The sequence below is a fragment of the Camarhynchus parvulus genome, chromosome 5 (assembly GCF_901933205.1).
Source record: "Camarhynchus parvulus chromosome 5, STF_HiC, whole genome shotgun sequence".
Taxonomy (NCBI): Eukaryota; Metazoa; Chordata; class Aves; order Passeriformes; family Thraupidae; genus Camarhynchus; species Camarhynchus parvulus.
In genome coordinates, this window is record NC_044575.1 from 53429390 (window position 1) to 53573079 (window position 143690).

Below are 143690 nucleotides of genomic sequence, written 5' to 3' on the forward strand. Positions count from 1 at the left end.
GACCAGAGAAAATGGCTGGAGCTGAGTCATGAGGGATTTAGGATGGATGTTAGGAAAAGGTTTTTCACCCAAAGGGTGTTTGAGCACTGGGACAGACTCCCCAGGGCAGCAGTCACAGCCCCAAGCCTGACAGAGTTCAAGCAGCGTTTGGACAATGCTCTCACACACATGGTGGGAGTCTTGGGGTGTCCTATGCAGGGCCAGGAGTGGGATTCAAGGATCCTGACAGGTTCCTTCCGACTCAACATATTCTATGATTCAACTTTGAGTGAAAAGTCTCCATTATCCTTACATTCAGGAACTGTGCTGTCATTAAGCATCCACCTCAGTAGACAGTGGATTACTTTTAACTTTTGCAAATTAAGCTGGGATTTTCCTAATCAGAAATGTCAGTAACTCACGCTACTCAAGTTATTATTCATATAGTGAGTTTATTGTGAATTAAGAATACAGACAGTGTTTTAATGGTACATGTGAAGGCTGTCACATACACACCCTGGTTTTCATTGTGCACTTGAGAGAAGCGTTAATATAAAAAAAGGAGCAAATAATTATATACACCTCCTTTCCCAGAAAATCTCTGAAGCAATTCCACCAGTGTGGCAGATCATTCTAAGCATTTACCTATCCCATAAGTATATACATTAAAATTTATTTATCCACATTTGAATAATATTCTTTGTAAGCATGTTTTATTCTGGTATCTTACAAATATGATTTAGTTACATGTTTTTTGGTCTTTAAATTATTCTGTTGGTTTTTGCTGTTCTTTTTTTTTAAATTATTGTAAGGCTAAATATTACCTGCCACAATAATAAAAAAATGAAAAGAGAGGAAGAGGCAAAGCATTAGTCTCTCTACACTACTATTTAATTTTTATTTTATATTTAAAATGTTTGTGGAATATACATACTACCTTAGCTGAAATAAAGAAAAAATATTTTAATAACAAAGCAAAAGTAGATCAGAAAGTTCCAAAATCTAAACAGGTAAGTATAGTTCTCATAATACTAGTTTAGAGCCCATTCTGGAAATAATCTGTAATCTAAATATAACTGGTGTGTTTTGAGAAGCCTCTTTAACAAGTCTTTTGGTATCATTGAGCCTTTCAATGATTTACTTTCATGGTTCTGGTATCTACTCAGACTTTGCTCAACCTATGGGCTCATCTGCACCTGTCATAATTGTTGCCCTTGGGGTAGATATGAAGAAATCATTATTTTTATTAGTGTACAATCTAGTACATCCATGTACTTGAAAAATTGTTCAAGTATTTTCATGAATACCAACCTTGGCTTTTAATTTTCAGTTAGTAGAAAATTAGGAAAACATTCTCTTCTGTGGATGATTTTGTTTTCATTGAGGACTGAGGACTGAGAAAATACAACCTTCATTTGGCTGTATCTCCAACAATATTAGATTTACTATCTTTTTCTTCCTCCAACAAGATCAGTTCAGTTCTTGCTGAAGATGTCACAATAGATGAGGCCCCGTCAGTTTCAGCTTTTTCACCTTCTCCTATTTCTTTAGGTGATAAGCTTTCTTGTGCATCAAAAAACACATCTGGCTTATCTGTTGGGCTATCTTCATCTGAGAGTCTCCCCTCTTTATGACCCACCTCTTCTTTGTCAACAGACTTAGCCTTTTTGGAAGGAGAGGTGAAACCAAGCTTGGGGAATCTAAACCATCCAGCTTTTTCAGCCTGCTTAGAGGAATCATCTGATGTGTCAGCAGGTTTCACATCTTCTGGAACTGATTTTTTTATTTCTGCTTTTGCATCTGTGCTTGTTTCATCCCCAGGAGATGAAAAGCCAATACTTGGAAGCCAAAATTTAAATCTTCCAGGAGATCTTTTACTATCAGTCTTTTCTTTCTCATTGGTTATGTCTTTTTCTTCACCTTCCACTGCTTCAACTACATCTTCATCTTCAGAGAGAGGAGCTGCAATTATTCCCTCTGGTGATTTATCAGGAAAACTCTCTTCAAGTTTACTGGAACCCTTTACTTCAGCAGCAGATGTTTTTAACTTTGACAAACTTACTTTTCCTCTAGATTCTTCAGACCCACTGTGTGGTTTGTCAGATAGTTTAAGCTCAGCACTGCCACTTCCCTGTGCTGCTACTCCAAAGCTTTCACCAGCACCTGTAGGTTTTCTCACTGATGCATCTCCTGTTGGAGATGGCTGCTGGACCTGCACGTCTAAATCACTGTGTGATTCAGGCAACTTGGCCTTGAGCAATGAGAATCCCAAAGTAGCAGTTTTGACCTCTGGTGACAGAATCTCTGATTCTTTCAGTATTTCAGTAGTGTAAATCTCACACCGCTCAATAGCAACATGTTCAGGTTCTACTTTTTCACTTACTTCTTGGCCCTCTATGTAAGACCAATGAACGTCTTGCCCTGCACTTGAAAGGGAGGATTCTATGGTAGCTGTCATTTGGGCTGTTTTAATGTCAGGTTCAGTCAGTGTCATAATTTTGCTTTTTGCTTTTTGAATAACCCCCTCTACAGCTCCTGGTGTTTCTTCGGGGATAGCAGAGCTTGCTTGCAGTTGCACTATTTCAATGTCAGTACTAGATCCCTTTGGATCTGTTACTACTTTTGACAGTAAAACATCAGCTTCAATTGGGGGAGTTCTGAAAGTGAATCTTGGTATTTTTAGTTTGGGAATTCTTACACTTACTTCTGGAATACCTTGTGTTTGGTTCACTGTTTCCCCTGTTATTCTGGCAGTTGCTTCTATATGATCTAGAGCTGGACTTTTCAGGCCAGTCGATCCTTCTGGTTTTTGTAACTGCATTTCTGCTGTGCCTCTTTCACTTTTAGGTGCTGAATCAGCTTCTGACTTAGGCAAATTGGTATCATTTTCAAACCCCTTGATTTCAGAATGCAACATTCCAAACCTTGGAATCTTAAACTTGTATGGTTTTATTTTACTTGTTTCTGCTCTGTCTTCTACTTGCACTTGCACTTCCACTCCTGCAGACGCATCCTTTTCAACACTTTTCACGCAAAATTTCATTTCAGGATCTACTGCAGTAATTTTAACATCTGTCTTCAATGTTGGAACTTCTACCTTTAGATCTTCCAGCTTAGCAGTAACATAAGTACCATCTTCTGATCCTTTTGCTGTAGACCATTCACATGTAGTCCTTTTTAATTGACTTTCTTCACTTTCTTTTCCTGTGATTTTCACCTCCCCCTTTATCTTTCCTTTTTTAATTGCTGCCTCTTTGTTTTGAATATCCAGCTCTTCCTTTGGAAGATTAACATCTATTTTCTTCTGTGTTGCATCCAGAGTAATTTCACCTGATGATGGCTTGCATCCTATCCCTGATGTCTCTAACTTCATGAAACTTTCTACCTTTTGGACATTTATATCCTGTGATTGGCCTTTATGCTCTGGAGACGTCAGAGTACACATAGGAAACCTATGTGTTGAACTCTTGTCTTTGTCAGTTTCTGAAGCACTTGGGTATGATTTAGACAATTCTGCTGCAGACACTGTGATTTCTGAAGTATGTCCTTCAGCACTGCGCTTAAGTACGTCTGCGTAAGTTTCAGTTTTTGGAATACTCACTCCACTATCTGTTCTTTCTGTGGATAATGAAATATCTCCTTCAATCTTTGGCAAGCTAACATTAGAACTCTTCACAGAATCTTCTAATTTTTGAATCCCGTCTTTTCCAATAGTAATTTCAGCAACGGCATGTGGTAATGAGAATGTATTTTCAGGAGCACTTGTTTCAGTTTGTACTTTAGCAGAAGGAATAGTTGCCTGAGCTTTTTCCATACTTCTTTCAATATCGGCATCACTTTTCTTTTCCTTTAAGGATGACCTGCCAAATGCAGGTATTCTGAATTTTGGCATTTTAAACCATCCCTGATGTTCTTCAGTCTGAACTTCTTCAGCTTTTATTTCATGTTCTTTTAATTTGATTTCCTTCTCCTCAAGACTCTCACTAACTCCCTCTGTCTTTGGCTTAGACACTGACCTGGTGCTTATGTCTACCTTTGCATCTTCCATGCCACCCATCAGAGCTTGGGGTGTTTTTATCTTACCATCAACTACACCAGGATCTGACATATCAGATATAAGTTCTGATGCTGGAACTCCCACAGCAATGTCAGCAATTTCTTTTGCTGTTCTTAGTTGGGGTAGCTCAGCTTCTATTTTTGGAGAGCTGATCTCTGTCTCTGGGACTTTCCCTTTTGTTCTGGAGATTCCAAACTTTGTCTTCTGGAATTTCGGCATTTTAATCTTCCCTTCAGGACCTTCCAATTTCACTTTTCTTCCATCCACAACTGATGAGCTTTCTGTTAATATATCAGGGCTCTTCAAATCAACTGAAGCTTCTCCTTTGGGGAGCTTAGTACCTGTTTTTTGAATGTTACATTCATTGGTAGAACTTATTTTTAAGTCAACCTGTTGAAAACTCCCCTCTGAGGGAGTCAAAGAAGCATCAATCTTTGCTGAGCTGACTGTTATTTCAGTTTTAGAGGCTTCAGTTTCTACTCTGGAAAACTCCAGAGTATGGACCATAGTGTCAGCCAGTTTTATGCTGATTTGTGCCCCTTCTTCAGTCCCTTCAGGATGACATTTTTCTATATCAGGTATCTTAATACAATCATCACCCTCTATTTCTGTTTTAGGAAGAGTAGCATCAGCTTCAACTTTTTGAGATTTTGGAACCTTGATCTTGGAGAGTGAAATTTTAGGCATGACAAATTGAGGCTTTTTAATTGGACTTTTTTGCTCAACTTTTCCTGCAGATATTTCCAGATCAAGGTCTGGCCCACTACCTTGATCATCAGTTGCAGCTTCTTTCACTTCTGTGTCTATTCTGCTTGACATGACAGCAAGCTTTTGGTCTTCCAAATTTGCTCCAGAATCAGATTTAACACTTGCTTCCTTCTTTGGTGACCAACTGAAGGATGGAAGTTTGAATTTGGGCATTTTGAAATGTCCTTCTTTCTCTTCTCCGTCTCCATCTTGCTTTATTTCCCCCTTGATCTTTACTGCTGCATCTGAATCCTGAATACCACTGTCTGTTTTTGGAAAAGGAATGTCAGCTGATGGGAGGTGAACATCAGCCTCTGATGTCTTAATTTTGGCTTCAGGACTGTAAGTCTTTGTTTCTGTGCCACATTCTACCTTCAAGTCTGGTGATTCAACAGCAATGTCAGAGATTTCTACTGTTGCTTTTAGTTGGGGAACCTTGACTTCTGATTTGGATTGGCCAACATTCTTTTCTGACCCTTTCCCTTTAGAAAGTGTAATTCCTACCTTTGGCATTTGGAATTTAGACATTTTTGTTTTCCCTTCAGAACCTTCAGCTTTTATCTCTACATCACCCACAGCAATTTCACTTGATGTTCTTTCAACACTTATGTCAGGACTCTTCACCTCAAGCGAACCTTCGGGTGTCATCTTAATATCTGAGGTGGAGAGGCTGGCATTAGCAGCAGCTGATTTCAGTGTCAGCTCACCTCCTTCACAGGCAGGAACTTTGACCTCGCCTGTAGGCATGCTAATATCCATCTCTATTTTGGGAGCTTTGGCTTCTGGTTTGGAAAATTCTGAAGTTGGGACTGTAACTTTAGGCACTTTTATTCCCAGTCCTGCAACTTCTCCACTACTTCCTTCCTCAGATTTCTGAACAGGAACACCTTCTTTTTCTTGTTTGGGTCCAGAAACATCAGTTTCCACTACAGGCAGAGAGACCTGTACTTTCTGACTCTTAATTTTAGGGAATGAGATCTTTGGCATGGTAAATTGGGACTTCTTGGTTTTGGCCTTTTCACCATCTTGTTCTGTTGTATCAAATTCTTCATGAAGGTATTGATTCTCAGGAGTAGGAAAAGTTAATTCAGATCCCGTGTCTCCAGATAAGGTAGAAAAAGTGGGTCCTTCCAGGTGTTCCTCAACATGAGAAGGAGCAATAGCTTCTTTCTTTGGTGACCACCTAAATGAAGGCAGTTTGAATTTTGATGATTTAAATTTGTTTTCTTTCTCCTCAGTACCCTTTTCTCCTGTAACTACTTCCTGTTCTGCCTTGCACTCTAAATCTGGGCCATGGATTTCTGCTTCTAAGTTTGGCAAGGTAACCTCCACTGGTGAGAGATTTGGATCCATTGTTGGTGCATCCAGAACAACTTCAAGTGAAGGCTTATGCAACGTTACACCAAGATGGGCATCAGGGATTTGAACTGGTTTTTCAATATCAAGACCAGTCATATCAGATGTTATCCTTCCCTTGGAAATTTCAGATTCCACGTTGGAACCAATGTCACATTTAGATGCTTTTCCCTTAGATCGAATTCTGAATTTTGGTTTTCGGAATTTAGGAATTTTAACTGTGACCTCTGTGTCAACCAAAGATATTTCAGCAGATGTGGTTTTGCCATCTAGCCTTAAAGCTCCTTGCTCCTCAGATCCATCTTCACTTAAAATTTCAAAATCTGAAAGATTTTCATCAGCAAGAGATGCTATTTTTGATTCCGATTCAGTTAGATTAATTTGGTATTTAGTAAGAGTAATATCCCCCTTTTGTATAGAGGACTGCAGATCAGTTTTAGATGAAGTCACTTCAGATTTAGAGAAACCAATGCTAGGAACTCTGAATTTGGTACTTTTAGATACACTCTCCTCCATAACATCAGAAAAACGTTTAGGTTCAACACTCTCAGAAGGGACCAAAGAAGCTTCGTCTGTTAAAGAATAACAAAGAGTTTCAGAAACAGAAACATCACATCCAGATTGGCTTTGTGTATGAGGTTTGAAAGTTTTAGAAAGAGAAATTTTAGGAATTTTAAATGCAGAAGATTTAGATTTGCCAACTTCCTCCTCTTTAAAAGTAGAAGAATCAAGGGGAAAATCAAACTTGGGCGCCTGGATCTCAGAGTCAGAAAATGTCATGTCCATGACAGCAGTACCCGAGGGCACTGTCATGTGGGGCTCCTTCGGGGTGACATCCACCTCGGCGGCCACGGTGCCCTTGGCCTCTCTGCTGCTGGACCAGCCAAAGGAAGGCATGCCGAACTTGGGCATCTTGAACTTGCCGTCCTTGGTCTTGGTGGCCTCCTTCTCTGGCACTTTGGCTTCTCCTTCAAGGCTAAGGCTGGCTTCGGGGGCCTGCAGGTCGACGCTGGCCTGTGGAAGAGTGACGTCGACGGAGGGCAGGCTGATGTCCACCTTGGGAGCTTTGATGTCAGCTTTGGGCATCTTGAGGGAGGGCTTCTCCAGCTTCACGCCAGTGCCCTCGGTTGAGGCCGTCACGGTGGCAGAGGGGAGCTCGACCTCAGCACTGGGCAGGCTGACCTCGGCTGTGGGCACCTCGGCCTTGTGCGAGGACACTGTGAATTTAGGTTTGTCAAATTTGGGCATCTTGAGCTTGCCTTTCAGGCCCGTGCCTTCCAGCCCCAGCTTGCCTTCGGCGGAGGGCACTTTGATGTCTATGTCGGGCGCCTGGAGCTCCAGGGAGCCTTCAACAGAGGGCAGCTTGACATCGGGGGCCGTGACAGTGATGTCGGCGTCGGTGGCATTGATCTCTGCCTGCGGGAGGCTGACGTCTGCCTCCAGTTTGGGAGACTTGATGGTGGGCTTGGAGAAGACCACGCTGGGCACCTTGACTTTGGGCATGTGTATTTTCATGCCGCCGCCCTCCCCTTTGCCAGCGGCCGCCTCCAGGCTGCCTTCGGCCTCGGGGCCCTGCAGGGCGACCTCGCCCTCCGGGCCTTTGGGCAGCGAGACCTCGGCCTTGGGCAGGCTGACCTGCGCCTGGGGAGCTTTGACTTTGGGCAGCTTGACGCTGGGCATCTTGACGTCGGGCATCTTGAATCGGCCTTTCTCAGCCTCTGCTGCTACCGTGCCCGTCTCGACGGTCACCTCCACACCAGGCCCTTGGATATCGGCCGCGGGCAGGGTCACCTCCACTTCAGTGGTTCCGGAAAGCACCGTCACCTGGGGCTCCGGGAGGCTGACGTCCACCTCGGCGGCCACGGTGCCCTTGGCCTCTCTGCTGCTGGACCAGCCAAAGGAAGGCATGCCGAACTTGGGCATCTTGAACTTGCCGTCCTTGGTCTTGGTGGCCTCCTTCTCTGGCACTTTGGCTTCCCCTTCAAGGGTAAGGCTGGCTTCGGGGGCCTGCAGGTCGACGCTGGCCTGTGGAAGAGTGACGTCGACGGAGGGCAGGCTGATGGCCACCTTGGGAGCTTTGATGTCAGCTTTGGGCATCTTGAGGGAGGGCTTCTCCAGCTTCACGCCAGTGTCCTCCGCTGTGGCCGTCACGGTGGCAGAGGGGAGCTCGACCTCAGCACTGGGCAGGCTGACCTCGGCTGTGGGCACCTCGGCCTTGGGCGAGGACACTGTGAATTTGGGCTTGTCAAATTTGGGCATCTTGAGCTTGCCTTTCAGGCCCGTGCCTTCCAGCCCCAGCTTGCCTTCGGCGGAGGGCACTTTGATGTCTATGTCGGGCGCCTGGAGCTCCAGGGAGCCTTCAACAGAGGGCAGCTTGACATCGGGGGCCGTGACAGTGATGTCGGTGTCGGTGGCCTTGATCTCTGCCTGCGGGAGGCTGACGTCTGCCTCCAGTTTGGGAGACTTGATGGTGGGCTTGGAGAAGACCACGCTGGGCACCTTGACTTTGGGCATGTGTATTTTCATGCCGCCCCCGCTTTGCCAGCGGCGCCTCCAGGCTGCCTTCGGCCTCAGGGCCCTGCAGGGCGACCTCGCCCTCCAGGCCTTTGGGCAGCGAGACCTCGGCCTTGGGCAGGCTGACCTGCGCCTGGGGAGCTTTGACTTTGGGCAGCTTGACGCTGGGCATCTTGACGTCGGGCATCTTGAATCGGCCTTTCTCAGCCTCTGCTGCTACCGTGCCCGTCTCGACGGTCACCTCCACACCAGGCGCTTGGATATCGGCCGCGGGCAGGGTCACCTCCACTTCAGTGGTTCCGGAAGGCACCGTCACCTGGGGCTCCGGGAGGCTGACGTCCACCTCGGCGGCCACGGTGCCCTTGGCCTCTCTGCTGCTGGACCAGCCAAAGGAAGGCATGCCGAACTTGGGCATCTTGAACTTGCCGTCCTTGGTCTTGGTGGCCTCCTTCTCTGGCACTTTGGCTTCTCCTTCAAGGCTAAGGCTGGCTTCGAGGGGCCTGCAGGTCGACGCGGCCTGTGGAAGAGTGACGTCGACGGAGGGCAGGCTGATGTCCACCTTGGGAGCTTTGATGTCAGCTTTGGGCATCTTGAGGGAGGGCTTCTCCAGCTTCACGCCAGTGTCCTCCGGTGTGGCAGTCACAGTAGCAGAGGGGTGCTCGACCTCAGCACTGGGCAGGCTGACCTCGGCTGTGGGCACCTCGGCCTTGTGCGAGGACACTGTGAATTTAGGTTTGTCAAATTTGGGCATCTTGAGCTTGCCTTTCAGGCCCGTGCCTTCCAGCCCCAGCTTGCCTTCGGCGGAGGGCACTTTGATGTCTATGTCGGGTGCCTGGAGCTCCAGGGAGCCTTCAACAGAGGGCAGCTTGACATCGGGGGCCGTGACAGTGATGTCGGCGTCGGTGGCCTTGATCTCTGCCTGCGGGAGGCTGACGTCTGCCTCCAGTTTGGGAGACTTGATGGTGGGCTTGGAGAAGACCACGCTGGGCACCTTGACTTTGGGCATGTGTATTTTCATGCCGCCGCCCTCCGCTTTGCCAGCGGCCGCCTCCAGGCTGCCTTCGGCCTCAGGGCCCTGCAGGGCGACCTCGCCCTCCTGGCCTTTGGGCAGCGAGACCTCGGCCTTGGGCAGGCTGACCTGCGCCTGGGGAGCTTTGACTTTGGGCAGCTTGACGCTGGGCATCTTGACGTCAGGCATCTTGAATCGGCCTTTCTCAGCCTCTGCTGCTACCGTGCCCGTCTCGACGGTCACCTCCACACCAGGCGCTTGGATATCGGCCGCGGGCAGGGTCACCTCCACTTCAGTGGTTCCAGAAGGCACCGTCACCTGGGGCTCCGGGAGGCTGACGTCCACCTCGGCGGCCACGGTGCCCTTGGCCTCTCTGCTGCTGGACCAGCCAAAGGAAGGCATGCCGAACTTGGGCATCTTGAACTTGCCGTCCTTGGTCTTGGTGGCCTCCTTCTCTGGCACTTTGGCTTCTCCTTCAAGGCTAAGGCTGGCTTCGGGGGCCTGCAGGTCGACGCTGGCCTGTGGAAGAGTGACGTCGACGGAGGGCAGGCTGATGTCCACCTTGGGAGTTTTGATGTCAGCTTTGGGCATCTTGAGGGAGGGCTTCTCCAGCTTCACGCCAGTGTCCTCGGTTGAGGCCGTCACGGTGGCAGAGGGCAGCTCGACCTCAGCACTGGGCAGGCTGACCTCGGCTGTGGGCACCTCGGCCTTGGGCGAGGACACTGTGAATTTGGGCTTGTCAAATTTGGGCATCTTGAGCTTGCCTTTCAGGCCCGTGCCTTCCAGCCCCAGCTTGCCTTCGGCGGAAGGCACTTTGATGTCTATGTCGGGCGCCTGGAGCTCCAGGGAGCCTTCAACAGAGGGCAGCTTGACATCGGGGGCCGTGACAGTGATGTCGGCGTCGGTGGCCTTGATCTCTGCCTGCGGGAGGCTGACGTCTGCCTCCAGTTTGGGAGAACTTGATGGTGGGCTTGGAAGACCACGCTGGGCACCTTGACTTTGGGCATGTGTATTTTCATGCCGCCGCCCTCCGCTTTGCCAGCGGCCGCCTCCAGGCTGCCTTCGGCCTCAGGGCCCTGCAGGGCGACTTCGCCCTCCTGGCCTTTGGGCAGCGAGACCTCGGCCTTGGGCAGGCTGACCTGCGCCTGGGGAGCTTTGACTTTGGGCAGCTTGACGCTGGGCATCTTGACGTCGGGCATCTTGAATCGGCCTTTCTCAGCCTCTGCTGCTACCGTGCCCGTCTCGACGGTCACCTCCACACCAGGCCCTTGGATATCGGCCGCGGGCAGGGTCACCTCCACTTCAGTGGTTCCGGAAGGCACCGTCACCTGGGGCTCCGGGAGGCTGACGTCCACCTCGGCGGCCACGGTGCCCTTGGCCTCTCTGCTGCTGGACCAGCCAAAGGAAGGCATGCCGAACTTGGGCATCTTGAACTTGCCGTCCTTGGTCTTGGTGGCCTCCTTCTCTGGCACTTTGGCTTCTCCTTCAAGGCTAAGGCTGGCTTCGGGGGCCTGCAGGTCGACGCTGGCCTGTGGAAGAGTGACGTCGACGGAGGGCAGGCTGATGTCCACCTTGGGAGTTTTGATGTCAGCTTTGGGCATCTTGAGGGAGGGCTTCTCCAGCTTCACGCCAGTGTCCTCGGTTGAGGCGTCACGGTGGCAGAGGGCAGCTCGACCTCAGCACTGGGCAGGCTGACCTCGGCTGTGGGCACCTCGGCCTTGGGCGAGGACACTGTGAATTTGGGCTTGTCAAATTTGGGCATCTTGAGCTTGCCTTTCAGGCCCGTGCCTTCCAGCCCCAGCTTGCCTTCGGCGGAAGGCACTTTGATGTCTATGTCGGGCGCCTGGAGCTCCAGGGAGCCTTCAACAGAGGGCAGCTTGACATCGGGGGCCGTGACAGTGATGTCGGCGTCGGTGGCCTTGATCTCTGCCTGCGGGAGGCTGACGTCTGCCTCCAGTTTGGGAGACTTGATGGTGGGCTTGGAGAAGACCACGCTGGGCACCTTGACTTTGGGCATGTGTATTTTCATGCCGCCGCCCTCCGCTTTGCCAGCGGCCGCCTCCAGGCTGCCTTCGGCCTCAGGGCCCTGCAGGGCGACCTCGCCCTCCGGGCCTTTGGGCAGCGAGCCCTCGGCCTTGGGCAGGCTGACCTGCGCCTGGGGAGCTTTGACTTTGGGCAGCTTGACGCTGGGCATCTTGACGTCGGGCATCTTGAATCGGCCTTTCTCAGCCTCTGCTGCTACCGTGCCCGTCTCGACGGTCACCTCCACACCAGGCCCTTGGATATCGGCCGCGGGCAGGGTCACCTCCACTTCAGTGGTTCCGGAAGGCACCGTCACCTGGGGCTCCGGGAGGCTGACGTCCACCTCGGCGGCCACGGTGCCCTTGGCCTCTCTGCTGCTGGACCAGCCAAAGGAAGGCATGCCGAACTTGGGCATCTTGAACTTGCCGTCCTTGGTCTTGGTGGCCTCCTTCTCTGGCACTTTGGCTTCTCCTTCAAGGCTAAGGCTGGCTTCGGGGGCCTGCAGGTCGACGCTGGCCTGTGGAAGAGTGACGTCGACGGAGGGCAGGCTGATGTCCACCTTGGGAGTTTTGATGTCAGCTTTGGGCATCTTGAGGGAGGGCTTCTCCAGCTTCACGCCAGTGTCCTCGGTTGAGGCCGTCACGGTGGCAGAGGGCAGCTCGACCTCAGCACTGGGCAGGCTGACCTCGGCTGTGGGCACCTCGGCCTTGGGCGAGGACACTGTGAATTTGGGCTTGTCAAATTTGGGCATCTTGAGCTTGCCTTTCAGGCCCGTGCCTTCCAGCCCCCAGCTTGCCTTGGGGAAGGCACTTTGATGTCTATGTCGGGCGCCTGGAGCTCCAGGGAGCCTTCAACAGAGGGCAGCTTGACATCGGGGGCCGTGACAGTGATGTCGGCGTCGGTGGCCTTGATCTCTGCCTGCGGGAGGCTGACGTCTGCCTCCAGTTTGGGAGACTTGATGGTGGGCTTGGAGAAGACCACGCTGGGCACCTTGACTTTGGGCATGTGTATTTTCATGCCGCCGCCCTCCGCTTTGCCAGCGGCCGCCTCCAGGCTGCCTTCGGCCTCAGGGCCCTGCAGGGCGACTTCGCCCTCCTGGCCTTTGGGCAGCGAGCCCTCGGCCTTGGGCAGGCTGACCTGCGCCTGGGGAGCTTTGACTTTGGGCAGCTTGACGCTGGGCATCTTGACGTCGGGCATCTTGAATCGGCCTTTCTCAGCCTCTGCTGCTACCGTGCCCGTCTCGACGGTCACCTCCACACCAGGCCCTTGGATATCGGCCGCGGGCAGGGTCACCTCCACTTCAGTGGTTCCGAAAGCACCGTCACCTGGGGCTCCGGGAGGCTGACGTCCACCTCGCGGCCCACGGTGCCCTTGGCCTCTCTGCTGCTGGACCAGCCAAAGGAAGGCATGCCGAACTTGGGCATCTTGAACTTGCCGTCCTTGGTCTTGGTGGCCTCCTTCTCTGGCACTTTGGCTTCTCCTTCAAGGCTAAGGCTGGCTTCGGGGGCCTGCAGGTCGACGCTGGCCTGTGGAAGAGTGACGTCGACGGAGGGCAGGCTGATGTCCACCTTGGGAGCTTTGATGTCAGCTTTGGGCATCTTGAGGGAGGGCTTCTCCAGCTTCACGCCAGTGTCCTCGGTTGAGGCCGTCACGGTGGCAGAGGGCAGCTCGACCTCAGCACTGGGCAGGCTGACCTCGGCTGTGGGCACCTCGGCCTTGGGCGAGGACACTGTGAATTTGGGCTTGTCAAATTTGGGCATCTTGAGCTTGCCTTTCAGGCCCGTGCCTTCCAGCCCCAGCTTGCCTTCGGCGGAAGGCACTTTGATGTCTATGTCGGGCGCCTGGAGCTCCAGGGAGCCTTCAACAGAGGGCAGCTTGACATCGGGGGCCGTGACAGTGATGTCGGCGTCGGTGGCCTTGATCTCTGCCTGCGGGAGGCTGACGTCTGCCTCCAGTTTGGGAGACTTGATGGTGGGCTTGGAGAAGACCACGCTGGGCACCTTGACTTTGGGCATGTGTATTTTCATGCCGCCGCCCTCCGCTTTGCCAGCGGCCGCCTCCAGGCTGCCTTCGGCCTCGGGGCCCTGCAGGGCGACCTCGCCCTCCAGGCCTTTGGGCAGCGAGACCTCGGCCTTGGGCAGGCTGACCTGCGCCTGGGGAGCTTTGATTTTGGGCAGCTTGACGCTGGGCATCTTGATGTCGGGCATCTTGAATCGGCCTTTCTCAGCCTCTGCTGCTACCGTGCCCGTCTCGACGGTCACCTCCACACCAGGCGCTTGGATATCGGCCGCAGGTAGGGTCACCTCCACTTCAGTGGTTCCGGAAGGCACCGTCACCTGGGGCTCCGGGAGGCTGACGTCCACCTCGGCGGCCACGGTGCCCTTGGCCTCTCTGCTGCTGGACCAGCCAAAGGAAGGCATGCCGAACTTGGGCATCTTGAACTTGCCGTCCTTGGTCTTGGTGGCCTCCTTCTCTGGCACTTTGGCTTCTCCTTCAAGGCTAAGGCTGGCTTCGGGGGCCTGCAGGTCGATGCTGGCCTGTGGAAGAGTGACGTCGACGGAGGGCAGGCTGATGTCCACCTTGGGAGCTTTGATGTCAGCTTTGGGCATCTTGAGGGAGGGCTTCTCCAGCTTCACGCCAGTGTCCTCCGCTGTGGCAGTCACAGTAGCAGAGGGGTGCTCGACCTCAGCACTGGGCAGGCTGACCTCGGCTGTGGGCACCTCGGCCTTGGGCGAGGACACTGTGAATTTGGGCTTGTCAAATTTGGGCATCTTGAGCTTGCCTTTCAGGCCCGTGCCTTCCAGCCCCAGCTTGCCTTCGGCGGAGGGCACTTTGATGTCTATGTCGGGTGCCTGGAGCTCCAGGGAGCCTTCAACAGAGGGCAGCTTGACATCGGGGGCCGTGACAGTGATGTCGGCGTCGGTGGCCTTGATCTCTGCCTGCGGGAGGCTGACGTCTGCCTCCAGTTTGGGAGACTTGATGGTGGGCTTGGAGAAGACCACGCTGGGCACCTTGACTTTGGGCATGTGTATTTTCATGCCGCCGCCCTCCGCTTTGCCAGCGGCCGCCTCCAGGCTGCCTTCGGCCTCGGGGCCCTGCAGGGCGACCTCGCCCTCCGGGCCTTTGGGCAGCGAGACCTCGGCCTTGGGCAGGCTGACCTGCGCCTGGGGAGCTTTGACTTTGGGCAGCTTGACGCTGGGCATCTTGACGTCAGGCATCTTGAATCGGCCTTTCTCAGCCTCTGCTGCTACCGTGCCCGTCTCGACGGTCACCTCCACACCAGGCGCTTGGATATCGGCCGCGGGTAGGGTCACCTCCACTTCAGTGGTTCCGGAAGGCACCGTCACCTGGGGCTCCGGGAGGCTGACGTCCACCTCGGCGGCCACGGTGCCCTTGGCCTCTCTGCTGCTGGACCAGCCAAAGGAAGGCATGCCGAACTTGGGCATCTTGAACTTGCCGTCCTTGGTCTTGGTGGCCTCCTTCTCTGGCACTTTGGCTTCTCCTTCAAGGCTAAGGCTGGCTTCGGGGGCCTGCAGGTCGACGCTGGCCTGTGGAAGAGTGACGTCGACGGAGGGCAGGCTGATGTCCACCTTGGGAGTTTTGATGTCAGCTTTGGGCATCTTGAGGGAGGGCTTCTCCAGCTTCCGCGCCAGTGTCCTCCGCTGAGGCCGTCACGGTGGCAGAGGGGAGCTCGACCTCAGCACTGGGCAGGCTGACCTCGGCTGTGGGCACCTCGGCCTTGGGCGAGGACACTGTGAATTTGGGCTTGTCAAATTTGGGCATCTTGAGCTTGCCTTTCAGGCCCGTGCCTTCCAGCCCCAGCTTGCCTTCGGCGGAAGGCACTTTGATGTCTATGTCGGGTGCCTGGAGCTCCAGGGAGCCTTCAACAGAGGGCAGCTTGACATCGGGGGCTGTGACAGTGATGTCGGCGTCGGTGGCCTTGATCTCTGCCTGCGGGAGGCTGACGTCTGCCTCCAGTTTGGGAGACTTGATGGTGGGCTTGGAGAAGACCACGCTGGGCACCTTGACTTTGGGCATGTGTATTTTCATGCCGCCGCCCTCCGCTTTGCCAGCGGCCGCCTCCAGGCTGCCTTCGGCCTCAGGGCCCTGCAGGGCGACTTCGCCCTCCGGGCCTTTGGGCAGCGAGCCCTCGGCCTTGGGCAGGCTGACCTGCGCCTGGGGAGCTTTGACTTTGGGCAGCTTGACGCTGGGCATCTTGACGTCAGGCATCTTGAATCGGCCTTTCTCAGCCTCTGCTGCTACCGTGCCCGTCTCGACGGTCACCTCCACACCAGGCGCTTGGATATCGGCGCGCGGCAGGGTCACCTCCACTTCAGTGGTTCCGGAAGGCACCGTCACCTGGGGCTCCGGGAGGCTGACGTCCACCTCGGCGGCCACGGTGCCCTTGGCCTCTCTGCTGCTGGACCAGCCAAAGGAAGGCATGCCGAACTTGGGCATCTTGAACTTGCCGTCCTTGGTCTTGGTGGCCTCCTTCTCTGGCACTTTGGCTTCCCCTTCAAGGGTAAGGCTGGCTTCGGGGGCCTGCAGGTCGACGCTGGCCTGTGGAAGAGTGACGTCGACGGAGGGCAGGCTGATGTCCACCTTGGGAGCTTTGATGTCAGCTTTGGGCATCTTGAGGGAGGGCTTCTCCAGCTTCACGCCAGTGTCCTCCGCTGCGGCCGTCACAGTGGCAGAGGGGAGCTCGACCTCAGCACTGGGCAGGCTGACCTCGGCTGTGGGCACCTCGGCCTTGGGCGAGGACACTGTGAATTTGGGCTTGTCAAATTTGGGCATCTTGAGCTTGCCTTTCAGGCCCGTGCCTTCCAGCCCCAGCTTGCCTTCGGCGGAAGGCACTTTGATGTCTATGTCGGGCGCCTGGAGCTCCAGGGAGCCTTCAACAGAGGGCAGCTTGACATCGGGGGCCATGACAGTGATGTCGGTGTCGGTGGCATTGATCTCTGCCTGCGGGAGGCTGACGTCTGCCTCCAGTTTGGGAGACTTGATGGTGGGCTTGGAGAAGACCACGCTGGGCACCTTGACTTTGGGCATGTGTATTTTCATGCCGCCGCCCTCCGCTTTGCCAGCGGCCGCCTCCAGGCTGCCTTCGGCCTCAGGGCCCTGCAGGGCGACCTCGCCCTCCAGGCCTTTGGGCAGCGAGACCTCGGCCTTGGGCAGGCTGACCTGCGCCTGGGGAGCTTTGACTTTGGGCAGCTTGACGCTGGGCATCTTGACGTCGGGCATCTTGAATTGGCCTTTCTCAGCCTCTGCTGCTACCGTGCCCGTCTCGACGGTCACCTCCACACCAGGCGCTTGGATATCGGCCGCGGGCAGGGTCACCTCCACTCCAGTGGTTCCGGAAAGCACCGTCACCTGGGGCTCCGGGAGGCTGACGTCCACCTCGGCCGCCACGGTGCCCTTGGCCTCTCTGCTGCTGGACCAGCCAAAGGAAGGCATGCCCAACTTGGGCATCTTGAACTTGCCGTCCTTGGTCTTGGTGGCCTCCTTCTCTGGCACTTTGGCTTCTCCTTCAAGGCTAAGGCTGGCTTCGGGGGCCTGCAGTTCGACGCTGGCCTGTGGAAGAGTGACGTCGACGGAGGGCAGGCTGATGTCCACCTTGGGAGCTTTGATGTCAGCTTTGGGCATCTTGAGGGAGGGCTTCTCCAGCTTCACGCCAGTGTCCTCCGCTGTGGCCGTCACAGTGGCAGAGGGGAGCTCGACCTCAGCACTGGGCAGGCTGACCTCGGCTGTGGGCACCTCGGCCTTGGGCGAGGACACTGTGAATTTGGGCTTGTCAAATTTGGGCATCTTGAGCTTGCCTTTCAGGCCCGTGCCTTCCAGCCCCAGCTTGCCGTCGGCGGAGGGCACTTTTGATGTCTATGTCGGGCGCCTGGAGCTCCAGGAGCCTTCAACAGAGGGCAGCTTGACATCGGGGGCCGTGACAGTGATGTCGGTGTCGGTGGCCTTGATCTCTGCCTGCGGGGAGGCTGACGTCTGCCTCCAGTTTGGGAGACTTGATGGTGGGCTTGGAAGACCACGCTGGGCACCTTGACTTTGGGCATGTGTATTTTCATGCCGCCGCCCTCCGCTTTGCCAGCGGCCGCCTCCAGGCTGCCTTCGGCCTCAGGGCCCTGCAGGGCGACCTCGCCCTCCAGGCCTTTGGGCAGCGAGCCCTCGGCCTTGGGCAGGCTGACCTGCGCCTGGGGAGCTTTTGACTTTGGGCAGCTTGACGCTGGGCATCTTGGCGTCGGGCATCTTGAATCGGCCTTTCTCAGCCTCTGCTGCTACCGTGCCCGTCTCGACGGTCACCTCCACACCAGGCGCTTGGATATCGGCCGCGGGCAGGGTCACCTCCACTTCAGTGGTTCCGGAAGGCACCGTCACCTGGGGCTCCGGGAGGCTGACGTCCACCTCGGCGGCCACGGTGCCCTTGGCCTCTCTGCTGCTGGACCAGCCAAAGGAAGGCATGCCGAACTTGGGCATCTTGAACTTGCCGTCCTTGGTCTTGGTGGCCTCCTTCTCTGGCACTTTGGCTTCTCCTTCAAGGCTAAGGCTGGCTTCGGGGGCCTGCAGGTCAATGCTGGCCTGTGGAAGAGTGACGTCGACGGAGGGCAGGCTGATGTCCACCTTGGGAGCTTTGATGTCAGCTTTGGGCATCTTGAGGGAGGGCTTCTCCAGCTTCACGCCTGTGTCCTCCACTGTGGCTGTCACAGTGGCAGAGGGGAGCTCGACCTCAGCACTGGGCAGGCTGACCTCGGCTGTGGGCACCTCGGCCTTGGGCGAGGACACTGTGAATTTGGGCTTGTCAAATTTGGGCATCTTGAGCTTGCCTTTCAGGCCCGTGCCTTCCAGCCCCAGCTTGCCTTCGGCGGAGGGCACTTTGATGTCTATGTCGGGCGCCTGGAGCTCCAGGGAGCCTTCAACAGAGGGCAGCTTGACATCGGGGGCTGTGACAGTGATGTCGGCGTCGGTGGCCTTGATCTCTGCCTGTGGGAGGCTGACGTCTGCCTCCAGTTTGGGAGACTTGATGGTGGGCTTGGAGAAGACCACGCTGGGCACCTTGACTTTGGGCATGTGTATTTTCATGCCGCCGCCCTCCCCTTTGCCAGCGGCCGCCTCCAGGCTGCCTTCGGCCTCGGGGCCCTGCAGGGCGACCTCGCCCTCCAGGCCTTTGGGCAGCGAGCCCTCGGCCTTGGGCAGGCTGACCTGCGCCTGGGGAGCTTTGACTTTGGGCAGCTTGACGCTGGGCATCTTGACATCGGGCATCTTGAATCGGCCTTTCTCAGCCTCTGCTGCTACCGTGCCCGTCTCGACGGTCACCTCCACACCAGGCGCTTGGATATCGGCCGCGGGCAGGGTCACCTCCACTTCAGTGGTTCCAGAAGGCACCGTCACCTGGGGCTCCGGGAGGCTGACGTCCACCTCGGCGGCCACGGTGCCCTTGGCCTCTCTGCTGCTGGACCAGCCAAAGGAAGGCATGCCGAACTTGGGCATCTTGAACTTGCCGTCCTTGGTCTTGGTGGCCTCCTTCTCTGGCACTTTGGCTTCTCCTTCAAGGCTAAGGCTGGCTTCGGGGGCCTGCAGGTCGATGCTGGCCTGTGGAAGAGTGACGTCGACGGAGGGCAGGCTGATGTCCACCTTAGGAGCTTTGATTTCAGCTTTGGGCATCTTGAGGGAGGGCTTCTCCAGCTTCACGCCAGTGTCCTCCGCTGTGGCAGTCACAGTGGCAGAGGGGAGCTCGACTTCAGCACTGGGCAGGCTGACCTCGGCTGTGGGCACCTCGGCCTTGGGCGAGGACACTGTGAATTTAGGTTTGTCAAATTTGGGCATCTTGAGCTTGCCTTTCAGGCCCGTGCCTTCCAGCCCCAGCTTGCCTTCGGCGGAGGGCACTTTGATGTCTATGTCGGGCGCCTGGAGCTCCAGGGAGCCTTCAACAGAGGGCAGCTTGACATCGGGGGCTGTGACAGTGATGTCGGCGTCGGTGGCCTTGATCTCTGCCTGTGGGAGGCTGACGTCTGCCTCCAGTTTGGGAGACTTGATGGTGGGCTTGGAGAAGACCACGCTGGGCACCTTGACTTTGGGCATGTGTATTTTCATGCCGCCGCCCTCCGCTTTGCCAGCGGCTGCCTCCAGGCTGCCTTCGGCCTCAGGGCCCTGCAGGGCGACCTCGCCCTCCAGGCCTTTGGGCAGCGAGACCTCGGCCTTGGGCAGGCTGACCTGCGCCTGGGGAGCTTTGACTTTGGGCAGCTTGACGCTGGGCATCTTGACGTCGGGCATCTTGAATCGGCCTTTCTCAGCCTCTGCTGCTACCGTGCCCGTCTCGACGGTCACCTCCACACCAGGCCCTTGGATATCGGCCGCAGGTAGGGTCACCTCCACTTCAGTGGTTCCGGAAGGCACCGTCACCTGGGGCTCCGGGAGGCTGACGTCCACCTCGGCGGCCACGGTGCCCTTGGCCTCTCTGCTGCTGGACCAGCCAAAGGAAGGCATGCCGAACTTGGGCATCTTGAACTTGCCGTCCTTGGTCTTGGTGGCCTCCTTCTCTGGCACTTTGGCTTCTCCTTCAAGGCTAAGGCTGGCTTCGGGGGCCTGCAGGTCAATGCTGGCCTGTGGAAGAGTGACGTCGACGGAGGGCAGGCTGATGTCCACCTTGGGAGCTTTGATGTCAGCTTTGGGCATCTTGAGGGAGGGCTTCTCCAGCTTCACGCCTGTGTCCTCCACTGTGGCTGTCACAGTGGCAGAGGGGAGCTCGACCTCAGCACTGGGCAGGCTGACCTCGGCTGTGGGCACCTCAGCCTTGGGCGAGGACACTGTGAATTTGGGCTTGTCAAATTTGGGCATCTTGAGCTTGCCTTTCAGGCCCGTGCCTTCCAGCCCCAGCTTGCCTTCGGCGGAAGGCACTTTGATGTCTATGTCGGGCGCCTGGAGCTCCAGGGAGCCTTCAACAGAGGGCAGCTTGACATCGGGGGCTGTGACAGTGATGTCGGCGTCGGTGGCCTTGATCTCTGCCTGTGGGAGGCTGACGTCTGCCTCCAGTTTGGGTGACTTGATGGTGGGCTTGGAGAAGACCACGCTGGGCACCTTGACTTTGGGCATGTGTATTTTCATGCCGCCGCCCTCCCCTTTGCCAGCGGCCGCCTCCAGGCTGCCTTCGGCCTCGGGGCCCTGCAGGGCGACCTCGCCCTCCAGGCCTTTGGGCAGCGAGACCTCGGCCTTGGGCAGGCTGACCTGCGCCTGGGGAGCTTTGACTTTGGGCAGCTTGACGCTGGGCATCTTGACATCGGGCATCTTGAATCGGCCTTTCTCAGCCTCTGCTGCTACCGTGCCCGTCTCGACGGTCACCTCCACACCAGGCGCTTGGATATCGGCCGCGGGCAGGGTCACCTCCACTTCAGTGGTTCCAGAAGGCACCGTCACCTGGGGCTCCGGGAGGCTGACGTCCACCTCGGCGGCCACGGTGCCCTTGGCCTCTCTGCTGCTGGACCAGCCAAAGGAAGGCATGCCGAACTTGGGCATCTTGAACTTGCCGTCCTTGGTCTTGGTGGCCTCCTTCTCTGGCACTTTGGCTTCTCCTTCAAGGCTAAGGCTGGCTTCGGGGGCCTGCAGGTCGATGCTGGCCTGTGGAAGAGTGACGTCGACGGAGGGCAGGCTGATGGCCACCTTAGGAGCTTTGATTTCAGCTTTGGGCATCTTGAGGGAGGGCTTCTCCAGCTTCACGCCAGTGTCCTCCGCTGCGGCCGTCACAGTGGCAGAGGGGAGCTCGACTTCAGCACTGGGCAGGCTGACCTCGGCTGTGGGCACCTCGGCCTTGGGCGAGGACACTGTGAATTTGGGTTTGTCAAATTTGGGCATCTTGAGCTTGCCTTTCAGGCCCGTGCCTTCCAGCCCCAGCTTGCCTTCGGCGGAGGGCACTTTGATGTCTATGTCGGGCGTCTGGAGCTCCAGGGAGCCTTCAACAGAGGGCAGCTTGACATCGGGGGCTGTGACAGTGATGTCGGCGTCGGTGGCCTTGATCTCTGCCTGTGGGAGGCTGACGTCTGCCTCCAGTTTGGGAGACTTGATGGTGGGCTTGGAGAAGACCACGCTGGGCACCTTGACTTTGGGCATGTGTATTTTCATGCCGCCGCCCTCCCCTTTGCCAGCGGCCGCCTCCAGGCTGCCTTCGGCCTCGGGGCCCTGCAGGGCGACCTCGCCCTCCAGGCCTTTGGGCAGCGAGCCCTCGGCCTTGGGCAGGCTGACCTGCGCCTGGGGAGCTTTGACTTTGGGCAGCTTGACGCTGGGCATCTTGACATCGGGCATCTTGAATCGGCCTTTCTCAGCCTCTGCTGCTACCGTGCCCGTCTCGACGGTCACCTCCACACCAGGCGCTTGGATATCGGCCGCGGGCAGGGTCACCTCCACTTCAGTGGTTCCAGAAGGCACCGTCACCTGGGGCTCCGGGAGGCTGACGTCCACCTCGGCGGCCACGGTGCCCTTGGCCTCTCTGCTGCTGGACCAGCCAAAGGAAGGCATGCCGAACTTGGGCATCTTGAACTTGCCGTCCTTGGTCTTGGTGGCCTCCTTCTCTGGCACTTTGGCTTCTCCTTCAAGGCTAAGGCTGGCTTCGGGGGCCTGCAGGTCGACGCTGGCCTGTGGAAGAGTGACGTCGACGGAGGGCAGGCTGATGGCCACCTTAGGAGCTTTGATTTCAGCTTTGGGCATCGTGAGGGAGGGCTTCTCCAGCTTCACGCCAGTGTCCTCCGCTGTGGCCGTCACAGTGGCAGAGGGCAGCTCGACCTCAGCACTGGGCAGGCTGACCTCGGCTGTGGGCACCTCGGCCTTGGGCGAGGACACTGTGAATTTGGGCTTGTCAAATTTGGGCATCTTGAGCTTGCCTTTCAGGCCCGTGCCTTCCAGCCCCAGCTTGCCTTTGGCGGAGGGCACTTTGATGTCTATGTCGGGTGCCTGGAGCTCCAGGGAGCCTTCAACAGAGGGCAGCTTGACATCGGGGGCCGTGACAGTGATGTCGGTGTCGGTGGCCTTGATCTCTGCCTGCGGGAGGCTGACTTCTGCCTCCAGTTTGGGAGACTTGATGGTGGGCTTGGAGAAGACCACGCTGGGCACCTTGACTTTGGGCATGTGTATTTTCATGCCGCCGCCCTCCGCTTTGCCAGCGGCCGCCTCCAGGCTGCCTTCGGCCTCGGGGCCCTGCAGGGCGATTTCGCCCTCCTGGCTTTTGGGCAGCGAGCCCTCGGCCTTGGGCAGGCTGACCTGCGCCTGGGGAGCTTTGACTTTGGGCAGCTTGACGCTGGGCATCTTGACGTCGGGCATCTTGAATCGGCCTTTCTCAGCCTCTGCTGCTACCGTGCCCGTCTCGACGGTCACCTCCACACCAGGCACTTGGATATCGGCCGCGGGCAGGGTCACCTCCACTTCAGTGGTTCCAGAAGGCACCGTCACCTGGGGCTCCGGGAGGCTGACGTCCACCTCGGCGGCCACGGTGCCCTTGGCCTCTCTGCTGCTGGACCAGCCAAAGGAAGGCATGCCGAACTTGGGCATCTTGAACTTGCCGTCCTTGGTCTTGGTGGCCTCCTTCTCTGGCACTTTGGCTTCTCCTTCAAGGCTAAGGCTGGCTTCGGGGGCCTGCAGGTCGACGCTGGCCTGTGGAAGAGTGACGTCGATGGAGGGCAGGCTGATGTCTGCCTTGGGATCTTTGATATTTGATGGTGTATTTTCTGAAAATTCAGCTTTTGATGTTCTATTGAATTCCCTCTTCTCTATTTCAATATCTGTTGTTGATGTCTGTATTTTTCCTTTTGTATCTTGAGTTTTAATTTCTATTTGGGAAGATTTTACACTTGGTTTTTTCGGACTCGGCAACTGGTCTTCAGTTTTTTGTATTATATTGTTTTCATCTATTTTTCCCATGGATACCCCTATTTCTGTTTCAAGACCCGGAACAGTAATTTTTTCTGGTGGTCCACTTACCTGAGGTTCTCCATCATTTTCCAAGGTTTGCACTTTTACTTCCCTGCCACTTATATCTGCTTCCACTTGGGTTGTTTCTTCCTTGGTATTTGACCAGGTAAATGTAGGGAATTTTAACTTTGGCAGTCTGAATTTGCTTTCTTTCCCCTCTATATCTTTTTCTCCTCTCTTCATTTCAATTTCTACGTTTAAGGCTTTGTCATTTGTGGGCATGCCATCTTCCTCCATCCTTTGCTTTTTTATCTTATCTTCTGTGTCCTCTTTCCTTTCTTCTCCTGTTATTTTCATGTCTGTTTTTGTTGCTTTGGCCACTTTGAATGATGGCATTTGTATTTTCCAAGTAGATATGTCTGATTGTGCATCTGGCAAAAGAGTTTTCACATTGAAATTCCTGCTGTCCTCTGAAGTCATATCAGCTGTTTTTTCTGGTACTGACTGTGGAACGTCACTTTCCTGTTTGGTAGTGTCAGTCTCTGTCTCTTTTCTTTTGGGCACTGAAATTCCATAATTTATTTTCTGAATATTTAGTATTTGTGTGTCTTCTTCTGCTTGTTCTTCTCCTTTTTCCATCATTTCAGATATCTGTAATTCTACTTTAGCAGTGCCAATTTCTAGGCCTTTTACCTGTACAGATCCTTTAGTACTGTGACCCATCAAGTCTATGTTAATTCCACTTTCTCCATCTTTTTTTTCTGCTGTTCCCTTCTGTTTCTTTTTTCGGGATTTTGATGAGGCTTGTGGTGATTTTTTAGTTGGGCTTTCTTTCAGATCAGCAGTTTCTAAACTAGGCTTTGGTATCTCTGTTGTTATGTCTGGTACTTCAGGTATGCTAAATTTTGATGATGCTTCCTTGTCTTTTTTAATGCTTATTTCAACTTCAGGGCATTGTTTTACATGAGACGGAATGCCATTTTTAATTTCTTTTAAGTCTTTTGTTAAAGTTTCATGTCCCTCCCCTGTCTTCATTTCATAAGCAGGAGAAGTGGTATATTCAACAGTTAAAATTTCAGGATTTTCCAGGCTTATATCATATTTATACATTTTTTCTCTTTCAGAGATCAGTGTTGTTTTTATTTCTTTCTTTTGCTTCTCTTGTGGTTCTGGTTTGGACCTGTGCATTCTGAATCCAATGCTAGGGAACTTCAGCTTCCTTTGGCCTCCTTTTTTCTCTTTGGTATGGACCTCTTGTGGAAATTGAGACTCTGTGTCCGTGCTTGTAGGGGAAATATCCTGTAAAGCAGGCTCATATGCATCTGATGTACTATGAGATCTTCTGTGCCTCAATATCTTTTTATTTTTGATTGATTGAAATTTTGGCCATGATAATCTATCTTTCTTAGGTCTCTTACTTCTTCCTACTCTTTGGCTTACAATTAATGTTTCCCTGTCTTCTTCTGAAATGGATTTTCCTGAAACATGCAGTGTTTCTTCAGGAATGCTCTCACTGAGTTCTTTTTCCTAAAAGAACAAATAGTATTCAGAAGATTAGAAGTAACCTAAATATAGGTGCAACAGAAAATAAAAAACATACCTTAAAACATGTAGAAAAATGTTCTTTTTATTACTAGTATCTATTTGTTATATTAAAAAATCCCAAAGATTATAAAAATATGCTATGTCAGGCAGCAATTACATCAAACAAATGGAGTGTAATATATGGATTTCTGAAGATTTTCATTCCTTGAAAAATATTACAGTAAACAGCGGTTTCTATATGTATCTATGTATCTGTGTATCTATCTATATATATGCCTGTTCAAATATATGTTATATATAGTATTTATGTATATGTATATGAAGAAAATATAATCTTTAGGTTGATGGTAACCTATGAAGAGGTCTGGCAAAATATCAGTGGTTAGACACAGATTTTTTTAATAGAAAAATCTTACAGAGAAGCTTTGGATTAAAATTTTTATTAATATTTTACATTTCTGAACATATTATAAGTATTACAGAGATTATCCAAGTCAGTTCCATCAGTGGACAATTAACAATTAAAAAATGCTGACTCATTAAAGAGTATTTTCACCACCTAAAACAAGATTGTGGATTTATTTAAAATCCATAGTCTCACTCAAGATATTTAAAAAGCTGCAAATATGGTTTGGGATTTTTTTATATCATGAATATCCATGCTAGTAACTTTAAACACATGCGTAAGTCTTAAGAAGACACAAGCGTGTGTTTTATGATCTATTTCCACACAGCACATTACTACAGTATGTTACCCAAACTTTGTAAACTAATCAGAAATATACCTGGCCAATCCTTTCCTTTTTGTGCTGGGCTGTAGAGTGTTCCAGATCTTCGTGCACAGCAATTTTTCTTTTGAGGCTGAATTGGACTCTGTATGGCTCGGAATATTGGAGAATCTTGAGTGCATCTTCATATTTGATATTATCGAAAAATATTGTAGCACTTAGAAGCTGATCACCTGCAAGTGGAATAATACATAATTTTAATTACTTTGTGTTTTCTTATAGGTTTTTTTTCCGTTTTAGTTTTGTATATACTACTTTCTATGTGTCTTTTCCACTGTTCCAGTGAAAATTGATTTTTTTTATGGTATACAAAAAACATCATATTTCATTATTGTTCAAGCTAGTGATCTTAGAAATTATTAATATGGACAGGATAAGCTCATAGATAACATTAGTTGGCTTGAAATCTACTATTTCTGATACCTAAAGAGATGGCAGATCACACAGCTACAATTCTCATTATTTAAAGATACAGAATAAAAAAGAAAAAATTAAAAATCAGACTTTACCTTCTCTAAGACTAAATATTTTTGAAGCAGGAGATTCCTTAAGTACTTTTTTAATAAATATTCCTTCATTTCCTCCACCTTTCACACTAAAACCACTAGCTCCAGCTTCCACTTCTGTTTTCAGGGTCACTTCCATTGTCTCCTAGAGATAGAAAAATACGTGAATTTATAATTTTTATTAATTTGCATGAAAGGGTTCTAAGTTGTTCTACAATAAAAAATTTAATCTCCTCAAGTATATTTTCAATAGCTCAAAAAAGATTATCCAGAATAGAGGATATACTTAGTGTGGGTTTGATTCTGTTCTAAATTACAATTAAGCACATGTATTAGGGTTATGTTAAATCAGGGTCATAGGGAAAATAGGTTATGATTTTAAAATGTGAAACATATGGAAACTTTTAGTGCTGAAAGACTGTATTTTCTGCGAAGATGTTAACCACTCAAAGTTAATGGGCCAAAAAGAAAAGAAAAAAGTCAAAATAAGAGCTAATGCTGTACTGCACTCAAATCAGAGAACGCTAAAGAAAGAATTCTAAAAGAATTATGGAAGGACCACAAATAGGACAAATAAATGTTCCTGCCCATGCCACAACTTGGCCATTCATGAAGTTCCTGATCAAAACAAGTCCAAAGTGCCTCTTTGCCCATTTGTCCTTCCTTCCGTCCACCCATTCATGTCTGTGTATTTTAACAAACTTTACTATTTAGAAAGCTCATACCTAAAACTGCAGAGTGCTTTTAGACTGACCTGTGGATGACTCTGCTTTGATTTGTCTGCAGAATGTTTTTTGTTTTCTTCTTGAAGCTGAAAAACAATTAAAAAATATTTCAAGTTCAGAAGCCACGGTGTTCTTAAGTACAACAAAAAGTTAAAATTCCTGGTTTAGAGCAAGAAATGAGGCTGACTTTAATGGCAACAGAGCAAAAGCAGGATCAAGTGCCATGTACAACATGAATGATTTAACTATACTAATCCCAGCAGTAAATTAGATGCCAAGGCCTCCCTTCATTGTATCGAAATTTGCATTAAATCAGAGACCATTGTAACAAAATTTGCACTTGGTCAGAGACCAAATGTCTTAAGATATTGGGAGCTTTTCTGTGTCCTAATAGAGTATATTGTTAATCGTTCAATTTTGCAAACGTAAATATTTTTTTTTACTTATTCAATTTCAGCATGGATTTTAAACTGTTAGCTATTTAACATGGCTGACCTAATTAAATATCTAACTTTGAATAACCAAAAGGCATAGGTAATTTTGAAATACTTATTAGTTAGGTTCAAGCCATATATTCTAACAGGAAAAACACAACAATTTCTTTATGCTCTCTGCCTTGTTCCTTTACAGAATTAAGTCAAATGCATTTTCTTGCCAAGAAACAAGAACATGGTCAGGAAGCCCAGCACAAAATAAATCCATCAATGAACAGAGATGCAGTTTTGGTGGGGACAGGAAGACAATATGGCTGCAGCAATGTCCCACTCTATGGCATGTGGCTCTCTGTTACTTGTAGGAGCTAAAGCCTCTTGAATCAGCTTGATAAAGCCATGCCTGCATGAAAATTTAGTTATCTTGCCTTTAAATAGTCTTCTTCTATGGGATACTCATAAACTGGAGAGGATCCTTGTGGCCTTGGACGAATGTCTTCTACTGCCACTTCAGCAACCTGTGGGAAAGACATGAGCAGTGGTAAAGGAACACCCGCCATTAAACACTGACTCATTTTTAGGAATGTTTCTCTAGCTATCCATAGTGGCCTTCCAAGTAAAAATCTTTCATTAGTGATGGTGGATAAAAAATAACCAATAACTTTTTTAGGTCAAGATCAAATACAGTTCTCATGTTAAAGCACTCAAAACCAAAAGGGACAGAGTTCTGAGAGACAAAACCCAGTGGTAAGCTTATTTTGATTTTATGTATTGTGGGTATCTGCAGACTGAACAGACTGAAAACAGACAGATCAATTGCTAATAACTGAAAAAGTAAAAAAAAAAAAAAAATCCCTTCCCTGCTCTATTTGCATACCTAAACTTTGCATCCAATGGCTTCAAACTTTATTGCTCTCTATAAGCAAGCAAAAGTCCCAGCAGGAATTTCTGCTGACAAGCAATTGGCATTCTTCCTTCTTCAGTCAGACAATAGGGAACCTAAACTGTCTAAATCCTTAAAGAAAAGTTACTGTAGTTAACAGCCATGTAATAGTTTGCTAAGTCTTGGTAGTAAACTTATGCCAATGAACCGTGGCAAAGAGCAGATGCTTTCACACTGAAACATCTTTCTGGGTTTTGAGCTGGCAGGACAATCCCAAGCAAAAATACAACATTTTAATGGGAAGGAAAACCACCAGCAAGACCTAGCCATAAACAAAATATTTAAGATCCCATTTTGCCAAACTGTCATCACAGAAAAATTCAACTCTAAAAAACTCACAGAATCTTCCTCCTCTGCATCTGCATCAGCATCAGCATCTCCCGGGGGCTCGGCCGGTCTCAGCTGTCGTCCAGAACCTGAAAGCAGCACACAGGTTGTGGTTGTTGGTGCCTGCATGATCCACACAGAGCACAGAGCAGTCAGCTTGCAGGCTGAAACCCCCTGCAGCAGCAGGGCAAGGGCTGTGCACAAGCCACTGGAAAGGCCTACCTTAATTTAAATTCCCAGCATCACAGAATGGTGCGGGTTGGAAGGGACCTTAAAGATCATCTAGTTCTCCCTACTAGCCATGGGCAGGGGTTATAATCTGGTTTACTTCTAATTCCACATTTTCTCCAGAATGGGGGGTTTTTCCCTTTGACAAAAGCCTTTACATTTCTGGATATGAGTATTTCTGATATCTTTAGAAATGGAAAAGCATCGACCATCTGCTGACCCCTGTTTCCTCCACCAGCCCCCACCTTTCCAAAGGGACTGAGCATAGCCCACAGTGAAGGCTTGGAGGGATTGGAGACCAGAAAAAGGGAAGGAGAGGTGTACAGAGGGAATCTGAAATGTTTCTCACTGAGTTGTTTTATTATTTAAAATAACAAAATCAGTAATTAACAGTTTGCTAATTCAGAATTACTTAAATCGATTAAAATTCCCCATATTTAAACCCTTCCTCACTTGTGACAAAGGTCTTAAGAACAGGAGAGTAAACATCATGAACCTTGACAGTACATAAGACATTTTTTCTTAGTTTTTAAAAGTATTGAGGGCAGACAGAGATGAGGTGAAGGAGATGGGCTGTCTGAAAGTATGATCCCCTTGAAATGCTTTAAATTGGGCACCAAAGAATGAAAACAGCATGAATTAGAACATTTTCAGAGATCCAGCCTTAACCAGTAGAGGACAGTGTGGCTGAACTACATATTCCCTAATGCACCAGCTATTCACACACATGCCCAAGTCCTTGTCCCAGTAACTGTGTCTCTTTCCTGTCGCCATGCTTGTTTTTTCCAAGCCATCAGGCTGTCTAGCTCCCCAAGACTCAGTTCTGCAACTGCCATTACTATACATAGCTTTGGCTCTCCTAAACAGATCCTCTGGCTTAAAAATATGCTCAAAAACTGGAGAAAACAACTGACAAGAAGAACTGTGCAACTCATTGTCTGTCTCAAATGGAGAATCCTTGGGCTGGAACACAAGATTTCTGGACATTACACACTCTGTGTGCAGACAAGATGGCACAACTTAGTCATGTCTGCAATCACTGACTTACACATGTTGCCAAGCTTTTGTTAAAGTGGCTGGAATTTTGCTGGTCACCCCTCACAGTTTTCTGATCTACATTTACTTCTTCCTTGATTTTTTTGGAGATGAAATTATATTGTACAGGCAAAGTTTTGCAAGAGTTCTGCCCCAGTGATCAGTGATGTACCACTTTGTTAAGATGGATGGAGACAGGGCGCTTCCAGTGGGAATATCCCCTAACAATCTGTGGGTCAGGCTTCCAAACTTGATAAAATAAAAGGCAATCCACATTAGACACATGTACAGCATCATAATCAGTTCTCCTGCAGCATTCCAGCTCCAGGGAATTAGGATCAACCCAGAACACATCAGGGCTGCCAGACCATTCCTCCTTTAGCCTTCACAGCACTAGTCCTGACACCTACAATGGACAATTCTAGCAAATTCTAGAAAATGGTCTGAATGCACATTTTAGCTCAGATTAATTACCTGCCTGAAATTTAGCTTGATTTTTTTTCAAAAGCTCTAGCATTTGTAGTCTTCAGAAACTAAAAAAATTGAAAATTTAGCATAACCGTATTAAAAAATTCAGACATGGAGTTATGAACCTGATTTTAAGCATTTCTGCTTGAAAATTCTGGAATCCATTCATGAAGCACTTCACCAAATGTATTTTAATAAGCATCATATGAGGAGAAGAGCTGCAGGATTGATGTTTGATTGTTTAATTTGCCTAGTGCTTCTAAAGATTCAGGTGCCAACAATAAATTTTACGGCTGTTACTAAAATTCCAAGAAATAGTAAGGACTTAGTCTTGCGGCATTGCCATATTTTTCACTTGGGAGAATCCCACCCACAAGCCCTGCAGTCCAGTAGAATGACTTAACAGAAAATTGCTTGGATTGCTGGAGTGTTTGCTCTTCAGTGCAGCACTCCAACATTAACTACAGCATTGATCCCTGGTTGCTGCCAATAATTTTGCTACTGGAAAAGAAACGGGAAAGAATCATCTGTGAGACTTCTTAGGCTGGTTCACTCTTGTTTGATGCAGCTTCAGTGACACTTCAGTTGTCTGGAACTGGAGCAATGCAAGTACAGCACCCCTCCTAAACTGTGCTAGTAGCACCTTTTCCTAAAAAAATCAACCAACATATTACTGTCCCCAGGGCTAAGAGAGATGTGGGTGAGACTGCATGGAGGGGCATCAGACACACAGATGACCTTCCCTCCCAAAGCTTCACACTGAGGCTTTTCCATCCACCCTGATTTCCCCAAACTCTGCCTAGGCTGCCCCTCTGTGATAACCCATGTCATAAAAGACTCCTTGTGCCCTTGGTTCCTACTGTTGACTAAGATTTGCTTCTGATTATTTCCTGATTCAGAATACTTCCAAAAGAAATCCATAAAAGAGAGGCATTGCAGTACATTTGCAGCAAAGCCTTCTTTCTGAGTAGAAAAGCTTGTGCCAATAAACTATGATTTATATGCATGTCGTTCTCATGCCCTGAATAGTAGCAATGCCAACATTTTATAGATTTTAACTTTTTTTTATGGACCCTGGACAATCCATGCTTTGTTCAAAATGTTTTCACAAACAAGATGGAATTTACATCAGTGACTACTTCTAATAGCTACTGGACTGACTTCAGAACAAGGGAATTTTTTGAAAGTGAGCAGTAGGAGTTATATAGGCTGGATCGTTTTCATATCATATGACTGAAATGTGTATCTGCTTTTCGAAATGCAATTATTTTAAAATTATTTTATCTTTAGCCTAGCAACCCAGATGGACTGTTTGGGCAAAATCAGAAGGAAAAAAGTAAAAAGAGGCTATTTTTTTGGTATTCACATTCAGTGGGCAACAGTCTCCAAAATCACATTTGATACAATATAATGAATTCCAAGTATGACAGTGTCATTGAATTTAAATAAAATGTGCTTTAATGTATTGTATAAAGAGAAACCTACTTTTAATTGGAACACTGGCATATAAAATTCCTGTGATCTGTATACTTAAAAATAAAATAGTACATGAAAATACCAGAGATGTTAATAAAAGAAACAAAAATGTCTTTTGCTGATCATCCTTGCTTCTCTGCTTCCAGACTGTAGCCCTTTTTCTGCAGTTCTTAGATTTGGGCTTTTTGCTTTTTAAGATTTTGTACTAAAGTTATATTTGCATATGAATAGTGAAGTTAAGTGATCTGCTCTCATCTTTAAGCATATCACTTTTCCTTGCATCAATTTCAATGTTACTTCAACAAATAATTTCTTAACAGACAGAAACTCAATCCATTATAAATATCTGTCCGCAGGTGAGAACTTTTATGCTTTGCTCACTCACTCATTGTTATTAGCAATAACACACCCTATACTTTTTCTTTATGCTTTGTCACAACCTGTGCCTTTTCTTTATGAGGTTTTTGGCATTTGCTAGTTACTGTTTCTAAGCTGTGACAAGAAACCAGAGGTTCTCTTTGTGCAGTGCTGTGGAAACAACTCTGAGTCCATAGCCAGTTAGCAAACTTGTACCTTGACATGTGGGCAAGGCTGGGACATCTTTAGATCAGGTCTTTTCTGACAGTGCAAAGCATGCTCTGGACACATAACCTCATTTGTGTTATTAATAAGGAGAAGGAGGAATGAATAATTGCAAGACAAACAACAGCAGTAGTAATTCAATGTCATAGTCGTTGTTGGCACTGTGTTTGACCCACTAAAGAATTCATACACGTAGGCCAGCAGTTTTCATGGTGCTCCCTCATGGGCTTATGTCTTGCTGTAAACAAAGCTGTGCATGGCTGCTGTCAGGGACAGCTTCAGCTGGCTCCTGCACCAGACCTCTCCTCCTGCAGCCATCAGTCCCTGTACCTGCAGGTCTGTGTGTCCCTCTGCCCCAGGCACCCTGTCACACAGGGCTGTTACTCCTCATGCATGAATGGCTGGTAACTGCTAATGCATTTCTCTAGAAAGTCTTTTGGTTTTAAAACCACATCCCTCTCTCCAGATGGATGGTGTAGCCTGACTTTCCTCCCCACAGCTTGTTCTCCCTGTCCTGCATGCGTCACAATTACTGGGATTCCTTTTCCTCCCTCAGAGCTCTCACAGCTCCTGAGCAGTGCTGGCGTGAGGTCCTGCAGCTCCTTCTGATTCACTTCTTGTAGTTGAAATAGGGAATACCTAGAATACTTAGAATGTTTTAAATGGCAGGTCCCAGTTCAGGAAAGCACTTGATAACAGGAACACTATGCACATGCCTGACATTAATCTTGGCCTCTCAAGAGCACTTTTTCAGATAGGTAAGCTCACCTGACTCCCAAGCAAGTAACGCTGGAGGGAAATGATCCTGCAAGCATCAGCTGCAAAGATAAGAATCTGAAAGTGTCTGCAAATAAACCTTGCTATGCATATGCTTGTTCCTATAGGAAGCTGCCATGAGGTTTAAACACGGTTATAGCACAGGAGAAGGCTTGTGGCACTTCCAGTCAACAGCTCCAGCGATGCTGGGGAAAACCACCAGCAAAAAAAATCAAGAGGTTCATCTTCTACAGTGATTTCCTAGTGCATTCCAGAGACCTGGATTCATTCCATTGTCCTGCAAGATCCCACGGACTGAGTTACAGCAACTGCTGGGCAGGGCTCCGGGGCACGGCTGGCGGCTGGCGTGCAGCAGGAATGCTTGTCTGTCACTCTATCCAGCAGGGTCCATGGCCATGGATGGGGACACTCGGCTGTCACTCTATCCAGCAGGCTCCATGGCCATGGATGGGGACACTCGGCTGTCACTCTGTCCAGTAGGCTCCAAGGCCATGGATGGGGACACTCGGCTGTCACTCTGTCCAGTAGGCTCCAAGGCCATGGATGGGGACACTCGGCTGTCACTCTATCCAGCAGGCTCCATGGCCATGGATGGGGACACTCGGCTCTCACTCTGTCCGAGCAGGCTCCCTGGCCATGGATGCGGGCACTGTCACGGAGATCTGCCCCTCCCTGCCCTCCATGGCTGGAATGCCGCGTTACTTCACTTGAACCGCAGCCAGAGAGACAGGGGGCACGCAGCAGCTCCACCTAGAAGAACCAGCCCGTCAGCTCTGCACGGAACGGCTGCCACAGTGAAAAATCAGCCGTTCTGCCTCAAAAAAAGGTGTGAAAGTGAGCATCAGCACCGCCCCTTTAGTGCTTCCCCTCCGCTCCGTGCTGCCAGCGGGACCCTCCCCACCAAGCCCTGAAATTTCTGTGGGATGAAGATAAAGGGCTGCTCTGTGGAATGCAGATAAAGATTTTGCTGCTGAAGGAGTTTACCAGGCCTCGTTATCAGCGGGATGCTATCAGAACCAGCTGGGCCGGTGTTCAAGCTACACTCCTGCCTTTGTTTTGCTCTGGTTTGGCAATGCCCCTTGGCTGCACTCCGTCCCGGGGCTGCATACTTGTGCTGTGATGAATGCAGCTCGGACCTGGGAGCCGAAAGCAGGGGCACAGTCGTGCTAAAGGAGCAGCTACTCCCAAATAACCAACGTGTGTGAATAGTTTCCTTCCATTCAAGGCATGAACAAGATGTTTTGATTCGTTGCCTTGGTATGTTAAGCTGCCCTTGTTGGCTGTTAGAGTACTTCATTAAAAGCCTTCAAATCATTCCATCTCAAAACCTTTTGAAGACATTATATATATGTGAGTTACAATCATGACTCTCCTTGCCCAGCCACAGGATTGTCCACGAAGTTAACATTTATTTTTATCAAAAGGAACAGTACTTTGCTCTGCAAAGTACACCCAGGCAGGGAAATGTCTTGGGAATTAAGGTTCCTTGCAGACCATACTGAGCTGTGCAGGATTTTATAGAGCACTTTCTACAGGTTGACTAATATCAGGAAAGACGTGTAAGAGTACTGGCAACTAAGAAATTATATAAACACTACCATAAAACCAAAAACTAACAGCCCCCAGATGAAAAGAGGAGTGAATGTCTTTCCCATGAGTGTGTGTTTATTGATAAGCTCTGCCCACAGATTTAAAAGTATTAAAAGTATTCCCACTCACACTTCACAATAGGAACAAAACCTTTAGGAAGGCTGAAGAAAGAAGTTCATGATTCTTACAGTGGTCTACCTTTTCTCTGATGGTAAAGATAAACTTAATAGAAACCACAGAACAATTCAGAATGTGAAAATAAATCACTTTGGTGGGGCTCTGCACAGCCCTTCTCAGTTTGAGTCATATTTTAACATGAAAAGCACAGGGGACTTTTTTTTCCCAACTGTCAAACTGAAACTTCGCAGATCCCGAGTTAATGACTTTCATCTAGCTATCATCATTTATTGGATACTTGGCTATATAGGAAATGTAGTTTGGCCAGATCCACATAACTCTTCTGTTACAAGGATAAAATATTAACTAAAGTATTTCATTAGGCTGATATTTCACCTCTTACTGAAACAGAATAACCTTTCCTACAAGTAACAGAGAGTTTGAAAATAAGCTCTTAACCAAAGTTTCTTGCAAGAACATGAATAGAGGGATGTCCAAAAGAGACAGCAAAAGCAGACAGCAGTGGCTGATAGCTGTATTTGGCTCTCCTGGCCTGTCCCTCCTCTTCCTAGCTAAAACATGAGTGAAAAATGTAAATGCTCATGGTACCCAGCAGGCAACCAGAGGTTTGGTGCTGCCTCCCCTAGGCCATGGTTCTGTCTCAGAAGCACAAGTTTTGTATCATCCCCAGTTTTAGTCTGTTTGCATGGAGGGTTAGGTGTAACTTCCTGCCCCATGTCTCTGTCTTGCATGTGTTAGGCAGGAGTTTTCCTCTCTCTCAGGTTTTATGTGACAGAATGGGTTTCCAGTCTGTGCTTTACTTCCTGCATGAATTCATACAGCATTTTCTTACATAATATTGTGATAATGGAATAATTATGAATCAGGAAAATTACAAATTATGATTATTCCAGGATTGCAGGGCCTGTTCTCACAAAGATTATAAGAGAAGGGAATCACTTTTTAGCAATTGCTGCTATGTGTGCCCAAACTCCTGGACTGAACCAAAATTGCCTACCACCCTTTTGGACAGAAAGTGAGTTAGCAATTCATAGCCAAATTAAGTAATAAAGACTGGTCTAATCCACTCTGATCCTCAACAGTTTTATCTCCTGGGACTCTCAACAGTTTTGTCTCTTGGGATATACTGGTTTTACTTGCAATTGATTTGCTACTGGGTGAATAAATGTAAAGTAGTTGTATGGATAAACAGTAAATAGTAAACAGTTGTATGGATATCCAGATAAAATTTCCTGGAGTGTCACTGCCCATCTGGGATGATCTGAGTTTTAAGAAGGGTTTCAGGAACATGTTGTAAATGAAGAACTCTCACTTGCTTACCAGCTTCAGAAACCCTAGTAGAACTACTCTGCAGCTATTTGGTTATCCAGTACATTGATTATTGAAATCTTGCAGTTTTCTCCCCTTTGAAAGAAACCCCTTCACCTATACGACAAACTAGACTTGGGAAGAAAATGCACAGCACATCTGCCTTTCTCTCAGAGCAAGGAGTTGATTCCTGCTGCCTTCCCTGTTGGACAGCTGTGAACTCAGCTCTTACCATGCCTGGCCCAGAAGCACAGGCAGGTGGGTGCCTATTGCAGATAAGGCCCATAAGGATCACAAAAATTAACTTTGCCACATTCCTTCTCCTCTCTGATTCACCCTTCCAAGAATTCAGGCTTCTACCAGAGCAGATTGCCTGTTCCACTGCCAAAGCACAGCCCTGCTCAGATTTATAAATGAATCAAATGAATGCATTTATGGAAAATGATCTCTCTGCCTGCGTAGGCTTGATTGGCAGCACTGAGACTCAATTTCTCTGGCCACAGAGTCAGTATTTCTTAAGAAGAAGTGGTTGTAACACCAAGCTGTCTCTTAAGGTAGCTCAGTGCTGAAACACTGAAGAAAGATGCTAATTCTCAGTGGTTTTGGTAGAAAGCACACTTGTTCTGTAAGAATAGGTCTTAAGATAAGAAGAGAGGAACTGCTAACATTTTGCAAAACACCCAAAGAAATTGATGCAGGCTTTGTGTAAATGGCACTTACCACTCCAAATTAGAAACAGACATTTCAGCCCAAACTGCTAAAAATGCTCTTCAAACCCTTTGCTTAAAAAAATCCTCATCAGAATCAATGCTCAGTAAAAATGTTTGCATTTAGAGATAAATATAAACACATACATACATACATATATAAAGAGAAAGAGTTTGTACTGTGATCCTTATGGCCTCAAGGTCCTTATGGTCTAGAAGACTTTTATTTCTCCTTACCCAGCTGATAAAATTCAGTGCACAATCAAGTGCCCAGATACAGCAATATTAATGGAGTGATGCTACTTTGGCTGTCCCTTTGGTATGCTGGGCACAGCCCCTCTCAAAACAGGAATGCAGAAAAAAACCTGGTAGTTTTCCCACAACCTTTTATGGGGGCTTTTATATAAATATCTGCCTTTGGAAACAGGTTTTCAGCTTGAGAGAAAATTCCCTGGGCAACTTGTTTGGATGTAAATCACCACAGAAGAAAATATTTTTTAAGCTTTTAAATTCCTTAATGTATATGTAATACAAGAGATATGGGATAAAGGTGACAGAAAATTATTATGGGAAAATATTTTACATCAAAGATAAAGTTAACAGTTCCCTCACTTTGTTAAGATAAAAATCTTTTCTGTCAATAAACACTGACAGTAGCAAAATAGCATTTGGCACAGCTCACTTTTCCTTGTTTTTGTGTGGTAGGAGATTCTCTTTAAAATTGGAGAGAATTTCTGGATGCAGACTGTGGGTTTACAAAAGCGTAAAATCTCATTTACAGACAAACTAATCCATTGAGTCAGATAAATAAATAAATTAGCTTAGTTCTGCCCACATCAGTGTAATTCAAACCTGAATAAATGGAGTATAAACTTGAGTTTCAGTCACAAAAAGGTCAGATTTCAAAATAATTGAGTTGGTCACATACCAAATTCTTCTTGAAAATGTTGTCTGGTGATTTCAGCCCATTGGTTTTTACCTGTTTTTGGAACACCTTTCCCTAACAGATGCATAACTTGCCCCAGCATTTTCCAAACGTGTAATTTGATACATATCTTCTTTTACAAATTAAATCTGTTACCTTAATCTTCATTGTTTGAAATTATAAATAATTACGTAAGACTGAAAAGCATTGGAATTTTAAGTGCATATTAATTTACAGAAGGAAAAACTGATGCTGACAAACTTTTGTTGTATTATATTTTTGAAAAAAATAAAATTGAATCTTTGCATGTGGTTTTTAAATGGTTCAGTACTGATTTTCCATTTCTGTGCCTCCTAGCACCCAAAAATAACAAATCAAAAGGCTTGCTTAATAGATTAGAGGGAAACACAGTTTAGTTAAGGAAGTAGATTTCAGTTTTAGGTTTCACAGGCACAAGTATAAACGACAGGGAGAAACCATTTAAACCATTTCTTTCAAGACTCATTACTGCAGCTCTGGATTTCTTTCTGGGTAAAGACTAAAATAGCAAGAAAGTAACTGCACTGTGGCTCATCCATGTAGAAACTGGTGAATGAATTGAGATGGGTGGAGTTGTTTGAAAGCACTAAGAGGACTATTTCTTGGATTTGATTATCAACCCTAACACTGATTCATAGCATTTCCAAACATCCAGAGCTTCTCTGTAATACAAAAATAATGACATCTAATGGAAATGAGTAACTTTATCATAATGGTCTGTTCACACTCAGGTTAAGCATCGTGTAACTCAGTTAAAACAGGATACATTCTTTTTGGAGGCACATGGTAAGGTTTTTCTTGATAAACAGCTGTGCTAAATTCAGACTAATTCATAAGGGAGAGTAAATTACATTTTGTTCTTCAGCCGGATCAAGACTCCACTGAAATAAAAGAGCTTTGTACTAATACAAAGTATATAGAAAAGGAAGATCCTGGAGCTTCAGTTACAGTTTTTGAGAACAGCTCCAAGGTGGCTTCTTCAGAGTCATTTAAATCTGTGCAACAGGAGGACAATCCAGTGGCTTGTCCCCACTCTGAAGAATAGCAATGAGCACCTTGATTTGTGGAACTGTGAAGAGTTTGAGCAAAAGGAAAGAATGGGAGGCACCTGGAGATGCCCTTCAGTCCACCTGAAGGGTTATCTGCAAAGAGTATTTTTAATATTTTTTAAGTATTAAGTATTTCTAAGTATTTTTTTTCTTTGCAAAGAGTATTTTTAAACCAATGGTGTTTTACTACCTGTGCTGTCTTACACCCTGCCTTATCCAATGGCCCCATGAGGACTCTGCTGTCTGAGCTCTGTGAGCTCTGTGTGCAGCAGAGACACCACTGCCCTCTCCTAAGGAAGGTGGATTTGCATTCCTTGCACTATGCACAGCTTACAGTCAATAATGCCAGAAAAGGAAAACGATTGCTGCCGTGAAATTATCCTGTCTAAAACAAAAGGCTCCACCACCATCTTACATTTTTAAATGCTGTGGTCCCAAAATGCTCCATGGACTGAGATGTTGGAGGGTTTTAGCAGAGACTGAAATATTTGCTATATATAGTGGTGTTGGGGCAGTGTTGACAGAATTCTGCAACTACACTGAGAGCAAAATTTGTTTCTTTCTTCATTGGAAATACTTTGAACAGTACTTAATCCCATTTTGAGCACTTATGAAGAAGAACTGCCCCCATTTGACCAAAACAGAGTAAAAGAAAATCACCCTGCTGACCTTAAAAGACAAATGCCCAGAGCTGCTCTTCTTTTCAGAGAAATCAAGTGCAGGGCTTGATGCAAAAGGAGACATGGGAGAAAAGGGCAAAGACAAACCCACACATAAGCCCAGAGTAAGTCACAGAATCATAGAATCACTGAATGGTTTAGAAAGGACCTTAAAGATCATCTCATTCCAACCCCCCTACTGTGGGCATAGACACTTTTCACTAGACCAGGTTGCTCAAAGCCTCCTGAAATCCTGCTAACTGAAAAACAGGTCCTTCTGCACTTCTGCATCAGGGAAATCTACTGCAGAAAAGTTATCACAAAAGGTTTTGAAAATACACCTGGGCCAGGGTGTCAAGTGTGTAGGACCCAGATTCAAGAACACTAAGCAAAGCACAGAGTGAGTGTTGAAATGTAGGATCTCCTGGGGCATGTCCTTCTGCTAAGGGGTTGGTGAAGGGAAAAAAACTCTTTGCTTTTGGAACATAACTTAGCCAACTCTAGGTCTTGTTCCTGATCCCTGAACTTCTAAAGCTGATTCTCAGAGGGCTCAAGCACACATTTGCAAAGTACATGTTGCTGCAGGTTTATCCTCTGCGGCTGGAACCACTGGCCCTGTGAACAACTTCTAGACTGGTTGGTACAAGGAGGTTCTGATGGATTTGTTGCTCTTATCACTTGGGCAGGTGTGGATATTACAGCTATGTCACTCTGCACACCTCTGCAGCAGGGAAGGTCACGACCACTTCACACATACACCTTCAAAAAGAGGGATCTGAAAATGTATCTGAACAATTTCTAGGGAAGTTTAAGTTCTCCTTGCAGAGCAGTGCCAGCTCAGGAATACTGGAAAACACATTTTTCATGCATATGTTTTTTATTAAATGCAGCTGTCAAAACAGAGCAGGGCTCACGTTCCTGAAAAGGTGCAGGGATGAGAAGACAAATGGTTGGAATAAAGCAGGAATGTGCCTACTCTGCCTAGGCAAAAATCACCACTTCTGTAGAGCCTTCAGGGCAACCTTTAAACCGGCTGGCTCAGGGACTGGGAGCTGTGGGATTTCAGTGCACGCCTTGCAAACCCAACCAAGCCCCCAGGGAAGCCAGGACTTGCTGCAGCAGCCACTCCTGCCGTGTCCAGACTGGCTGGACAGACAGCAGCTCTGCACAAACTGCACCTTCCCAGGGCTGTGCAAGCACAGCCAGACAGACACTGTCCTCAGCAGGGCTCCCTCCCTGCCATGCTGCAGACAGTGTGTCCCAGGAGTGCTGGCAGTGGACTTACACCACCTACTGCAACCTGGTAACACCTACCTCTAATCATTTTGCTGCAGTAGAATCATGGAGGTGAAAACAGCAAAGGCAAAGCAAGATTTTTTTAAAATTATAGTTCTCCTTTTATTCCACAGATACAGATTCTGATTTTAGCCTCTGGTCTTAATTTGTGTCTTGAAGGTGTTCATCTGAATTTATAACGGCGCAATAGCAGAATCTGGCCATGATCTTCAGACAGTTAACAACATCAGTTAAAAGACTTGCTTATTTCTCCATAATGTATTATTTGGGTTTTCTACGATGTTCCTATTCAACCAGGATTATAGTCTAAATACAATGCAGTCATGTGGCAACAGTGTACCAGATAAATTCAGCTAACTCTGGGTAATATCACAAAAAAATATGTGTTTATAGCTTCATGCCAGTTTCTGACTAATGCTTTTGTTTGTTGCTATAGCAAACCACACATGAATCTGATAGCCAAAAGCATGTTTATGACTAACCTTAGCTCTCTGGGGATTGAAAATATGGAATAAAAAAAAATCCCTAAACCACAACACACAATGTGAGGAGAACATGATAGGAAACACCTTTTTTGGCATAAGTTACCACGAACATTAAGAGAGAAGAACATCATAAGTGGAAAACATTAGGAAATGGGAACTGTGGGAATAACCGCCTTTAACCCATGGCAATTCAAATCCAGCTTTCACTTCACATCACAAAGTTGTCTGTGCAGGACTAGAGAACTTTTGCAGGAAGTCCTGGCTGCATGCTGAGATGGATTTAAGCCTCTGAAATCTGGAGAAGCTTTGTATCACACTTTAAAACACTCAGACCACTTTACTGGAGATAATTTTTACACCCTGCCTTGACACCTAGGACATGGGTATTCACTTAATTAATTTTTATTACCATTTATGCTTTAGTAGTTTCCAAGAGCCTGCCCCAAGACTGACACCTCATTATGCTGTACAAATACACAATGGAGAACAGTGCTGGCCCCAAAGGGCTTTCTGTTAAACTAACAGAGAGAGCCAAAGGAGGAGGGGGCTGGACAGGGGGGGAGGCAGACACACAGGGGGGATGTGACTGCATTACCCACCCAGTCAGAGGCTGAAACCAGGTGTCTTGCAGTTCAACTGACTGATTGTAGTTGCCAAATATGTTACTGTGAGAAGAATACATTATGTACCCTGCAGAGGAGAGAAAATCAGTGCAGTTGAAGGGACACCTACCATGTTATTCTCAATAACCTTTCTCTTTTGTAGGTTAAAAAAAATAAAGGGGAATATTGCAGTAGAGTGTATAGATCAGATCAGTCTCCACCAGTGTTTTCTATTGATTTTAATAATCACTCTGTCTCTAGACATGAATATTGCATCTTTATTCTCAGATCTGTACAGTGCATAAAGGCACATGATTATCACTAATCCTGACAGGTTCTTCCATCATCTGTATCATCCTCAACAGAGTCTTGACTTCCTGTACAACTCTGTGGAGAGATAAATTTGCCCAAGCTCTCAGGTTCCAGGTATTTCCAAAAGGTTTCATGAAAGACATCCTGATCTACTAGTAGGATCATAAGGACATATCATAACCCATAAATGGAAGCTTACAAAAATCAGTAGGACTTATATGATACCTGCTGATCATCTAATGCCACAGGATTAAATCCTAATGTATTGATATTTCATTCTGTGCCTACTCAAGCAAGACACCACTTGGCCCCACTGAAACTGATACATGGCATGTTACATTGCATTCATCCTGTAATTCAGACTGTGATATGGGTTGAGGTCAGCTTTGACTTCATATTGCAAAATCCAGAAGAGCACACATCACTGCTCATAGCAATCACACCTGCAACCTTGTAAGAGTAAATGCTTTGAGAAAAAAATGCAAGGATTTTGTAGATCAGCCATGAGCTCCACTGGTGGATGCAGCAAGCAGCACTAAGACATCAGTGCTGTATAAAGTGAGAAACAAAGGCAAATAAGAGATAGGCAGGAATTTTCTGGGAATAGCCCAAGTATCACTGCTGGACCACAGTCGTAGTGGCATGCAGAGGGCCATATATGACTCTCTCTTGGCTTTCACATGCTTTTTCAGTTCTTCACATTTGGCAGAAAATGCATCTTACGAAAAAGAAAAAAAAAAAAGGAAGCTGCCAGCCTTCTTCTTCTTTCCTCCACACTGAGAATGTGAAAACAGCTTTGGGTCCAGGAAGCACAGAGACCATTTAAAAACAGCCACTTCATTCTCTGTGATTTAGCCCCAAAGCAATTGCTCTTCCCTAGGAGTGCTGTAGAAAATGAAATAAGAGATCACAGATAGAGGTTGCCAACCCAACTTCAGCTCCAAATTACTTTGTGATGTAGGAGGCACTGGTTACTGGCACTTATGGGCACATGATTTTGCAGGCATGGTGCTACTTCATGAACATCTTTCCCTCAAAAGGCACAGCTACCCCTTGCACCCTCTGTCACACAGACAGCACTGCCTGGCACTCATTAATCTGCCAGCCTGGCAACTGCCCCATCTTGGTCATGGTCACCAAGGAAGTGCCTCCACCTGCCCAAAGCACCACGTGAAACCAGGTGAGCTCTCCCCACCTTGCAGAAAGTAAGACAGCAAAGTGAAAAAAAAATTACTTGCTCAAAGTCACAAAGCAAATTGGCAGCAGAGCCAGCAATAAATTCAACCCAGATGTGCTGGATTCCACCTCCCCCCTGCACCATGCTGCCTCTCTTAGCTGGAAGGAAATGTTTTACATTTACTCATCCCTCCTTTTCCTTTGTCAATAGAAATTAAAGCAGGCATCTGACTGCCTAAGTCTTGAATACTCCAATGGTTTCCAAGGCTTGCAGTAAAGTCAGCCAAAATTTCTATTGAATCCAGCCCTAATGGACAACTAAAAGTGATTTCTTTGCCAAGGAGCCTATCAGTGCAAAACTCATTTAAGCACATACTACTTTTATATAGATAGGCATTGTGCATACACATATATATTTCATGATTTTGCAAAGAACCACTAACTACAAAACCACAGTTTTTCTAACTGTGACGGTTTTGGCTGAGGTAGAGTTAATTTTTTTTTCATAGTAGCTGGTATGGGGCTGTGTTTTGGATTTGTGCTGGAAACAGTGTTGATAATTCAGGGATGTTTTTGTTATTGCTGAGCAGTGCTTCCACAGAGTCAAGGCTTTTTCTGCTCCTCACAGCAACCCCACCACAGAGCAGAGTGGGGGGGCAAAAGGAGCTGGGAGGGGACACAGCTGGGACAGCTGACCCCAACTGACCCAAAGGATATTCCAGACCCTATGGCATCTGCTCAGCATATAGAGCTGGGGGAAGAGGAAGAAGGAGGGGGAAGGACACATTCAGAGTCATGGCATTTGTCTTCCCCAGTGCCTGTGATGGAGTCCTCATTTCCTGGGGATGGCTGAACACCTGCCTGCCAATGGGAAACAGTGAATTAATTCCTTGTTTTGCTTTGCCTTTGTGTGTGGATTATGTTTTATCTATCAAACTGTTATTATCTCAGCCCACGAGTTTTTTTCACTTTTACTCCTCCTATTCTCTCCCCATTCCACTGAGGGAGGGAGTGAGCGAATGGCTGAGCTGACATCTGGGGTTAAACCATGACAGAAACTTAACCAAGCAGTGAATAATCTGAGCTAGTACTACTAAAAAAAAAAAGGGAAAAAAAAAAAAGCAAGCTACACGATGCTTTTTGTAAGTATAAATTTAAGACAAGCTTCTGTATCTTTTTATTTTGTTGAAAGGTAGTAAAGTCTGTCAGGATGTTTCTTTCATTGAAGCCACTCAGGTCTGCCAAAAGACTGATTGCTAATTAATGTTAATTAATGTTCCCATCAATTTATTTTGTGAACAGAATGTCCAAATATTTAAAAATTACTTATTAAGCTATCTATGGTGTCTGTGTGGTAGGCCATGTTCATGTATTTTCCAAAAGCAATGTAAATCTCATTTCCATCAAATACCTCATGTCTTGTCAGCAAAATATCCTTACTGCTGTCAGCCCAAGGTAAGTCCATGTCTCTGAGCAGTTAAGCACACTCTTACTTGCCTGTTTTCTCACCTTCAAGGTGAATGCCATTCCATTTTTCCTACCTGTCATCATACAAATCCAACTGGGATTGTAGGTGTTGTGCTGCTGTTGCTAAAACTCCACTTCCAACATGCTGCTCTGCCTACTGACACTTCAGGGGAGCTGGACAGAAGTTAAAAGGAAATGCAGCATTTCATGTTGCACCTCCTCTCACCCAAATACTGAAGGGGCATGACAGCGGGAACAAAATCTTCAGCAGCTGCAGGTTGCCTAAAACACTGAACTCCCTCCCTTCTCTTGACTGAGAAACAAATGCCCTCCAGATTCTGCATTCAGGTCTCCTGTCAGAGAGCAGCAGTCTCCTGCTCCTCTGCAGAAGAGCAGCTGGAGATCCACACATGGCAAGGTCATAGAGCTCATGGTCTTCTTAGATGCTCTTGTACCAGGTGTCTCCAGCATGAGCACTCTGCATGAAGCCACTGCTGGGCAACTGCATCCACAGCTCTGCTCCAGCCCAGCAGGGCTTTACTACCACCAACATTTTCTGAGATCTTCTAAACAATGAAGCAGGCAAAAATGCACCTCGAAAAAGCCTTTCTTCTTTCTCTGTAGAACTGTTTCTGCGGTTTCCTCATTACTGTCACCTCCATTTTGCTCAATTTGTGTGACACAAACCTTCTAAATCCTCCGAGGCACACCTGGGCAGGACACTGTGTATCGCCTAAGGTGGGGACCTTAACCTGCCCTCAGACTGCAGCAGCAATGAATGAAGAATAGGTCTTGACAAACATGGCTGGTTGTGCCATTTCTGTGCAACAACAGTTAGTTTTACAGATTTGAGCCTGTGCTCCTGCCAGAGACACTGCTGTCTGCAAAGTCCCTGTGAAGCAGGAAGCTCTCACTGCTGCTCCTCAGAGCTATTGCAGCCAGGTCAAGGACATTGCTCCTTGCTGCAATCTGTCAGTGCTGATTTAGCAATTCCCCTGGATGCACAGGCTCTGGCTGGCCTTCCCCATGGTTCCAAGTGTGTCTGAGAGCCAAAACCTTATCGCAGTCCATCTCTGTCTCCTCACAAGAGCAGAGTTAGTGGAGGAGTTGGCGTGGTCTGTTTGTGCTGGTATGACAGCCAGCTCCTGTTCTGGATTAGAGGATGATGGTTTTCCCTCCCCCCTACATCTCTTACTGGGAATTTGAAACGGGAGGATTTGTGGGGAGGGGAAACATTCATAATGGGTTTTCATGGCTCTTTTGCCCTCCCTTTGCTCTGGTGCAAATGAAAGCCCCAGGTCCATGGGCTGTATCTGTGTGTGCTGTCATGGGGCCCAAACTTCGTCAGTCAAGGCCATGAGACAACGGAGTGACAGTGCAGAGGTGTTCATGCAGCACCTGAGCTCAGCTGCAGCTCCCTGAACAGAGGACTGCTGGCAGAGGACCAGTTTCCAGTGCATGTCACAACTTGGGGGATCATTGCAAAAGCGCCGCTTCCCTATCAAACACCAGGGTGGAGATCTGCTGACTCCAGTCCCCCTCCTTCACAGTGGAGATCTGCTGACTCCAATCCCCCTCCTTCAGAGCACGCCAGGGACTGAATGTGAACCAGCAATAAGCTCCAGACACACAGGAGGGCAAATAAATTAATGAAGCCCAGCTGAGGATGATGGGGGCAGCAGTCAGCAGAGACAGCCCAAACACACTGCAGTTTGTCTTGTTGCTGATGGGCAACACAGCTCTGGGGCACCACAACTCCTACAAGGTGTTTCTCCTGGGCTGGAAAATGCTGTGGTTGCCCACATGGGATTTTGCTGCATGAGGCTGTCTCACCCACACTGGTTTCCACTGGCCTGTGGCTGGATGTGTCTGTGTGTGGCCCTGCTGGCTGCTTTGTCAGTGCTCTTGAAAAATAATCCAAAATCATTGGTTTTCTTTCCATGGCATTTGCTTCTGTCCCTGCTCTGGAGTTGTCTTTGAGTCCATCACTGCATCCCAAGGGCCTGCAGGCACCTCTGGGCAGCCTTGCTGAGGCAGCAGCCTGGGGTAGGGGGGTGTGCTGTGGGCTCCCCTGCTCCCATACCTGTCTTTGTGCCAAGGTATCTTCCCTCAACGCTGCCTCTGCCAAGCAGACTGATCCCAGAGGTACCAGCTGCAAAGGACTTCAAGGTGGCCCTGTCACAATCCTCCTTCATGGGTGCTGTATGAAGTTAAACATTTCTTCAGGGGGAAAAAAGCTCTAAAAACTGAAAGTAAGAAATCAGATTTTTTTTCCACATGTTTTCTTTCCCAAGCCATGCTATCAACTATGGTCCACATCCAACAAGTTATTCTGACTCAGGTGCTTCACCCCCTCTGTTGCAGAGCACCTGCAGTGCTGAGTGCCCCCAGTGCCCCTGCTGGCATTGCACCTTTTGCCTGCCTGCAAGCACCCAACCTGCAGAACCACCGCCCCTCTGCTCTGCCAGCTGCCTGCCACAGCCTTCCCTGCCCTGCACCAGGCACTGCTCTCCTGGAAAAGCCACGGCTCTGTTGGCAGAGAGGGACTGCAGCATTTTCCTAATCAAGAGAGGGGCAGCTCTGAATTTGTGTGACAATTTGTGCTCTGGAGCCCATGGGTTGACTACAACATCACCGTACTGATGTGCACTAAAGGCTGCTGACACATGTACCTGCTCATGCTGGCCCCAGAATGACAACACACTGCTGCCCTCCAAATAACATTTCTGCTGCCAGATTCTCCCTACCTACTGCTGCTGAGATCCTGCCTGTCTGGGATGCTGTATTTGCCAATACCCTCTGAGCAGCCTGACTTCTGAACAGGGACCCCTCAGGCACCCACACACCCTGCACACTCCCAGTCCTGCTGTGCTCAGCAGCAGCAGCAGCAGCAGCAGAAGGGAAATGATGATCCAGGTCTCTGGGAGGGGTCCCATGGCCTGGGACTGGCCATGTGGTTGGGAAGTGAGGGGTTCTGCAGGACTGGAGCTGTTTATCCATGGTAGAAAAGCAAAGTGAGAAAGGGAGAGAAGGAGGGGGAAGCACTGGGCAGAGCTCCCAGGAAAATGCTGCTGTGGACAGTTTGCTTGGGCTCCTCAGGGACTCCTGATGGCTGCTCTGATCTCCTCACCATGAGACCCAGGGATGATTTGTTGTCACATGAACTGAGCACACTGTTTTCTTTCTAAGAAAAAAAGCTGGTATATTAAGGAGAGATTACATTCATGCTTGAGCTTATCTGAAAGTGCTAGGCTTATTCTTTGGGCTTTAAGGTTTATTTAGACTAAATAAGGTTTATGTATTTGGTTGGTGAAGCATGCAATGTATACATTATAATTATGTAGTTAATGCACTAATCCCTGTGATGAGCTTTCCTGCCATAACCCAGTACAGTTATCCAAAAGCTTCTTTTTTAATCTCTGAGGAAGGATAATTTTAAGAAGAAAAACATGATTTCTCCTGCTATCTCCATCCAAACCCTTTCATTCACAGATTGCTTTTAGACTGACTGAAGCAGTGGTTAAATCCACTGTGAACATATAATCCAAATACAGATATAAGATCACAGTGCCATTACTGAATTTATTCCTTTCACAGCAGACCTGTGGGGGCCTCCATCCAGCTCTGTGGATCACTGGAATGTCCCCTCATAAATACCTGTGTGTGGAGAGTCTGTTTTACACCACTTACATAGTCAATCATTTTCTAGTCTGAGACGTGTCCCCCTAAAGGATACTGATAGCAAAACCTAAGAACACACACCCACCACTGTTCATGGGAAGCCTGAGTAGCAAGATGGCATCACAATGAACCCAAGTGCTGCATGTAGTCATTCTCATGTGAAAATGCCCAGTTTGCCTCCAAAATGAGTTCTCACTCACTCTTTGGGCACTGGGCTGGCTGAGCTATTCATTCTGCAAACAATTTTTTTTCTCATAATCAAGCCCATTATGTGAAAAAGTCAGCCCTAAGGAGGGTGAGGATACAGTTCATATAAAAATCAATGCAACCTTTCACTGAGGCATAAATCAGATCAGCTCTAACATATATGAAAATATTTGGGGAATGTTTAATGACATTTTTGTGTTCTTGTAAATTATTTGCTTTCGGCTGATTTTAGAAGCAGGAATAGGGGAAGTTCAGCTCATATCAGGAAACAACAGCAATTGAAACCACCAACTTTCTCATGACAGTTTCACAGATCTTCATCTCTTATAGGCCTTCCAATAAACTCACACACACAGAATCACAGGATCTTTAAATGTGGAAAAGACCTCCAGATCATAAAGCCCAACCTTTGACCTAATACCACCACGCTCAGTTTTCAAGCAAATAAAAAAAAAAATCAAACCCAATCTTTTGGATGCTTATCTGATCTTCTGATCTGAGGAGAGCTGCTAACTTCTTTGAGGTTCACCAAAAGCTAACTAATCTCTAACTAATTTTCAAGATAATGATGCCTAGTGCCACTGAGCCATTTTCCCCCTTCGGAATACAATGCAAGCATCAATTAAAACCACTCCTGCTGTGTGGAAAATTTACTATCCCATTTGCTAACTTTAATAATTTTTGCTCCTGCATGCATGTCCTTTGAGTTTCTTCTACTCAGGCAAAAATTCCCACTTTGGAATTCACTCCTCCAAGTAATAGTGCTAAGGCAAATTCTTTGGATTAAAAAAGAGTGATGTGAGGAAAAGGAAAGGAAAGTTCCTGCATGTGTTTACTGAGGGAAAAGTAGGGCACTGTGCCTGGCTGACAGTCAAAGGTCCAGGAGCTGGAGTAAATCACACAGCAAGTAAATGAAGGGAGGACCTGTGGAAACCTGATGACATTTCCTTCCTATGGCTGGTATGGAGTATGGGAATCCTAGGAAAAGTGGGGATGCCTGGACTAATAAAATGTGTGAGCTTTCAGGATGCACTTCAAGGTGGAATATTTTATATCTGTTACAGTTTATTAGAGCATTTAGCTAGGACTTGTGGAAATGGGAAGAAGTGTGTGCAGCTTGAAACCTTTGCTTTTCAGTGCTGGCTGGCTGAGGCTGCAAACACACCATTGTTCCAGGGGAGAGAACTGGCAGGTCAGTGGGCAGGTAAAAGGTATTTAAAATCAGAGGGCTGCATGGATAAGAGCTGCTCCTCTGACTCTGTGAAAGTCAGGTACAGAGCACTGCTATCAAAATCAAGTAGTGTTTGTTCTCTTAACTACAGAGAAGAAACAACATTTGCCCAGCAGTGAAGAGCAGTTCCTGTGGCTTTGGAGTCTCGAGCATTTATCAGCAAGCTTGGAAATCATATAAACCTTATCTCCTTGTTTGTGTTTCTGAAAAACAGATAATTCTGCCCCCTGAAGACACTGCTATCTTTATTAGGCAGATGAAGTAGACTTGGTGCCTGCTCTTCTTCAGGCACTTGCATTCCTGCTCCATGGAATTTTACTGGGATTTGGGCAGTTACCATGGCCTGGGACTCTCTCCCTTGCAGAGCTGCAGTCCCTTACTGATGGGTCCTCTATCAATTATCTTGGCCTATTTATTATTTACGTGCCATATCACCCTTAGCATAGTTTGACTTGTTTCACTCTGGACTCATTATTTTCAGTTGTCACTCTGGACTACACATTTGGTCATCCCCTTCTCTGACAGAAAACTGCAGACTTATTCTCTGCAATAAGTCAGCAGTGACTTTCAGACATTTGGCTACCTATAGCCCCCTCTCAGGAAGTAAACATGTTGGTAGGAAGTGTTTAGCCTGTGAACAGTCCTCTCCTAGCCTGAGGTTTTGTTTTCCAATACAAAATAATGAATTCCAGCCTTGACTCTGAAATCCGGAGTGAAACGAGCAAACGTCAATTTATCAAATTTTCCTTGGTGCAGGCATAACCCTCCCACACTGGAGCCAGGCACAGCTGTGGGTCACCCAAAGGACCTTCCCTGCCACAAGGATGTTGCCTTGATTCCTGCAGCATGTGGAGAGATGGAAAATCAGTTTTGGTCGGGTTTAATCTTAGCTCCACCGGGAGCTGAATCCCCTTCATCGCTCAGCCCTGCTCCACCACTTGGCTGTGGAGGGAAAAGCCTGCTGGGATGTTACACCAAAGGGAAGCAGACAAGGCAGCAGTTGTTAGCTGGTGTTGTCAGGAAAACAGTTTGTTGGTGCACTGGGGGTCAGGGACATGGCAGTCTGCCTGAGAGCAAGTGCTTGCCCTTGCTGGGTCTGCCCGTGCTGGTGCAGAGGGCCAGGTCCCCTCCGCACTCCAAACAAGGTTAAGGGTGAGGCTTTTCTCAGCCTTACTGGTTCACACTGTACCTGCAATGCAGAGCCCACAAACACACAGAGATGTTTCTCCAGAGGAGGAAATGCTGGGTTTTTTTCAGGGCATATTTTGCTGTTTCCAAATGTAAGCAACATTATGGAACGCAAAAATAGCTAGATGTGAAAAATTAGATTGAGTCTCTTTACTCAAATATTTACTCAGCTTATAAGCTTTCACACCTTTCAAATACACTGCCTTGTATTCTAATTATTTAGGTCTCTGAATGTGAGGAATCCTGGAAAAAATCTTATTCTAATCCCTCAGTGTTTTACACTTGTACAGGATGAAATTACTTCTTTGCCCAAGTAGAAAACTTGAGGAATAAAAACAACCCAAATCTCTGAGTATATCTGGAGATTCAAACCTTCCAATCCACATTCATGGAAGCCATGACATCTCAGTAAGACCCTGATGGGGTTTACATTGTCCCTCCACTCACAGTGACAAGGTTAAGTGAAACACCTGTGAAGTTCACGGTGTGCCTTCCTGGAGAAAGGCGTGTCCAAGCACAGGGCACTGAACCCCCTGAAGTCAGCAGGAGGTTAACTCAGATTGCAGCTATTCCCCATAACCACGCGCTACAGACTGCTGGATTTTGTTTCAGTGATGAGCTTCAAGTACAGCCAAAAGCAAATAGAGGCACGTTGACCTCATAGTTTTGTGAACACAGACGGAGAGTCCAAGACAATTAAAAGCAGGGAATACGTGCCATCTCCAAACCCCTGGCCAGCCACTGCCAGAAGTTCCCGCTGCCCCGTCCGACTGCAAAGCCATTAACACCCGCTGCAGAGGAGCTTGGAAGGCAGCCATCCCCAATGCATTGCTTACGAGCACTGACTAGAGTCAAACTGACTTCAGTCAGAGATTTACACAAGCCTCATAATCTAATAGTAGAGTTTACTTTACGAGAGTGCCACACCAAAGATAGTAAAATGCAGTTTTAGCTAACAAATCTACATGCTTGCACAGAAAAGCTACGGCCACGGTGGAGCGTGTCAGCACCGCAGAGCGCCTGGAGCAGATTTATAGTTCTCAGTTTATTGCTGAAGAGTTATTGTTAACTCCATTGTTATACACTTTCTGCAATTAAAAGTTCCAGTCACACTTATCATTTTTAAACATGGCCAATAAAACCCCATAAATCTTGAGATGTTACATGTTTTCCCGCGCCATTAAACATCTGACATTTTTTTAATGCTGGATTTTTGACCTATGTTAGGATATATTTTGAAAGTAAATTGGCTGTTGTAAGCTGGTTTACTTCTGATTTGCTTAGATCTGCAAAATTTGTCATTTTTATTATAGTAAAAGAAAGAGTGAGGCAACACTTAGACCTTTTCCCTCATACATGCAACAGGTGATCATACAGTGTCTCTTACAAGCCATCTTTCAACCTTCTGTGCTCTTTGTGTCATAAATTGTAAAGAATTATGGTTTTTTTGTTTTGTTTTGTTTTGTTTTCTTGTGTTTTGTTTTAGCAATGACTTTTGGTCTTTTCTCTCATATGAGTAATGTTTTCTCTCTTTTCTGTTGAAGCTTTGAGAGAATGGACTGTTCATTTTCTCTACAGGTTGTTGCAAGTTCTACTTCTGACCATCTGTATTCACACGTTCAGAAAGGTATCAGGGTACATGGATGAACCTGGACAGGTGGACAGAATCATTTTACCCTGTGTATTTCCCAGCACTTTATGAACAAGCCTCAGCAGCCTTGCAGTGAGCACTTCCAGTACCCAACTTCTACTGACAAGGTTATGGATCTGCTTTTTGAATGCTTCAAGGTTAATCTTAGTCTCAAATTCCATGAACATTCAGAGATCCTAATGCCAAGTCAGTATATATATGTATTGCAAAGAGTATCTATTGAGATATAGTATCCACATAAATAGTATTTCTCTTATAGGAGCAGAGGTATTATAAAATCCAAACATATATCTAGGATAATAACAAATAACAGAAAACTCATATTCATCAGAAATCAACCTCGTTGCAGGATCATGGCTCTTTGCACCCTGAAATTCATTGCAACATTGGGATTGGCTCTTTGCACTACAAAAGAGTTTCACTATCTTTGAGATCGTCCCGATGGGTTAAGTATACAGACAGAGGAAGTAAGAAAAACAACATGCATGATCTGGAATAGAGATTACTGAATGGAGGGGTGTGTATACACTAAGAACCAACATCCCTCTGAAAGCTTTGGGAGGCTTAGAGGCTTGAAACCCCCTGTGTAAAAACGTGGATCAGAAACTATTTATCAGGGTGAACACATTTGTTCATCCCTGATCTCACCTCTTCCCATACACAGGAAAGGGGCAAAGGTTTACACCAGGTGAGATGCACCTCGGTTGAAGCTCTGGGCATACTTTTGCCCAGCAGTGTCATTTAACACACAACATCTTCAGGTTTCGCTTATCAAGTACAGCAGCTGGGAACATTGAGTCTTTACAATTGTAAAGTCCGGTTTCTGTACCAAAGGACACGAAATGCTCACACCCACATCTCTCTGCATTTTTAAAAGCCCATCATCTACTGCAAACTTTTGCAATCTGCACCAGAGATTTCATAGAAAGAAAGAAAGAGAGAGAGAGAGAGAGAGACGTTTGGGTTTTAAGAAAAAAACTTACCAAAAATAACTGAAGTTCTCTAAAGTTGCCCTGAAGTTGAAATAGCCCAGAACACCAGTGCAGAGCCTGCCTTAAACTCTCTCTCTCTCTCACTCCCCCTCTCTCTCCAGCAATTGGAAGGAGGGCTGTGCAGAAATTCAGCAAACAATTTTCCTTCTATGTCGGCCGGGGCGTTCCTCACGGGCAGAAAGGGGATGGCTGAGCCTGGGTGAGGCTCGCTGCTCTGCCCAAGGCAGGGAGCACTGTCGCAGATTACACAGCCTGTGAAACCCAATCCCTTTCTCTGCTCAGGCAACAGCTGTACGCCTTCAGCCGAGGCGGGAGCAGGGCACAGAGCCTGGGCTTGGTGCTGGTCAGGCTTTCCATGTCGGGGGACGCTGAGGGATGGGGGCACAGGGGGTTCCGTGAGCTCCGTGTCCGCTCCCGGCTTCGCTGCGGCGGCTGCAGGGCGGAGATGCGGGGCGATTTCCGCGGCACTGGGAGTATATGGGATGTGGGCGCCCGCGCAAAACAAACATCTCTTTTCCTGAAATTCATTCCCAGCCTTGCTCCAGGACATAACCGGGTAATTAGCGTTGTATGTATTAGTAAATTCTCATGCAGGCATGCACACACGCAGGATGCAGCCTGTCACAACAGCGCTGTTGGGCTTCGAGGGCTGTCCCAGTGCCCTCTCTAAGTTCATTTTCCTTGTCACTTTTATCAGCTGTTTGATTCTTTGCGAAAGCCCCCAGATGGCTGAGCTGACAGTGCTTAGACCAAGGGAAGCACTATGGTGGCTGGCAAGGTGGGAGCCCCAGTGCTTAGAGCTGCGTTCACCGTGTGCTGATACTCTACACTTGAGGGAAACTGCTTAAAATCAGCAAAACCGGGTTTATGATAATTCCCAGCCCCTCCTCTCACCTGTTTCTATTTCACAGTGTCTTGGTTTGAAAAAGAAGTGAGATTTTTGGGATGCTGTGGTCAAATTAATCGGTACTCAGATTTGAATATTGGCAGCTGGTGTAGCTACTGAAGACAGATACGCCAGCGTCAAACCATGACACGCCCCATGTAAAGGAAAGAAATTTGTAATACAGCTGATTCCTCCCTCTCCCAGGAATTCCACTGATCCTTTGACTCCTCCTCCCTGAAGCTTTAAGAACTCACAGCAACAGACTTCAGCCCGGGTTTCCGTGTTTCACAGAAGCATCTGGCTGCTGGTTTGCATTCTGTCAAATAGGGGTGAGGTGAGAGAGGGTGTAAAATACAAACAACACGTAAGTAGCCCTGGGAGTGTCTTGCAATTGCTCTGGCTGCTTTGCCAACACTCCAGAGCAGGTAAAAAACACTCTAGCCAAAGGAGAAGGAGAACCCCTGTGTTTACAGAGCAGCCTGGTTTCGTGCCCAGGCAGATGCTGTGCTGGGGTGTTTTATGCTGTTGGCTCTGGATGGGTTTTGACACCTGAAATTCTGCACATGTTGGGTTTCTGGGCCCAAGTTTGGAATGGGCTCACATGGTTGCCACAGAGGGTATTTGAAAATCTGAGAGGGAAAACTGAGTGTGTATGATTCCATCATATGTGGGTGCTTAACAGGCATTTTTTGAAAACAGACAACTACAGTATTTATAGTAAAGCAAATTATTTAACTTGTGCAATTAAAGTATATTATTACATCTAATTAGACATTATATATTAATTACAGATCACAAATATAACTTAATTTAGAAATACTATATGCAATTTTATCTAATTAATATACAGTTTTTCCAGCACATGAACTGAATAACACTTCAGCAATTTTGTCTATTTATTATGGGATTCTATTGTATATCTATAAAAATAATATATAATCACATATAATGTGTGATTATATACTATATCTATAATCATATATAATTAATATAAACATGTTGTGAAGCAGTATGCAGTTCACATGCAACCTCTGTCATCTTGTGAGTGTGGCACCCACATAAGGAGCTAAAAGCAGAGGTTGGCTGTAGCCACTGCAAGGTGGTAAGGCTGTGAAGGAGGAAGATGAAGCAATGGGACAGTGTCAGCACAAGGGAAGTGAGAAGGTGGCACCTGAAGGGTTGAAGGCCAGACTAGGTGGGGTTGGGAGCAACCTGATCTAGTGGAAGGTGTCCCTGCCCATGGCAGGGGCTTGGAACTGGATGGTCTTTAATCCAACCCAAACCATTCCATGATTCTGTGTTTCAAGCAAGATGTCCTGCAGCTCCCTCCAGGATGGAGGTGCCAGAAGCAATAAAGGCCTCCTGAGGTGCAGTCAGCAGCACCAGAGTGAACTGAGGTGGCTGAGAATGGGAACAAGACCTTGCTAAGAGCTGGCTCAGGCTCACTCTGCTGCCATCCCTATCTCTGTGCACTGTCTTTAGGACCATACCAAGGTCCAGCCTTTCTGAGCCATCTTACAACATCCTGACAAACAAGATACATTTTTAGAAACAGACATGCAAAACAAGAAGCCCAGCCTACATCGTGGATTGATGTGGGGACAGTTCATTGGATGCAGAAATGTGACTCCCAGCTCCAGGGCGGGTGGTGCCAGCAGCAGCACTCCAGCAGGGACAAAGGGACAGGCTGTGGGGTGGCAGCAGCAGCTGCAGTGTGCTCCATCCCCAGTCTGTGCTGCATTTCAGCTGTCCTTGCTGAATATATGGATGGGCGTTGTTTCGATCTTTTAAGAATTTTTAAAGCCCACATGAGAGAAACTCCTGGCTAAGCTGAAAGAAGCCAACTGCTTTTCCATAAACCTGGAAGAAATGACTCTGTTGGTTTTCATGGTATTGGGAAATCTATGTTCACTGTCAGTGGCTTTTTTCCAGTTTCATCTCGGAACTGAAGGTGTAAGTCCGGATGTCTGAGCACTGCCCTGCAGCTGTGACTCCACTGAAGACAACTGCTGTGTCAGAGATTTATCCCCACACAACTTCAAACCCGAAATCTCCTCTCTTTTCAGCCAATATGGTGCTGTTCTGGGACTGTCAATTTATTTCAACATCATTTGACTGACAGGAATTCATAATGCTCACTTGGTTTATTTTTAAATATTTATCAAATCCACTGTTTGTCTATTGAGCTATTGAAAAAATGCTATCAGACCAATAAATTCCCAATTCACCAAGTGATTCCAGCACGAGTTATTCAGTGAGAACACTCCAAACAGCCCTTGTGTTTACTCTTCTTGACAGACATCTAAAGATTAAAAGATAAAGCTCTTTGAGTTATGCTGCAGCAATATTAAAAAATATTCCTTTCAGCTCAACTGCCTTGCCAGGAAGCACCATTGTATCTCACGTTTCTCTGTCCTGTATCTAACCCTGTTTCCCAGCTTCCCTGTTGTTTTCTCAATGTTGTTTTCTCTACTCTGCTCACAGGTAAATCTGCAAACACACAGCTGAATGACACAAGCTTTATTTTATTAGTGCTACTCACACCCTGCCCTGTGCATGGACTCACGTTAGATTTATGCATAAGGGTGTGCTGCTTTAATAGTAATTGAGAAATGAGATTAAAAACAACGGGGATGTTCCTGTGTTTTCTTTGACCCAAAGAGAGAGAGGCAGCATGTTCCATGAGATTGTAGCAAAGCATGCTCTGGAACACAAATCCTTGTAGTTTAATGTGGACGATGCAGGGGTGATAGTTTCTGTTATTTTTCCTTTTTAGCAGTTACAAATCTTCAGATATTTGGGGTAAAAATATGAAGCCACGAATTTCCACAAGTAGATAAGACTGGGTTGCAGAGATCAGCTAGAGAAAGCAAAGTTGTCTGCACAATTCAGAAAGGAGTTAAAAAATTGAGGACCTCCAGCTGAAAGAGAGATAAGATAGGCAGCTAAGAGAATGAACCACAGGAAAAAGAAAAAGGAAGGGAGAGATAAGATCAGTGTGAACTCAAGATGTAGAAGAGTGGATGGAACTGAACATCAGACTGGCAATGAGAGGAAGGAATGGGTGGAAGCATCTGGCCACCAACTCTCAGTTTAGCCCAGAGGAAGAAAAATGTAACATTAATCACCAATTTAGACATCTCCCATGCTTTGTCTCCCATGACTGCATTTTGTTACGACACAGGAATGTATATATTTATCTATTTCACAGTCAGTTAGTTTGAACTGAAAAGGTATTTAAGGCAGCCACACAAACTTCCTCTGAATTTCTTCTCTTTTGCAATACATAAGCCATTAATTTGATTGATTTGCTTCAACATTTTTTTGCATAAAACTGTTCCATTTGCAGGTAGACATGCAACCTCACAGAGAGAGAGAGCCAGGTATGGAAATGAGGTTCCATCACTGCCTCTTTTAAGAAACCTCAGGGTTGGACTCAAAGACCTCTTTCTGAAGTTAGTCAATTCAGATGAGTTCCCCCCCAAAAAAGTGAATGGGTGTCATTCATGTATCTTGTAACTTAACTGAAGTCTGTCCTCCAAATAGTTTGGTCTTTTAATCTGAGAATTTACTCAAAAGAGGCTCCAGTGTCTACCTGCCTGTGGCAAGTTCTACCAGCACTACCGGCTGCCCGCACTAACACCAAGATGCAACTGATAATATTTTGTACAGAAAGAGGTTTCTCCTTTGTGAAGATAAACAAATGTCAATTCCAGCAGGTGTCCAGGGCTGGAGTAGCAAAATCCAAACTTATGATAAAATAACCCAAACAAACCCAGGGAAGAGTTGTATCTTTTCAGAAATTCAAATATTCTCTTCCAGGATCCTAAATATATATTTTTTTTCACTTTGGTGGTTAATATTGTTGCTGATGGGAAAAAAATAAAAATAAAAATAAAAGGAGCCTAAAAATGCAGCTCTACAACCAGCATAAACAAGAAACCCCAACAACAACAGAGAAAGCATTATTTAGAAATGAAACAAAATGAGACATTTCCAAGAGCACTCCTTTCACTAACAGGAGGAGAAGAAAGAGGAAACTAATTCACCCTGCACAGTTTCTTTTATTTTGTCCTCAGGCACATGCTCCATCTCTCTTTGTCCCCCAAATGCATTTCCACTGGCCCTGACAGTGTTGGCTTTGACCTTCTGCAGCCAAAATAGCTTGGACAGAAGGAAACAGAAAAGCAGGAGCCAGCCAGAGCAAGGGGCAACACAGCCATGGCTACGGACCTGGGGGAAAACTGCTGGAATTGGCAAGGCTCCCACAAAACCCAGGGTACCCCTGGAGCCCTCCTGCCCTGCCAGTGGCCTGTCACATCATTCAGAGGGGACAAAGCCACCTCCTGCAGGACTCATGGCCTGAGTTGGACATCCATCTCCAGACTGTGCTGCGGAGGGCTTTCATCAAAAGTTAGTGTTTACTCCATGTGCCCCACAACCACCTCGTTCCCTGCTCTCTGCTGCTCTCAGTTCTCCACTCAAATGGAATTCAGAGCTGGCTGACCGTGGACCTTTATTATTTCACTATTTCAAAACCTGTCATGTGTGAAAAGCAGACCTGGGCTCCTCCCTGAAAAGTGAATATTAGTGACAAATAAGCCGACAGGAGGAAAACAAAAGCAGCTCTTCAAGCTGGAAAGATAGGTGTTAATTTCCCGTGAATAACCTGTTTGTACTAGGTGGTAATGCTCAAGCACCTGGAAAAAAAACCCGTTTGAAACAAACTGTTTCTCTTTCTGCAATGTCATTATGCTGCCTTAAGCACTTTTATTTCCACAGTTTTGGTACTTCTGGATATTACAAAGTCAGTAAATTTTCTCGTTTCGAAATCCAGGGAAGAAAACGCCCTAAGGACTGTCCAAGTATGGATACAACATTCACAAACTCTCAATTTTCAATCACTTACTGAGTTAGATATTTCTGAAGCACTTTTAAGCATCTGTGTGACGTTTGTTATATTTGATCAAGACACTTTCTTCCTGTCAAATTGGAAGCTGAAGGATATTGCCACTGATAAGGAATAATATAAAAAGATCTCTTATAAAAAGCAGACATCAGTAAAAGCCAAGTATAATTATTAAATGAGAGAAAAAAGAGCATAACTTTTTATCTGCTATAGCAAAACACATTTCAGATGCTTCACTAAAGATTGGGGCTTTTTCCTTTTTCCTTTTTACCATCCCTGTATGGAATGGCATAAACTCCTGCATTTTGTGGGTGCCTCGTGTGGTTTATGGCATCCCAGCTGAGGAAATGCTTCAGTGAACCCTCCCTTGTTGTCTTTCTCTCCAAAGCCTTAGAACAGTTCTTAAACAAGGATCTTAAAATAAAAGAATCCTGGCAGATGATCTCACTCTGTGCCCTGGGGTTGCCATGGCATTTAGAGGTGGTTACCAGTGATTAGCACGTTTGTGGAAGGAGTAATTGGGATCTGCACTGAAATAATGCCTTTCTTCTGGTTTTGGGTCCCTACCCCTGCTCTGGGCGATGGAAGGGGTGTAAATGCTCACCTGGGCACCTGGCTGTGCCCACACAGCCCCAGTCAGGAAGGGGCTGTTTGCTGGCAGTGGCTCTGGGCATCTGTATTTCTTACAGATACTTCTTTTTTAGCAGTGTTTTAACCTAAACCCTCACACACATCTGGAATAGCACCTGTTACTGGATTACCTGCGCCTGTTTCTGTGTCCTGCCTGGTGGGCACCAGCTGGCAGAAGCTGCCTTTGACAAGCAGCAAGAAACCCAGGTGAGCGGGAAAAATGGGAAAAACTCCCTCAAACTGGGAACAAGCAAGCACCAGCTCCTGTCCTGCTAATAAAACAAACTGTTTTCCTCCAGATGATGAATGCTCACCCTGTTTTGCCCCCACATTGCAGGGGCACAGAGGGAGGCCGGGGATGGAGGGAGGGTATTTCACACACACAGGGGCTGCTGTGTGCCTGTGGCTGGCACACACCACCGTGGAAAAACAGGCTCAGAGCTGCTGCTGTGCCTGAGACTCGGTGTGCATCTTCAGGGCGTGGGCTGGGACACAGAAAGGACTCAGCAGATGACAATGGGGCTCAGTGTTTGCTGCAGGATGTCAGCAACACAGCAGGGTTTATTTCTTAATGAAGTGAGTCACTTGATTGGTATCAAGTATCTGTTAAGTTGAGTGATGGGGTGGATCCAAATGTTAGAGGACCTCGTTTTAAATATACCATTCACCACTGTGGACTGGCTTGCACTGTGTAAACAACATCAGTGAGAGATGGAAATACATTAGGTTAATTCCATCTGGGGTTTGTAAGTCTCCTGCTTCCTCACAGAGCTAAGGCTGATTTTCCAACAACACAAGATTCACCTTAAAGCCCTACATCCCGTCACAAAAAAAGCCTTCCCTTGGAAAGGGGAAAGCCAGAAGTACAGGGCAAGTAAAATCAGAGAATCAGCAGAGTTATCTGACTTCTGCACTTCAGCTTACTCAGCTGAACTGGCTCACTGGTGTCCCAGAAAGGAAAACTCTTGGAAACGGCAGCCAAGAGGGAGTAAGGGAAGGAGTGTTCCCTCCACAATGCATTTGTGATTCCACTGGCTTTGTCCTGTGCAATTCCTATAGCTGGAATGAAATCTTTGAGCTTTAAGGGTCTTGGCACATGTATATTTTGGTTTCATTTGTTTACTGTCACTGAAGTCAGCTATAGTATTGCCTGTGACTTTTAATGGCAGCAATGCTGAGCCCTTTAATGCTTCATTCCTGACTTTCTCCCTCTGAAGAGCAGAGGAAACAACAGCACCCAGCCTCAGGCAGGGGTGAGAAATCCATCATGTATTCTTTTTCACCAGTCAGTACCAGAGAAAGGTGAAATGTTACTGGAACTGCCAGACTCCTCAATACACATCCAGAAATTGAATTTAAACATTGATTGATGCTCCTGGCAGAGAAAATCAGCTTGATAAGTATGGATAGGATTCCTTTGGGTTCTGCTGAAGCATTCAGCTGTGAGGCAGCATTTCTGGGTAGAGGAAGGAGCCCTAAAAGAGACCTTTCCCCACCACTGCACTGCCTTTGAGTTCAGCTGCCAGCCACTTGGTTGGGTGAAGAAACTCAGTGTGTAATAATTAATTCCTCCTAATTTTCAATGATGCTAATGGTAAACAAGGTCACTGTTCAGTCTTGCACAGCACAGAGTGCTATATTGGTTCTGGCTGCAGTTGCCCATAGATAGGAATCAATGAAGTGAGAGAATAGCTCATGTTTTTTAAAGGGAGACATTATATATATTGTGGAGTTTTGGCAGCAGAAGTGCTCTCAGTTGCTGATGAAAACCCTGTAAATGTAGGCTGAGAAGAAAGAGCCCAAAATGGGTCAGGAGCAGAGAAGAGCATTTATTCTGAGATCACAGCAAACTGAACACTGCCAGCAGTGAGCCCTGTTCTTCAGCAATCTGTTATCTCACACAAGTGCTTGTGTCTTCAGTCTTTGTTTGCTTATAAATAATGAAAGTATTTTAGTTTTATTTTTCCTTTAAAAAAAGGCATTGAATGTATTTGGGGAGTAGGAGTAGAACTGAATCTTGAAGATTTTTATACAGTGTTCATGAAAGAATTTGAAAAGCTAAACAAAGAATTACTGATAGTTTAGCTTTGTCTTTGTCTTGTTTCAAATAAGAACTTATTTATTTAATTAAAAGAATCCCAAGAAGTACCTGGATTGACCAATAGCAAAATAGAACAGCAAAAAAAGAAGGGAGAGGGGATGTAGCTCTTCTCTTTTCTACCTCATGCTTGGTCAGCTTAATTATGTTAGCTTAGTTTAAACACCTTCATTTTTAAAAAATGGGAAAAGGTGTCCTTAGAAGTTCCTTTATTTGAAATGGGTATTCCTGTGGATGAATGGCTAAGACAGAAGTTAGTGGGGAATTTTTAAAATGCATTTTTTAGCCACTGTTCAGTTCTTGCTCAAGGAACTCAAACAGAGGCTGTGATACCTCAAGGTATCACTTAGGTGATCCTTCCTGCTCACAGGGTCCTGAGCTCCCTCCAAGGCCCTCTGGCAGCTGCAGGATCCCGCCTGGACTGGGCTCTTGCCCAGGCATACCCATGTGCACATTCCAGCCCATGACTCTGAGTAATGCAAGTGACTCAGGACACAAACACATGTGACACCTCACAAGCAGCTCTGTTAAGGCTTCCAGTTTCCCACTACACAGCCACATGATTCATCACCTTCTTCTGCTCCTGATGGCTTCCTATGTAGAGAGTGGTTCAGTTAAACAGCACTGGCCCTACATATTTGCAAACTCTAAATCCTGGTTTCAGGAAACGATTCCTTTTCCAAATATTCAACAAATACATGACAGAGGAAAAGGTGTGACAGGAAACAGAAAAGCAGAACTGCAAGCATCACCTGCTCAAGTGTGATTTGTTAGTCTTTACTGAAGGTTTTTGGATGCAAGAAGAGAAGCAAGTCATCCTTTAAGCAGCACCCACGAATGAGAAGGATGCTGAGTGTGACAGCACAGGTCCTGCAGGGAGAACAGCACAGGGTCAGTCCTTGGGCTGCCTTTTTCTTTTGCTTAGGGCAATGAGAGGGCTCAGAGTGTCTTGTGATAAAGACACTGCCTGGAGCCCATTTCCATCTGTAATTGTTAGCACAGCTGAGTATTGTCCCTGTCAGAGGAATAAAGGAATCACCCGTTGTTTCTCCAGCTCCCCGGTGACTCAGCTCTGAGCGCTATTTCGGGTGGCAGAGGGGAGAGGCTGCCAGGCTGGCATCCATCCCCTCCTGTTTCATTGTGGAAATGCCATGTGGCTGCAGAGGCCAGGCCCTGGTGCTCTGTGGGCTGTCTGAAGGGATGTCACAGATCACCGATACCACGGGTGTGTTACAAATGATCCATCACTCACCCGTGTGAGGAGAGCCAGAGGAGTGGAAAACCAAAACGTGAAACTGGTGAGCAGAGAAACCCAGCAAGTGATTCATGCTGTGTGGAAAATGGGCCTCACTGGGTTAGGCCTGTAGTTCTGCAGAATTATAATAATTTATCTCATAATTTATCTCGCAATTTATTTCATTTGCAACAACATTTGTCTTTCTCTTGGTCCTGAAAAATGCCCAGGCACAGCACGTGCACCATGGGTGAGCCTTCCCCCTGTCTACTTGCCCAGGTGCTTTTCAGCTCCCACAGATGGCAGAGGGAGGTGGAATTCTGTTCTTCCCTTGTGAGCAGGGGGATAAGGGAGCAGAGCAGATTTTGCTCAGCACGCAAACCCAAATAACAGCAATTAAACCAGATTTGATTTGGTTTGTATTCCCTCTCATGTGCAGTTATTCAGGGTCCAGAGGGTTTCTCATTCCCTCTCTTTTCTCAGCCCTTCTCATTGGGGATTTCAGTAAGAAACATGAATACCACTCCCCTGGTTCCTGCAGAGCTGCAGGAGGAGCTGCAAGGGATGGGCAATTGCAGAAGGGTGCTCAGCTTTTCCCCCTCAGAGACACCTTTCTGCTCACCTTTCTTCCATAATTTTCAGCTCCAAGACTAATTCTGGAACCATATCCATAATGCTGTGGCCTAGAACTATTTTTTCCTTGCATTAGAATATTTTTATAGTCCACTTTGCCAAGGAATCACAACAGAAAAGCTGCAGAATGCCTTTTCTGATTATTCTCTCACTCCTTGCTGAAAAGTTTCTCTCGTCATTCTGCTGAAATTTCAACAGGGAAAAGCCAATGAAACACAGTTTACATTCACATATAAAATTCTCACTCAAAGAAAAATGGATTTTTTTTCTCTTGGGAAAATAATTAATTTCCTCTCCTGGATTTTGAACTTATTCCTTTATTACAGATCCTTTGGTGAGAAATGAAGGACCCATTAACCAGCTCCAAACTGATCATGCACCACAGAAAAGCAGAAGCCCTTGGAGGTAACATGAAGTCCCCAATCAACAAAATGAAACTTTAAAACTGGTAAAGGAATGAAGGAGTGAAACATCCCAAATGCCCAATTAGTCAGTTTTATTATAATATTGTGTGTGGTCTCTGTGAAAATCTGGCCACATCTCGCAAACTCTGAGACCATCAAAAAGATGTTGCGTGTGCATACCCCATAAAAAAGCCATTAGAAACCCAAGAGGAGTTTTCTAGGTTGAGTCATGATACTCAGGAAGAGATGAGGCAGGGCAGCCAATTCACTTTTAAACAGCAGCGTGAGCCCAGTGCAAATTCAGCAAATCCAGACAACCTGGATATCGCACAGAGTGTTTTATTTACAGCTCAGAAATGCCTAAACCTCAACCAAGCTGCAAACCTAACTCCCTGCACTGATATGGAGGCAGGAGGGAGGGTGCAGATGCAAGGAACAGCTTCAAGGATTTATCTTAGCACCCACCTAACCCTCCAGTAAACCTGGAGAGAGGAGGGCCAGGGGTTGTGAGGCAAAGGAGCGAGAGCAGGGATGAACTGGTTCTCAGTAACTGCACAGAGGAGAAGCCTTAAAGACATCTTGGGAAAGAGATCAGTTTCAGGTACAGCACTAATCTTCTATTTTCTTAGTTCACACTTTTTTAATCTCAAGGAGATTTTGGCTTTTTCAGTAGGAAACAAGTTAGAACAGAGCAGCACTGCAGAACACCCTTGGGGTGACTGTGAACCAGAACAGGTTTGGGAATCTGCAGCTCAAGGCCCACAGTCGTCATCCAGGGAGCTGCAGAAAGGAGAGTCACCCTGCCAGATGTCAGCGACAGGCTTCCAGCAAGGCCACCCATTAATATTAAGAAACAGCCGCTTTATGAAGAGCAAACCAAGCAGGAACTCAGCAGAGCAGAACAGTGCAGGGCCAAGATGCAGAGAACATTGGGTGTGTGCTTCAGATAGAGCCAACATGAGACAGACAGGAGCCTGAAGCAGCCCTTCCTTCCCAACCATGGCAGTATTTTCTTAGCTCAGTTGTCCTGCTTGTTCACCCCCTAAGAGTTCACTGTTTCTGGACAGAACATGTCCTTACCAGGAACACCCATCCCTTGGGGCAGGAGAGATGGCAGCACATCAGCCCCTGCTTGGGATCAATCCTGCAGATGGTAGAGGCGGAGAGGGGGGACAGCAGGCAAGAACTGTGGCAGGCTGGAGGGATTAAGCTCAGGTACAAGTTGGGCCTAGTCAAGGCTCAGCCAAGGAGAGCACATCTTCACCTGGACTGAACAAGAAGCGTGGTGGAAACCTCCAGAGCACTTGGAGGCAGATGCCAGCAATAGAGAAGCTGGAATTTAATATGTGGAACAAGGAGGAAGGGAGTGTTGGAGAGATGGGTCTAGTGGAAACAGTCCTCTCAGGAGTGTGTGTAGCTAGGATTTGCCCCTCGTGCATTTTCTGCTCACCACAACTGCATTTCACAAATCCTCTAGCACACAACTTAATGGGGAAGAACCTAGAGGAAGATTTTGAGCATCTCTTAATAGCAAATGAAGTAATTGAGTGGTAGGATTTTTAGCCAAGGGGTATCCAGTGATGGCCAAACACCACAATTCCCATTTTAGACCCCAAATGTTCAAAGAAAAAGTTAGGACTGACTGAACAAACCACCACCCACAGCTGGTGATTTCAAAACTATTGTTATTTCCCTGGAAATCTCTGACTGCTGAGCAAGTAATTTTCACTCATGAAAGATTTAAGCTTTTTTTAAGGTGGCACTTTGCCAGCAGAAAGAAAGGTGGTGCACATCAAAAATGCTGGTTTTAATTTTGGCTGTACCTGCTGACCCTGACCTGGTGACAGATGGAACACCCTGAATGTTTTATAATGCATAAATACTTTGTCCATCTGGACAGGATGCACTCAGGACCTCCCACAGCACGACACACTGAATGGCCACCCTTTCTCCTGTACCTACTGGCATCTCACAAGGCAATTAAAAGATTATTTCAAAGCCACTGCTCCTGCCTTGGGGGTCCCATAGCTCCTTGCATCCTTTTGTCTTTATTTTCAAAAAGCATCTGTCTACTCATTCTGAAAACAGGGCTGCCCCTCAGGTTTAGGCACATCCATGAGTTTGCCCTTCTCATCAGTGATCACAAGCAATGAAGGACAAGCACAGTTGGTGGAAATGAGGGTGTAGTTGCAGGTTTTTGCATCAAGTCACACCTTCCCCCTAACCTCTAGGCTAAGAAATCTGTGCATGCTCCAAGTCTGGAGAGGTGTCAGCCAGACTGAGTGTACTGAAAGCCAGTATGGGTAGATGCCTGGTTTAGGACCTTTCCATGATCTTTTGAAGTATCCATACAAGACAGAACAGCAAGAATTACAAGAAAAATTACACCCTCAAGCAAAGACAGACTTTTATTCTGAAAAAACTACTTAAATGCAATCTGCTGCTGTGTAATATATATGCCAGAGGGACAAAATATGGTGTAAAGTAAGATCTCAGCAAGTTGAGATCCAGCTTACATATTTGGCCTATTTAATCCAAGGATGAAAATAATTACACAAAGTCAGTCCAAGCAATCCCAGAAGGATTTGAACATATGAAATGCAGTCACTGCGAGCAGCGGAAGGAAGGGAGAGCTTCACCAGTTTCAGTTCCCCTTGGCTTTCCTACCCTTGTGTGTGAATTTGGCCCAGAAAACTGTCTGGCACAGGGGATGGTGATCATTCATCCTTTCTATTTGCACAAGAATGTGGGAAGGGCTTAGAAAAAGCTCCTCTTCTCCCATCTGGGGGTCTGGGTGAGCGCCAGTTAAGTTCAATGATGCATAACCATTTCAAGAAGCTCCTTGCCACTCTCTGTTTTGCAGGCATTTGTAAAGAAAGCAAATGTACATGCCCCAGTAGCATGGTGGTTGCTCTGTCAGGCTAGGGGGGATCCTACTTTTCTCTGCTTGTCATGACAGCAATACCAGGCAGAAAGGAAATAAAACCAGTTTATCACCTTAGCACACATCCAACAAGATTTTCAAACCCCAGCAGCTGGGGAAAAGAGAGAGAAGAAACTTAACATGCAGGTAGAAAGTCTTGATGTGGTGTGTGTGCTCAGAGAAGCCAGAAACTACATCTTCTTGAGGGCACCAGGTGCCTCTTCTCACACACATGAGCAGCAAGGCAGCGGAGGCAAAGCAGGATGTGCTGCAAGAGGGGAGCTCCTACCTGGAAGCCGCGGGCAGGTTTCGGTGCAGTGTCCTGCCGACAGTGTCCCTGCTGTGATGGATGAGGTGCTTTGGGTCATTCATGCACCCAGCTCCCTGGGTGGGGCCAGCAGGGGCGGCTTTGGCTCCAAACCCCCCCTTGCAGCATGCGGGCCCTTCCCAGGGAGCTCTTCCCAAAGGGTGCTCCTCTGTCCCATGGCTCTGCGGGCCCTCCTGAGGAGCCTCTCTGCGCTGAGCGGGAATTGCAGCCAGCCTGCCTCGCCTTTCAGTCCTCGCCAAGGCTTTGTTTGTTTTCTCTTCTGTTTCAAACGTCCTTTGTGCCTTTCTGGCTCGGCTAATTAGCTACAATGCTCTGCTTCTCCAGTTTTTAAGTGCTGCCCAAATAATAGCTGGTCAGGCCTAGAGAGACTAAAGGGCTGGAGGTGTGCTGGGGAAGGAAGGTGGTCTCTGCCTGTGGCAGGTTCATCCAGCTGATGCACAGAACATCAGAAAAGACACAGAGGCTTGGGGTCTGTATCACAATAGGGTTTGTACCTTGGTATCTGCAGCCAGAACTGCCCCATCTGTGCTCCTGGTCCTGGCACCCATCGCTGGGCTCAGGTAACAGAGGGGAAGCCACCAACACCTGCAGTCGCAGCAGGGGTGGCTGTGACATAGAAAGGATGACACCATGAACACACTGGTGCAAAGGAACATCTCCAGGGCATCCTCAGCAGCCACAAAGAGTGGGAAGCCTGACAAAGAGGCACCTGGGGAATGGGGGAACTGCTCTGACACTGCTCAGAGGGAGAGATAGCAGAAAGACAGAAAGGCCGTGTATAGGCAAGAAAATCAGGAAGAAAAGCAGCCTCAGATGTTTGGAGTTGTTCTATCAGATGGACCATCAAACTGTATTTTAAAGGTTTGTCTGAGCTTGACTGTTCTTACAGCTCCATGATGTCACTTATCTTTACCTACCACAAGGCAGTTTGTCCAGGGGTTAAAATGCAGTTTCCAACCATGTGGCAGCCTGTTGTAATCCGCCCCTATTACATAACCCAGCAAATATTTTGCTAAAGTTCAGTTTAATTGCAGGATTGATGGTGGCGAGAAGTATATTCTCCTTTATGAATTTGTCTCCTTTGGAAATCAGGATAGACACATGCAAAGGGCAGTTTTTTCTCTGCTTGCCTTTTTCAATGGCTAAGAAAAGGCACTGTGTTCACCCTCACACCAGTCATGTTTTGCTTCTCAAGGGAAAGGTTAGCATCTCTCCTTTCCCTATTTCTCCTGCTGTGGCACATACCAGAGATCAGAGTGCAAGAGACAAACATGACACAAGTCAAGCAAAGAACTAGAAATAGGGTAGGGAGGAGGTGAGTTATCCTTAGTCCAAATTAGGTGGAGCCCAGCTATTCTTGTGCTGTTTTCCTAAGGTCACTCTGGATTAGGGGAGGACACAAAGAGGAAGGGAGTGAGACAAAAAAGTTTTGCTATTTAGCTTTTTCCTGAGACTGTTTATAGGTTGCTTGACATTATTTAATGATCATTCATGGCAAAGCTGTCTTAGGCTGTTTTCTTCCTCCTCCCTTTAATGCCACTGTTGCCTTTCTGACGATGGGTGGGATCTGTTTGGCTCTTTCCAGATCTCATATTTTCTCCTGCTCTTCCTCATGTGCTTCTCTCTTCTCATGATATTGTTGGCCCTTCTGTGTAATACAGAGAACAGCTGTTGGAGGCTCAGATATGCTGACTGTTGGGCCAGATCACAGATTTCTCTGTTCTTTACAGCAACTTCAGATCCAGCTCTTTCCGATCCATGCTGACCCACCTTTCCCATCTTTTTCCATTGCTTCCTTTAATCCTTTTTGTTTTTCTAATCATAGCTGTAATCCCCATTTACTAAAGCTTTTTGTGGTCCAGCTCCCTTTTCCAGTTACACTAGTGTGAATCCAGAGTAAATCTGCTGGTGTAATTGGGATCATAAGATATGAGATGACTGTACCTTCCAGGAGCCAGAGCCAAACCCAATGTCACCGTCATCAGCATCTTTCTCGCCGTTGTTTCCAATATCAAAGAGAGATTGTAGTCTGGGAACAGCGATACCAATCATCAGACTGGGAGTTAAATTGCATCATTTACCTACTTCAACCTTCTCCAGAAGCTTTTCAGCCATTAATTAACTGTAGGAGCCCAATAAAGACAAGGGTTATCATTTTCAGGGTGAGGCACTAAGAAGGCAGCAATGTTCTCAAAGGCACACACGAAGAGTCCCCCCTGGCTCTGTGGTGAAACCCCACGTTATTGGCTCAAAATCAGCAATAGGAGTGAAAAAAAACCCAAAAAAAAACCAAAAAAAGAAAATCCCTGTCTCTTGTCTGTGTCGTACCAGAATGTTGATTCCACTGGGAAAATGGGTGCCACAGAACAGGTGCTGAGTCTTTCCTATGCCACAGTTGTGTCAAATTTGGGGTTGGTGTTTTGTTGAATAGGGTCAGAGGAAATATAGATGTCTGTGACAAGCCACTCCATATGGCACTGGCTTCACTGGGGCTATCACATTTCCCCTTCCAGCCCATGGCAGCAAGCTTCCAGTCCCTGAGGATTTGGGGATAGATTTTCCCTTTTACGCTATTGTTGAGTCCCAAAGGGATTTACTGATGTTGGTTGTCAGTCCAAGCTAAACACAGCTTTAGCCACAACACAAACCAGACCTTGAAAACAAAAGTGTGGAGAACCTGATCTGTTCTGCATTCATCCACATTCCCAGCACTTCTCCTGAAACGCATCTGATGCCACAGTAGCTTAAAGGATTCTGCTTCATGCTGTGTGTCATGGACTTAAAAAAAAAAATAGAAGCCTGGCAAACTTCCCAGATTGTGCAGTGCATCTGCCTTTTGTGCCCTAAGAAAAGGGTGAAGATGGTAGGGCTGTTTCCTTTCATTTTCTTGGCCCATAAGCATGCATCATGTTCTCACACAGGACTAGTCTGCTGGTCCATCCCAGCTGTGTGTTTCATTAAGAAAAGTTTGTATTGAGGTGAGATGGAGAGCCCCATGGCAGTGAAAGACAGATGAAACAGTTTTGTTTCTTGTCTCTTATGTATTCTATGTATTCTAAATGCAGGTAGAAGAGTGTATGTGTAATGCACCTGTGTAATTTACAATTAATTTGCTAACATTAATTTAGTACTATTTCTCCCACAGTAATTCTAACAACAAGATGATAGATTTTTTTTTTTGTACAGCCTGTTCTGACAGAGGAAGATACACTGATAGAAATCTGATGGTAATATGTACTAAAGAAAACTGGAAGCCCAGCCAGGACTAATTAGTGCAACCTCAGACCTGGCTGCTGTCCTCGTGGTGAGGCTCTGTGCAAGCACACAGCTGGCAGGGTTAGTAGGGGAACAAACTGCTGCAGAAACAGGAATGAAAGGTTACACTTGTGCAACTCTCATGGCCCTGAAGATACTTCAACACAGAATATTATGCCAGCAAGTTTTGGTACACAGACACTACTATTTAGTTGTAATATCTACTACTAATAAGTACGGAGGCTTAAGGCTAGAAAAGTTGGAACTTTATTGGCATTTTCAAACTCATCTGTGTCTCATGACTGGACACAGTTATGTAATTGTCTGTGTTGCCATAAAGGCAGGGGTGTATCCTTGAGAAATAGTTATTCCTTTGGTGCTTGAGAGTTTGGGGCCCTGAGTTTCCTACAGTGAATGTGCTCTAGCATGGGCTGGCCAGGATGGAGAAAGCTCCCTCATGCACAATAGAATACTAGCTCCATGTGCCTTTTCTTACACACCAACACTGGCTCTAGGAGGTCCTTGTTATCCCCTCTCTGCACCCCCTGCACTGCCACATCAACCCCAAAGGTGTGCACACTATTAGACCAGGGAGAAATAACCTTCCTGCAGCCTCACTGCCAACCAAAACCCCATGGGGGTATCCCAGTGCTCAGTAATGCAGCCCCAGGCACCCCACACACCCAGGTTACCCCTGGTGGCTGCACTGGCAGACACTACAGGACAGATGTGCTGGGCATGGCATTGTGGCTGGGACAAGGGTGCAGTGCCCTGTGCCCTGGGAACACGGAAAGGAGGAAAACACGGAGTCCATCTGCACAGGGCACTGGCACTGGTGACCATGCGTGCTGCAAGCTTGGATCCAGAACTGCTTTGCAGCCACTCCTCTGCACAGACAAGCCCAGCCTGGCTGATTGTTTGAGTGTTTGTCTTGGCAGCGAGCCCCCACCTCAAACCAAGGGTGTCATTTATCTCCGGTGGTGGCAGCGCTCGCCAGAACAGGGAGCAATAGCAGCAGCCCTGGAGGCCCTGGGTTGTGGGGGCTCTCCCTGGCCTTTGCTCACATTCTTCCACCTCTCACACAGTAACAAGAGCCCTGCAAAAGAGGCTGCTGCAGCCAGATGCCTTGGACAGAAACAGATGGTGCCCAAACTGCTGGGTGAAATGCATCACGCTTTGGTGCCCAGGGAGGGGCACACTACCAAAGTGGACTTGAGATGTTTGTTGATCTTCCTTCTTGAAGTTTTGAGATGCAGCAGTGAAGCAAAATCAACATTTTTCAGCTGGTTTTGGTTTGCTGCTGGGGTATGTCCGTTCCTCACATGAATCAGAAGCTGTGGCAAACACAATGTGCTGCGCCTCTGGCGGGTACATACCATCCCCATTTCTTGCAGCTTGATGGAGAACAGCAAACCCTTCATTGCACAGGGCATGGACAAAGAAAGCCTTGTTGCCTATGGGGCTCTGTCACGCCGATGTTTCTTTTCCACTTGTGCTCATAAGTCACCAACAAGCCCGTGCGTACCCATTGGAAATAGAAGTGTGAAACTAATAACTAAAAATATAAACTCTGGAGGGAAGAAGATGAGTCAGGAGGGAGGGAAGACCAAGAGAAGCCAGAGGGATGCAATTTACTGAGCCTGATTCATGATGCTGGCAGGGAGCTCTCTGCCAGAGCCAGATGAATCAGATTCCCTTTCAGTCTGTGCTGGCACCACAGTTATTTTGGTGTCACCATGGGTAGAACAAGAGTAGATATTGGGAAGCATTACTGTGCAGACAGTGAGTGTCTGCTGAAACTGAAACTGCTTGTCATTTTAACAATATACTCACTGAATGAAGTAAAAGGAGGGAAAACGAAACATGCTGGTGTGTCAGGTCAGAGCTTCTAGAGCATCTCCTGAGAGCCAGCGGGGGTGTTCCCACCCAAGCTGGGAGTCTGGCTCCTACAGGATTTTTTTATCTCTGTCTCTTGATGGGGCTGGAATAGATGCTGTTGCAGCTCATAGTCAAACATTTTGAGAAAATATTTCTAAGAAAAAGTGCAACTGAGCTGGCATTTTGGTTTAGATCCTCAAAATTTGTGGATCATATTCAGCAGTTCATACGGTGGAGTGGACACGCAGCCTTTGGCATGGCAGACAAGAACAGAAGAGAAGGGATGTCACTGTACTTATAGTGTTTTTCTGGATGTCACAGCTTGCAGTGGAGCCCTGACCAGGGACTTCTATAGCTTCAGCTGATCTCAGGATCTCAGCTGTGTTATTCCCACACAGGGCAAAGATCAACATGGCACCTGAGAAGCAGCAGTGTTGGGGTCCAGGTGTCCATTCAGCAAAGGACTAAGGTATGTGTTTTATTTTGACCCTTGCTCCAATCTGGTGGCAATCAGGAAGCCATACACACTTGCTCCAGTGTCCTAGTGAATGGAGTCTTTTACAGCCTTTAGTTTCTGGGGGTTTAGATTATGCTCCAAAACAAGGTGAAGAAAAAGTTTAGAAAACATTTCTGCTAGAAGGACCTCTATATTTTAGGATTTGGCCAATTGCCACAGTTTGCTGATGGAGATGTTCTCTTCTACTTATTTGTTGTTCTGACTCAAAAATTATCCATGAAAAACATGTTCATCAACAACAGCAAAACACTCCCAGCCTCCTCCAGATGTCAGGATCCAAGTGCGTGCCTGTTCTTGCCTGGCTAATAAAGAAAACTGGCAAATTTTTGTTTATCTGTTTCTCACCTGTGTCATAATTGACAGTCAGCTAAAGCAGGAGCAGTGAATATAGCCAGCAGAGACAGGAGCTTACAAAACCAGCCTATTTTTAGCCAGCCTCCCTTCCATGCTGGGGAGGAAACGAGGCATTTAATATGCTCTGCTTGATGTGGGATTCATGGTGTGGTTTTCCCCACCCTTGCTCAGATGATCCTGCCTCATCACCACGCTGATACTCCTTTCTCAAGCCCATATCACATGCCTGGGCAGCCAGCCAGCCTACCTGTCTGAGAAAAACAGAGCTGCTTCTCCCCGCCACGCCCTGAGCGCCAAGGACGATAACCCATTGCCGGGAAACATCAGCAATGACTGTTTGGAAAGCAGATGCCTGTCAGATTTCACATCCAGCCATCTTTCCCTGCTGCATCCCTTCCCAGCACAGATCTTGTTGTAGGTGCCATGGCCCTGATCCTGCTTGGCACCTCCCAGGCACCAGGAGCTGGTTGGTGCCATGGCACGACCCCGTGCAGGAGATGCTCCTCTTACACACAAGAGCATCCTCTCACACTATCAGAAAACTGGCACCATGGAAGTAACAACCCATGTTCATGGCATGGGGGAATTTTTTTTTTCCTTAGCCAAAAAAAAAACCTGAAAAAACCTAACCCAAACATTAATCAGTGAGGAAAGCCTGGCTTGGTGGAGTGCTCTGTTAGTGTTCTGGTTGTATTTGTTTCTGTTAGATAGCACCTACAAGTCCCAAGAATGTCTCTGATGTGGTAAACAGAAAGAGTAGTAAGAACCACAAAACTAGTTTGTTTGCTAAGCAAGTAAATCTGTGCAGGCAGACAAACATTAGGAAAATGCTACTACTGGAAAAGTCACATTTATAAAAGAAAATATTTTCACCAAAATTATGTCAAATATATTTTGAATAAATCATATTTAAATACTGTCAGAGTGTAGTCCTAAAATATTTGCCATAACCTTATAGTGATTCAGTTGGTTTATCTAATCACCAGGTAACCAGCAGAGAGTCAGAATGTATCTTTTGTTGGGGTGGAGAGATATGAGTTATTCCTTGAGTTGTCTCCTTGATTCCAACAAGTCAACTTAGGCAATAATAGGACTCAGAGTCTGACAAGCAATTTCTGACTTTCCACTGTTATGGAAAATATAATCCTAAACTATTTACAAAAGAAAACAAAAATAATCAGGCATTCAAAGCAAAAAAATAAAAGTGCTGCGCTTTTAGACTATCAAAATCTTACAGACTGTGTTTTGTAGATTATAACTTCTACCAGAATAAATAGCAAGGAAATTTATTGCAGAATGTAGATAAACATAGTTTTTTGTATATTTTAGGGAGAAAAAGATACTGTAGAAATTTCAGATTCCTGCCATTTTTGTAGACACAACTTTAAGACGACAAGTTGCTTGTTTTAAAACAGGTCAATCTCTGCATAAACTAAAGAGCAGATTTGTAATTTATTGATACTCTTCTGCCAGCTAAGCACTGTTTTGCATTACTCTTTAGACTCATTCCTCCAGTCATCACTGCTTCAGCAATATTTTATACTAAAATGTGTATCTTTTCCCCTTTAAAAGAAAAAAGAAATTGCTAATTTCCTCCTGCTCTGCAGGGAAACCCAGGAAAACAATCCCTTCTTCCAGAGTGCCGTGTTGTCCAGCCAACAGACCGAATACAGAGCACAGGACACGTTGAATTTGCAAACATACACTGCACAGCACAGCTTTAGCCATTGTAAGTGCCGGGTGGGTTGGATCATGCAGGAATCCTGCTACTCTGAGAAATGAAGGGCAAGCTCGTGAATCAAGGCATGCAACCCGAAAGAGGTCATTTAGACACAGCTTGAATTTAATTTGTTTACAAAGTCAAAGGCTTCTTTAAGCATAGCTTCGACATGTGCAGGAAAGTTTAGAGGAGGTAAGGACAGGCTTTTCTTAACTCTATTTTTCCTTATCTGATTCATGCAGCATCAGGGAAAGCCACACCCCAGCAGCTGCAGGGCTTGCCTGGGAGGCTGAGCCGCAGCGAGCGGAGCACAGGGAAGCAGAAGCAGAATACAGAAAAGTATAGAAAACGTAAGCCCACCACTGGCTGGAGATCCTTGCCAGTTAGGAAGAACTAGATGAAAGCAGTCACACATCTTGGTAGATTGTGGTGGTACAGCAATAACAAGAGAGGAAAACTTTGTCTTTTCGGAGGATCCCGGTGCAGAATCAGTCCCAATCCAGAGGAGGAGACGGAGACTTTGTGATTCTGTGCTGCAGGAAAAGTGCAGCTAGACTGAAACTAAATGCTGACACACTCCCCAGCCTCTCAGTGAATATACATCCTTGGATGCCAACCAGATTATTCCGGGCTGCCCTGCATTGCATTATGCCTCACTGCTCACTGCTTGCAGAGCTGGAGTTCAGGTCATTGCAGGGAGGGAAGAGGAGTGGTGAGGATGTTCCTCGCAGAGTCTGAACACACTCAGGGAGATTGATGAGGGCTGCCCGATTGGCTGCTGCACTCCCCGAGCCCCAGCGGAGAGGCCACGCTGACAGGAGAGCACAGCAGCCTCCTGGGCATGGGGAGAGCCAGGAGCACGGGGCTGGGAGTGCTCTGCCTGCCTCCCTGAGGAAATGCAGGCGAGCGTGCAAGAAGGTGAGCAGACCCTGGGATTTCCCCCTCCCTGTGAGCAAGATCTGAGGCAACACCCCCCACATCCCCCACCCCAAAATCAGCAGAAGGGAATCCCACTCATCTGTTTAAAATTACATTCTTAAACCCTGGACACTCATCCGAAGAAAGGGGTTGGGACCCATCTTGGAAACAAACTTGTATTCATGGCCAGCTACTTACCACCACCAAGAATGAAAAAGATCAAGATAGAAATGATATGCAGACTTTCTGTGTTGAACTTATTATAATGCTCAGACATTTCATTAAAAAACAGGAAAATCATGCTGCCCATTCCACATGTAACCAGCCTGGGGCCAAAACCAGCTGCTGTGCAAGAATGTGCACTGGGTCTGACCCAGTGCCCACTGAGATCAACAGGACAAGTTTCCCTGATCCTAGTGTAGGCTGAGGAGAGGTTGAGAGCAGCCAGTGTGAGCCAAGACAGCAGTGCTGCTAAATGGGAATGTGTCCATACCATCACTCCTGTTTTCTGGCTGTGAGTATTGGTGAAGAGCACAGGGTGGGAAGGGACTTCAAGGCTTCATGCTAGAGTTGGCTTCCTTGGAATTTAGGGCAAGGAAGGCACGAAGTGTGGCTGTACTGCCTGGCATCCACCTTAGACTATGCCTAGCCCTCAGTTTGTCCTGAGGAGCACAATCCCCATGACACCAGCTAGCCTGGCCCCACCAGCTCTGTGGGGACTTGGTGCCTCAAACATCACAGGAGAGGTGACTCCCACCAGAAGTCAGGTCTGTGCACTTCTGAGGCCAGGGTTCAGCTCCCACAGCTTTAGATCTCTACAGAATAAAAGCTTCGTGCTGTGTCCCACTGCAGCCAAAGGACTGTAGTAATCCAACCATACTTTGCTAATTGTATCTCTAACCTTGTGCCTGATGGCATAAATCCTTGAGCAGCAGAGCCAGTCCAAGGCCCCAGCTTGTCCTGGCTCAAACATGGAGAAGATGGATCAGAAGGCAGAGTGGTGACTCAGGGATTCTCTGTGTGCATAGGATGTGGTTTCTCTCTATTTGCAGAACCAGCTGATCAAGAGACCAGCGTGGTATCTGACAAGTGAATTATTCTTAGTGCAGTAGAGGAATAAAAAATCCATGTGTTCTTCCCTAGTGCTGAAAGCCCTTTAAACACATGCTTTTGAACATAGTAAAATATTTAGTGAAGATGACAACAGTTCAAGTAAAAATGCAGATACAAGCACATGTGCACGCACACACAGGAGAACAACTCAGCTGGAAGTGCTCCCTATTTACTCATTTCAGCCATATGTTTGCACCTAGAAAGCCAAAATACTTCTTGGGGCAGATATTTTTGGTTAGCTTTATTTTTGCTTCTGGTGTCAGTAGTGAATTCCTGTAGAATGCAGAAAGTGTGCAGGATAAGGAATGCACCAATGTGTCACTGTCCAGCACAGGGAGCAGAAGATCAAGACCTGGAAGGGATCCATAACTGGGGACTAGATTTAAGTGACGTTTCAGAGCTTGAAGCATGATATTTGCAGAAATGAGTCCAGCACTGTGCTGTCAGGCACCCCAGCTCTCTGCTTGGGCTGCTGCCTTGTGCTAAACACAAATACCCTCTGGAGAGACCTTGGTTCTGTTTCCCAAGAGATTAAATGTCTCCCACACAGGCCCAGAGGGGGCTGCTCTGCAGGAGAAGTTCAGTCCAAATGGATTCCTGAGCCTGCTGAGCTGCTGGATCTCCAGAGATGTTTTGTTAGGTATCCTTGGAGCTTAATTTATCCATGGTAGCAGGTTTGGGTTTCTCCAGCTGCAGTGGTTATGGGGTGGTACCCACTTTTGCCATAACACACCAGTCCATGGAGGACTCTTCTGGAATGCAGGTGGTCTGGGTTCAGTTCTCAGCTTGCTCTGCAAGGGTGAGGGTTTGGATTCACATTTTCCTTACCTCAGAAGAACCAGAGATAAACATGGAGCTTCATTGGATCTGGAAAACATCCCTTCTTGACAGCATTAAGAAAGCTCTGTGACTCTTGCTTGCTGAATGCATTCCACCAGAGTCTTCACAAATGCAGATGAAGGGAAAGTGAGAGCCCCTTCCTGGAGGAAATGGCCATAAATCAGGAGCTGCTTGCCCATGGACCAGATGTCACCACAGTCTCTGCTGAAACAAGGTCTGGGGTGCTGATAGAAGGCACCAAAGATTTAGAACTGCACAACCACATAGAACTGCTGGCCACAGCTCAGCCTGTCCTCCCTGGGCTCTTCCCTGCCTTCCTGCTGCCCTCTGCAAGCATTTCCAACCTGGGAATAGGGCTAATGCTACAGTTTTCTGATCTTGCCCTTTCCCTGTAAAATCCAAGCCTCTTGTCCTCTGAAAATGTCCTCCCTCCATTTGCTCATTAGTTCAGCCAGGTGGAGATGCCCCCAGGGCTGGCAGCTGAGTCTGATGGCCTCAGGGCAAGTGTGTCATGGAAATATCCACAGATGACAGAAGAACAGGCAAAAGCAATTGCAAAGTGCTAATGCTCCCTCAGGGGCTGTGAACAAAAATAAGATAAAAAGACAATACCAGACCTTTCTCGTGACATTTCCTACCCCAGAAAATGTGTGGTGAGGGAGGAGCAGTCCTTGGTGCGAGTGGTTTTGGGAACACTGCCTGTCTGGGAGCCTATTTCCATGTGCTGTGCAGCCTTGCTGCTCTGTGTGCCTTCAGTGCTTGCCATGTCTCCTGGACCAGGCTGAGTGGGACCAGGCCACCAGCAGAGCAATGTCCCAGAGCACGGCAGTCACTGGCTGCCAGAGTGTGGTGGTGTGGTATTTCTGGGCTCTTTGCTTCCAACTGAGTCTACAAGGACCCAAAAGTGAGATATTGGGAGGAGTATGTTTGCATGACTAAGGCAGAGAGTATCTGAAGTGTCTTTAGCTTTTCAAGGGGGACATTTACATTGCAAGCTAATTTTCAAGGACTTTTAATAGTGTCTGGAAAGAGAAATCTCCCTCTGAAGGGAGATTCATCTAGAGATGGTGTTGCAGACACACACATCTCTCCATTACTGCTCAAGAGCCTGGATGATGGATTCAGTCCAGTTTCTCCATTTTCTCCTGTACACAAAGGTACCTGATGCCCATCCTAGGTACCTTAGGGCCCCATGACATCTGCATGGGGCTGGCAGATCTGAGCCAGGACCCAGGATAAACCTGTCCCCTTCCAGAGAGGCCAGCAGAGGCAAGGCACCATATCCTGGTTGTCTCAGAGAGCACAACTTGCCTACATTTGGACAGCTGAACCTGGCCAGGGAGGCTGCACTTCGACATTGTTAAAGCTGAGTCAACACATCTGTTCTTGACAATCAAATAATGGGTAGATCAAAATTGTTCAGAGATGCATATTTATTTTTCTGCATTCATTCCTACTTGTTTTGTTTGAATTACTCTTTTTCCTTGCAGTTCAACTCATCCAAACAGTGCAGCATAAGTGAAGATGGTTCTTCAAATGAGCTTGTGTTTCTGTTCTTCCTGGATAGCAACACCTCACTGGGCTTCTTTTTAGAAACTTCCTCCTCTGGATGTGTGACCCAGTTCATTTCACAGGTAGGACTCCTCCAGTGATTTGTGGCTCTGGCCTGGCACACCTTGTTCCCTCTGTGGTGTTGGAGGAGGGCAGCCTTGCAGGAGCACAATGTGAGCTCAGGGCACAGACCCCATCTCCTTGTTTCTCACAGTAACACCACAGACTTGCCAAAAATATAAATATTGCCAGGAAGTAGGGGCTAGCAATATATTTCATAGAGGTATCACAGAATCACAGAACAGTTTGGGTTCGAAGGGTTCTTTAAAGGTCATATAGTGCAACTCCCTGCAGTAAGCAGGGACATATTCAAATAATTCAGGTGGTTCAAAGCCCCTCCCAGTCTGACCTTGAACACTTCCAGGGGTGGGGCATCTGGTGGGGAACCTGTATTTCACCAGTTTCAATACAGAAAAACCTTCTTAATATCTAATCTTTTAGTTTGAAGCCTTTCCCCTTTGTCCCATGCCCTTGTAAAAAGTCGTTCCTCTCCATCTCTCTTGGAGCCCTGGAAGGTTCTATAAGGTCTCTCTGGAGCCTTCTCTTCTCCAGGCTGAGCAGCTCCCGTGTTTGTAGGACAGGTGCTCCAGCCCTCTGATCTGTTCTGTGGCCTTCTCTGGAGCCACTCCAGCCGGTCCATGTTACATCCTGAGCAGTTCCTCAGAATGTCAGCCCTCACCACGTCCCCACACACCCGTGTGTTCAGATGGCTGTGCCCTGGGTCAGTGTGTATGGGAGGGAGAATTCCAGCTGTCCTTTTGCTCTGCAGTTTCCATACCACGGAAAGGTTAATGAGGCTGAATGCCTCCCTGATCCTCAAATACTTGTGCAGAGCATGGGGAGCAGAGCTCGTGCCTTTGAAGCTTGGGGCTGGGGGAAGGCTGCTCAGCCCCGGCATCTGTTCCCAGCGGGGCCGGCTGCGTGTGCCTGCAGTGCCTTCCCAGCCCTTCAGCTGCTCTGCAGCAGCACATTGCTGAGCTGGGAGCAGCTCCCTTGTCCCCATGGGCATGGATGTCGCTGTCACTCTGCACTGGAACTTTCCAGGTTGCACAGCTATCTCCCAGCCTCGATTCCTACGTGCATCCCAGCGTGTTCGCTCTGCATCCAAATTAATACTTGCTCTTTGGAGGGCCCAGATTCCTCTCTCTTCATTCCCTTCTTTCTTGCTCTCAGTGTTCTCATATTCTTTACCATTGACCCTCAGTGGTTGGTTATTGGTCAGATGAGGCTGCCACTGCACAAGCAATTATGGAAAATGGGTGGCAGGAGGTTTTTCCACTGAGGTCTGTTGGGATCAAGGGGAGATGCATTGCCCCGGGAAATGTTCACATTTCCATGTCCAACAGGAGGCTCAGCTAGTCCCTCCTCAGCCTCCCTCTCCCCTTCAATGGCCTCCTGATGTGTGCCCATTCTTATTTGCCAGATGTCTTCTGCTTGGATTTATACTCTGGCCAGTTCAGCTATTTGAGATCTGCAAGGTCCTGCAACATCTCCTGAATTACCAATTTTCTTGTTTTCTTTATGTGACTCTGTGCTTTTTTTCCTAGAGTGTTTTACATAACTTTCTAGATGATTGGAGGTTTTAGTCTACGTGACATGGACCAGTTCCAGTGACTTTTCCCACTTCACTTTTGTGATCTGGTATCTGCTGAGTTGCACAATCTCCTCCAACAGTAACATTCAGCTCATCACTCCCCCAAGGTAAAAATCTGCTTAGGGAGCTGCTCTCATCTCAGATGCACAAACCTTTTCTGGCACAAATGAAATGGGAAAGTCAGACAGCAAAGTTCCCTGGAGCCAAATGGGTGTCACTCATTCCTGCCATGTCCTGCCATGTACTTTTAAGCAGTACAACAAGAACAGAACAGAGAACTTAGAAGCAAGTTTAGAAGTTGTCTGAAATTGTTCCTACAGGCAAGCAGAGCTAATAATTGTACATGGGAAAAAATTAGATAAAAATATTAAAATATTTTGCCTGAAATAAAAAATAATAATACCCTTCTCAACTTCAGCCTCCCAGGCCCATCCCTCCCTTTTAAATATGTCTGTGATTTGCTCCACTGTTGGAGCTGTGCACATGGAGTATCCAAAATGAACATGCAAGGCACCCTCAGTTTCTGCTGCAGCATCCCTGATGCACAAGGAACCCAGGTGCACTGGCCTTTGGTGTGCAGAGTCCAGGTGCATGAAAAAATGGACCTTTCCTAACAAAATTTGGCACAGCTCCTTACACTGGTGTTTTCCTTTGAACTTGAGATCTTTTCCTTTAGTAACTTGGAACCACAGCATGTTGCTGGACTAAGTGGAGACTCCAGAATTTGGTTCCTGACTGTCAAGAATCTTGTCATGGCCATTTGTTCTCTTTTTTTTAATGTGTATTTGGTGCATGTAAGTGAGCATGCACTGGTACACCCATGGGGCAGGGAAGGAGGAAAATATGCAGTGCCCAGTGAATTTCTGTAGGGCCATGTTTTGATGTCCTGACTCAGCTGTTCTTTTGGCCAAGCTCTACTGACCAGCTGTTCAAAGCTATTTAGACACCGGATGTCTCAATATAGCTCAGCATCTCTCTCAGGCTGACTGAGGACTGGTGAGGACCTGTAGAGACTGATCCATTCATGATCATTATTTGTAAAGACATTGGCTTTTGCTGCTGATATAACTGGCCCTGTGTGCCTAAATTCCTTTTTTTCTTTTTTCTGGAGAATTTCTACTATTGGTCTTTGTGCCTTTTAGAAGAGTCCCCTCTCTGCTGTCTGATTTTAGCCTCCTCCTGATAAGTCTCTAGGCAGAGATCAAGGCTTGGGCAGAAGAGATTTCACTGCTTTAAACAGTGAGGAAAACTTAGGCCAGGTTAAGTCTCCTTCACTCTCATCACACTATGGAAATGCTAAAGTGCAGTACAGATGTTCCTAGTAAAACACAATTGCTTTCAGGCTCCCTTTTTGAGACCATCAGGTGTAATATTTCAGTGTTTTACCCAAAAATACTCTTAGTTAGGGTTCTATTAAAATAACTTTGAAAGTTTCATTAAAATGTATCTGAAAATTTCTGAGTGAGATATATCAACCTCAACTACATAAAAGTTTCATTTTTACAAGAAAGTATCTGCATACCCTGATTTGTCCAGTTATGAGGGCAGTTCATTTATCTCTTTCTGTTTCGACCATTTGAGTACCAGAAAACCAATTACAGAAATTTCTTCCCATTTACAAGGACACATTTTTCAATGTTACATTCCTTGGGTTATGAAGAGGTATTGGTTGCCTAAAATCTGCTCATTTTCCATAGCTCTGTTTCTCAATCTCCTCTTCCCAGCTAAAGAGAAAATACCAGTGCAGGAAGGCCTTTTCCTCCACAATGGTCAGATCAGTGCTCCTCCATTAACCAGGCAAAAGCCACCCAGATGAGATGCATTGCCCAGATAGAAAGGATTTTAGAGGCTGCAGGGCTGAGTATTTCAGGACTTCACCCCTTACATTTCTCTATCCACTTCTGATTGGAGTCCTGTGCAGATTCTGGGAGAGCTCAGCATGTAAAAGTGGAATTCACCAAGGCCAACGGGGAGCAGCTCCCTAAGTTAGCCTGAAGAATATGGCAAGGAGAGTAGCAGGGACCTGCAAAGAGATACAGACACTTAGCTCTGAGCTGCAGAAGCACCTGCTCTCACCTGGAATCTGTAACCATTGACTCTTCCCTGGAGATCATGTCCAAGCCACCCTTTTGTCACAGAGGAGAGGAGAGGGAGGCCACCTGCCTTTGCACAGAGTAGCTCAGTGTTTGCAGGACACTCCTGGAAGGGGAGAAGCTGAAGAGCAATTCCCTCCATGTCCTGGAGAAGGGAGCCTGAGGGTGACCTCTCTCTGTGTGAGAGCCCTGGGAGCATTGGCTGTACCATGGAGTAGGAGAGAGGCACTGTGCCCTGCATGAGAACACCCCTCAACCCAGCAGCAGAAGTGTGTGAACTGGCTCTGGCCAGGCTGGGAGGAGGCTTTGGCTGGTGGGCATCTCTTCCTTCTGTGTTGCCAGAGGCTGTGTTCCAGAGCTTGCTGCCTTGCAGGACACCTGATGTGAGTCTTTCATTACTCATCCCTGCAAAATAATCTCCACATGAGAAAGGCCTTTTAATTCCAAGGTTCCATGTGTTGTCCCAGTGCTGAAATCTGCCCAGTCCATCTTTGCTGTGGGTCTTCTCTATCTGCTGCAGACTTGTGTGTCACCTGAGCAGTGCCTCCCACTCCATCAGCCTGTGTTGCATCTGCTCTCTCGTTCTCTCAGCTTCCTCCATGCCAGGATCATTCCCCTGGTTCCTCAATGCTGGCTTTTTGACAAAGAAAATCCCTTTACAGAGATGATTTCATAACAAGTGAATCACCATTCTTATGAGTGGGATTTCCAAAGGGACCACCACTCAGAGGTGAGAATGCATCGAGGTCCTTTCTAGCGTTAGCTGACTTGCACAGCTCGCCCAGTGACACCCAGTGCCTGGCATGGGGTTAGGAGCTGCTTGTGATTTCCACACTTCGCTTTTGCCTCTGGAAGGAGGCTCTCATGGTGCTCCAAATGATGCTGTTTCACAAACAAAAGCATTTGTTCCTTTATCATTTCCTGAGAGGGCGTGTTCATCTCCTTCCTACTTGTGGCTGTCCTCCAGCTCCTGGATCTGTGCAGGAAACCTGCCCTGAACAACACGTGAGGGCTGCCAAGACAGGCACTGCTGGTCCCCACAGGCACCAGCAGACAGAATTATTTGTCCTTGGGAGATCAAGTGGTACATGGTGTTCTCCTCCAGAGACCAGAGCACTTTCACATTGCACGGTGGCTCTGCTTGGGCACAGAGGAGGGACAGCACTGGGGCTGCTGTCACACTGGCGCAGAGAAGGCTGCAGGACCATGTTGTTGTTGCAGCCTCCATCACATCCAGCTGAGCTGTTTGCTGTCAGCTCAGCAGGCTCTGTCACAGTGGAGAGGGCTGTGAGGCTGTGACTCCAGCAGGATCAGACATCTGAGCATGCCAAAGGCTCGGCTTCCCAGATGTGGGAACCCAGGACATCCCTCTGGCTGTCCAGGATGGCCAGGACCCCTGCCAGGGGGCTCAGAGACCCTGGCACGGAGCCCCAAACACCTGTGGGTTTGATTATGACCCATGGAGCAAATTACCAGCCTTAGATGAAGATCTGCAAGCCACAACAGTTTAGGTAGAATAATAGTGAAGTTATCACAAGGTGAAAAAGTAGATTTGGGGGTTTCTGGTATGGAGTTCAGGAGGCAATATGGAGGGATCTGGGCGTGTCCAGCCTTTCTCCTTCTTCTTCTTGGCCTCCATCTTCTGCTGTGATGTTGGCACTTACAGATTGGTTTAGAGTAGAAGCTCACTGTCTAACATAGGTGATAGGTATTGGGAAGTAATTGTAAACATTGTACACGTAGTTTTTAGTACAAAGACATAACACCACCCAGGGGGCAGGCAGAGTGCCTGGAACTGTCCTGCTGGATGGATGGACCTCAGCAGAGCAGGAGAAAGAATTTTTATAGATAAGACACAATAAACAACCTTGAGACTGAGAACTGAAGAGCTCTGACTCCTTCTTCAAGCTCCGGGCTGGGAAAAGAGACTTTCCAACCTTTCTCGGGGTCACTCTGACCTGCAAGAGACCCCGACACCCAGAGCCCAGGGACTGAGGCAGGAGCTGTGGCTGCTCTCTGTGAGTGAGGGGCTTCACCCTCCTGCTTGCTTGTGCTGCACACCAACCTCGGGGCAGCCAAGGGCTGCAGGGAGAGTATTTTTCTTCCTACTCAAAAGAAGACAAAGCCTGAAGGAGGTTTCCTGCAGACCTCAGTCTACTCTCCCTGGCAGTGAGAGCTGTGCCCCTTCCAAGCCCAGGTATCCCCTCTCCCACCAGGAAGGGTCTGACTGTAGCTGTGGGATTTTTTGCCCTTTTTTCTCACAGAGGAGTGCAGGGAGAGCAAGTTCTGAGGAGGGAGCCAGTTCTGAGTTGCCTGCTGAGGTTTCAACCTGGTCCTCAACAAGGCAGGAGCCCTTCAGCAGGGCTGCTGCTATTTATTTCATATGTGTGGCACCTCTGTGAAGGGAAAGCATGAGAGTGACTCAGGCTGCTGCCTCAGGCATTCACAGTTTCAGCCAGGCACAGGGTGGGACAGCCATGCCATCAAAAACAAGGACACACCACCAGCTCCAGCCACTGCTATTCACCTGCCATAAAATTTGGGATCATTCTCATGTTAACAGAGGCCATGATCTGTGCAGCATCACCTCTGAAAACAAGCCAGCTGTGAGGGCTCACAGGGAGGCTGTTCTCCCTGGACAGCCTGACACTTCCAGGCAGGCTGTGCTGTTTTCCAGAAAATAGGGACAAAAATCAAATGTATGATGCTCTTGAGCTGGTCTCCCTAGGAAAATACTCTGTGTGTGAACAAAAATGTGATCCCAAACAGACAATGGTCACATAACTGAAATGTGTATGGCTGGAGGAGAGCTAAGAGCTGGTGGGAGGGAGGGGAGCTGCAGTTCCATCAGAGACAATGCACTCCCTAAGGAATCACCCCTGCTGCTCTGTGGGAGCTGGGGGTGGCTCGGCACAGCCCAGCCTTGCAGAGACCGTGAATGCTCAGCCAGAGACTCTGGGCTGGAGCAGAGCCCTCTCCAGCAGCCAGCAGGCTCTGCTGCCCTCTGCCCTGCCCCTGGTGCCCACCTGCAGGGGCCCAGTAAGTTCACTGGTTTCTTCTCACTGGCAGTGGCTGGCATTGCCACATCAGTGCCACCACCAGCCCAGGGTGTTCCCTGAACACTTGTGGGACCAGTGTCCCTTCCAGGACTGCAGGGAGACACCTGCAGCCAGCTGGGATCCACCACCAGGACCTCTTCCTGCAGACACATCACCCTTCCCAGCCCTCACCAGAGCTGAATCTTTTCCATCTGAATGGATCCATTCCTCCTTTTCAGTGATTACACAGAATCTGGAGCTGTGGTTCAGGAATGGGGGGAGCCAGATTTGCTGAGTGATGGGATTCAAATCTGTGCTTGCTCACCAGGTAGTCCAGAGGGAGCTGTGGGAATTCCCATCACATTTCCTGAAAATGGCTCTGCTGTGCAGCAAGAAGCTCAGACTCTGATCAGATAGAGAGGCACCACTGCAAATACAACTGTGATTTAGTGGTCAGGGTAAGCAGGTGCCTGCCAAACCTTGTTGTACATTTTGCATTCAATATTTAGCACATAAAAAAAAAGAAGTGGTTTTCTGGAGCAGAGTGCCCCTTCTTCTAGGTGAGTGGCTTGACTGCTAAACCATCAATGTCATCATTTTTTCCTTGATGCATGTGCTGAGGTTTTTTGCTTTCTACAATCTGAAGGAAAAAGAGTGACCTGTGAGAGGTAACTTGCAAAATATTTCACTGGGGAATAGGAGAATACCATTATCCAAACACTGCTTCTTGGTGAGCTGATGGGATTTTTGTCCTGGCTTCAGCTTGCAGGTATTTTGAGTTATTTAATGATGCAAGGCTACCCTACGCCTAATGGAGTGAAATGCTCTTTCTTCTGAACTGCTGCACCCCTATAAAAAAATAAAGGTGTTAATATGCCTGTTTACCACTCTGCTTGTCTCCGTGGTTTAGGTGTGAGCTCTGAGCAGCCAAAGGTACAAAGAGATCCCACAGCTCGATGGGAGAGGTGGGGAGGTGGGTGCCTCCAGCTGCAGCTCAGGGCAGCATTTAACAGCAACTCCAATTATCCCTCCTGCATTAAAACCTTCAATGAAGGCTGCTTTCTTTAGGAAGTCTAAAGTTTGCCTGGTATTTATCAGTGGGTAGGTGCCAGCACATGGGTGTGAAGATGAGGAGAGGGTGCAAGGCTGGGGACACTCTGGGAGAAGAAGGTGCAGAAGAGGAGGAAGCTCAGGGAGGAACCATGGCTCAGTGTACAGCCAACAGGCAGGGTCAGGGATGGGCTGTTAGAGGGAACACTATGCTGGAAAATAAAATTATTTGGCTTTTCTGTTTTAAAGAAAAATAGCATCCTCTGTGTAAGGCTGTGCTGGGACGCCCTGTCTGACCTTGCTCTGAACCTGGGTGTGTGACCAGAGCTTATCTGGTGGGGGCCTTCTAGAGGTCTGCTGTAAATGCTGTTCAAAGGAGATATTCCTACCAGAGCAGGAGGAAGCCTTGTGCCAGGAGCAGAAGTGAGGGACAGAGCCCCACCAATGGTGACAATGGGGTGAGGGCAGGATGGTGCCAGCCCAGCTCCCCCACCTCAGGGCCGCCCTGAGCACACCCCAGAGCTCTGCTCTATCTGTAATTCATTTTGCATGATTAGCTTGACATGATGTAACCCCTGTCCTTGTGACTCAGCAGGCCAAATATAAGCATCAAATGACTACAGAGTCATCTGATTTACAGGAGTCTCACTTATAACAGCTCATTACCGAGCCAGCAAAGTGTCTGTGAGCCAGCCAGCAGAGAGCAGATTGGAGAGCTTAGGAAAGCAGATTTTGGGAAGACTTTCCTAGTCATGCCTGCAAAACCGTCTACTTACAGCAAACAAGCAAAATCATCTTGCCTTGCCTTCTAAGTTTTCCTTTCTCACTTCACTTTGTCTCAGGAAGTGACGTTTCACCAACCAAAGCCCATCTCAGGAATGGTCTGTTTAAAACCAAGTGGAAATGAAATCTGGCTGAGAGTTAGGTGATGGAATTAAAGTTTTCCACCAGCGCAGGGTGAGACCAAAGCACCAGCGCAGGGTGAGACCAAACTCTCAGACCTGCAGCTCTGTCAATGGCAGAATTTTCATGTGGTGTCTCTGCATGTCAGTGAGTGCTGTCTCAAGCCAGTCAGTGGTCAGAAACTCCAGTTGCTGTGAAGTATATTCACTCACAGGCCCTCTGCATTTATTGTATTACTTAGAGAGAGACAGATCACCAAAAGTTTTCTTAAATTCCCCTGTTGTACTTTATAGCTCACTCCTAAAAAAGCTACACTGGGTCAGTGACTTGGGTGGTCAGGTTATGATGTTTTCTGAATTACTGCAGCTAAAACTGCTGCCATGGAATATCTCAGGCACTAAATGTGCTATTTGACTGCAAAGCACCCATTTGACATCACTTGTCTTTAAGGTAAATAAGGAAAGGAAATGGAGACATTCAAAAGTGCAATGCCCCTTGCATTCAAGTCTTGCCCAACATGATCCCTGCTGTCAGGTATTTCTCTTTCTGTCATTTCTCTTTCTGGGCTGCTGCAGGTCTGCCTGTGCCCTGAGAACATGAACTTGGAGGGATGTGGCTCCAGCTGATCTCAGAGATCTTGTACTTATGGATAGAGAAGACACATGCCTAAGCCCCTCTCAACATGGTACAATGCAAACACCCCTCTAACAGGTATTTCCCTGACCTCCAGGCTATAGGATACTTGGGATAAGGGGTTTCTGGGAGCTGAGATGGGCACTCAGGTCTTCCCACAGCTAGATGGGTGTAACTCCAATCCCTTGCAGCCACTGAAGAAATAAAATGCTTTTATTCCAAACCTCTGGGCTGTGCCCAGCCCCACTCAGAGGGGGTAAAATAATCCCTAGCTGTGCATATCCTCAACTGCAGGAAACACAGGTAAGAGATTCAGTTTCTAAGGAAAATACAGAATGTTTGGATGTATGCTTATCCCATGGGTATTTTTCATTCTCTCTCCCCCTTTTTATGCAGAGCTGTCACAGGAGACATCTGACAGAACCTCTTGGGCTTTGTCCATGTATGACCGGTGTTTGTATTTCAAAAAAATAATCTCGGAAATGTTTTGCCTCGTTCACATGATTTATTGCTTCAGGATAAGGTTTTCTGGAAATCTGTGAGATCCTCCAGGATCAAAGCAGCCTAGCAAAGGCAAGGTGCTGTTATCATTACATCTTCAGTCACCTTGCTTTCCCCACAGGGAGAAGTAATTGTGCATGCAGTTTGTGTCTGGAGGCAGCATATTCCACAGAAATGCCACTTATTACTGCACTGCTTTTCATCTGCAGAGGGGAAAAGGGATGTGAAAATGCCTGGAGGAGCAGGGATGTGGTAATATGAATCTCATTTTACCATGCCTTAAAGAACCTCATGCAGACAAGGAGTTGATAAAAGAGAGTCAACGCTGAATAAAAATCCCCAATTAGAGCCCTATCAAAAGCAGCACTTCATGGTGAAGCGGGTTAGCTCTCCCTGCTTCTACAGAAACCTGTGCTAGTGTGTGCTTGCTTGGCTTTTTCATAACCTCTCTGCACCTCTCCCATCTTGAAGCCATGGATTTCTTTCCAGGTTCCTGCATGCCACTTCCAGCAGCTGGATGGCCAAAAGCTCTGCTGTGGTGCTGCAAGGTCATTGCTCCAAGGCAGGGCACTGGAACTCCCCAGTCCCAAAATACAGAGATTTTTGCCATCTAGTGATGGCAACTCACAGTGGTTTGCCATCCCTTTAGATGGACACATCCAGCAATTCCTGAACCTGTTTTCTCTCAGGTTGATGGTGCTCAGCAGCTCAGCCCTGGCTTGTGGCAGCCTGGAGACAGAAGCCCCATTTTCAGGCTGAGTTTGGAAAGCAGCATAAGGATGGAGGGACAGCTTGTAGCTATTGAGGAGGGCTGGAAGGCTCCAATTTGTGAGTGTTGTCTGCTCGCCTTGGAGCACAGCCCTGGTTTGCACCAACCACCTCACCCCTTGTGCAGAGGGAGGTGTTTAGGACCATCCCCAGCTGAGCCAGGGATCTGCAGCCCTCCTTTTGTCCCAGCTGCCACTGGCACTGAGTGCCAGCTGCTTTTCTCGTTCCTTGCACCCCTGACACCCGTGGGGCAATTCCTCAGGCAGGGAGGTGAAGTTCCAGATTCCCTTTCACGCTTCCTGCCCTGGAGTCTCTCCTTGCAGTGAGCTGTGGTGGGCTTCAGATTTGCTTTTACATTGCATTTCAGGGAGGTAAAGCAGAAACAGCTTTTGCAAAACCACGCTCGGTGCAGCTGTCCCCTCAGATCAGGTGAATCCTTGCCCCACACACATCTCCTTGCTCTCAGACAGAGCCTTATCAGCAGAGGCTGGCTGATAAGCCAGGGCAGTGTTGTGTGCATCTTGCCACACACACAGAAGCACACGTGTGTGTGCACGCACTCCTGCCAAGCAGGAGGCAGCAGTGAAGCTCCCAGTGGTCTGGAAGGGACCTGGAGGGCTCTCAGAGAAGAACAGAGCTTTAAGAAGCCCTTTGCATTCAGCCTCTCCCTCCAGGTACCAGTTTATTTGTAATATCTGATTTTCCCCTCAGCCCATTCATGCCACCTGCTCTGACAATTATTTCTGATTTTGCCCAGTGTGAATTTCTGCATTTATAACTGACTGTCCCAGGGTGCCACAATCCTGCTGTCAGAGTGAGCACACACCTGGTTTATTCACCATGCCTGTGTTAGGAAATCACTAGTTTACATTTAGGGGGGAAGAAGTTATATTTGTTTCTTCATCCTCTCAAATTTTATCACAGCACCATCAAAAAAAAAGGGGTTTCTGAAAGTCACCCAGCCCTGGGCAGAGCCAGGACAGAGTGAGCATGGACTGTGCTTGGCCCCAGTGAAACAGCACAGCCACAGAGTCACAACATCACAAAGTAACCTCTGCTCTGTAGTGGCAATTTGCAGGGTTTGCCTCACACCTCGTAGTTCAGGAGCTCCGGGGCTGACCTCCCTTTGTACCAGCAAAGTTTTCATTTTGCTGTGTGTCTGAAGCAAACATGCCTCCCCCAAACATGCTGCTGAAGGGGAGGTTTCACTGGGAATATTGTTGGTGTAAGACAGAAGCAGCCTCCACATCTGCCCCTGCAGAGTCCTGGGGGTGCAGGAGCAGAGGCACAGGGAGGTTTTGGTGCTGTTGGGATGAGCAGACCTGGCAGGAGGGAGATCTCACTGGAGGGAAGGGGGCTCCCATCCCCTCATCTCCATCAGCCCAGCAGGACCAGTCCCTTCTCAGTGACAGACACACTGTGACATGGATACAGCACAGTGGGAGCTCCTCAGCATGCAGCAAACAAACTGGGAGTGGTTCCCTTGTGAGATTGGTGCCCATGCCCACTGCCCCCATGCCAAAACACAAATCTGCTTCTTCCCACAGAGTTTGAAGCTGTTTGAAACAGCCACAGTGCTCCTGATAAGGAGTGATTCTCCTTTGCAGCCACCAGGTTTCCAAGCAGATGTGTTTTGTGGGTGGGAAGCTGTGTGTTGCCAGTGTTACTGCTGTGTGAATTCCTTTTTCAGATGTTTATTTGTACTGCCAATGTCCTCAGTGTGTCCTTGCTATGGGTGTAGCTCTGGTGCCAATAAAAACCTCCCCAAATTTCAGCAAGGGCATCTGATCCTGTGTTGGGTTGCAGGAATAATCAGTGTTTTTCAACTGGTACTTGAACTTAAAACCTGATCCTGATTTACAGCCCCATAGATCTCCTTTTCCAGCCCTGTGTGTTTCCTCCTTCCTTGGCTGTGCTGTGGCATCAGTCAGTGGCTCAGGAGGGGCACATCTAGATGACACATGTGTTGGTGATCCAGGAACCTTTCCCTGGAGTTTGTCCAGGGCAAGGATTCACTCTTTTCCAAAGTAATGTCTTGCAAAAAGGGGAGTTGTGGGGAAGGTTATGACACGTGGACAGGGGGCACAATTAAGGGGGACTAAAACAGTTGTTTCAGTCTGCTGTCTCTTCCTGTAGCTCATGGAAATGCCCAGTTTGGGCTCAAGTGTGAGGTGTTGTTGCTTTCCCTCTCTTCTGCAGTTTCAGGATCAAGAACATTTCTTTATCTGCAATTTAATGCTCAGATCACACCAGTCGTTGTATTTGGTAATGCACTGCTGAGGGAGGAGGCTTTGCAGTCTGAAGCACATTTAGCAAAGTACAGAAATGTGGGGAGGGGAGGAAGATCCCTGAAGGCACCACTTGTACAACTATGCAGCGCAAAAATTTTCACCACTTCAGTAAAGCATACACAAATAGTTTACAGTCTCTCTTCAAGCCTAGCTGCTCTACTGTGATTTCTAAATAGAATATGATTAATGTTAAAAATAATCCAATATATGAATTCTGTCTTCTGGATTGTTTTTAGCAGGTCAAAGGCCATTATTGCAGTAATTGAATAATCCCACAGCCCTTTGCTCCAGACATTCACTATGGAAACTAAGCAGTGAGGACTGGCTATTCTATTTTCCAGTCATCCAGACAGCATTTTAATGGGAAAGAAAAATCTGATGCAGTTAAAAGCCCCTCTAAAAGCAGATTATGGAGAAAAAATAGATGCTCAGATGAGATGTGGGCTGATGATTCACTTCAGAACACTGTAATTGTTAAAGACACTGATAATCACTTTGGCAGGAATGCAAAGACATAGAAATGCTTTTTTACCCTGTGTTCTCTAGATTGAGAGACAAGGGGGAGGGCTGTTTTCTTTCCATGAGATCAGTGAAAAGCACATATTTCTAAAGCAGAAATCAGTGTTTGTTCTGAGAGCGTTTTAAGACTCTCAGATGAAAAATACTCTGCTGTTAGAAATGTTGCATGTCATATTTAGACAACAGTGTTTATTAATTACAGGACAGAATCACCTAATGACTCCTGCTGAGATTGTGACACAGTGTACCAAGTATTATATACACATCACACAATGAGGTGTAAAAACAGCCAGGGACACCTCAAACCTCAGTAGACTTGTAACTGAACACTGTTTGTTTCACCTGCTTTTACATCCTTGCAAATCCATTGACCCCAGCTGAGATGCTCTTGACTTACCTCAAATTTGTAGGGAGACAAATCATAGGCAAATTTTGTTATTCTCTTTTTTTTTCTGAGAAAAGGGCAGGGAAAAAGTAGCTTATTTGTCTGAAGTCACAGGAGGAATCTATGGAAAAGGTGGCATTGACTCTGGAGAGTGTCCTAGATGCATAAGACTGTTTTCTTCCTTAAGGAAACATCCTAAGCTCATTTCAAGATGAGTGAGAATTAGCCAGAAACACCCAGGTGCTGTTTGGGGGTGAATCTCCATCACTTCTCCTGCATCCCCTGGAGTTTCCACTTGTGTCCTGGTGGGCTCACATCCCCTGTGGTCCTTTCACAGCCACCACAGAAGACTCTGCAGATCTTGAGAGATCCAGGGGAAGCAAGTGCAAGCTGCAATGCAGACATGAGGCACAATCCAAGCTTTGAGCACACAGGGCTGCCAGTGTGGCACTCACCAGGCTGGTTACTGAGGCTTGGCTGCTAAAAACATCCTGGCATTTGGTTAACTTAACCTTTACAAGCCCAGCAGCTGCTCCCCAGGCCTTCTGACAGGTCAAGCAGTCAGCATTTGATCCAAGATTTGAAGCATTGCAGATCCATTTTTTTATGCATCTTCAATAACCTAAAAAAAGCTGAAGGTCTGCTAAAGGTGCAGCTGCATTACCGGGAGGGAACCATTTAAGATCTGGCACAGGGAAAAGCACATCTTTAAAAGACAAGCCTATCAGTCTTTAATGAGGTTATATGGGGACTGAGTGGTCATCTCATCATTGAGTAATCCTTAATGCAGCGTGCTCTGAATCTATAATTAAAGCAGCTTCCACCTTTATCTCGCATGCTAAATCTTGATTTCTCCCAGTTCTTGCAAAACCTCTCTCCATCTCAAAGGAACACCTGGTGTGTCCCTGAGCCCTGAGAGGACTGATCCTGAGTGGCCTGGTGGCACTGTGAAGGGCTCCCTTGGAGCTGAGAAACTCCAAAGTGATGTTTCCTACTGAGTGAGTTTCAGCAAAATAAACCAGGTTTTAACAGAACAAAGCACCTTTATCAATTGTTGTTACCCACTGCCTCTTGCTGCAGTATGGCTCCTGCCTGCTCACTCTCTTTCTCTTTGGAGACAAATCTCTGCTTCTTCTTCAAAAAATCCTCTCTCAACCCAGAGGCTCTTCAGATCTCCCAGGAGGCTCCTTGCTTTCTCCCCCAGTGAAGTCACTCCTTCCTGAGCCATTTGTAAAACTCTCCAACAGCACCTGTTGCTGGAAAAAAGCAACTCAGGGCAAAATGATTTACCTATATTTCTAGAAATTACAGCTTGGAAGCACTCAGGCTTAATGGCTGCCAAGACAGCCTCAGGGGTAAGAGAAAGAAGGAGCCTTTAGGTCCTAAAGGGAAAATTCTTACAGAGCAAAGTTGCCAGACCAAGCCCTCTGCCTCTTTCTTGGGCGACTGTGAAATTGTTCTAAAAGCACAATTAAGAACACTGTCAGGTAATTGCCCTGTGGTCCAGGCACTGACCAACAATTTGGCATTTTCTATCAGTTCCTAACTTCATCCCAGGTTTCCTGTGTGATCTTCAGCAAGGTGCTCAGACTGAAGTTCCTCTTGCACAGGCAGGTACAGATTCCCACTGAATTAGGTCAGTGTCTGCCAAGGACCTTGCAGCAGTGCAGCCTCAAGGCCCAGCCTGTGTAGCTCCTGATGACTTTCTTGCTTGTTTAGATACATTGGGACTGGCTGGCACACACTGTTTTCTCTGCAGCATCCACTGCTGACAGCTCCAGCTTTGATTTGGGGCTCTAACACACCTTCAGCCACATCACAGTAGAAATAAACTACAGGTGGTGGCAGAGCTTTCATGTCTACAGGAGAAGTGCAGGGGCTGCTTTATCTCCTTGCAGCAGATAACCTAAATCAGCCCCAGTTTCCCCCCAGCTACTGAGCTGTGTGAAATGTGCAGCAGGCACAGTTTCCACAGAGCAGTAATTCATTTAATCACATAGCACAGAGCAATGGGGATTGCTGGCTCAGCACAAAGAGACAAAAACGTGTCAGGAGCTTCTCCTGAAGGAGCAGCAACCTCCAGGCTGTGGCTGTGGGAGCTGTGTTGTCTTTATTGAGAGTTCAGACCTGGTGTGATTTCACAGCACCTCTTGAACACAAAATGAGAAGCATGTAAAGGCAGGTGAGCTGAGGGCATCTCTCTAAACACGGCAAATGTTTCCAAAAAGCTCATGAGAGCTGCAGCCAAGCCCTGCTGAGCTCTCTCTGCCTGCTCTTGGAGCAGGCTTTTTGTGCCCTGCTGCTGCCCAGACCCTTTAGGTGCCATCCAGCAGGTGGGAAGGGCTCAGCCCTGGAGCCTGGGTGGCACAAACTGCAGAGCTTTCATTTCAGAGAGAGACCTCAGCATGGCCACCTCCTGTGTTCACCGTGCCCAATTTCTGCACAAATCCCAGGCTTGCAAAGCTGGAGGGGCATTGTGGTGGGGCCTGGGTTTAGAAAAACCACTGCTAAGGGGACATTTAGAGGGTGACTGCAAAAAGGGAGTCCCACAATCTGTTAGTAATGACTGTGGCCCTTCACTGGCTTGCTGGGGAGGGCTTGGAAGGGAAGGTGCCCTCTGGAGAGTGGGATTTGGTGAAAGTGCCCACTGGAAGGTGGGATTTGGTGAACTTGCCAGAGCAGTTAAAACAAAAAGGAAAAACAAAAAGAGAGTTGAACATTTTAAGCAAAAGTTGCATTCTGACTGAAATTAATGGAAATTAAGCATTAAGCAGATAAATGCATTTCTGGTTCTAACCCAAATTTTTGTAATACGTCCAGTGCCCTGTTAGGAAGAAAAAGTCATTGAATGTCACAGTTCCTCTGAAACAGAGGTGACTGATGTGTTGGTAAATTGGAAATGCAACTCACTCCATCTTCAGCCACAGAACTGTGTCCTGCATCTGACATTGCTTCATTATTTTAATGTTTTTCTTTTTCTTTTTTGGAGATCATGTTCCCAGACAATTTGAGTCACAAATAAATCAACCTGTCTTACATGTCAGTTCAGCTTTTTCTTATTAAATTGAACAATTACTGGAATTTAGAGTTTTAGGAAAGAGCTTTCAAATTAATGCAAAGCTTGAACTGGTCTTATACTGCAAACCAGTGGGAAAGAGTAAAGCTCCCTCTGACTGGCAGCCAACAGCCACTTAAATTAAGGAAGAATCAAACCTTTTGCCAGTTTCACAAAATGTCAACACATCTGTCTGAATTATGAATTAGTAATGCTGAGCTTAAGTAGAAAAAAACAGACAAAAAATGGACAAAACCAGATCTGAATCTCCAGGTTAGATGCAGAGAACTGAACTCTGTTACTTCTACTTTTATGTAATTGTCAAAACAATTCAATGTTGAAAAATTTCAAATGTTGAAAAGCACCTCTGCTTAAATAACTTAAATGCTCAGTAAAGTACTAACAACCCTGGAATCCCTTGGTACTTTTTCTTTAATTTAGGCTTTTCTTTGTTGGTTTGCTTACACTAGAACTCCATCTTGAAATTAATTGCATTTTTGCTCTATGCTGAACAAACTTGCAATCTTCTGGCTTACTGGGAACTGTTGTGTATGTTGTCTGAAGTCATGAAAAAATTAATACCAGTTTTAATTATAATTTAATTATTATGTATATGCAAATTATATATATATATATATATATATATATTTTTGATTTTATTTGTATATATAATTTGAATTTAATTTCATTATAATAGCCATTATGAGACCTGTAGGTAACACATACTATGAGTAGGCTTCAAAGCATTTCACAAAGGGAGTAAACATATAATTAGCACTGCTTTACAGATGGGGAAACTGAGTCAGGAGCTGTCTTGGCCAGAAGAAGGCAGAAAGTTATCTGCAGGTACTGCACCTCAATCCTCTGGGCCCAGCTCCCTGCCCAGGCTTGGTCAGATGCTCTGGTATCATTCAGAGAGCAGGGGTTAAGCTGGGTATTTAAGAGCTGTAATTCCTTTTTCCAAACCCTGCCTCTTCCCTGCAAAATCCTAGACAACATCCACCTCCAAAAGAAATGCCATTAGGCAATAGATGCTAATTATTATTGTGGCAAAACTTTCTGTCTCTGGCAATCAGCCAGACAAGACATTGCCATGGAAGGTTTGTGCACCCTTAGCCACTTCTCTAGCTGTAAAAAACACTTCACCTCTGGAGTGACTGTCCCTGCTGGGACCTCTTGAGGCTTCCCCTGTCCAAACCGATGTGCCATTTGTGATCTGGGACATTCTGAGATCCCTCCTGGCCACTTTGGGCAGCTGCTGCTCAGCCCTGCAGACTGGCACTGCCAGGGCTCACCCTGTGCTCTGCCAGGTCATCATACCAAGCAGATAAGCAGATCTGCATTGCTGCAAGAAATGTGTGGGTGAGGAATTCATCCTTGCCTAATTTGCTGCTAATAACTCCCTGGCTGTAACACACTGCACAGGCAGCACTCCTCTGTACAGCTTCAGAGCCTAAGAAAACAGAAATACATGCCTAAAGCACAGTCTGATCCAAAAGGTGTCAAATAGCGATGTGTTTATTAGGAAAAGCAAGATATAAAAGAAGGGATTGTAATGAATAACTGAGTGTATATATATATATACATATACATATAAGAGCTAAAGATCTTGACTGTGTCAGTCTTTTCCAGCCTAATTGGTTTTGTGATCCCTGACTTGAAGGTTGTTGTTGATGATTTCAGTCATCATAATACAAAAAAAAAAAAGACTGATATTATTATTATACTTCATAATACAAAAAAAAGACTGATACTATTATTATACTAGTATATATATATAGTATATATATTATATATACTATATATATAATACTATATATATATAGTATATATTAGTATATAATAGTATATATTATTATACTAGTGTATATATATGTATATACACTAGTATATATATATATACACACTAGTATAAAATTATACTACTATACTAGTATAAAATACCTTTTTTTTCCCTTTATTCTTAAAAAAAAAGTCACATTTTTCCCCGTGTACTGGTGAGATGACAGGGCATTCTCTGGAAGAAAGCAGAGTGAGCCATAGTTCAAATAAATTAAAAAGGAATAGGAGAAGTATGGAGTACAGATATGCCTGAATGAGTCATGCATACACTGTCAGGAGAGATGAAGTTACAAAGAAAAGTTGGCATGTTTGTGAAATTTCCTGCCCAGATTGTGCCAACAGAACTCACATATGGGCTTTTGAAACTGCAATAACCCTCGTGTGTCCGTGCCAGAGGCTTTTGTCCGTGCACCAGTCTCTCTGCAGCCTGGAACAATCCTCTGGTCCCAGGCCAGAGGGGAGGGCGGCTGCAGACTCTCAGCAGGCAATGTGTGAAATGTGCCCTGGCACTTCAGAGTGGTTCTTGTTATTCTGGGGAGTGAGAATTGAGGAAAAGGTGTTTCATACCACTTTGTTTAAAGAGCTACAACAAAGAGGAGTGCACTGTAGTGTAGGATCCCTGGATTGGAAGCCTGACTTTGGACAAGACCCTTAACAGTCTCAGCTTCCCCTTCATGGAGAGGATACTGTCCTGGCATCTTCCATGGAGCACTCCCAGCTCCATTGATGAAAAAGACATTTATGTTGTTATTACCTTCCTTTACCATTTCTGAGTATGTGCCATGGGTGGGTCGTGTCCAGCAGACAGCAAGGCTCTGATCCAAGTGGGGTATATATAAGTTATGTGTGTGGCAGCATGAATAAAAAAAAAAAAAAAAAAAGAAAAAAGAAATGATCACAACTACCTCATAGCCAAAGCGCCTGGAAGTGGAAGGGTGAGTGAAGCACACTTTGCAGGCATGACCCTGTGCAGAAAGCCTCCCTGCTGCTCCACTCACAGCCCCACTCTGACCAGGAGCAGCTCTGCAGCTCCCTCAGCTTCTCCTGTGCTCCTGCCCACAGGAGCCTTGGTTCTCACCAAAGAGATCCAGAACTTCCTTCTCTGGAGCTCTGTTGTTGCCTACTTGTGATGAAAAGTTCAGAGAGGTTGGCTTGTGCACTCACCTACTCCAAGGGCACAGGAACCATGGAATCATAGAATTCTTTAGGCTGGAAAAGACCTCCAGGATGGAGGTGAGGGGAGGAAAGCATGTGAGAAGCACAGCAAGAGTGAGGAATAGCACATGGGTCTGGGTAATGGATTAATGGAAGAGCTACCTGCACAGCTTGGAGATGATGCTCCTGGGGGAAGGGCTGCTATGGAAGATGGCACAGAGCAAGGCCAGAGTGAAGGACACAGGCAGCACACCTGGCACACATGAGGGAGTGAGGGACTGAAGGGAAAACATGGCCTAGAGGCAAGAGAAGAATCCAGAGAGAGGGTGAAGAACTGTGACAGGATAAGGGCAAGAGTGTTCAGGGATAATCAAAAGATAAAATCTCCCTGGGATAATATTACATAATTCAATTTGTCTGAACATGACATCACAGCATCTCTGACTTGCTTTCACTGTAGCAATCACTGACAAACTCCCCAACTTACTGAACACAGAAATGCACAAATGAGCAGCCCACCAAGCCCCGTAGGACGCAGCCCAGGGGCAATTCTCTGCTGCAGGCAGCCCTGGGTGGGTGGGCTCTGCCTTTTGTCCCCACCCCTGGCACCAAGTGAGCTGCTGGCAATGCTGGCCCACTCTCATCCTTGCTGCTGGATGCTGCTGCCAGCCCGGGCTCACTGATTACAGCAGTGAGGACAGCCTGTTTTCCAGTGGCTGGGGGACTGGCAAGGAGGTGCCTCCAGGAGATGGGCTGTGCACTCAGGAAGGGTCTGAGGCTCATGAGACTGGATGAGGGAAGATACAAACACCCCTGGAAACTTTCATGAGGCTCAGAGGCCCATTATGAAACTTTTGTTTCTTGGTGCTGGGAAAAAAAGACAGAGGTAAGCAAAATTAATACGGATGTTTTTCTCAAACTACAACTTTCAGGGTCAGGACAGCAGGTCAGAAGCTCTTTCCTCTTGCACAGCCCTTTCTCAGCTCTCTGCCCTCCCTAAGATCATTCCATAAATCTCTTGAGGAATACTCCACAGGTGTAAATACCTTCACTCCCTTGGCTTTGGGTGGAGATGGGGATATTGCTGATTTGAACCAGCTGAGGCTCTGAGCCCAGAACAGTTTGATCTGAGAATAAAATGCCACCCCAAACATGAATGCACCTCGGGAGCAGCCTAACAGGTGAATGATGTCTTGAAAAATCTGATTTTCAGCAGAAATTACATCACCTGCATTTGTTATTCTTCATCCATTTCTCAAGTCTGGGTTCCAGGATGTCTCTGTTCCACTGCTAATGGGAAGCCTGTGTATCTCAGTGAGATTAATTCCAAGTGAATACACTTGTTAGCTTTTCTAATTACCCTCCTCATGTTCTCACATAAAAATGACTCAAAAAAATTTGTATTTCCTGGAACAGTCATTGACAGCATGTTTACCATCTCTAATTGATCACCCATCACAGGCTCCTTCTCTGCCATAACCACTCAATATTTCAGGGCCAGGCCAAGAACTCGCTTTAAGTGGGGAATATTTGCACAGTGTGTCTCCAAGGCAAGAGGAGCCCTTGGAAAGGTTCAATGCTGGGGTCTGCAGCACTCCCAGTCTTGGCTGGAGGCTGAGATGCTGCAGGCAGGAGTGTGGGACACTGCAGCAGCCCTCAGCAGGCTCAGGACTGCTGGCTCAGCAAGGCTTTGGGTCTGGAAGCTGGGGGAAATGGGAGCAGTCCTAGTAAGAAGGGGATTATAACAACTTCCATTTGCCTTCCCACCCAGCACTCTCCTAGGAATTCTTTGAATCTCCAGTAGAACCATATTTCAACAAAAGAATAGATTGGTTCTCTTTATTTATTTTCTTCCTCTCCAAGTTCCATCAGTGCCAGATTGGAGGACTCTCGATGGAAAAGCAGAGGAGGAGGAGCAGCCACACAAAATCTAAACAAGTGAAAAATGTGAAACACCAGGACGTGTTTCATTCTGCATCAAAATGGAATAAAGTTTTTGTTTGCAAATTGAGAATGCTGAGCAAGTTAATAAACAACCATAGCTCTTGTGGTATTTGAAAAATAATCTTTAATTTCAAAAGCACTTCTCACTGACAACACTTCAGGTTCTGACCACAATTTGCCATCCAGATTCCTGTAACACACAATGTTCCTGGGTGTGGGCTGGTGTGACTCAAGGAGGTGGGATATGGGATGTTTGGAAATATAAGGAGTCCCTTGCCCTGCATGGCTGGGGCATTTCCCGTGGCTCCAGCCCAGTCTGGACATGGCAGTGCTGGGCAGCAGGAAGGTCCAGGCTGCACCTCCCACCAACAAAGGGTCTGTGAACTGGGCTCCATCCAGGGCAAGGCTGTGCTGCTGGGAGTGATGCTGCCCTCAGCCATGCAGGGCACAGAGAGCTCAGGAACTGCGATGAATCAGCCCAGAGCCAGCATGTGGCTGTTCACATTAGAGCCATTTCATTAGAGCCATTTGCTGTCATTAAAACTGGCTGGTGAGCAGCAGCACTTCCCAATCCATCCATTTCTGGGTAGCCTTGTAAAGTGCCGTGTGTCCACTGACAGTAATTCACAGAATCACAGAATAATGAGGTTGGAAGAGACCTCTAAGATCATCGAGTCCAACCTATGCCCTAACACCTCAACTAGCCTATAGCACCAAGTGCCATGTCCAGTCTTTTCTTAAACACACCCAGAGATGGTGATTCCACCACCTCCCTGGGAAGAGCAATCCTGCACTTTATCCAATTCTCCATGGCTAGCTGTGTAGGGGTGCTGTAAAAGCAAACCTTTGGAGTGAGGCCGTTATAGGTAAAAGTTAAGTTAAATTAGGGTATAGTTCAATTATATTGCATTAATTATGTTATATTAATTGTATTATGTTAAGGGGGGGCTGATTAGAACGTTCTAGGAGAAGGGTCCAGGATTTGGTGGAACAGTGGTCTGACGGGGCAAGGCGAGGTCAAAGAGGGATTGGACGGAAGACCTGACCAATCATTGGAAGCCCTGCAGAAACGATTGTTCCAGAATGAGCGGCGTTAAAGACCAATGAGAAGCCTGGAAATGGACCAATCATCATGCAGATCCAAAATGGACCAACCCTGGACTCAAACGGGGCTATAAATGGGGGGCGTTCGGTTGGGTCAAGGTTCTTCTTTTTGGATGCTGGTTTAGTTTTGGCTTGCTGTGTGGGTGCCTGGGCTTATCCTGGGTACTCCGTTCTTTGTAGCTATTTTAATAAATGAGAACCTCTTTCTCCAGAGAAAGTTTGGCCTCGTTCATATCCATAACAAGGCCCTGCACTGAGCTGCTTTGGAAGAGGAGATTCAGAGCATTTGTGTGCAGTGAGGTGTGAGGGAGCCAGGCAGGCTGGCAGGGTGGTTCAGCACAGCACACAGCACTGAGAGGGGAGCAGGGAGCCCCAGGACAGGCACTGCCTTTGCACAGCCCAGCTTCCCTGGAAGGTGCTCCTGCAGGAACAGCAGTGCTACAGCCCAGCTATCCAGCTTCCAGCCCTATAGCCTGCCCACCCTGTGCTCATTCTGGGTCCCTGCACAGTGCCTGGCACACAGAGGGGTTCACTCTTTGTCACCAGCATCACACAGGTCTTGCCAAACTGAGCTCCTCGTGTTTCAGCTCTTTGGTAATATACTGGGAGCTGTAGGATGTGTACATTGCACAGGAGTTTTGAGATTAAATCCACCAAAACTCAGGGTACTGCTCAAAGGAGGCCATGGAAGTCCCATCTACATTTTCTGAGTTGTGTTTAATTTGATTCATGTCTTATCTAACCATGATGCTGCATTCTGAGAGAAGCTGGTTTAATATTAGACATTTCCCAGCAAGGACAAGCTCCAGCTGCTGATCCTGTGTACCCTGGTGCTGAGGAGTGCTGTGTTCCACCTGCACAAGCAGTATGGACATTTTCACTGTGCATTTAGCAGATCCCACCTGAAATCCCTATGAATACATTTTAAAAGTAGAAGGGGATACCCTTTGATCCACAACTGAAGTTCCCTGCCATATTCCTGCTTCTCTGGCTGCCAATCAGTCAAATGATCCTTTTTCCAGAGATCCCAGGTGAATCCATCAACAATTTAAATCCCCTTTACACTGTGAATCAAGCACACAGCTTGATTGATCCAGCTCCTACTGGACTTGGTTTTGCCCAAGGTTTATCCCAGAGCACTCTGAGGATCAAACCAGCCACCCCAGCACTGCCCCTTAATCATCATCCAACAAAGAGCTGAGTGCCTCTCTCTCTCCCTCCCTCCCCACATCAGCAGCTCCTGAGCACTGACTTTGGCATAATGCAGCATCCAAACACAAGCAGACACAGCAGGATTTACTGGAAGAGGTTGTCTCTCACAATCCATTATTTATAGCAGTGCTTTATGATTAAACCTGGAGCCATTAGAATGGAAAAAGCTCAGGCTGGAACTGTGTCAGCCTACTCAGAAAGCACACAGGCATGGCCATAGCAGAAAAAAACATGTTTCCCTGCTCTGCCTTTGGGATTTATAGGGAAAGGGTAAGCAAGCAAACAGGATGACAGTGTCAGGCTGCAGGGGTGGAATCTGATCGTGTGGGAACTCACCATAATTTGTGTGGGTAGCACTGGGACTGTTTGTGGGGCCACCTTGTCTGCACAGACCTGGCTGGAGGTGCAGCGCCCTCCTCCTCCCTGGCTCTCTGGGGCTGTGCACCCAATCCCTCTGGCACATCCACACTCTGGTGTCCTGCTCCAGGCCTCAGCCCCAGCAGGGAGCTCTGCAGCCTCCCTCCTCCCCTTGGCACAGCCAGTTGTGTATGGATGTGTTCAAAATCCTAATGCTTTATCCTGCTGCATGTACAGAGAGCTCCTCTGAGGAACCCCCATGAAGCTGCCAGACATGGCTGCACCTGCAGCAAACGTTCAGGCAGCAATACTGATCATACCCAGGATGCACCTAAATCCTGGCCAGTGCAGTCCTGTGGTGGTTTGGGTGTAGCTGCCTTTGTGGGGGAGCACAAGGGGAGCACCTGGGGACATGCTGGCAAATGTGATGGCAAAGCAAATCTTCCCTCCTGGAGAGCCTCTGCTTGGTCATCACCCTGCCAGTGTAGGATTGTGGGGAGTCAAAACCCCTGTGGAGCTGCTCTTCAGCTGACCATCAGCCTGTGCTGACTGTTTGGGGCCAGTTTGTCCCAGTTTTCTCCCCCTGGAGGGCTGTTCTTCCCATACCACCAGTGACAAAACTGCACAGGTCAGTTGCTTTTCAAAAGTGAAGAAAATACTCTTAGTGCAGCCTGGTGAAAGCTTTCCCATCCCATTTAGCACAAGATCTCAGCTCCCATGTGCAGCAGGGCTCTCAGCCAGCACTTGCCTTATTTAGAGGAGTATTGTAGAAGCAGGTGATCTTCTAAGTAGGGGAAAATGTGTTCTGACTCCATGATTCAGAAGGCTGAACACTATACTTTATTAACACTATACTAATAATTAATACTATATTAAATATATATATATTACAGTAATACTATATTAAAATTATACTAAAGAGATCTAAAGAAAAAACTGTGACTGTCTGAGACAGTCAGGACACAGCTTTGACCCAATTGGCTAAGGAAACAAAACAATCCTCGGTAGACTCTAATTGATAAATCACTTTGGGTAAACAATCTCCATAACGCATTCCACATGTGCAAAACAACAGGAGCAGTGAATAGAGATAAGAATTGTTTTCTCTTCTCTCTGTGCTTCTCACTGCCTTCCCAGGAAAAATCCTGGGAGAGAGAATTGTGTCTCTCTGTTCAGAGAATGTGAATACCAGTGGAAGTCCCAGAAAAAAACTTTAAAATGAGCCTCCTGAAGCCTTCTCTGTGCATCCCTGCTCTCTATCCCAATAAGTTGGAGGCATGGGATGCCTTATCCCACCCCACATCAGGAGCTTCATCCAGCAGTGAGATGGAGATGTCAGAACCTCCCAGAAGATCTGCAAGGGGTGTGGGGGTGCAGAGGCCAGAGGAACTGCAGGTTTTCCCTTTCCCATGTCTCAGCCCTGGCAGGCAAGCAGGGTTGAATACAAGTATGCAAGATACTACAGAGAAAATTAACTCCACCAACACAAACTAAGTTTGCCCTCCAGCATGGTGAATTAGGAGAGACACACAAGGAGAAGGGAAAGAAGGAATTAAGGGAATGTTGTATTAAGGGGTGCCCCATGGCAGGAAGGAATGATGAATCTGATTCTATGTTCTTAGAGGGTGAATTTATTATTATATTATATTATATTATATTATATTATATTATATTATATTATATTATATTATATTATATTATATTATATTATATTATATTATATTATACTAAAACTATACTAAAGAATAGAGAAAGGATACAGACAGAAGGCTTGAAGATACTAAAGAAAACTTGTGACTCTCTCCAGAGCCTCAACACAACTTGGCACTGATTGGTCAGTAAATCAAAACAATTCACATGAAGCCAGTGAAACAATCACCTGTTGGTAAAAAATGTCCAAACACATTCCAAAGCAGCAAAACACAGGAGAAGCAAATCAGATAATTATTGTTTTCATTTTTCTCTGAGGCTTCTCAGTTTCCCAGGAGAAGAATCCTGGGCAAAGGGATTTTTCAGAAAATATGGGTGTGACAAGGGAAAGGCCCTTTTTTTCTCTGAAAGAACAAGGGCTGGCAGCTGTAGAGCAGGGTTGTCTGACAGCTCCCCGCTGTCCCCTTGGTTCTAGCAGGAGAGCTCATCTGCATTGGCTGCCAGGGCTCTTCACCAGACACAGCAGCAACAATCTTCAGTGTCCTTCAAAAATGTTTGCAGTGAGGCTCTCCAGAGCCACCCTTCTGTCATCCCTTGCTTGGACCCCTTCCTCACCCAGGAGCTGACCCTGAACTGCTCCATGTGCAGATGGGGGTCAAAGGCCATAAACTTCCAAACTCAGAAAGAAGAAAAAATTACTTTCTCTACCAAAGAAGGTAGGGGAAGAAAAATACACCAACCAAACCCCTGATGGCAGCAGTTTTCCAGGGCAGTGAATTAGGGGATATCTCTGTGGCAGAAGGAACATGAATATGGCATCTTTTTCCATTGCTGAAGAGTTAGAGTTGTAGGTTCATCACACATTTTTTTTTTCATAGCCATAGATCAGTCTGTGATACTTTAATATTACAGCCCATGTTGTTTGGAGCACAAGACCTGTTTGGGCATCACAGTTCCCTTCCAGCTTTGTATCAAATGTTCCCCCATGGAGAATCCCCACACTGGCATAAGAAAAGCTCAGTGTTGGCATAGGTGGTGGAGCAAATCACACTTTCTTCACAGAATCACTCATGCAGCAGTGAAACTCCTTCAGCTCAGCTCTGCACTGGTGTAAATTAGGAGTAAAACACTGTGGTTCGGAGAGATAAACCCATGATGAGTAACAGATTCCCTTGGATTTCCTTATCTTCCTGCTGTGACCTGGCTGCTGAAATGTAACCTCAATCCATCACTTATGGAGAATAAATTCCATTACCAAACTTCAAGCCTGGAGTCTGTCAGGCCCTGGCCATCAGGGTTAGGACATTACTTTACACTGCCTGACCCCTGACACTATTTAAGGGCTCATCTACAGCTACCACTATTCATAACAATTTTATATTTTCATATTTCACACATGTGATTTCATCTGCCTGGCTGTAACATTAATCAGTGTGCAAAACCAGTTTTGTCAAAATAGCTGCCTCATAGGGGGCATTGTGGGCAGACAGTTTTTCTGCACATCTGTCAGGTTTCTTTGGCATAACCTTCCTTTTTATCATCCTATGGGGTCAGTCCTGTGTGTCATACTCATTTCAGATTGCACTGTCAAGCTGTTTGGCAAGAAGAGTGTCCCAGCTTATTTAGTGATCACAAAATGCCAATAAAAATGGCAAGCATTTGCTTGTTCTAATAAAAAATCCTTGCCCTGTGTTGGACAATTAGCTAATTTTGTACAGCCCAGAAACACTTCAGGTGTTGTTTGAGGTTCATTCCGTTATTTCAGCAAACCCTTGAGCCAAAGGATGCTCCTGTTACCACCTGAAGGCATGTCTGCTTTCAGTAGCATTTCCACACCACAAACATCCAACATCTTATGTTTGTGTGACCCAAAGACAAGCAGAGTCTAGTTGGTGGGAACTGGGCATCAGTTATCTCCTTTGAATGCTGCTGAGCTGTACTTTGGACTAATATGTGCAAGGATATATTATTGTACAAAACAAAATCAAGGTGTTTGGGTTTTTTAGCCAGGAGACACTGTTCTGTCAATGCTCAAAAGATTCACCCAGCTGAGATCAGTTTTGCTGTGGTTAAACCAACTGTAACAAAATGGATTTGCTACAAGAACTGGTGCATTTTGAAGTAGATGAGGGGTATCTTCCTGCATCCTAAACCATCCTAAAGTGATACACCTGGGGATTTTTTAAACTTTTAATAGGTACTTTTGCCTTTGGGTCATAAAGTAATTGATCCACTTCATAAGGATCATTATTAGGTCAGGCAGAAAATATTGGATTGCATTTGAGGACATTGGCCTTGTTGGATTCCTGGCACTGGGGCACTGAATAGCAATAAAGCAAAAATAGCAATAAATGAGAAGAACATAAGGAATTATTAAAGGGGAGGAAATTAGGAGGGTTTTACAGTCACAAAGAGAAGGTGGTTGAGGAACAACAGGGCATTATTTGTCATACATGAGAACTGAAGTGTGTCCAGTGAAAAGAGCAAGTAGCAGATTTAGTTTAGAATAAACAAGGGGAAGTACTTGTTCACACAATGCATAACTGAGACATGACTCATTGCTGCAGGATGTTGTGGAAGACAAAAGCCTGCACAGGTTTCAACAAACTCAGGGAGAAGAAGTCCATTGAGAGCCATTGAGTAAGATAATTCAGATGTTCCCTGTAATTCCCAGTCCCTACAGCACTGGTTGCAGGGATCTAGGCTGGAATGGTAAAGCAGGGAACAGGTAACTCAGTATGTGCTGCATTTCCTACCTCTTCCCCCAGGAATCTGCTTCTTGTCTCTGTCAGAGAGAACTGTCAGAGGACTTTCTGACCTAGCAGGCATTTATATTTTGCAACACAAGCTTATTTGTGGAAGAAATTGTGGTTGTATTGATGGCTTGCCTATGGGGAAGATTGCTGGGAGGGGTCTGCTGTGGGTGAGAGATGTGTGTGTGCCTCTTGTATGGAAAATCCACTGCTCATCTGCTTTGCTTCCAGGCTGAGATGGGCTCTAGGGAGCACAGTCACAGTGAGGAGTGCCGGTTTTGTCACATCCTTGGGGTTTTACTGTGAAGGGGAAAGGCAGAGAATTCAACCAAGGGGCTGAGTCCAGCTGGTTTTGCTGCTTTGTGCTCTTCTAAGAAGTCAGTGAAGGAAGGAAGGAGAGGTTGTTTTGGAACTTAAATAAGTGATTTATAATAGGTTACCTAAATACATGTAGGAGCTCAGTGTTGGGGAGCACTCACAGGACCCTCACAGCAGTTTTGGATAGCTTGGTTTTCCTCCAGCATCTCTGCCCGCTGGCTGGGCCTCTGAAACACAGAGGAGTTAAAGTGATCAAATTAGTGAGGAGGTTCTTGTTCCCATCCACTGAGCAGCCTCTCAGGAAGGTCTCTGCAAATTTCATCTCTATGTCTATTTAACCTACTTAATCAAATCTACAACATCTTGTAAGGGTTTTAAATCTGAGATTGCCTCTGCCTGCATGGGGAATGGAGGGCTGGAAAACTGGGCTGGAAAACCAGTGAGAATTACAAAACTGCTGCTTTATTCTCCTAAAGGAACTTCACCTAAGTGTATCCAAGGTCCCACTGCAAAGTTGGAGCGACACTGGAGAATGGTGGCCAGAGCAGGGTTAATAATGTTATAACCATCAAAGAGAGAAAGCAACTAATACTGTACCAACCCAAACATCCCTGCAGAGCAGGCAGGCTGTCAAAAATATTTCATTTCTGAGTTTCACTTAGAGAGTGAGGTGGAGAGACTGTAATGGCAAGGAAAGTGTGAACAAATAAAACTCAGGGGCCAAAGCTGGGAACCAAGCAAACACTCCAGTGAGGTGGCTCTGCCACTGAAGTCTGTGTCATTGTAGTGATGACCTGTAGTAAAACTTGTTCTCCTCTCTTTTCCTTGGCTCGCTGGATGGTGATTACCTGATCCATCCAGCCCGGAAAGCATTGAAAATTCATGGTTTTTCCTGCGATTTGTGTTCTCCTGGCCTTAGGTGAAGAAAAAAGATGTGCCCGTGTTTAATTGGGCTTGTCTCTTCTGTCGGTTCTCTGAAAATATAGAAATTGGATCTGGCCACGTTTTCCCCTTAAACTCTGGAAAATATATTGGATCAGTCAGATAAAAGAAGCTGTACAAATTAGCTATCAGCTGCTAAATACTTGGCAGCCTGGACAATGCCAGTATCAATCAAGTAAATAATTCAGTGTTTTCCTCCTTCTGCTGGCTTAAAAAACTGAACTGCTCTGCTCGTGTAAGAAACCACCAGAATTCATCTTTGTGCTTGGGCTGCTCTTTACCCAAGGAGCCCTCAGTAACATTTAGTTTCCAAGTGCTGTGCAGTGGAATTATGGCTATCTCTGTGTGCTATCTGAGAAGGTGATTTGTTACTCACTGTTTTGGGGAGATGAAACAAATTGCAGGAAACTGAGCTTGGATGGATGGATGGATGGATGGATGGATGGATGGATGGATGGATGGATGGATGGATGGATGGATGGATGGATGGATGGATGGATGGATGGGAGCTCTGGCTGATGCTGGGTGGCACTGAGTCTGTGCTGAATCCCTCAGGTTTTAATTAAGGGGCCTTTTTGCTTCTTGTTCAATTTCCCTGCTTTAAACCATATGGAATTAACTGTCCTTGGACGAGGGAGGAATGAGGTGAGAAACTCCACCAGCTTTGTGCTTTTCTTGTCCTGCCAGAGCTGACTTTTGGAAGGGATCACAGATCTTGCTTTCAGTGGTTCCCTTCTCCTGGCATTATGAAGTGCTGCACTATCCTGACCCTTGTCTTTAAGTCCCTAAGACAAGAAAATTGTTAAAGATACACCCAGTGACAAGAATGCATAGCAGTATTAGATCTTCTTAGGCAATTGGTACCTGGAAAAAGAATCCCTATCTGTTAGTCCTGAACTGAAGACCATGGCAGACAATCTGGTCCTGGCAGAAGCAGCAGGAGATGAGCCTGCCCATGCCCTGCTGCTCCCAGTTTGACTGAGGGGCAGCTCCTGAGAGCGCAGCACCACAGCAAGGATGTCCCACTACCAGCCAGCTCAGAGCTGGGGCCATCAGCAGGGAGAGCATGTGGGAGGACTGATTTTTTGGGAAGTTTCATCCCTTTGAGCTTTATGCCCTTTCCTACATAAGAAATACTCCTTAAAACAATAGTTCTTCCTTTTTATGCCGTTCCTACCAGCAGTTCCACAGAGTCCCTGACAGAGCATCCACACTCCCAGCTCCCACCAGCTTGGTTTGAAGAGATCTTCTTAAAAGGGAAAGCTCTTACTCAGCAAACAAAAAGAGGTTTTTGTAAAGACAAGTGACTTGAGCCATTTGGGAAGCACAAATGTGCTTTACCATCTTGCTGATCTGATGGATGAATTGCTTAAAAAGACAGGATGGGGAGGCACAAACTTCTCCCATCTCCTCTTTGCTGCCTGCAGCCTGCTCACTCCAGCGCAGTTTTATGTGCACTGTGAGCACTTGAAACCCAGAGAGAGGACTCTCAGTGACTGGAATATTGTGCACTGGGGTGCCAGAGCTGTGCAAGGCCTCCAAAGCTCCCCTCTGCAGCCAGCAGCTGTCCTGTGGCAGCTCTGTGCTGTGAGATGTGCATGATGCATCATCCCATGAAGTCTCTAGGTTTGTTTCCTCAAGCTACAGCAAAACCCTTTTAGACTAGACCTGTGTGTCTGTCCTTTCTTAATGGGGGAAAAAAACTCCACTAAATTTCTTCTATTGCTTTTTTCTCCAGGATCAAATGTAATTTGTCCTGCCCTGTAATGCAGAATTTCACAGATTTGACCTGACTTGGTTGCTTATCCAATTGCATAATTGTTTCGACTACAGGAAACAAAATAAAGACTTTCCAGAGATTTTTATTTTGCCATGTTTAAGTAGGTTTGAAGTGCTAGAATTTAACTGAGCTTTAAAAAACCCAAAAAACCCCTTATGCTTTGGAAGATGTTAACTTTGGCTCCTATAATGGACTAGCCATTATACTAAACACATGCTGTCAAAACTCAGGAAAACAGAGGCACACAGACTCTTTTTTTTTTTTTCAGTAATTTTGGACATTGTCTCCATGTGTAACTTTATACATAAATAAGAATTCTTTCTCTCTCACTCCACCCATGCATTTTTAATATTCTCTCTGGAAAGAGTTTCCTTAAACACTTTAAGGAAGCTGCTTCTTCTTCAAAGACCTTTTCCTGCCTCCTCACTTAAAACAAGAACTTGGGTGGCCTCTTTTCTGATAAAGGGCGTCAGCTCTGTGAGCTTTGGGGTTTCAGCTCTTTCTCTCCCTGAGCATCTGTCCTGGCTGATGCCTGCACACATGGTGAGTGAAGCAGGTGCTCCAGAAACACTCCAGGAGAAAATGTTTTGCCAGCAATGTTCCTGTAGCAATAACTGCAATGAGCAGAAATTTAGGATTACTTTGGCAGCCACACTCACGAGCACTTTGGATCCAGAGGCTGCTGTATTTTAGAAATTGCTGGTTCTGGAAGAATGTTTTGGAGCCCAGAGAGCTCTGACAATGCCCCAGTAACCTCAGTGCTGTTGTTCTTCTCTAGCAGGGCACAATTTGGACAGTGGGTCACTGTCCAGCTGGACTTGTTATCCTTGATTCAAAAAGGCCTGAAAATGAGAGGGTTCAGCAGGGAGGATGGGTGGGAATCTGGAGAACATGATGTACAGGGAGGGACTCGGGGAACTGGGCTTGTTCAGACTTAAAAAGCAAAAGCTGAGGGTGATTTTCCTGCTCTCTTCAGCTGCCTTGTGGCAGGGTATTGGAAGATGCAGTCAGGCTTTTCCTGGAGGTGCACAGCAATAGGAAAAACACAGTGGACAAAAGCAGGAGAGTGAGAAGCTCACCTACTAAGGAGAATTGCTAGGAGGAGTGACAAGCATTGGGCAAGGCAGAGGATGGGAAACCTCCATCCTGGACGACAGTAAAAGCCTAGACAAGATCCACAGAAACCCAAATAGTTGGCCCTGCTTTGAGAAAAGACCTGAACTAGATGACAGCTAGGGGTCCCTTCCAACTTGAATTTTTAATGTTTCTGTGATTTCTCATCTATTATTCCTTTCAATTTCCTCCTGTGTTCGTAGTTTTGTGTGCTGTGCCCAGTCATTTTATCTGAAATGTGCCCAAGAAACAATTTTGTCTGGCTCAGATTTCAGGATCTACTAAATGATGATTTTGAGATTCAGCAGAAGTGGCCATTATTTCACCTTCACAAATGTCTCACTTATACATCATGACTTGCTTGTTTCATTGACCTGTCAATCTCTAAGAACTCCTGTTGTGATGCCAGAGTGGTAAAATTAAAGAATTAAAGGTTACACAGGTGGGTAAGAGGAAAGGAGACAGTGTCACACACTTGTAGAAGATTCTGGAGCAGTTTCATTAGTTCTGCCTTTATACACAGACTTCTCTCTACACTGGTACAGTTCTTCCTTTTGATTGCTCCAGCACACTGCCAAATGTGAAGATAAGGATCTTGAGCCACCTCCCTTAATTTAGTTAATCTAATCCAACAGAGTATCAAAAGCACAGAAATACAGGCCCAGGAGGAGCCTTGTCTCACAGAAATTAGAGCAAAGAAGAGAATAAAATGGATTGCCAGCATTGCATCCAGTCAAGCCAGGAGTGCCAGACCTTTTCTGGAGAGAAACCACACAAGTTCACTCATCTTTTCTGTTGCCATTGGTAGGAGATAAGCAAATGTTCCTATTACTTCTTCTACATAAATATTTCCAATAAGTTAATACAAGGATATAGGAGCATGAATTATTCCTATGCTTGCCAAGTACTTTGATATCTCTGGAAAAAAAAAAAGAGTCTGTGAAGGTTTTAGCCATTATAAATTAACATGGTTATTGATTTTTGCAAAATACTGCCTGCTTGGAATAGTGTAATGTCACTGTGAGGGGTACAATAGTGCAGCATCAGCCAGAGTATGGTGTGTGTTTCTCAGGCACATGTGAGACACAAACACACACAGGGCAAGTGCTCTGTGGTCCTCTCCTTCCTACCCTGGCTTCAGGGCAACAAAGGCAATATTGAGGAGCCTCAGCTGTTCCAATGGGCATTTAACATCTCAGTAACCAACAGAGGAGCTGATGGGCCAAAGAGATGGGTCACAGACATGTTTTATGAAAAATCCTTTCCTTAGGATTTTTTCTCCTGAGAAGCTGAGAGGCCTCAGGAACAAAATGTAAATAATGGTTATCTGCTGCTGTGGAATGCAACAGGTGCATCTGTGATTGGTCTCATGTGGTTGTTTCTAATTAATGGCCAATCACAGCCCAGCTGTCCGGACTGTCTCGGTCAGTTACAAGCCTTTGTTATCATTCCTTTTCTATTCTTAGCCAGCCTTCTGATGGAATCCTTTCTTCTATTCTTTTAGTATAGTTTTAATGTAATATATATCATAAAATAATAAATCAGCCTTCTGAAACATGGAGTCATCATTCGTGTCTCTTCCCTCATCCTGGGACCCCTGTGAGCACCACCGCAGAGATGTCAGCAGTGGTGTGTTTGCTCAATCAGTGCCCAGCAACTCCTCCTTGTGCTCAAACAGTGCTTTGTGTGTAAATTGTGTCATTTCTCACTAAGTTTGCACAACACCCTTTGGTTTGGGATGCAGACCTGTGGTTTGTGTTGGCTGCATCCCCCCAGCCCTGTCAGCATCCCTGCAGCGCTACAAGCTCAGGAGCTGATGGCAGGGTGTCATTGTCACAGCAGTGTAACCCCACAGCTCTCAGAGAAATCCACCATCAGTGCTGGGTGCTTGGGCTCCTCAGACAAGGAGCAGGTCCTCTCTGTGCAGCCCAGGATCACCAGGTTGCTGGGGGAAGAGCAGAAATAACTGTATAAACTTCACCCACATGCAGTAATGAAGCAGCATATGGAGCTTTAGCCTGGGCCTTTATCCATTAGGGACCCATATTCTGCCCCCTGTCAAGAGAGGGGCCTCAACCCTCTCAGGGTTTTTTCCTTAGGAATAAAATCCACTCCTTTCTTTCAAAATATGTGACAGCATCATGCTGAGGAAGGAGGTGTATGCACTCTTGCATGAGGAATATTCAGAGCATTGAAGGCAGGGGGCAGCCAGCACCAGTCCCTGGCTGAGGTTTGGGACAGTCTAAGTGACTTCCAGCCTGATTTTTAACCTCTTTCTGGGACTATTCATGCCCTACATCTGAAAATCATCTGCATGAGTAGGTGAACAGGAACAAGGTTTATACTGCAGGATTCCTGACTCTGAAGGCATTACCTTAATATTAACATTTTCACTTCTCTCTTCCTGACAAAATGCATCTTGAACACCTCTCAGATAGAAGCTGGGAGAGACATTCTCTTTGAGGACATGGTGGCTTAGACCAAGGAGGGTCTAGGGAGAAATGCTGGCCCTGGTAACTCTGAACATGGGCAGACAAGTGTGCCATGGTGTCCATCAGCAACTTAATGAAGAGGATGGCCAGATGCAGTGCTCAGATCCAGGCCTTGTCCTGTTTGCTCACAGAGAATGATCATTTAGCTCAGACTACAGGCTCATACATCTATTTAAGGGTGTGCTGTGTTTACCTCACAGTGTACCAAGGCTCCTTGGGAGTTGTTCTGTTTCTGCTACACTTCCTCCCAGATAATGATTGACGCATTTTCTTTATTTCTCTGGAGTATTTCCACCTGATGGTGGATAGCAGGTATGGCAATGCTGGCACAGCTATGGGCACAGGCTCTCTCCCATATAAATGTAATCAGCACTTCAGGGTATAAAGGCTGTGATGGCAGACAGTATCTTTCCTGTAGATAGAAAGGTACTTTCTAGCCAAACCAGCCAAGTATGATCCTGATCTCTCTATCTCTGCCTCTTAAATTAGCAGCTTGGGCATGTTTCACCTCTGACATTCCTGGAGCAAAACCTTCAGGCTCTGGTCTGCTGTGCTTGCTGGGAGGAGGGTCTGCATGTCCAGAGAGCTCACCTGGGCAAGACTGTGCCCAGGTGGAGCTCAGAGGCAGCAGAGGATGGTGGATGTACCTCTGGAGCACAGATGTCAGCATGGAAAGGCCAGATCTGAAAATCACTACAACTGTTTCATAAACAACGTGGAGGATAATTAATGACCCCGTTATAAAGACACAGCTATGGAAACAATTGCAAATTGACTTTTGGCAGACATTTTTGGCAGAACTGATGTGAAATACCAGAGAGGGCCTCACAGGACTGGGGTCTGTTTGCTGCACACAGCATTTGCCCACTGATTGATGGGGAAGCCGAGGGGCAGAATCACAGAATGGCTCAAGCTGAACTATCCATAGAGATGGAGAATATTCCTTTCAGGTCTGCCAAGCGCTCATTTGCTCTTCCTTGAACTCACTTGTGCTGCAGTTCCTTCAGCCCCACACTCTGGTCCCACATTTCACAAGTTAAGTTTCATGATTTGATATGCTCTCTGACTGCTTTGCCCTTGTGTAATCCAGGGACAACAATTTTAAGTGCCCTGACTTTCAGATGTTTCTTGGGATTTTTAGGATTTCAGATGAACACTTGTTAAAAAATTCAGTCCCTTCAGTCTTTTCATGCTCAGAAGCCTCAGCCTTCTGATGCAGTTTGTGTTGCAGCAAGTGATTTGCTGTCTCATGAAAAAAAAAACAAAACAAAACAAAACACAAAAAAACCCCCAACAAAACAGAAAAAAAAAAAAAAGAGAAAGGAAAATGACACTCATGTGTCCAGGCAAGGAAATGACACACATCCACCTCCTTTCTCAAGCAAACAAACAGCTCCAGAGCAGTTGCTTGAGTCACAGCTGCCTGAAGAGAGCGGAGTGCTGAGCTCCAGCCTTGCTCACCCAGCACATCAGAGGGATGCTGCCCCTGGTTATAACCAGCAAGCAGAGCTGAGCCAGTGGCAGTCTGACCATATAAAAATACAAATCTGTCACTTTGTCCTGCACAAGCCCATATTTTAAGTAGCTGTACACAAAAGCCACTGCAGCCATAGCAACACTTTTTAAACAAACTGCTCCTCAATGTAGTTTTATGCATTTATGTAACTTCTTAGGCAAATATGGGGGGGATATGTGTCTCTATGGTTAGAATTTAAACATGTACATATTCACATTGATAAATATATAAAGATATCAATAGCTAGAGGTACATACATGGAATGCAGAATTATGGTGATGCCTGTAAGTCAGGGGTCTGTGAAGATGCTCAGTGACTCAAAGCACTGCTCACCACCCTGAGAGAGGAGCCCTGCCTAGAGAAGGCCAGGTCACCCCATGGCCAGCTCAGCCACAGCCTGGCAGCAGACTAACCCAGCAGAAAAACAGGGAATCTTTTTCTTCAGCGTTGGAAAGCTGATCTGGCTAGTGAGAAAGCCTAGTGAGGGTGAGAGCAAACTGGAGGGAGTGAACAGACAGGAGGAGGAGACATTGCTCTTTCAGCATCTGTTCCTGAGATCAGTTCAGTGCATCCCCAGTCCCAGCTGTTGCCCTGGAAAAGCCTTTTCCCCTCTCCCTTGACTGTGGAAAGAGCACAGGAAAACAAGTCTTCCTTGTCTCAGCCTTACCAAACACCCCTCACGTTGCTTACCCCAGGATTTAGGACAGCTCAGCTGAGCAGAGCTCGGGACCGATTAAAGCAAATCCGCGGAATTCGGGACACGGAATTCGGAATTTCCCCAGTCCAAGCACATCAGCTGGCTTTCATTCCTCCTCTGCTCCTGTCCTCTTCTGCAGCTTGTCCAGAGGAGCATTGCATGGCCCTCAAGGAACCCTCAAGCTCTTTCTGTTATTTGAAGACAACTTGTAACGGGAGGGTTTTGGAGGAACAGCTCAGAGGGAATCTTAACACACTGCACAGTGGAATTCTGTGGCTGTGACAGCCAGAACAGCTTGGACATTTCACCCCAGGCCTCTCTCAAGCTGGAAGATAAGAGCACAATCGCCCCCAAGGCAAAACACCATAATATTTCTTACTTGACACCCTGTACCCATGAAAAATGCCTTTCAAAACTGCTCAAATAATAGGAAAATAATCATTAAATATTCTTCTAAGGTGTTTTCTTTAAGATTAATCGTTTGCAGCTTTATATATACACTGTGAATAATTTAGTCTGATTATCTGACACACACACATACCTACTCTTTAGCACTATAAATCCACCTCAAAATGTAAAAACCTGGATTAATTAATTCAGAAGCCCACCTCACAAATCTATAAAATTGCTTAATTATTTTTTATATTACAGAAAGATTAATTGGGGAAAACTGTTGGATCAATTGGAACAACTAATGTTTGATGTGAATTTATCATATAATGCAATTATTTCATATGTTGTATTACAGTAAATTGCTGCCTAAGAGAAGGGATCCATTTTAGGATGGACTTTGCAAATATTTTTCCTGATTTTAACCATTCCAAACTTGTGATTATGCTGGTAGAAAATCTGAGCAAATGAAGGAAGTGTTTTACTGAAACACATGAGGAACAGCTCTGTAGCCACAGAACAGACAGAGTGTTCTCAAGGCCCTTGCTGACCCTTGTTTTTTAGAGTGTCAGGGGCTTCAGGACTGATCTCTAGAAAGCAGAGTTGTAAAATCATGGATTCTGTGTCTTGTTGAGAAAGTTTCTTCCTGGAAAATTCCTGGAAAGTTCCTGGGAAAAGCATAGAGATAGAAAGGGGTATAGTGCTAGAACCAGGCTTCACTTTTGTACAGACATAATTTCTGCTGGTTGTAATTGGTTCAAGACTATCCGTGTTATACACCAGACATTTAAATCAGTAATTTGGTCTGGTTTACTGAATGTCGAAATCCTTGCAGCAAATGAAGCCAAATTAGCTAAGACTCTGCAGATTTTTTTTTTGAGATGTAGTAAAAGAAAAGGGTAAAAATAATAGCAAAACCAGGAAAGAGACAAGTGGGTTACACAGAGTACTCCTAATGGCAGGCTGCTGGTGTGGCTGTCTGAGGAGTGAGGTGCAAAGCATCTGTTTATGCCCGTGGCTGTACATCCATCCCATGGACAAGAGCTCGAGAAGAGGGACAAGTGATCGGTAATCAGGTTTTTACCCTCGTGCCAGTGGGTGAGAAGGGAAAGAGCCTCTTGCAGCCCATCCTCAGGGTGGGCTGACACTGAGGGACACAGGACATGGCTGGGCTCTGTCCCTGTGCAGAGCTGGGTGAAACCTGGGCAGCAGATCTCACAGTCTGCACCAGGGGTGATCCACCAGCCACATGCTGCTGCTGAGCAGATGGAGCACAGACCCTCTCCAGAACTACAGCTTGTTCTCTGCTGGGTTAGCAAAATCCCCAGTGTGGGGGGCAAAACAAATACACACGCTCCAGCTGAGCCAACCAGTCTGCCCAGCAGTGACCGAGCCTTGTTCAGGGTATCAGCAGGATGGAGGGATGGAGGGATGGAGGGATGGCTGCTGCATCCAGCTCTTTGGATGCTTGTCACCTAAGAGTAGCAGTTTTTGGTGTGTGGCTCACAGGACAAGAGGGTCCAAGAGCTCCCACCACCAGGGTTAAAGCTGGGATTTCCCTTGCACCACTGGCATTTCCCTTGCAGTGCCAACATTTCCCTCACAGAATCGTGTCTGAGGATTGTTTTCAGTCTGTGGAACCACCTGGGATGCTTTTTCCTATGTTACAGGCTCTACTTTGCTGCTGTTCTCTTCCCACAGCATATTGGCCCTTCCAACACTCAGCAGTTCTGCAATGAGATTTTCTTGCCGTAATTCAACCCACTGGGGCAGCATGGAAAGCAGGATGCTGTAACACACACACAAAATCCACCATCAGTCTCAACTGGGGGCTGAGGAAAATTGCACTGCTGTCCTCCACAAGGCTCCAGCCTGAAAAAGAGCAGCCTGAAGCTGGCTGTGGCTGGGAAGGGCCCCCTGCAGCAGAGCTGTTGGGATATGCTGATCCAGACTGCATCTAATGTCACTGACTTCCAAGCCTCTCCTTGGGGCTCTCTGGGAGTTGCTTTGGGCTGCCAGAGCCCTTCATGCAGATCTTGTCAAATGAATTCACAGCCCTTACTTGCTCAGTAAGGAGCTCCCATTAACTGGAACTAAATTTAGCCCAGCTCTTCCCTGTTGAAAGATGCTGTATGGAAATGCAAAATGAATACATTAAAAATTAAACAAGGCAAAGATCTAAAATACTAACCTTACCACAATATATTCAGCTCAGTCTTCTCTGTATTCTCAATATTTTTGCCAGCCATGTCTTCCATATAAATTTATTTTAATATGAAGGGCCTTGCTGACATTATTTCAAAAGAGAGGATCCAATCTTTTTTCCAGTTATAGCTAGTGAACTGATCTCACTGACTGTAGGGACAACAACATCCAGATGTTAGCAATAAACTTAAAAATCTGAAGTGTTCCAGTCACCTTATTCTGCAAGGTTCCACTCCTAAACAGCACATCTAAATGGGTTGTTGGAAAAGAGCAACTGGTGAATAGACTGACAGGCTAGTTTATGGTTAAGTATTTCATGGCTCACTAGATTTACTTTGAAAGAGCCATTTAACAAAATGCCTTTTCTTGACATGTTCCTACCCATATATAACTTCTGATTTTCCCTAACACATTCATACACTTGTAAATCATGTCTGTACTCAAGCTAATAATAAATGTATGCGCTTTTATACAATATTCAAAAATGGAAAATTAATATAAAGTGTGATTGAACTTATCGACAAATGCTTTTTCTTTTAAAAAATGAACTATTGGTGTGTCTGTGCATCTCAAGTTTATATTTTGCTGCATTATTAATTGACACGAACTGTGTGCTTTGATGTCTGAATTGAACAGCCTTTTACTGCAACTGTTTCCTTTAATGTAAAATGTGTGTGGCATAAGTCTCATTGCTAATTGCAACCTTATGATAATGTTCTGCAGAGTCCTGCTGACCTCATTTACAATAGCATAAGAATCTGAGGCCAGCTGCTAATAGATGCATGCTAAGCCTTTTCTCTTTGGTGGGGTTTTTTAGCATAAATAGAAGTGAACAAATTCTCAATCTTAAAATGCAGGTCTGTAGGCACCCGGGGAGAGTTTGGATCTAGACCCAAACTTTGAATTTCCAGGCCAGAGGCAGGTGCTGCAGCAGAGGTTCCCTGCCTTTGCTGTGATTTGTTTTGCTCTCAGAAATGTGGCCTCAGCATGGAGTCATACAAAACATTAAATAAAACACGTGCTGCCCTCTTCCAGCTGGAGCTGTGATAGCGTTCTCAGCGCAGGAGGGACTGGCTGTGCTCCCTCCTCTGCCCTCCTTTGATTTTGCTGTGAATTGTCCAGCCCTGTATTTCTGGTGTTACCAACACAAGCTGGGAGCAGCCGCCTTTCCCCAGCCAGCTCCTGGCTGTCAGCTCCAGCCCCGGAGCTCTAAACAGTTTTAAACAATTTTCTCTTTGCAAAAACAGCTACCTTGTGATCTGTTTGGTTGTATTTCGTTTTACCACGTGCAATACAGACAAAATAAGCCTAAAGCCTGACTTCTTATGAACTGTATGCTGCAAAGAGCATCTGGAAACACAGCTCAAGGAGGGGCTTGAGCAAGATTTTAATGCAGTCCATATGATGCAGGCATGGCTTTAAAGCAATTGTGGTGTGGTACACACTGTGTACCGCAGCTGTGAGGGGAAGGGATAGACGAGGTGACATGAAGGATGTTCTAGCAAAGGTGGGAGAGAAGGATTTGTTCCCACAGACCCTTCCCACATTCCCAGGCACGCGTGATTTCATTCCTGGGGTTATCCTGTGCCCAGGACAGGAGCTGGACTCGATGATCCTTGTGGTTCCCTTTAATTTTGGGATATTTTATGATTTCATGGTTCTGTGGCAGCCTGCCTGGCTGCTTTGGGCTCACCTGCATTCCAATGTGATGGACTTAGTGCAGCTTCACCAGCTGCCATCTGTCACCTGTCCTAGCCCTGGGACCCACATTCCAGCTCACCCAGCTCTGTTTGAGATTGCACATTCCCACCTCCCAGGGGCATAAGCAGGCAGAGCAGGGGTTTGGAAGTAAAGGAGGCAGTTCAGATTCAGAAATTGTCACCTGTTTTATGTGACAGCTAAGCCCTTGCCTGCTGTCTGTACTGCAGCCATGGTGCTTTACTGGAGAGGTGGCACTCTCTGGTAAGAAAGGCAGGTGACTGTCTTACACACATATGCAAAATTCAAACAAATTCTGTCTTTTTGCTATTTAATTCCACAGGGTTTTTTTCTTGCAAGGATCACAGAATCACAAAATGGATAAGAATAGTAGAGACCACATTGGGTATTTTGGTCCAGCCTCCCTGCTCAAGCAACACCATCCCAGAGCACATGGCACAGGACTGCATCCAGATGGTGCTTGAATATCTTCATTGAGAGAGACTCCAATGCTCTTCTCTGGGCATCTGTTCCAGTATATGGTCACTGCACAGTAAAGAAGTTTTTCCTCATGTTTGGGTGGAATTTCCCATGCATCAGTTTTGCCCATTGCCTCTTGTTCCTATGTAGTGTCACATTCATATTTTCTGAAAAATCCCTTCGCCCAGGATTTTCTCCTGGGAAGCTGAGAAGCCTCAGAGAAAAAGGAAAACGAATTCTTATCTCATTTGCTTCTCCTGTGTTATGCTCACATGTGAAATGTGTTTGGAGATTGTTTCTCCAACTGGTGTTTTTTTTCATTGGGTTTCATGTGAGTTGTTTTGACTCAATGGCCAGTCAGGGCCAAGCTGTGTCGGGGCTCTGGAAAGAGTCACAAGTTTTCATTATTATCTTTTTAGCCTTCTGTAAGTATCCTTTCTGTATTCTTCAGTATAGTTAGTTAGTATTCTTTAATATAATATGGTATCATAAAATTGTAAATTAGCCTTCCAAGGACATGGAGTCAGATTCATCATTCTTTCCCACATCTGGGGGCCAGGCAAATACAATACCATAGCTTGGCACAACCAAGCAGAGCCTGGTCCATCCTCTTGCCACCCTCTCCTCAGATACTCACAGACATCAATGAGGTCCCCTCTGAGTTGTCTCCTCTCAAGGCTGGACAGGCCCAGCTCCCTCAGCCTTTCCTCGTAAGAGATGTTCCAGACCATTCAGCATCTTTGTCACCCTCTGCTGGACCTGCTCCAGGAGCTCCATGTCTCATCCTGAGGAGCCCAGAATTGGACACAGCACTCCACCAGGGCTGAGGAGAGGGGCAGGATCACCTCCCTGACCTTCTGCCAATGCTCTTCTTAATGCACCCCAGGATCCCACTGGTCTTCTTGGCCACAGGAGTCCCCTGGGGCACCCACAGGTCCCTCTCCACAGAGCTGCTTTCCAGCAGGTCACCCCCAGCCTGTGCTGTACCTGGGGTTGTTCCTCCCCAGGTGCAGGACCTGCACTTGCATTTGTTGAATTTCAGCAGGTTCTTCTCTGCCCACCTCCCCAACCTGTTGAGGTCTTTCTGAAGGCTACACAGCCCTCTGGGGTATTTGCCACTCAGCATGGGACGGATGCCATGTATTTTTCATTCATACTGCAGTGCTACATTTTGAGCAATAAAATGACACCTTTACTGACAACTTAATTTCACAGGGTTTGGGACATGGAGACGTCCATCAGGGACTTTGTGTCTTCTTTCAGGGGCAGATAACTTAAGCCATCTTTAATGGTGTTTCCCCCATGCAAAGTGCAGTGATGACCACTAGTGCACCAAGCTTACAGCCCCTAAAGGACTCACTTGCAGAATGAAGAAGCAAGATCCTCGTAATTAAGGAGCTACAAAGATGCTAATTATCATGATTTTGTGTTCTTTCACGTGCTGCTTGAAGTGGGAACTTGAGTTTTTAAAATATTTTTCTGCTAATGCTTTGATTCTTTTTTTTCGTAGAGATTTGCTAAGTGTCAAATGTAATGACTTCAGGTTGAAGCACAGCACTTCTAATGGATTGTGTGACCTTCCCACAACCTCACTGAGCAGCACCGGCGAAATTTCCAGGCAAGCTAATTAATACACTGGTACAGCACCAGGCTGGTGAACCTCCAGCAGCTTAACTCTCAGCTGAGAGGATGAAATCCTCCTGCCCTCCCCACACCCACATCTCTCTAACAATGATGGATTTGGGACCTAATCAGGCATTAAAACAGAGGATTAGTGAGCTGCAGACCGCAGCGATCACGGCTCGGCTTACAGGGCATGCAGGGGACTGGCAAAAATTGCCAAGCATGCTCCCAGTGAATTAATGTCTATGTACCTGAAAAACCTCTGTGGGCAGCAGAGACTTCATATATAAATGTGATGATTTTGAGAGGTCAGCAGAAAAAGCAGCACAGAACAGCAGCTTAGTGGGAAATTCTAATAGAAGAGCAGGTATAGGTAGGTGGGTGTAAAGCATCAAATACAATCCAAGTGGGGTACCACACCCCACTGTCTTACATTTAAACACCCCCCTTCTTGAAGATGTGGCTTAGGTAGTGTAGGGCCTGCTTTCACCTGTGTCCAGAAAAGGTACCACAGGAGAAGGTACCACAGGAGAATACATGCTCCTAGTTTTTCTGCTTTGACTACACTCAAAGCAAGAGAAATTGAAGAAGGAAAGGAGCACAGCATTAAGAGAAGCAGGAGTTGGAGGTTTCAGAGCTAAAAGAAATGTGTGATTGTCTTCTTTAAGACCCTTTTCTTGGCTGAGTTGACCATAAGAAGCAGGACGTTTAGATGGCCATTGTAACGTGTACAATATTAAATAATTTGATGCAATAACTACCAGGCTTGCCCATCAGTCATGGAAGGTGCTGAACTGCTTCCACCTCTGGCTCCTGCCACAGGCCTTCCTGTGGGATGTGTGTGCAACAGCTTGGTGGCTCTGGAGGAAGACACTGTTGTCAGGGTGTGTCACCTCCCCAGAGCCTCTAGAAGCCAGCCTGGCACCTTGGATGTCTGCCAGCCCCGCTGCAGGAGGGAAGGAGCCATCCCACCATTTGTTTGACACAAACATGGCAATGTTTGCTGCATGGTTTTGAGGCAAAGCCACCCATCCTGGATCAGGGCTGGGCAGGCAGATCTGATCATTGTTGGTATTTCCACGTAGGTGCTGTGTGAGTTATTTCTTCTGCAGCTCAAAGCCCCTGTGGAATTGCTCTTAGAGGTGTGCCAGCACTCCCGGGCAGTCTGGTGATATTTATCACTGCCCTGCAGATCTGGGCCCAGAGCTGTAATTCCTTCAGAAGCTTTGCCCCCCTGCCAAGCAACCTGTATAGAAAAGCAGCGCTCACTGTGTTGGAAACAGGAGTGTGGATACAGGGGGCTGGTTCCAGGTAATGAGGGGAGGAGGTGAAAAAGGCATCTTACAGTATGGCCTTGAAGGGATCTTCTGTGGGATTCAAGAACAGCACCCTGGACCCACATCGAAGCACTGTCACTTCCCCAGGTGCTCCAGCATGGTGACAGAGTCCATGTGAGCTGTGCTGTGCAGGTGAGTGTCTGCTGTGCTCTCAGTGCAGTGTAATAGAACTTCAAGAGGATCGCTTTTATTCTCTGAGATCTGTTGCTGGCCAGTGCTCTCAGACAGTCATAACATCAGCAATCTCCTGCTTCTACCAGCAAATTACCCTGCTACCCAGGAAACCTTTGTCCCTCTCATGTCCTGCTCACTGAATGAGAAGCACCAGCACTTCCATCAGGGGCCCAAGCCTCAGCTCTCTGGGTTTTCAGGAGGCTGAAGGCAGAAGAGAGAACGGTTGGCAAGTGGATAGTAAAAAAAAAAGATCTGATAAAATAATTGAGGGGTTCAGCAAGTGGGACTGACAGCAGAAGGGAAAGCAGCTGAAGAGAGGAAAGGATTTCAAACCAGCAGTGTCACTGGATGATGAAGTGGTGGCAGAGTGGAAGGCAAGCCAAAGGGAACGTGCCTGTGGCACTTGGCCCTTTTAATATAGGCACAAAACCCACTTTGGGATCTTGTGGAAGCTGAGTGTCCCACAAGACTGACTTGAGAGTCTTCTTTCAGCGCACGTGCTGTGTGAATTGCTGGAAGATCCTGAAGTGGTGGTGCCCACTGGATTTGGCAGATGATGTTTCCATCAAGTGCCAGGGTGGAACAGTGTTTCACTGCCTCTTCCCAGTTTGTGCTCCCCAAAATCACTCTGAGAACCAGACTAACTGTCAAAGCAAGTGTGAGCTTTGCTTTGGAGCCACAATGTGGGCAAACACCCACATAAAGGCAGCCACTGAACACAGGCACCGATGCCTCTTGCACATCTTGCTTTTTTCAGAGCTGGACTACAGCTCCCATACCTTTCACACCTGAGACAAGAAGAGAAGGATGTAAAGTACTCCTTCCACCTGCTACACAGGGTGTCACTTTCTTCATCACTTCTGCACTGACGGCCCATCAGTGAAGGGCTCCTGTGGGATGGATTGTCTGTGGTCAGCACACAAAGCAGGTGCTTCAACACCTTTATAGAGTGGGGTGTAGAGGGGATTGATGACTTCCCCTGCTCAGGAGCACTGACAGATGTGTTGTGTGCACGAAAGAGAGACAAGGGAGAGCTGCCATCTGCTGTTGGAAAAATCCTGGTTCATCTCTTAGCCCAGGCACTGCTAACAGTTGCAGGTGGCTCCTTCCTGCCAGCAGCTCCCACCACAGTGGGATAGCACACAGGGCAGTATTCCACAGGGGAAATACGAATCCAAACCCTGCACTGGGGAGGGGAAAGGTTTGCCGCCGAAGATCTGCTCTTCTCATGTGTGAATCGGGAAGAAGAGGATGGATTTACCAGCCTTTCCAACCATCCACACCAGCAGCAAAGCAAAGAGGGAAGAAGGTATGGCAAACCCTCTGCGCCTCCAGGAGGGACTTCAGTGGAAAAATCAAGCCCATCTTCAAATGTAAGACACAGATAGTCAATTAGATCAGTATTTAGACCTGGCCTCTGCAGTGGATTTTCAAAAAGATGAGCATTCTGTATTATTCTGAAAAAATTGGTGACGTCCTACATTCTGGGGTACTGAGGATGAAAAAAACCCCAATCACTAACTGAAAAGGCAGCTCATTTATTGGAATGCCATTCTCAGTCATTCAAAATTATTTATTTGCTTCTGAAAACATGTTTACTTTATTTTCTAAGTGACATTTTATGTCAGTTCAGCTAAATGTATTATTTTTTACAAGAAAAGACATCCAAGTATTTAATACAAATTAAAGAAAATATTTCAGTCCTTTAAATAGCAAGTTAATGTTGTTTAAAATTTCAATTAAGCAAACCCAAACAAATCTGAAAATTCTGCATGCAAAGGTATCTCTTGCTTGTATTTTTTTCCAAAAGAAAAAAAAAGAATGAAGGAAAAAGCAATCCATAAAAAACCAATCCTGGTCATTTACAAGGGAACCACACAATTCAATAATCCAGGACCAGGTCTTTCAGAAGCAAACACAAGTTTGTAATACCGCAGCATGGTGCTGATTTGACCTGAAAGTAAACACTTTTCAGTTATTATGTTGAATTTTTTCACTGCAAATTGGTGTTTTTCTAAAGGATAAAAAGAAAAATATAATAATTGTAGAGTATGTGTACTAAACTCTAATTTTCCAGCAGGAATGCTGAGAGGAGCAGTAATAATAGTTAAAGATCAGTGTTCAGTCAATTCAGTTGTTTGCATTGGTGAATTTTTGAGTAATGATGTTCTGCTCTGGTAGATGCATACATGTGTGTCTGAATATAAGCTTATAGTCCATGTCTGATGCTTTTGACCTCTTTACCTTTTAAATAAGGACTGAGTTCTTAAAAACAAAAATAACCAAAAAGAGTAAACCAAACCCCCATGGTGATAGTTCAAAAAGAAAATACTGATTTAATGCAGTAATTATGCAAGGCCTGGTCTGACAAAACTGTAAAATTATTTTTTCCCCCCAAGCAGATAACAGGAATTTTATTCCACTATAGTTCAGGGGGAAAAATTCTTAATCCAACTGTGTTGATGCTTCTAACTTAACCCAGGGTCATTTAAACAGTGATCCCAGCAGCAGCTGTCACACCTCAGCTGAGTCCAGAGGCCTGAACTCAGACAACGGCAGGTGAAATCCCCATTGCATGACATCTGTACTTCACACCAACCCCTTTTGAAGTGAAAACCTTCCCAAACCGCACCAGTGCAGGTTTTTCTTGTGTTTGTGTGTGTTTTCAGCAGCATTTGCCTGAGAGCAGAAGGCAGCAGTGCTTACACCCAGCAGATGCTGCAGCCAATTGCTCCCTGCAGGCACCCAGGGCTGGCAACCGGGTTTCCCAGGTGGGCTGTGAGGTGTGCTGGGGAGACACAAACAGCAGCGCTACCTGGCCAGCCCTTCACAGAGTTTCTGATGTAACCCTGGGAAGAAGGAGCTGGAGCTTCCCTCTGTTCCCACACTCTGGTGTCTGAAGCCTGTGGCAGCTTCTGAAGATGCCCAGCTCTGCCAGAGCTCCTTGCTGTGCTGCAGAGACACCTGGAACCCGGCAGGGTTTGCAGAACCCACGCAGCCCTTCCCCTCCGGGTGGAGGAGAGAGAGCATCCCCTCAGCCTGTGTGCCGCCTCTTGGTGGCCTTTCCTTCGAGAAGACAAAGGTGAAAGCGTAAAGCCGAGCAAAACAGTCACTGCAAAAAAAAATGTTGGTTTCCGTCGAACACTGAAGGGAGAGCTGGGAGCCCCGAGGTGCCCGCGGCCCCGGCCGCTGTCGGGCGTTCCGGGCTGAGTCAGCCCCGCCGAGCCGGTCCGACATCCTGAGGGCTGCCGCGGGATGGCAGGAAACCGCTCCGGAGCAGAAAGAAAACAAATTAAAAAAACCCTTTCAGACAGTTGCCAATAAAGTTTCTTTGGCTCTGCGTCTGGGCATGGCTCCCAAATCCAGCCTCTTGCCCTCAGATAAAGCACCAGAGCCTGGAATGAGAGTCTGATGCGTGGGAGGAGTGCATGTGTCTGTGTCTGGGCTGGAAAACATATGTACTGTAGTGCCTAGAAAATGCTTTTTACTTTGGGCCTTGCTCCAGAAAACCTCTTTCCTTGCTTTTACAACTGTCCCCTGTTCCTTGGGACTACCCAGATGTTTAACCCAGCCTGAGGACAGGGAGCTGAGGAGTTTTCTTGGTGTTGTTCCCTCTGATCCCCAGGCCTGGGAGCAGCCAGCCTGGGGCACGAAGCCTCCAGCCCTCACCCTGTTCCTCACCAGGTGGGTGGGTGGGTGGGATGGGATGGGATGGGATGGGATGGGATGGGATGGGATGGGATGGGATGGGATGGGATGGTGGGATGGGATGGGATGGTCATCCAGGCCATGGGGTGACCCGTGTGCAGCACTGCACCCACAGCTTCTGGCTTTACCTGTCGGGAGGAGATCAAGCCTCAGCCTCAACAGAGACAGCCAAATACCTCGGTGGGCAAAAGAAGAGAGGAAGAGAGTTGTTGTTGGTCTGTTTCTACTGTTTAATCCTGAAGTTCTGTTAATGGGTGGACTGATTGTCACTTTTAAAAAATCTGTATCCTGGAACTTTCCAACTATGTCGGAATTTTAGCTAGTCTCAAATGAAAGGCATGCAGGAACGACTACAATCAAACGATGCTTCCTTTAGGCTGCCAAGCCGCAGCAAGAAGCTGGGGGAGTGAAAAAAGAGCGAATACTTTTCTTTTCCACGTCCCAGTTTGAACCCCAGCCTCTTCGGGCGGGCAGGGCGGCTGTAACCCGGGGGGCGAGCGAGGCGCGGGGGCGAGCGCGGAGAGGCGCCGGTGGGAGCGGACCGAGGGCGGACAGACGGGCAGGGAGGCACCGAGGGAAGGCTCGGCTGTCCCCGGGCGGTGCCGGCCCCGCCGCTCGCCCCGGCCCGCCCCGCACACCTCGGCCCGCCCCTGGCGACCTGCGGGAGGTGGCGGGGCTGCTCGGGGACGCTGCTCGGGGAGGCTGCTGTGGTGAGGCTGCTGTGGTGAGGCTGCTCCGCCGGGGCTGCTCCCTGCCCGCACCGGTGACATCTCCGTGCCCACACCGGTGGCATCTCCCTGCTTGCACAGGTGACATCTCCCTGCCCGCACCGGTGACACCTCCCTGCTTGCACAGGTGACATCTCCCTGCCCGCACCGGTGACATCTCCCTGCCCCACCGGTGACGTCTCCCTGTTTGTACAGGTGACATCTCCCTGCCCGCACCGGTGACATCTCCCTGCCCGCTCCGGTGACACCGCGGGCGGAGCAGCCGCCGCCCCGGGGAAGCGCCCGAGGCTCCGGACGCGCGTCCCCCGCCCTGTCCCTCCCCGGGGACTCCAGCGCGTCCCTGCGGGCAGGCCAGGGACCTGCCGCACCCCTGCTCTGTGCCCGGCCCGCCTCCGAAGGAAACCCGGGGAAAACCACACATTTGGGTCTGTTAAACACCGCGGCAGGTCGGTGAGAGGAGCGTTTAGTGAGTGCTTTTAACCCACCCCCCAAACCAGCTCGGGAAAATGCTTGAGGAGATGGGGTTAATCCAACGTGGCCAATACAGCACTGTCTGTATCGTCTACAGATGCCAAATTGAATGTATTAGATCTGCCTCAGTTACCTACATATCTGGAAATACTGTATTTTTACAGGATTCTAGTGGTTGGGATGGGGCAGCCCGTGCCGGCAGAAATAGCATAATTTGAGTTTGCATTATTTGAGTTTGCATTATTTGAGTTTGCACGAGGTGAATGAAGTCGTCACAGAAAATATTTTAAAGTGTTGGATGTTGACTGTAGTTGTTTTAGTTTGTCTCCAGTGTGATCAGTGAGTACTGAGTTAATAATCCAGTGACTTCTGTTATGTACTTGCTGAGTATTGTTCACTAATTTAATGGCTTTCTTGTGGTGTGGGCAGATAGTTCTGTGTAAATTTTAAATAATTTTGCCTACAGCAATTTTCAGTGGATAATGCTGGAATGTGTTTATTTTAACCCAGGCATTCTTTCTCCTACCTTATCAGCTATCTTTATTCCTACACAGGCCTTATCACGGGGGTATTTATTTATAATCCTTTCTTTGCAGGCTTAATACTCTACACAGAAAGTGAGGCCGAATAACTGCACATGCCGAGTACTGGAGGAGAGGCTGAAGGACATCCTGTTTTGTTTCAGCAGTGTTGTTATTCTTTGGAGTGAAATGAAGAATTTGATTTTGTTTTGGAAACACTCATATTTCTGATGCAACTGAACTTCAGTAACCTTTTTGCAGCACAGATTTCAACAAATTATTTTTCTTCTCTTGAGCAAAGATGCAGAACTTGTCGGTGGCAGAAAGTCTTGGTAACACAGACATACCACGCTGTGAGCCTCCAAAAGACCTGGCAGCTGAGGCAGGTGGAGTGTCTCTCCATGAAAGTGGCTGTAACTGGAATGAAAGAACAAGGAATGAAGAAATTGTTAATCTTGAAGCAACGCAGCAAAGCCTCCCTGCAATGAACAGGGAAGGGAGAAGTTGTGAGGAGTTTTCTGAGAGCAGCTTTAGTACCTCAGAACCCAGTGGATCCTGGGGTGATTTTGAAGGCTTCACGGAGCCCTTAGACAGATCAGAGATATTCAGTGATAAACTTGAAGTTTTGGTGAAGTCAGCAACAACTCGGGGAGCCGATCTGGAGCTGAGCAGAGGAGGCTGCAGCATTTCTGCTGCCCACGTGTGTGCGGAGCCATCTCTGAGCCATGGCATGCGGGAGGCTTCGGGCTCTCTGAGAGAGGTACGTGTGCACAGCAAACCAAGGACCAGAAATGTTTGTGTGTCTGCTTCCTACACCTCCGGGTCTGTATCTGTCTTGTCTGTAGAGGGTAACTCTGCACATGCAGAGGAATTGTCCAGCTACTTCGCAGCTACCTCAAGTGGAACAAAAGCAACTTCTTTGCAGAGTTTGAAAAATACTTACACTGTGCTGCTGGAGAGCTTTAAAGAATGTAATGCACTATTTTGCTTCTAGGCACTAGGAATAAGTAGTCACATAGGCAAGGAGGCACGTAGGCAACATGAACCTTGCCCTGAAGGACATGCAGTGTAAAATTTAGACAAGAAAGAGCATAAGAAACGACAAATCGGGAAGGTGGGTGACAAAAGCAGGGTGGACAGAAATTCTGTGAGTGGCCTGCAAACTTATTGAAGTAAACCTACACACCATTGAGTTAGAAATTGGCGAAAACAATGTATTTTTTGTTATTTAGTATACTACCTGAATAATATCAACAGTTTTTCTGGAATTTTAATCTGATGGTGACACACAAGACATTAGTAGAAATAATATAATTCATATTTTAGCACAAGATATAACATTCACTCTTACAATGTTAGAGCTAAAAATTTGAGTAAATAATGCAATGAATTCTTACCCAGCACAAAAAAATAAGTTCAGGTAAAGGGTTATATATTGTGGGGATAAGTGTGTTTCCATGTGGATCAAACATTCATCAGCGAAGGGAAGGAAAGTAACAAAAGGGTAGAAAGAATGTAGAAATACAGAACAAGATCCCCTTGTTCTTACTACTTTCATCCTAAATGACAACATTTGAAAAGAGAGAACAATCAGCTAAGACTTCCATGGGGTTAATCTGTAGCAGTAATAACTTACTGCTTGTAGTCTGTTGGGTGAGTTTTAGTGTGCATAAGGAACTGAGACTTTCCTGGAGACAGGATTTCATGCCCTTTGCCTAGGAATTTTACTTGTTGCAGAGCTGTTACTAGTAAAAACACAAAGATGCAGGTGGAGAAGCTTCCCACACTGTTTGAGTGTAGATACACAAAATACCTGGTTATTGGTGTGCACAAACACAGAATTCAAATGTTTTGTAATGCTGGAAGTGGCAGACAAGAACTCTTCTGTTGGAGAAAGAGAATGTTGTAATGACTGAAACTGAAATGGAATAGAGCAGGTTTCTTGGTTTCTTTCCAAAAGCAGCAGATCTTAATCTTACTGAAGCCTTTTCTTTACTTTGCATTTGTTAAAGGCAGAAGGAAATGTCCAGTATGAGTTAAATAAGTTAACCATGCTTAGGGTTTTAAGTTGTCTTTTCTCATCTCAAGGCAGAGAAACAACCACAGAGCTGCTGAATATCCCTTGCAGTGTAGAATATATGTGTAGCTGGTTCTTTATCCCTGTGCTTTTGGCACTGCTAGTTTGAGATCATAAAATCTTTGGACTGGGACTCTGGCTTCTGTATGCTCAATAGAAAAAAGGCCAGGTGGGTTGGAAGGGACCTCTAGAAATCATCTCAGGTCAGAGGTCTGACCTTCAGTATTTATTGCTTCAGTTAATTAAATGATGTCAGTTGGGATCAGAATCATGTGCTTTAAGATGGAAACAATCATTAATTTCCTTGCAGTAGCTGGGTATTTTGCCTACAGGATTGAACACTTTGAGGATTTTTCATGTGCTCTTTAAACACTGGCCTTTGAGAGAGGGACTGGTGCATGTGTTTAAGCCATGGGGTATTTTGATATAACAGGATGTAGAGGATTTGTTCAGAAAGTACTGATGTGAACTTTGTACATTGATATTTTATAATTAGTACAAAGCCACCAGATAGATGGAAATATACCCAAACTTTGTTTCAGAAACACTCACTGAAATAGACAGTAATAAAGGTGATAAAAAAAAATCTCTTGATCTGTCTTGGCTAGACTGTAAGTCAGTGACTTGCATGTGTGTTGGAGCAGCACCAAGGCTCTAGGGAGACGCTGCAGCTGAGGCAGAGCTGTGCTTCCCTCGATGCACTCCCTGGGGCTGTAACTGCCCCCATCCCAAAGCCAAGAGCAGCTGCCTGGCTTTTCCTTGACTCCCATCCCTCTTCACTTTTGGTGCCTACCTGGAAGTTGTTTGTTTTTTTCCTTGACCATGTATGCTTTAGCAAGTGTTACTTCACAGAGCTCTGCTTCTCGAGCATCCACCAGGATCCTCCATGATGCATCCCTGTTTGTAAATAATTTACAACTTCATTGAAAGCATTGTGACACTTTGGGCAACTTTCAAAGGAATTTACCCAGGAGTCTCTGAATGTCCCAGCAGTGAATCATCAGGACAGGATTTTATCAAGGCCTTACTCCGGGAAGCAGCAGCGTGGGGCACAAATTCTGTTGAATTTTCCCCTTAAAGCATGGTCAGAGGTGAAGAAGCTCAGAAGAACCAGCTCTGTTGGTTTTGCCCACTTATCCTTAGATTAAATCCATACTCACTCAGTATTCACCCCACCTGTCTGAGTTCACTGTAGTGACACTGTGGAAATATTTCAGCTGTTCAAATTACAATTAAATGAAACTATAAAAATATGGAGTATCCATGCTTAGGGTTTTCAGACTAAATTGTTGATTGCTGGGCAAAAACCCCAAACCCCAAAACACTGTGTGTTCCATTCTTGAGTTTTCAGTGTTGCTGCTCCTGCATTGCGGTCCCTGGGCAGGGTGGTGAAGTCAATTAATTTGCTTATATTTGGAAAATTGCAGTAATTCCTTCCTTGAAGGAATAAAAGGATACAGCTTCTGAACCAGATGGCATGCCCCTAGGATAGGATGTAAATTAGGTATGTTTTCCCTTGTATATGTATTTCTTAGTAGTCAGATAACCCCACTTAGTAGTGCTTACTTCCACTCGGCCTGTCTGGATCCCTCGTGTGCTGTGGTCATTCCTCCAAACCTGCTCATCACTCCTTGAGGAGGAACAAGGGTTTAAATCTGGCTCTGATTTTTAACACAGGCTGGAAAAAGTTCGGCACAGAGCAAGGATACAGAAACATCTTCACCCCAGCTTTTTTGCAGACTTGCACAGTGCAAGTGTTTATTGTTAACTGTAGCATTTAGCAGGTATGGTACATTTGAATAGGAGTGTTTGAATACTGAGTTGGCAAAACAAGCTGTTGAATTGATACATCAGATTTGACCTGAACTGAATTAGCTGAGCAGAAGGAGGAGTCCCAAGTGTTAAATATGCAAGTCTGTGACCAAGATGCTGGGAAGTTGAAGACTAAGGTTCATCAGAAACTCTGGGACTCTTGCTTCCTTTAATTCTAGCTACTCAAAATACTCAAAACACTGAAATATGAGCTCGGTCCCTCTGCTATTAATATTAATATTAATATGTAATAGTAATAGTAATAGTAATAGTAATATAATAGTAATAGTAATATAATTCTAAAACCTATAAAACCATCTCTAGAATTATTGTAGCCTTTGGACTAGGTCCTTCATGAATTGTGGGCATGGCTTGTATGATGTATGTAATAAAAATCTCTTTTTTTTTAGGAAGACCACAGCTATGAGGAGATATTTAAGTTGGGCTTTCCAGAAGTCTTTGTACCACAGTCCAGAGAGTGCATAAGAAGCTTAGAGCAAGTTCTTGATGCAAGTAATGAAGATGTTTGGATTCCTGAACTTTTGAAGAATCAACTTTGGTAATGAGTTTACATTAACAGTAAAAAAAAAAAAAAGAAAGCAAAAGTTCCTCATCAATTACACTGTTTGTTTCATAATTTAGAAATCAGTGGTGCACTTAAAAATCTTTTTAGTACTGTGCTTCTCAGTGTGTAGATCTCACCAGTTTTGTGGCACGTTGTTAAAGGAAGTGGATGGTGTCTTAGCCATTGGAAAACAATGAAGGGAATATATCAAAATTACAAATTCCTGCTTAGGGTTTTTCCTGGTGTTGGTGTGCCTCCTTATGACTAAGCCTCTGGAATGCCAGAACCCAACAGGCAGCCTGTTCTTCCTGTTTGCTTCTCCTTTCTTTACAGAACATCCCACTTATTTCTTCATCATTGGAGGCTGCTGCTTCTACTAACAACTTGCCTTTCCTTCCTCCCCTCTCAGTTTTCCCAGTTTGTAACTTCTTCTCATGTTTAACCAGATGTGCTTCAGAATCTGTGGTGCATCTGGCTTTTTCCTGGGCTACGTTAATAGCAATTAGTATCATTAACTAAGCTCTCTCCAGCAACAGCTGGAACACTTCTAGCTCTGTTACATGTTTTTTAAGGATCAGCAGCTTCAGAGCAGTATTGTAGTTATAGAACAGTGTTGCAGTTATTTTTTCATAACTTGGAGGCTTTCTGTCTAGAAAAGAGTGTCTGACCCTGCTTGAGAAATGTCCTAAGACTCAGAAGAAAAGTAGGTAAAGCTTTTAATGTGGGCACTTTCAGCCAAGTTCCCTGCATATAAGTTATATTTTAATCAGAATGAAACTTGTGGAGAAATATAATTGTAAAGGCGACTGCACTATTAGGTAAAAACAGGTAAAAACAAAAATTTCCTAATCTACTGTGACAAGTAACTAAGGTCAATGACAACTTCAAACTAAGTAAAGCCCGACTGAATTTTTATATGTGATGAATGCAGTGTAAGAATCCAAAGAACCACGCCAAGGGAGCTCTCTCCTCTGTGTTTCAGCAGTGAGTGCCTTTGCCTTGTTTTGTGGGACAGGTGAAGTGTGACCCGTGGGATGGAGAAAGACTTGAGAGACAGAGAAGGCAAAGTGCAGAGCTGACAGGGCTGAACTCTGCCCGCATTTCACAGAAACAGCTGAACACTGCGAGCCTTTGGCATGCAGCAGTCTCTGAGATGTGCTTCTAACGCCCCTCTTATCTGAGGAGCACAAACAAACACTTCTGCTGACTTACTGCTCCCACTAATTGTCAGGCCAGCTCATTAGTGCACTGGGCTGGCAGTGTGGACAAGTGTAAAAGAGTTTTCAGACAAGTTGCTTGTTAGGTGAAGGTTAGTATACAGCCGTATGTGGTGAAAATAACTGTTGCATATGTTCACTGGAAACCTCAAAGTGTGTTTTGTTTCCTAGCATGGATTCTGGAAACGTATGGAGAGCACTCAGGGACTTTGATAATGCCCCCAGCTCAAGACATCCCTGGAGTAAATCTCATTGCCAAGAAAACCTCTTGAGTGTTCTCGGAGTAGATGCAAATCAAAAGGTAATTGAACAATGGTTTTCCATTCTGCCAGCATAAACACTGGGCTGGGAATCTGATCTCCTGTGAGCTGGACGTGCAGATGCAGGAGGGACTAGATCAGGGTGAGTCACAAGGTTTATTTTTTAACAGGGAGCTTTCTAAGACAATAGCTTAGTGTTTTCTCATCTTCACATGTAAGCAACTATGAAATTGTGCCAGGATCACACTTTAATTGTCTTTACAGTGAAGTCTGCCCAACACAGCTCCCTGTTGTTAGGTGGTACATCGGCTTTGGTAGAGATGGAGAAGCAGCTTTCAGGTGGTAGAGATGGAGAATCAGCTCCCTGGTGTGTGGGCAGTAGGATTGTTTACTTTTTTTTGCTCAGAGTGCAAGAAAACTGTCAGCCTCGAATATCTATATTCACTTTCTGTTAAGTGAAAATCAGATCTGAATCAGAGAGGCTGTTACAGTAATTACTGGATGATTTTACTGTGAAGAAACTGAAAGTGTGTTCAGCTTCCCCTTTCCTCACATTATTCCTCTGACTGTTTTTGTGAGGCTTGAGGGAGAGTATGTTACAAATTGGATTGAAACCAAACCAGCAGTGTTGAAAGCTCTCAAATAGAAATGTCTCTGTTTAACAATCTCTTGTTTTGAGAAGGTGTCAGGGACGGTTTAGAATTCAGTTATTTAGCTGGGATTAATTAATTTTTCAGAATTAACTAATTAATTTTCAGAAGTAACTATTTCAATTGATTATTTGAATGCTGAAGCGTAGGGTTGGCAAGGTAATGATTTTAGGGGAGTATTTGACTTTTCATGCAAGTTATATGCAAACAGAAGGATGGTGCTGAAGGTAGAAACCTATTTTGCACTTGACAAAGTCACTTTGTAGAACTGTAATTTAACAGAGAGAAAATCTGAGACATTTCTCTAGCATAGCTAAACTCCCATTCTGTTCCTTTCTTGCCCCCCAGCATTAAATCAATGCCCAGGCAGCTTAAACTTACATCATTACTTCTTATCTATCACTGGAAAACGGTATTGCTTTTAACACTACTGATTAGGAGGCATTTCTCAGCAATGCTTTGGTGCTAATTAAGGCTAATACTAATTGGAAATGGCTTTTTTATTAATTGAAGTCACAGATTCATGTGTGTAGGTGATGCCTTGAGGGGCTACCTGGAGCAGAGGCTAAACAGAGTTAGAGAATAAAGTTGGTATTTATTGAAATGCTTTCAAAGGATACTCCTTGGGCAGTGCAAAGCCTTGCAGAGGCTGCACCCAAGATGGACAACAGTCACCAGTTTCTCAGATGGATGTAAGTTTGCTCTGTTTTAATATCAGAAGTTAATTGTCCAATTTTGGCTTCAGGTAATGAAGTCACATTCCCTCAGTTTGCTTCTCTCCCCAGTTTAATTTTGTTTATACTTTTGGGGCCTGAGGCTGTGTTGATGACCTTGTTTCTCAGGCCTAAAAGGATTGTTTAGTCTGACCAAAATGTGAAGAAAGCTAGCTAGCATTCTATACAGACTTCAGAGTTATACACTAATTTAGTACAGAGTCTGACAAATACAAAAGCTGAAATATAAGGCATCATTCATAGAACTGGTTCTGGCATAAAATTGCTTCAATGCAAAGGGAGACACACGATAAAATACAGCTTCAGAAAGTAAAATCTACTGGTTGTTATTTGAGGTAAACCTCTTTAGGTTGTATGTATTAAAATCAGAGAGAAATGCATAAATAAATTAATAAATAAAATGTAAATTATGTTTTTAGGACGTTTCAGAGAACCAGGCTGATATTTTTGAAGAATCAAATGTCAAAGATAATGAGGACTTTAGATTTGATGGATTCAGTGTTAATGACTGCAAAGCATTGATCCAGACCAAGGTAAGGATTGCTCTGCAAGTGAGAACTCCAGAGAACCATGGAGTGTGTTTAGCATGCTCCTCCCTGCTGTTTCAGCACGTGTCCTCATGTAAAGGCTTGGTGCTGGTAAAATTTTTGGATGTGGAGTTGGTTTTTGGTCTTTGAAACCTCTCTGACTGTTTCAGAAAAGATACCTCGGCACTTGTTTGTTTCTTGTTGTAGCAATGCAAGTTGGAAGGAAAATTGTGTCATTCTCCATTGTTGTAAAACACCTCAGTCACCTCACTCTGTTTTTTAGCAAGGTATTTTGGAGGAATTTATTTAAGCCATGGTCCCTTCCTCCATAGTGGAGAATAAAACTGAGACTGTTGTGGAGACAGACAGTTTGAGACAGATAGTTTGAGACAGACTTTCATTGCTCTGTTTTATTCTATTTACTGCCTTGGTCAGTGAAAGTGCACAACTGGTCTGGGAACCTTGTACATAAGAAATGATAGCCTGGAGAATTCAGAAATAAAACTTAAAAGGACTGAACAGCTTATTCCTTCATAATTCAGTTCTGCTTTCTTCAGTGAGTACGTGATGGGGGGATCACAGTGGCTGAATCACATTGGAAATGTGTAAAATACAGGAACAGAGTTTAGACAAAGGAGAAGTGGTTTGAGGTAGACAAAGAAGGAATAAAAGAAAAAAGAACTGAGGTACAAAGTTAAGGTAAAAGGACAATATTTTTCTGGGCTAGCCTTATAAGGGAAAGAACAAACCCCTGCAGCTTGGTGTCTCAAAGAAAAGTTAATTAAAAAACATATGTTGCTATTTCTAATTTAAATTGGATGCTTTCCATTTATCTACATATTTATGTCAATTTTTCCCTCTAAAAATTTTAAAATAAAATTTTAAAATATTATTTTAATGAAAATTTATAAAAATTGGGTTGGCATATGCAAAGTGATTAACCTCCTATAGGATGGAAAAAATTAACTAAGTTTTTCTTTTTCACTCAGCTTTCTGTGTCATCAGACTCCAGACATGGTCACCTTTTCACCTGTAACCTCTTTTTGAAGACTACGTCATCAAATGAAAGCACACAGTGTATAGCAGTCCCAAGGACGAAGCAGATTTTTTCTACACACAACCTAAAAATGAAATTTTTCAGTAGTGATGTTTGTTGAACTAAATGCAATTTTTTTTTTCTTTTTTTTTGAACTGAATGCAGTTCTGTTACTGACTTGGTGCTATAGACTACAGACATTCTTTAGGAAAGTGACATATTGCTGTATTTGAGGGACATAAGGCCACATTATTAGAAGATATTTCTCCTGTTTAGTTGAGAAGTCAAATTTTGTAATTTTGCTCTGCTAAGTTTTGCTGCAGAGTCATGCTTCTTACAGTAAATGCTGCAGCTGCGACCACGCTTGGAGATAACTCTGGTGAGCTCTCCTGAACTACTGACCTTTCAGGCCTTAATCCCTCTTCAATCAAAACCCTTCTTTCCCTGCCAAAATCTGCACCAGTCTCAGGTGTGCTGTAATGTGCCTCGCCACCATCTCTCCTCATATTGCTCCAGTTTGGAACAGCTGAGACCTGTGGCTTTGCCACTGCTGGGTGTAATGAGAAGAGCCTTTCTTCATTTGGGGACTTTCAGTGGGGTTTAGCAGAATAAAAGTGTTTTAATTTCTGTCTGGTGAAGCTTGTTGTGGTGACAGGGGTGGAGGCAGCAAAATGCTTCATTCTGGGATTGAATTCTGGCTGAAATAAATCACCTTGTGGAAGCTGGTTGTCACAGGACACGTTGGGTTCATCCAGCCACACTTACACCATGCATACCCTGCTTGTAAAAGCTCAGCAGTGGTGCAGTTCAGGACGTGAATAATGGTGTAAATTCCTGCCCTTTTAAAATTTTATGGAAGCTGTCAAGTATTGCCCATCCTGCACGCCTGAGTGCCGCAGGGGATGCGCTTCACTGTCACTCAGGAGAGTCCGTGCTGGTTCCCTGCCAACAGCAACAGCTTTATTTATTCATTGGCAGGAACTTTTACACAAGTTACTGATCTATTTGCTGCTCTGGCCATTCTGAATATGGAAATTTTATATGGCTTTTTGTTCTAAAGAGTTGCTAAGCATGGCAGCTGATATTTTGTGTGTTGAAAGCAGGGAACAAAGTTGGGTGTTCCAAAACTAAGTCAGTTAATTAGTTAATGATGTGCATATTCTGTTCTTAGAATTAAGAATACTATAAAGCACTGGCAGACTTCAACCCTTAATCTAGTAAACTGTTCAGCAGTGACTTTACAGTTGCTGTAATAACTTCAGTAATGCTGATGATACCTCAGTGCTATTAGCATGGGATGAACTCTGTCCTGCTTACTCAGTAGATGGAAAAGGGCATCTGGAAAAATGCTCTTTTAAAGTGGCTCTGCAGCTCCCCTGGCCCTGGAGGGAGTCCTGCAATGCCAAACTAGAAACTCCATCTGTATACCAGAACAGGATTAACTTTTTCAGTTAACACTAGATCTGAATTAATTTTCAGTTTCCCTTATATTCTTTCAGAGCTCATAAACATGTATTAAATAGGTTTAATTAGTAGTCATAAACTCACAAAATGTTAAATTGCCAGTAAATGGTGAATGAATAGTTGAGGTTAGTAATAAACATTATTAAAATAAATTATAAGATTAAAATCCCATTTTTATGCCTTCAGACAAGCAGGGGCCTGCAGAGGGGCTTTAGGGGGCAACTTGTAGTGTGTGTAACATTCACTGATGCATCAGAGCCCTCTTTTCCTCTGGGCTTTCAACTCTGCCTTTGCTTTTCTGAGCACTGGATAAATGGATGGAAAACTGTTTGGCACTGTTTGTCTGGGAGAAGGATGAATACGTCATCTTTCCCTCATATTAGCAGATTTTACAGCCCTGTCCAAGGTACAGAATGGAAAGAAAAAGGAGTTCAGCCCTTGTGATTCAGCAGGGAAATGAACTACTGGGGTTCCAAAGGTGCTGGGCTCTGCCTTCCAGGTATTTTTCTTTTGGGCAGGTGTTTGGGCCCCCTGAGCCCTCACTACCTGTCAGCACTGGCTGCATAAGACAACTGAGGGACCTTGTAACTCCCATTTCCAGTCTGAGATAACAAATTCACCATTCCAGGGGAAAAGACTGACAAAATTTGAATGGCAAAGTAATTCAATTCAGCTTCGAGGTTGGGCTGTTCCGGCAACCCTCCAGCCCCCATGGGAATTTGGACACGACCGGCACATTTGGGGGTACCCACAAAGACAAAAATGGGCTCTCTCAAGTGACAAAAGAGCAGGGACACAAACCAAAGGGTAGCCAACATTGTCAGGCACATTTCACAGTAAAAACGCAGCCTTGCCTTCCGTGGCTCCCCTGGGAAACGAGCGGTGCCGGAAGCGCCTCAGCCGCGTTCAGCACAAGCAGCGACCGCGCACACCGTGAGTCATTTCCTCTGTCCCTGCTGTCCCTGGCAGCCAGCCCGGGGTGCCAGCACCGCCTGTGTCCCCAAAGGGCCGGCACACAGAGTGTCCCCAGAGTGCCAGCACCGCCTGTGTCACCAATGTGCCAGTACCGCCTGTGTAACCAAAGGGCCAGCACAGGCCGTGTCCCCAGAGTGCCAGCACACACCGTGTTGCCAGAGTGCCAGTACTGCCTGTGTCCCCAAAGTGCCAGCACAGGCCGTGTCCCCAAAGGGCCAGCACAGGCTGTGTCCCCAGAGTGCCAGCACATACTGTGTCCCCAAAGGGCCAGCACAGGCCGTGTCCCCAGAGTGCCAGCACACACAGTGTCCCCAGAGTGCCAGCACATACTGTGTCCCCAAAGGGCCAGCACAGGCCGTGTCCCCAAAGGTGCCAGCACACACAGTGTCCCCTAAGTGCCGGCATACATCGTGTCCCCAAAAGTGCCTGCACACACTATGTCCCCAAAGGGCACACCAGAGGCACCCAGTGCCTGTGCTCTGGAAGTGGCGCACAGAGTTAATATCACTTTGTACCTCAGCACATTTAAAGCTCCAAATTTCACCGTTTCTAACCTCAGTTCCGAGCTCTCGGCTGTGACATCCCGAGCTCTGATGAACTGAACGTGTCACTGTACTCTGTGTTTGCGGAAAGCAAACACTGCAGGTTTCTGACATTTGCTTCGGATTTTGAAAAGGTGACAATGAGAGCAAGGCAGGAGCTCTGGACAGCAGCATGAGACAGGAATGCCTCTTTCTTCGGCTGGGACTAGAGGGAAAATATACCCACAGAACAAAGTTTTCCAAAGTTCCAATCAGCAGTGTAATGACTGAAATTACAAATTCCTTTGTGGAAGGAATGCTGTAAACATTCTCCAGACAAAACCCCCTCAAACCAACTTCATTGTAGTTCAAAGACTGAAAATTTGTCAATGCACATTCTAAAATGTGGAATTTCATTAATTATAATAATTTTTGAAAGAGTCAAGAA

The 143690-nt window shown here is 46.3% G+C and overlaps 2 protein-coding genes across 2 annotated transcripts; one reads left to right on the plus strand and one right to left on the minus strand.

The window, feature by feature from the left end:
* Positions 1–420: 420 nt before the first annotated feature.
* AHNAK2 (AHNAK nucleoprotein 2) lies at positions 421–54481 on the minus strand. The gene is given in 14 exon segments (XM_030950055.1): positions 421–8665; positions 8697–10620; positions 10653–11311; positions 11314–12479; positions 12482–13009; positions 13042–15316; positions 15423–17548; positions 17876–25106; positions 25910–26085; positions 26422–26563; positions 27173–27229; positions 28003–28092; positions 28857–28933; positions 54105–54481. Coding segments are annotated over 10 exon segments (23496 nt in total). The 5' UTR covers positions 26558–26563; positions 27173–27229; positions 28003–28092; positions 28857–28933; positions 54105–54481; the 3' UTR covers positions 421–1390.
* A 77224-nt stretch (positions 54482–131705) lies between these two features.
* Positions 131706–140403, plus strand: CLBA1 (clathrin binding box of aftiphilin containing 1). Its single transcript, XM_030950279.1, has 5 exons — positions 131706–132164; positions 135704–135852; positions 137247–137376; positions 139139–139252; positions 140236–140403. The coding sequence occupies exons 1-5, from the start codon at positions 131706–131708 to the stop codon at positions 140401–140403; spliced, it is 1020 nt and encodes a 339-aa protein (XP_030806139.1).
* Positions 140404–143690: the final 3287 nt, after the last annotated feature.

Excerpts from the sequence above, each read along its gene's own strand:
- CLBA1 (XM_030950279.1), top strand. The coding sequence starts at position 131,706 with ATGCAGAACTTGTCGGTGGCAGAAAGTCTTGGTAACACAGACATACCA. Across the intron at positions 135,853-137,246 it reads CTTTTGAAGAATCAACTTTG|CATGGATTCTGGAAACGTAT; the intron begins GTAATGAGTTTA and ends TTTGTTTCCTAG. Across the intron at positions 139,253-140,235 it reads AAGCATTGATCCAGACCAAG|CTTTCTGTGTCATCAGACTC; the intron begins GTAAGGATTGCT and ends TTTTTCACTCAG.